Here is a 144179-nt window from a genome sequence, read left to right on the forward strand (position 1 = left end):
AAAACAAGGGGCCAGCAAATTCAGAGAGAAGAGTGCTAAGGATTTTAGTTGGTATATGAGATGGCTTTAGTGGGACAGTTTACTTTAGAGTATAAGGTATAAATTTCTGAAAGTCAAAGAAGACATGGATAAAAGTCAATGCAAATTTCCTTCAGAAAGTTCATTTGATTTGGGCTGCAAAGAAATGTCTTGATTTAAAAAATCTTGACAGAAAACAACAAATCAATTTAGAGAAAACAGCATGGACAAGAGCATATGTATGATGTATAAGAGAAGTGAAGAGTTGTGAATATATGTAGAGTTATTTGTATGCAGATGTCTATGAAGGTATGTTGGGTATGGATGTTATTATTTGTGCAGAGAGTGAGGGGGTGATAGTCAGGGGCTGTTTCTTAGAATATATATATATATATATATATATATATATATATATATATATATATATATATGGTATGTGTGTATAATATATTTATAATTATATATAAACATAGGATGTATGAGGGTTTAGATAATGTATTTGTACTTGTATGAGCATGTGTACATAGGAGTACATTGAATGTGCTATATGTTTATAAGTATATATGAATAATAAATATATATAGGTAAACGTGAAAAATTGGAAAAGATCTGAAAGTCCCTACAACCAACCAGCTATGAAAGGTCTAGTTTCAGAAGTCAGGACTTGGTACTTGGTTGAAGGTACTGAAGGGTTCTAAGCAGGATGTGACCTTAAGACTGCTCAAGCTATGTAGTATTCAGCTATCACTGAGGAGGACCCTGGGATCACATAAAAATGATCTCCTACAGTTGAACTTTGGACAATATCTAAATAGAATTGATATATTTTGTCTGTAGCTAAGTACAAACTAATCATATTTGGCCTGCTTCTATTTATCAAGTGTATTATTGTATAAGGAGAGATTGGATTTGCAATGAGAATGTGAATGGAGGAAACACACTGAAGGCTATGTGGAAAATGGAACAATTGTTTGATTTACCTAACAGATTCCTTCAGCTCAAATATTTCCAGACTAAAAGTGACAGAGCAAACTCCATGGATATTTTTCTGTGTTTTTTTTTTTTTTTTTTTCTGATACACCAGAGAATTTCAAAAATCTTTTGGTCATTTGTGATGTTCTCCTTTTGTTTTTTGTTTTTTTTTGTTGTTGTTTGTTTGTTTATTTTGCTTTGTTTTTGAGACAAGGTCTTACTATGTGCTACTGACTGGCCTGTGATCTTCCTTCCTCTGTCTCCCAAGTGCTGGAGTTACAGGAGGTGAGCCATCACCCCTGGTGGGAAGCTCTCACTTAAGGAGCAACATATGAATCACCTGATGGCTTTTGGAGCACTTCTTAACATTGACTTGCTCCTATCTCTAAATGTGATCTCATTTGCCCTTCTTTTCCTGGGAGTGTGTGTATGTTTGTGTTTGTGTGTGTGTGTATTCTTTCTTTCCTTTGCACCCTCATTTGAATCTTATTGCCCTGGAATCCGTCTTTCCCCTCACTTCTTTTCCCGTGCCTGTTCCTTATGCATGACTCACTCTCTTTACAGAGAGAAACTGGTTTCTCACAAGCCTAAAATACATTTCTGGTAACCAAAAAGTCACTGATCATTGCTTGAGGAATGGAAGCAAGTGCAAAAAAGCAGTCTGTGTGATGCTAGCTTACTTAATACTTAAACAATCTATAATTTATTTTACTGACTTTTTGTGGGAAGCTATACACAAGACTTAACCTCTTAACAATTTTTGAGTGTAAAGTATAGCACTGATAGCTATAGGAACTATATTGTGTATATGACTTCTAGAATTATTCACTATGCATAAGTGAGTTTATCTTCATTAAACAAAACAATCTGCATTTTTAACTTTTATTGACATTTTTCATATATGTATATATTTTCATCATAGCAACCTTCCTTTCCCACTTCTACTGGCCCCCCATTCGTTCCAACTAGTTCCTCTTCAACTTTGCTGTCTTTTTGTTGTTGTTTTTCCTTTGTTTTTTCAAGGTAGTATCTCACTCTAGCCCAGACTGACCTGGAATTCACTATGCAGTCTCAGGGGGCCTTAAACTCATGACAATCCTCCTACTTCAGCCTACCAAGTGCTGGGATTAAAGGGGTGTGCCACCATGCCCAGCTAACTTTGATGTCTTTTATTTGCCATCCTCCACTATCCAGGATGAAATGATTGACACAATATTGTGTAGGTCTTATGTGGGTAACAAAAACTACTATGAGATCAAGGGTATAATGACTACTCTAAGTGCAGTAAACAGTACTCCAAAGCATTTCTCCCCCCTCCTCTGTCTCTTGCATTGTTTCCACTCATCTTCAATGTTCCTTGAGCCTTGGCAGATGTAACAGAGATGTTTCATTCAGTGATGAGCACTCAACAGTCATTTATTCTCAGTACTTTGACGAGTTATTAGTGTCCTCAGCAGTCACCACCAACTTCAAAAAGAAACTTCTCAGACCAAAGGTAAGGATGGTAATAATATAATATATGGGTATCAACACACACATTTAGAGGGCAGTTTGATACACGCATCATATACATTTAGCTAAACAGTAGTAGCTTCCCCCCTTAGGCCCTATGACTTTCCCAGCCATAGGCTTTTGACTTGGTTTTGAGCAACAGGCATGAATTCCCTCCCATGAAGCAGCTTCATATCCAGTTAGAGAACACTTGGTTACCTTTATAAAAGTCATGCCACTATTGTGCCAGTGGGTACATCTTGCCTAGCTGATAAGTTATGTAGCCCACAGGGTTCCCTGCTGGGTAAGACTACTGATAAATTCTCCCCTACAGCCTGCATAGCACTTTCTAGGTCTATATGAAAGGGAGGCTTTCAGCTCTGTTCATGTTTGATTTCTCAGTGTCTTATACCCAAAGCATATGGTGTCTTCAGCAGTAGGGTCTTATCATCTAGTTCTAATGAGAATCCAAAAACATTTTCAATAGCTTGTGTTGTTTGAGGAGTCTCAGGAGCCTACTGGCACAATAACTCACTGAAAGGTATCCCACTCCTGGCACTGAAATTTTCCTATAAAAAGATAGGTCTTCTGGGAGCAATATTATTGACCCAGGTAGGGCACTTCTTCTCAAGTGCATTTTTTAAAGTATATGTTTTAATTACCTTTACCTAACAAACAAATAAGTTTGTTCATATGTCTTTAACCTTGTTTAACCTTTCTCCACCTCCCCTCTTCCATACCATATCCCCAGATAACAATCTACATGTTTTCCTTACTTCAGAACCAATGTTTTAAGTCTTGCATTTTCTTTTTTTAAGGACATTGTGTTTATTTACTCATTTAAGAGAGACAGATAGAAAAAGAGGCAGATAGATAGAGATAGAATTGGTGTGCCAGGGCCTCCAGTCACTGCAAATGAACTCCAGATGTATATGCCACCTTGTGCATATGGATTACGTGGGTCATGGGGAATTGAGCCTCAATCAGGGTCCTTAGGCTTCACAGGCAAGCACTTAACTGTTAAGCTAACTCTCTAGCGCTAAGTCTTGCATTTTCTAACAGTTTTGTGTACAGTGGATATAGGAGGACCACTGAGGCTCATTAGTTAGCCAATCTAGCCAAAAAGCACTAAGCTCCAGGTTTCAGTGAGAGACCATGTCTCAAGAAAATAATGCATAGGGGATGGAGAGATGGCTTAGCTATTATGATGCTTGCCTGCAAAGCCAGAGGGCCCAGGTTTGATTCCCCAGTACCCTTATAAGCCTGATGCACAAGGTGGTACATGCATCGGGAGTTCGTTTGCAGTGGCTACAGGTGCTGGAGCGCCCATTCTCTCTCTCTCTCTCTCTCTCTCTCTCTCTCTCTCTCTCTCTCTCTCTCTCTCACATACACACACACACATACACATACACATAAATAAAATACTTTTAAAACAAGAAAATGAGGCATCAAAACAATAGAGGAAGATACCCAAAGTCCTCCACTAGTTTCCACACACATTCACACAAGGTGGGCCCATATGCTCACACACACATACATGTACCATGCACACACACACACACATACACTACACACAAAACAAGGCTGAAAACTCCCACAGACCTGTGAAACATATATATACACACACACATATACATCACATATACATACATACATACATGTAATGTTTATGTAGCTCTAAAGTCTACAACAGAATTAACCTAAAGAAGATACAAAGATACATAGACAAATTAAAATCAAATGATGAAAAGCCAAAAAGAAAGGTAATTTTTCCAAGCAGCCAAGAGAAAAGCAACTCTTCACTTACAAAGAACTTCATAACAATAAGTGATTTTCTCAAAAGAAATTTTGCAGGCCAGGTAAGGATAAAACAATATATTCGAAGGCTAGAAGAAAAATTTGCTGAACAAGCATATTGTTTCTTGTAAAGCTATTCTTCAAGACAAAATGAGACCTAGCACTAGCACTTGGGAGGTAAAGCTTGAGGCAGGACAATCACCAATATAAAATCATCCTCTGTCATAAACTGGAAATAAATGAGACTCTATCTTGTAAGACAACATGTATCTGTTCCATAGAAACCCTCCTTCTGGCTAGCACTCAAAAGATATAACCACTAGTAAAGTGGGAGGAGGGACATTCCAGAAACTGAAAAAAAGCTTAACCTTAAAAGCATAGAAACTATCAGATAAATCCAGGCCCAGTGTTGGTTTGCCCCCCAGAGTGAGCTGTTGGCCAAGGAGACACATGAGGTCCCCAAAACAACGTAGGCCATTGTCAAAACACTTGATTACCTGCCAAAGCTGAAAAGGTAAGACCCTAGTTCTGAAGCAACACAGGCTGCAGTCACAGGGCATCAGAATACCATGCTGGAACTGAAAGGGAAACTAGTTCCCTCCTGGCTAACTCTCACAGTGCTAGAAAGCACTATGGGAGTCACTGGAGGACAAATTTCACCAACATCATGAATAAGAAGGGGACCCTGGGGACTACTAATTCAACCAGCCACTCAAGGAATAGACACTTGTCTGGTCTGGAGAGATGGCTTAGTTTTTAAGGTGCTGGCCTATGAAGCCTAAGGAACCAGGTTCGATTTCCTATTACCCATGAAAGCCAGTTGCACATGGTGACATATGTGCCTACAATTAATTCATTTGCAGTGCCTAGAGACCCTAGTGTACCCATTCTCCCTCTCTCTCTCTCTCTCTCTCTCTCTCTCTCTCTCTCTCTCTCTCTCCCTTTCTCTCTCTCTCTCTCTATCTCAAATAAATGAATAAAAACAAAATATTTTAAAAAGAGAAATACCCACTTGTACAATAGTAGTGCAGCCTCTGTTGGTAACCAACTGCTCTTTGACTGGACATGAGGCCCACTCAGTGGGACAGAACTCATATCTGGTACTGGAAACCAAGTCAGAATCCCATTACCAGGAAACTCATACTTCAGAGAAAAGCCCCAGCTGCTTTCTGCAAAAGAGGTAGATTGTACCCCAAAAGTCTCTCAAATGACTTTGCATATCTCCTTTAATACAAACTGTTCTCACTCTCTGTTGGAGAATGTTTTATTTTACAGATGACAAAGAAAATGCAGGAAAAGTAAGATTCATCAATAAGACAAGAACATAGCTGACTACCCAACATGAGACTTGCCACCTATACCACATCTGCCCAGGCTCAGGAAAAATTGCAGAGGAAGCAGCAACATGAATAGTGCTAGCCTGACAACCACCTCCAGGGTGATGGCGACAGATACAATGATTAATCAAATCCTATCAAAGCAGAAATACAGAGACTACATGGAACTCAACAGTAAATCAGACTGCCAACAGGCCTGCCATAGCTCAGGGAACATTGTCAAAAAGGGGGCAAAAATATTGTAGAGCCACAGACTAAGTAGGAATACCCAGAAGCACAGTTGTCCTACCCCCAGCTTTACCATAGGGACTGAAGGAGGCCTTAATGACTCCATAGTAAATACCATAACCCCACTGAGGAGGTCCCACAGGGTAATAGGAAAAGGAGCAAGGAAGTACTAATATCACTTCTGGTTAGAGAAGCTTCTCTTTTCAGATGGTGATGACCACCAGGATGACCCAAAAGGCAACATAGTGCTGAGAAGAAGGGATGGAGAAGTGTCCAGCACAAAAACATCTCACACCCTCCAAGGCTTACGGTCCATTGTGGAAGAGGTGGCAGAAAGAATGTAAGAGACAAAGGAAGGGTACCACTCCTTACATACAACTGTCTAGACAGAAACTGGCCTCGATATCCAAGACCTTAAAGTCCCTAGTAATACTACACAGGACCCTTATAATAGGAGAAAAAGATGATGACATCAAATTAAAAAAGAGTAATAGAGAGAAGGATGGGATATGACAGAGAGCAGAGTTATGAAGGGGAAAGCCCGGGAAGGGAGGGAAATACCATGTTTTGTTGTCTGTAAGAGTAGAAACTGTAAATAAAAAATAAAAAGAGCATATATATATATATATATAACCTTGCTCAAAAATAGAGAAAATAACTATACTAGAAAAAAAATTTGATGATTTATTTCACCACTAGTGCTTATCACTAGTAATGTTAAAGGGAGTATTCAAACTTAGGTTAAAAAATACCTAATTTGTACCATGAGAATCCATGAAAACAAGATACCCACCAATAATGGTAAGCAAATGCCTAAATTTCAAGTATACTGATACCATTGGATGGTGGTTCGAACATTTTTATTTTTTTTTCTTTATTTTTATTTATTTGTTTGAGAGCAACCGACAGAGAGAGAAAGAGGCAGGGAGAGAGAGAGAGAGAATAGGCACACTAGGGCTTCCAGCCCCTGCAAATGAACTCCAGACATGAGCGCCCCCTTGTGCATCTGGCTAACGTAGGTTCTGGGGAATCAAGCCTCAAACCGGGGTCCTTAGGCTTCACAGGCCAGCACCTAACCACTAAGCAATCACACCAGCCCTGGCTAAGCCATTTTTAAATAAAATACGAATGTTAAAGACAGAACTGTAAAAATAACTATAGGTAAACAATATGTTATGGATTCACAAAAATATATAAATTGTGATATTAATTAATAATCAGGAGGGTGAATTGCCATGGGTGTCACCACCCTTCCCATGGAAAGGATACTCTTTTTGTTCACAGGATAATAATGTAATTAAGATCTGGCTGTCACTTGCCTGTTCCCTTATACACTACCTAATCAAAGGCCCAAAGTCATGCAGCCAATGGAGCCTGGATTCTGAAGCTGGAAGAAAAAAAATAAATCCTTTTTGTTTATAGTTAGTTACCTCAACTAATTTTTATAGTGATGAAAAACTAACTTAGGAACAAGGAGTGATGGCACATGCCTTCAATCCAGCATTTGGGCGGCAGAAGTAGGAGGATCATCATGAGTTCAAATGTACTCTGAGACTAAATAGTGAATTTCAGGTCACCCTGCGCTAGAGCAAAACCCTACCTCAAAAAAAAAAAAAAAAAAAGAAAGAAAAAGTAACACAGGAATCTTTGGGGAAATATAAATTAAAACAAGATGAATTAGGGCTGGAGAGATGGCTTAGCAGTTAAGCGCTTGCCTGTGAAGCCTAAGGACCCCAGTTCGAGGCTCGATTCCCCAGGACCCACGTTAGCCAGATGCACAAGGGGGCGCACACGTCTGGAGTTCATTTGCAGAGGCTGGAAGCCCTGGCACGCCCATTCTCTCTCTCTCTCTGCCTCTTTCTCTCCCTGTCAAATAAATAATTTTTTAAAAAAAAGAAACAAGATGAATTACCATAAGCTATTAGAATAGTAAGCATCAAGAAGATAAAAGATCACAAATGTTTGGGAATTATATGAATAAAAGGTAACTCTTGGTGGTTGGAGGTGGGAATGTACATTCATACAGCCAGTATGGGAAGCAATATAAATGTTCCTCAAAAAATTATAAATAAGGTTATCATTGTTGGGCATTTATCCATAGACTATCCAATCAACAGGGCAAAATGCTACCTACACTTTCATACTCACTACAGAAGTATTCATAATAGCTCAATAGTAGAAATAAGTGTCCATCAGCTGAGAAATAGATAAAGAAAATAAATAAAGAAAATGTGTATTTATATACAGATGAGTACTGTTCAACCTCAGAGTGAAATCCTCTAATCTGAGACAAGATGATGAAATGAATGGAAGTTGGTTATGTTGGATGAAATAAGCCAGGCATGTAAAGACAAGTGCCACATGATCTCCAATGTAAGTGGAATTGAAACCATTTAATTTACAAAAGCTGAGAGTACAGTGGTATTTGCAGACATTGGTAAAACAGAAAAAAAAAAGCAACATAGTCTCACTCATCTACATCACCTAACTTGAATCTACCCAAGATACCTTACACACCCAGCAAGCATTTCATGGACTAGACACTAGGAGGGATGGTGAGGAAGGGGAGGGCATCGAAGGGGTGGGAAACACTAATCTAGACCCAAATGGCAATGGTACCATAAAATTCTACTTCCTAAAAGGTAGACCAAATGGCTGAACCTTCACCAGGCCCTTACAGGAAACACCTGAACCACAAGACACTGGAGAGGGTAGGATCAAGTCTAACCTCAATCCTCTACATCTTCTCTCTCTCTCTCTCTCTCTCTCTCTCTCCTCTGTAACTCCTATATATTAGTTACCTTTTTTCCTCATTTTCTTACAGGGCACTGACCTGTAACTCCCAGTACCAGCATGGGGCTATCACCCACAATGAGCTTTTGATCAGAGAAACTTACAAGGTTTTCTAAAAGAATGACAAATTTCTGTCAGAGAACTTGATGACCCACCAAAGGTTAGTGGTAAGAGCCTATTGCTGAAGACACCATATGCAGCTGACATGTAAAATGGAATGGCATGGCTGGAAGCCAGGAGAGAGTCGGTCCCCAGACAGACAGTGTGTCTAGTGCTAGAAGGTGCTACATGGGCGACTGGGGGGAAATGACCAATATCTGTCCAAGAAACTCATGGTCCAACCTACTTAGCAGCAAATAACCTGGTGTGATGCCCACACAAGTGCAATAGTGGCACAAAGCCATGGTGGGGAACCAACTGCTCTTGATTCAGCTAACTGATCCCCTCAGTGGTACGGGACCCATAGCTGGAGTTGGGAAACAAGTCAGAACCATATCCAAACATAAGACCACTCTCCAATATCAAGCTACCATCAATCATGGGCTACAAGAGGGCTTACACCTATTAAACTCTCTATTAAAAAAAAAGTAAGGTCTATCTCATTTGTCCTGGTGCTAACTTACTCTCCGTTGGAGAATCTGCTTCTCTTTTTCAGATAGATGCAGATCCTAAGGAGAGGGCCACCCCATAATACCTCAAAAGGGCCCCGGCTGAAACTAAGGAAAATTGGTGAAACAAGCAAGGGTGCTGTTTTCCTGATGAACCGGATACCAGCACAAGGGGCAAGGAGACAAACACAGAGAAAAATCAATTCCTACCAAATCAGAGAGCCAGAGCCTCAGAGGCCCCCAACACCTCATCACTGAAGCAGACCAAAAATGAACCCAACATGGCCCAGGGAAATTTTGCAGAAGAGGGGGCGGAAAGAATGTCAGAGCTACAAGTTGGGTCATGATAAACAGAGACATTTATCGTACCAATAACTATGGGCTAACTCCACAACGCACGACCCATATACCTCAACAAAGAGGGGAAATATATGGAAAACATACTTGTCTTTTATTCTGGCTTATTTTCCTTAACATATTTTTTTACATCTCCATCCATTTTCTTGCAAAATTACAAAGTTTCATTTTTCTTTGCGGCTGAATAAAACTCTGTAATGTATATATGCCACATTTTCTTTATACCATGTTTTCTTTATCCATTCATCTTCAAAGAAAGTTGAAGAAATATAAGACATACTTTGTGCACTGAGCAGTCTTTCTATTTATATGCAACCCTCCTATTCAAGCATCAAATAACTATACCAAGTAGAGAATATCTCATTGATCTATTTTAATTAATTATTGATATTTTCAAATTTATTGTCTTCATTCAGTAGGGGTACATTGTGTAGCTCAAAAAAATCCATTCATGTTCATAGCTTATGTCACTCTAAATAGAATAGGAAAATAGAAAAAAAGTAAATTACTTTATATAATATTGTAGAAAGAGACTTTGTTGTCAATAGATGGAGTGGGGATAAAGTCTACCTGGCTATTATCTGAGTATTGAAAATGAATCACTATTTAGAAGAAACAGAGCACTTTTTAAAGGCAAAAGATTTATATAATTTGAAGAGAATCAAGAGTGTACAAGAGCACTTTTAAAAGTAGTAGATTTCAGCTCAACATGCTTTGAAAAACTTGTTTGGCTTTATAAAATGGAGATGTTTCATATTTCTGAGTTCAACACACAAAAATAATAAGCAATGACAGGGAATTGAAGATGTTATCACATTAATATAATCAGATTAAATAATGTATCTTACCTCTGTAATTAAGATATTGAGAAAGGACATCACCCAAAAGGGTGGGATGAACATCACCATAAAAGTAATAGGTTGAGGATTTGGCCTGACTGACGAAGTCACATACAGCACTCATTGATCTCCAAGGGCTGACTGAAAGTCATTAGTTTAGATGATTCTGTCATCTGCTAGGTCAACTGATAATTGATGTGAAGTGACAGGAGGATTCTTAAACTATACTGTTGACAATATTGACTTCTTTCTGCCTAATAGGTAAGGCATGAACTGCAACCCTACTAATAAATGACTTTAGAAAAAGACAGAGAGAAATTGGAGGTTTAAGCTATGAAAGTGATTTGAGCACACACATTTTCTTCTAGTCCCTCCCAAAGTCCTCTTTTAATTATTGACAGTATTTGTGGGGAGGAGAGATATATCAATGCATGAGAAATCAGAAAGGGAAAAACGAAGTAAATCAGGATCTCAAATAAACCTTAGTGGATAGAAAGCAGATGGGATAGAATTGGCTGAGGCAGTAAGATTGAAAACCCTAGCTTAAATAACAACAGAAGAAGAATTTATCCTACTTGAAAGAGATCCAAGCAAATAATTCAAGAGTACAGGGCACCAGATGTGGTGGCGCACACCTTTAATCCCAGCACTTGGGAGGCAGAGGTAGCAAGGAGGATCACTGTGAGTTAGAGGCCACCATGAGAATACATAGTGAATTCCAGGTCAGCCTGGGCTAGAATGAGACCCTACGTTGAAAAACCAAAACTAAAAAAAAAAAAAAAAAAAAAAGAAAGAAAAAGAAAAAAAGAGTACAGTGCTACCAAGCAATAATAATGACAATGATGGAGCAGAGTGGAATTTAAACAGCTGAGCCATTCTGTCAGTTTCTGTCATGCTCTTTCAGCATTCTGCCCAATGTGCTAATGCCCAGGGTTCAAGCTCTGAGTCCTGAGAACGCCTCTCAAAATAAGGCAGGACAGCTTACTAGACAGGGCTCTTGGTAGAGATGCTGGAGTATGAGAAAGAAGATTTTACTTTGGTTTTGGTTTTGGTTTGTGTTTGTGTTTGTGTTTTTTGAAGCAGTGTTTCACTCTAGCACAGGCTGATCTTGAGTTCTATAAACCATGCTGGCCACAAACTCACTGTGAACCTGCTACCTCATCCTCCCTAGTAAGCAAAGGTTTTGAGGTAAATCTTAATCTTATAATAAGCATTAAGACATAACAATAAATTTAATAAAAGTACAAGGCTGGGATATAGCTCAGTTAGGAGTGTTTTCCTAGCATACATGAGGTCTTGGGTTTGACCACTAACACCACATAAACTGAATGGGCTGGCATAAACCTGTAATTCCAGCACTCTGAACACTCAAAAGATGGAGGCAGAAGGATCTGAAGTTCAAGGTCATCCTCAGCTAAATAGGGAGTTGGAGGCCAGCATAGGGCTACATGAGAACAACTAAATCTAGGAGGGATAAGTCAGGTCTGAGTGATATGCAACTTGTATATTCACTACCTCAAGGCTAGAAACCCCACTTTCTCTAATTTTGTCATAAAATGTTCTCATGTGTTTTCAATGTGTGATAATATAAATAAGAAAATAATTTTATTGTTAAATGATTTTATGTGTAACTGCCATCTTTAACTACGATCTTATAATGTTTTTGAAGAAAATGGTGTTTAAACAAAAACAAAAAAACACCATTTGTGGGGGGGGGGATTTCGAGGTAGGGCCTTACACTAGCCCAGGCTGACCTGGAATTCACTATGTAGTCTCAGGGTGGCCTTGAACTCATGGTGATCCCCCTACCTCTGCCTCCCAAGTGATGGGATTAAAGACGTGTGCCACCACACCTGACCCACCATGGTATTCTTATTTCACTTGATTTCTAGGCTATAATAGTCACTAAATATAATTTCCCAATCAAAATTTCTATAGTGCTGTTTTATATTCTGAAGAGTGATGTGTGATTATCTTGTTTACTTTCCACTGTTTAAGTCAATGGACTCAAAAACTATTCAGACATTTAGATGGATACACAGATATGTCGCTAGTTCAGTTATAGAAGAGTTTGGATACTGTAATGTAAATGTATGTCAACACTATTCTAAATACTTTATGACTGAAGATTAATTAATAAAAAAAAGATTGTAGGACTTCCGGTTAAGATGGCGGCATAGGTACCACGCCAAAGCAGCCTAGGGGGGAAAAAGACTAAAACCACTCAGCAAAATATACACTTTTACTAAAAACTGAGGTGTATAGGAAATTGAAGCGGCAGCGGAAAAGTAGAAGAGATCCAGAGCATCCAGAGCCCGCACAGGCCGGCAAAAGCGGCTCCGGCAGCCCGGCCAACCGCAGTGGCGGCGGCGCACCAGAAAGACGCCAGGCTCGGCTTCAGCTGCAGGAAAAGCCAGGTGCAGGAGCTCCCCTCACACCACGCTCTCTGCAACTCGGGAAACGTGAGGGGAGAGAGGCAGTGAGCAGCAGAGGAGCAGACCACGAGGTAGAAGAACACGTGGAGCAGCTAGAGATCCAGAGCAGCTGCAGCTCCCTCCCTTCCACACTGCCTGAGCTCAGCTCCAGCAAACAGAGCAGGGGCCCTGGGACCCGGCCACGCCAACTTGAGCCGACAGAGGGACCCAAGCAGGAGCAGAGTTCGGCAGCAAAATCAGTGGCTCCGGCACTGGTAACAGCAGCTCCAGCAGTAGCAGCTCCAGTCGCAGCAGCAGTGGCAGACCCAGCAGCAGCAGACCCAGGAGTGGCAGCAGCGACAGACCCAGCACCAGCAGCTTGAGTGGGAGCAGTGGCAGTGGACACAGCAGCAGCAGCTTCAGCAGCAGTGGTGGCTCCAGCAGTGGCAGCTACAGCAGCAGCAGAGGCAGCAGCAGCGGTGGGTCCAGCAGCAGCAGCTTCAGGAGCAGTGGCTACAGACCCAGCAGCGGCAGCTTGAGCAGCAGTTCCAGCAGGAGGGGTGCTGATCTGCAGGGCCACACTTGCCAGGCTCGGTTTGCCCTGTAGGAAAAGCTAGTGCCCAGCTCCAGAAATCAGAACAGCAGCCCAACAACCCAGGCAGCAACTTGACTGAGACCAAAATCATCCAAGGTAACTGGGATTGCACCAAGAAAGGGTCTCACGTGGTTGCAAGCTGACTTGGATCCCTCAACAGACCAGAAATCTTAACTTCTTGGTTGATAGAGGATCTGGTCATTATAATAACTACTCTTGCATACATTCTCGGGGCTGTTTTTGATTGAATGTGTACAGTGTAGAGTTAAACTTTAGAATCTACCTGTATTTTATTCCACTCAGCCTGCTTGAATGCTCCTATAGCAGGGAAACTCAACCCCTAAGAACATCTTTGTAGATACTCTGAGAGTCTTAAGAGCCACACCTAACACCTTAAGCTCCTACCGTGAAAATATATTACATCAAATCAATTGATATAGCTAAGAATACCCAGCTAGCTAGAAAATGCAAGCATTATCTTAAACCAAGATGCAAAAATATATACATTATAACACAAGAAACACTAAAAAGCAAGACGATATAAATCCACCTAAAAGTATTAATGCATCAGAAATATCCTCCAGTGAGAATGAGTTAGAGAAATGCCTGAGAAAGAGTTCAAAAGAATGATTATAAATATGTTCAAAGAGGTCAAAGAAAAAATCAAAAGAAACAAAGTAGAAATCAAAGAGGAAATCAAAGAAATCAAAAAGACGCAGGACACCAATTTCATGAAATAAAGAAGGCAATACAAGACATAAATAAGGAAATAGAAATAATAAAGAAAAACCAATCAGAATTACTAGCAATGAAGAACACAGTTAACGAAATTAAAAACTCTGTAGAAAATCTCACCAGTAGGATTGATGAGGGAGAGGAAAGAATATCTAAGCTAGAAGACCAGGTGGCAGATCTAATACAGGCCAACAAAGAGAAAGACAAACTTATAGAAAAGTATGAGTGGGAATTTCAAGATATTTGGGACACTATGAAAAGATCCAATATAAGAATTTAGGGCATAGTAGGAGAAGAATTCCACTCCAAAGGCATAGTAGGCGTCTTCAACAAAATCATAGAAGAAAATTTCCCCCAAATTGGGAAAGAGATGCCAATGCAGATACAGGAAGCCTTTAGAACCCCAGCCACACAAAACCCAAAAAGAACCTCTACTTCCCATATTATAATCAAACTTCCAAACACACACACCAAAGAAAAAATATTGAAAGCAGTTAGAGAGAAAAATCAAGTAACCTACAAAAACAAGCCCATCAGGATTACAGCAGATTATTCAACACAAAATGTTAAAGCCAGAAGGGCTTGGAGTGATATATTCCAAGTTCTGAAAGATAACAACTGTCAACCAAGGTTAATTTATCCTGCAAAGTTATCCATTCAAATAGACTGAGAAATAAGGACATTCCAGGACAAAAGCAGATTAAAGGAGTATTTGAAGACAAAACCAGCTCTACAGAAAATACTTGATAGAATCCTCCATGCTGAAGAAAAGGAAAAGCATACATATAAGGAACCTAGAGAAAACAAGCAATACTCAAATACTAGTTAACTGAAGAGAGCACAGGTAGAACCGGAACCACAAAAAAAAAAAATGGCAAACATAAATACACACCTTTCAATAATATCTCTTAATATCAACAGCCTCAATGCCCCAACGAAAAGACATAAGTTTGCAGACTGGGTTAAAAAGCAGGATCCTACAATTTTTTGTCTCCAAGAAACTCACCTTTCTACAAAGGATAGACATTATCTTAGGGTGAAAGGTTGGAAGATGGTGTTTCAAGCAAATGGGCCTAGAAAACAAGCAGGGGTTGCTATCCTAATATCAGACAAGGTAGACTTTAGTCCAACGTTAGTCAAGAAAGATAAGGAAGGCCACTTGTTGCAGTCCAGTTCGCATTGCTGGTAGAAATCACCCAACCAAGAGAAGCTTCTGGGAAAAAGAGATTTATTTTGGCTTACAGGCTCAAGGGGAAGCTCCACGATGGCAGGGAAAAACGATGGCATGAGCAGAGGGTGGACATCACCCCCTGGCCAACTTAAGGTGGAACACAGCAACAGGAGGGTGTGCCAAACACTGGCATGGGGAAACTGGCAATAAAGCCCTTAAGCCCGCCCCCAACAATACAGTCCCTCCAGGAGGCATTAATTCCCAAATCTCCATCAGCTGGGAACCTAGCATTCAGAATACCTAAGTTTATGGGGGACACCTGAATCAAACCCCCACATTTCGCCCCTGGCCCCCATAAACTGATATCCATACATGATGTAAAATACAATGCATTCATCTCATTTTAAAGTCCCCATAGTTTTTATCAATCTCAATGATGATCACACATCACCATAGTTCAAGATCTTTTAACTGAGACATAATACCAAAATATAACCTCAAAAAACCCATACTGGCACAGATTAATATTCACACTGCAAAAGATGGCATTGGGCATAGCAAAGAAACATTCAACCAATACAAGATTTAAACAACCAGGGCAAATATCAAACTCTGTAGCTTCAAGTCCAGCAACTCTAGCCAGTGACAAATCTTCAAGTCGGTTAATTCTAACCAGCAACAAGTCTCTGGCATTCCAATTCCGCCCCTCCAGCTAGGCTACTCACAGTCCTGGGAAACTTCATCGGGGCCGGCAGCTCCTTGGCAGCCATCTCATGGTCCCGACATCTCCACTGGGTGTCCACTGCAAGCCACGGTTCATCCTCATGGCTCCATGGGGTCTCTATGCAGGCAACCAGCAAACCTGCTTCACACTGCCCATGGCCATTTCCAAAACACAAGACCGTGTTGCAAACTCAATGACCCTCTTTCCAGCTATTCTTATACTCTATGTTACCAGGTAGGGTGCCAATTTGTTAATCCAGGGGGGAATAAAGCAGACTTTGAAGAACAGGACACTCCTTGAGCACTCAGGCCCCTTCAAAAGAGTTGACATTATTCTTGTTGCCCCAGAGAAGATCAGCTGGCCCAGTCTCATAGGTTGTAATCTCTCAGTTGCAGGAGAACGGACAACAGTTCACCCAAAGATTTTTCTTTCTGTGCCATATCCCTCTGCACACACCAGTTCATTTCTACGCTAAGCAACCCTGCACAACTTCTCAGGACATGGGCATAATGAGCAAGCTTCTCACACAAACTGCTAGCCCAGTCCAAGCAAAGCTGTTTCTCACCCTCATAAGCCAAACCTCACAGTCCATAGTCCTTACTGCCTTCAGGTCTTTCAGCTCTGACCAGAATAGTCCATCAAGCTGTACTTACAGCATTGCAAAGCATCTCTTAGGCCAAGGTTTCAACTCCTTCCACTTTCCTCTTGAAAATCAGCTACAAAAGGCTGAAGCCACATAGTCAGGTGTCTAGCAGCAACCCCACTCCTCGGTACCACTTTACTGTTGCAGTCCAGATCGCATTGCTGGTAGAAATCACCCAACCAAGAGAATTTCTGGGAAAAAGAGATTTATTTTGGCTTACAGGCTCAAGGGGAAGCTCCACGATGGCAGGGAAAAACGATGGCATGAGCAGAGGGTGGACATCACCCCCTGGCCAACTTAAGGTGGAACACAGCAACAGGAGGGTGTGCCAAACACTGACATGGGAAAACGGGCAATAAAGCCCTTAAGCCCGCCCCCAACAATACAGTCCCTCCAGGAGGCATTAATTCCCAAATCTCCATCAGCTGGGAACCTAGCATTCAGAATACCTAAGTTTATGGGGGACACCTGAATCAAACCCCCACACCACTTTATATTGATTAAGGGCACACTCCAACAGGAGGACATTACAATACTAAATATGTATGCACCTACCATGGGGGCTCCCAAATTCGTCAAACAATCACTATTAGAACTAAGGTCACAGATAACACCAAACACAGTGGTGGTGGGTGACTTTAACACCACACTCTCATCAATTGACAGGTCATCCTGGGAAAAAATAAACAGAGAAGCAACTGGACTAAATGAGGTCATAGAAGGAATGGACTTAACAGACATATACAAGACATTTCATCCAAAGGCTGCATAATATACATTCTTTTCAGCAGCACATGGAACATTCTCTAAAATAGACCATATATTAGGACAAAAAGCAAATCTTAACAAATTCAGGAAAATTGAAATAATTCCTTGCATTCTATCTGACCACAATGGAATTAAACTACAAATCAGTAGCAAGAAAGGCTATAGAGCATAAACAAAATCATGGAAACTAAACAACACACTACTAAATGTTGAATGGGTCAATGAAGAAATAAAGAAGGAAATCAAAAAATTTATAGAGTCAAATGATAATAATGAGAACACAACATACCAAAATCTCTGGGACACAATGAAGGCAGTTCTAAGTGGTAAATTTATAGCCTTAATGCCTATATTAAGAAATTAGAAAGGTCACAAGTAAACGAACTAATGCTTCGCCTAAAAGCCTTGGAAAAAGAAGAACAAGGCAAACCAAAAATCAGTAGACGGGAAGAAATAATAAAGATTAGGGCAGGATTTAATGAAATAGAAACAAAAAGAACAATCCAAAGAATTAATGAAACAAAGAGTTGATTCTTTGAAAGGATAAACAAGATTGACAAACCCTTAGCAAATCTGACCAAAAGAAAGAGAGAAGAGACACAAATTAATAAAATCAGAGATGAACAAGGTAACATCACAACAGATTCCAGAGAAATTCAAAAATCATAGGGACATACTATAAAAGCATATACTCCACAAAGTATGAAAATCTGAAAGAAATGATTTCCTTGACCTATATGTCCTACCTAAATTAAATCAAAATGAGATTAATCACTTAAATAGACCTATAACAAACATGGAGATCCAAACAGTTATAAATAATCTCCCAACTAAAAGCCCAGGCCTGGAGGGATTCACTGCTGAATTTTACCAAACTTTTAAGGAAGAGCTAACACCATTGCTTCTTAAGGTTTTCCAGGAAATAGAAAAAGAACGAATTCTACCAAACTCCTTCTATGACGCCAGCATCACCCTGATACCAAAACTAGGCAAAGATAGAACAAAAAAAGAAAATTACAGACCAATCTCCCTCATGAACATAGATGCAAAAATTCTCAACAAAATATTGGCAAACAGAATACAAGGGTATATCAAAAAGATCATTCACCCTGACCAAGTAGGCTTTATCCCAGAGATGAAGGGATGGTTCAACATACACAAATCTATAAATGTAATACATTACATAAATGGGTTGAAGGTCAAAAATCACATGATCATCTCATTAGACACAGAGAAAGCATTTGACAAAATCCAACATCCCTTCATGATAAAAGTCCTACAGAGACTGGGAATAGAAGGAACATATCTCAATATAATAAAGGCTATTTATGACAAGCCTACAGCCAACATATTACTAAATGGGGAAAACTGGAAGCTTTCCCACTAAACTCAGGAACAAGACAAAGGTGTCCACTGTCCCCACTTTTATTTAATATAGTACTGGAATTCTTAGCCATAGCAATAAGGCAAGAGACACACATAAAAGGGATACAAATTGGAAAGGAAGAGATCAAGTTATCATTATTTGCAGATGACATGATTATATACATAAAGGACCCTAAAGACTCTACTAGGAAACTGTTAGAGCTGATCAAAACCTACAGCAATGCAGCAGGATACAAAATAAATACACAGAAATCAGTAGCCTTCATATATGCTAACAACAAACACACAGAGGATGAAATCAGAGAATCACTCCCATTCACAGTTGCATCAAAAAAAATAAAGTACCTTGGAATAAACCTAACCAAGGAAGTAAAGAATCTCTACAATGAGAACTGTAAAACACTCAAGCGAGAAATTGCAGAAGACACTAGAAAGTGGGGAAACATCCCTTGTTCCTGGATTGGAAGAATCAATATTGTGAAAATGGCAATCTTGCCTAAAGCAATCTACACATTTAATGCAATCCCTATCAAAATTCCAAAGGCTTTCTTCATGGAAATAGAAAAAAAAAATCCAAAAATTTATTTGGAATCACAAAAAAATCTTGAATATCTACAATAATACTGAGCCACAAAAATGAGGCTGGTGGTATCACCATACCTGATTTTAACCTATACTACAGAGCCATAGTAACAAAAACAGCATGGTACTGGCAAAAACAGACATGTAGGTCAGTGGAACAGAATAGATGACCCAGATGTAAACCCAAGTAGCTATAGCCACCTGATATTCGATAAAAATGCCAAAAATACTCATTGGAGAAGAGACAGCCTCATCAGCAAGTGGTGTTTTGAAAATTGGATATATATCTGCAGAAGGATGAAAATAGATTCTTCTCTCTCGCCATGCACAAGAATTAAGTCCAAGTGGATTAAAGACCTTAACATCAGACCGGAAACTTTGAAACTGATAGAGGAAAAAGTAAGGGAAACCCTTCAACATATTGGTCTTGGCAAAGACTTTCTGAATACAACCCCAATTGCTCAGGCAATAAAACCACAGATTAACCACTGGGACCTAATGAAATTACAAAGATTTTGCACCGCAAAGGACACAGTGAAAAAAGCAAAGAGGCAACCTACAGAATGGGAAAAAATCTTTGCCAGCTATATATCTGATAGAGGATTAATATCTAGGATATACAAAGAACTCAAAAAGTTAAATAATAAGGAATCAAAAAGCCAATCAAAAAATGGGCTATGGAGCTAAATAGAGAGTTCTCAAAGGAAGAAATACGAATGGCATATAAGCATCTAAAAAAATGTTCTACGTCACTAGTCATCAGGGAAATGCAGATTAAAACTACATTGAGATTCCATCTCCCTCCTGTCAGATTGGCCACCATCATGAAAACAAATGATCATAAATGTTGGCGGGGATGTGGAAAAAAAGGAACCCTTCTGCACTGCTGGTGGGAATGCAATCTGGTCCAGCCATTGTGGAAAACAGTGTGGAGGTTCCTAAAACAGCTAGAGATTGATCTACCATATGACCCAGCTATAGCACTCCTAGGCATATATCCAAAGGACTCATCTCATTTCCTTAGAAGTACATGCTCAACCATGTTTATTGCTGCTCAATTTATAATAGCTGGGAAATGGAACCAGCCTAGATGTCCCTCAACAGATGAGTGGATAATGAAGATGTGGTACATTTATACAATGGAGTTCTACTCAGCGGTAAAGAAAAATGAAGTTATGAAATTTGCAGAAAAATGGATGGACCTGGAAAGTATTATACTAAGTGAGGTAACCCAGGCCCAGAAAGCCAAGCGCCACATGTTCTCACTCATATGTGGATCCTAGCTACAGATGATTGGGCTTCTGTGTGAGAATGAAAATACTTAGCAGCAGAGGCCAGTAAGTTCAAAAGGAGACATAAAGGGAAGAGAAAGTAAGGGAGGAGGATACTTAATAGGCTGATATTGTACATATGCAATTACAATGATTGTAATGGGGAGGTAATATGATGGAGAATGGAATTTCAAATGGGAAAGTGTGGGGGTGGGAGGGAGGGAATTACCATGGGATATATATATATATATATATATATATATATATATATATATATATATATATATATATATATATTTTGAGATAGCGATAGACACAGAGAGAAAGACAGGTAGAGGGAGAGAGAGAGAATGGGCGTGCCAGGGCTTCCAGCCTCTGCAAACGAACTCCAGACACGTGCGCCCCCTTGTGCATCTGGCTAACGTGGGACCTGGGGAACCAAGCCTTGAACTGGAGTCCTTAGGCTTCACAGGCACTCGCTTAACTGCTAAGCCATCTCTCCAGCCCGACCATGGGATATATTTTGTAATCATGGAAAATGTTAACAAAAATTTTTAAAAAAAGATTGTAAAATGTGAAAAAAATGAGTTTAAATAGCACTTTGATCAAGAATTTCTTCAGCTATCTCTTTCTGATGATAAATGTGGTCCAGTGCCTTATTTTTCCTCCCTTAGGATGTAGATAAAATGCAGGAATCTCAATGCTACTTTTTTCTGCATGTGAAGCTAAGGCGTTTTCAGTAATCAGGAATTCCTGGCAGCTCAAAGTTAAAGACAAAAGAGTGAACTGGAAGTCTTTCTCTTGGCATTCCTCAAGGGAGTTCACACTTCTCCAGGGAATTCATGGGAAATGGGTTGTTAAGATTGAAATGCAAGAAGAACTTCTGGTTATTTATAAAACTCACTCATATAAAATAACTTCTGAAGCACAAGGGTATGTTTATTTCCTTTGATCTCTATCACTGCAACTGCAATTTAGTGTAAAAGTAGAGAGCTGAATAGCACACAAGCGGCAGGTTTAGGTCAGCTGGCAATGGCTGGGCCTGATTTTTCATTAATCTTTGTATACAAATAATTAAATGCCTTATGATTAATCCACTGAGCTAAGGAGAGAATGATCACTTCCAGCAATGATTAAAAACCACTTTCTGGGATGAGACTTTCACAATGAGTAAAGTCAAATCACAGGAGTCTTAATATCACACTGGGTTGGAAAAGTCTACAACTTACTTTATTCAAAAATATATTTAATACTCATTGTCTAATCATTGGGTTTAAGTTAAATTTTAATAAAAGCTAAATGCTAGTCTAATGAAAAGAAATCAACCCTTTGAGGTAAAAGCAAAATATGTTTAGAAATTACTGAGATTGGATTCATTTATTCCTGGAATTGGGAAGGTGATTTCAAAATACACTGAGTGGGGGTTGGAGAGATGGCTTAGTGGTTAGGGTGCTTGCCTGAGAAGCAAAGCCTAAGGACCATTGTTTGACTCTCCAGATCCCACATAAGCCAGATGCACAAAGGTAAGGCAAGTGCAAGGTCGCACATACCCACTAGGTGGTGCAAGATTCTGGTGTTTGATTTCAGTGGCTGAAGGCCTGGTGTGTCAATTCTCTCTCCCTCCCTCTGTCTCTCTCTCTCTATCTCTAAAATAAAAATATATATATTCAAAATACAGTGAGTGAATATTACCATAATAAGTGTATACTATCCACTAGGTACAGAATGAAAGGGTTTTCCATATTTGGACAAGTAGATTTTTTAGTTGTGATTCCCCAAACAGGAACACATCATAGTGGCTCACCGGTTACTCTTGAGCAAGAAAGATGTATCTACAGAACAGGATCTGCCAATACTGACGGCCAGGAAGACAAAATGAAGGTATAGAAGTGGCTCTATACAGACTCACATATAAGAATAAAGTCCAAAACATTTTGAGAAAATTTAACAATTAGAAACAGAGAATGATGCTAGGTGAACAACAAGGGAATAGTTTATAGAATAATATTTCACCTAAACTTAATATTATATGTTGAAAAATCTATTCATCAACCTGAAGGTAATCCTAAAAGATTGTCAAATTCCATGGGCACTCCCACATGTGTACAACCCAGGAAGACTGGATGGAGCTGCTGCAATATTAACTGGGTAGGGTTATAAACAAGAGGGAAGGAAATAGAGTATATCCCAAATCTGGGCAAAACCCATGATATATCATGATTGCCATCTATATAATGCTTCTGGGTAACAGGCTCTTTGATCTTCTAATATATGAGAACAGAAGAGCTTCCCAATTCTTTTGGCTGCCATTGAAATGTTACTTAATGCTGTATTGGATCTTGGTGATGAAGTGAATAAACTAGAGCAACCAATGTACATCTATGATTATCTAAGACAGAGCACAGAATGACAGTTGCTTGAATTAAAATGTCTCATTACTGAGTTGTCATATTCAAGAAGAAATGCCAAATGTTCAAGTTGACTTGTCTGGAGTTATTCTGCAAGCCATTAAGAACAAATTAATTAGTGATGTCCAGAGAATTTGGAGATTTTTTAAGTTGGCATTCATTAAACTTGCATGTACAAATATTAATTGAATTTTATTTTCACATTGATATTTAGTGTTTCCAGAATGTCTCCAAATTAGCTCTAAATTGTTTTTCCCTTTGCTACTATGATATACACTGTTTTTTTGTTTCTTTACTGTAAAACTTACTTTTTATTGAAAAGTCATCTTGCATTCATGCTAGCTGTTTTCTGTTTTGCCACACATTAATGTTAAAGATTAAATTACTGTTTACATGCAAGTAGTGTGTTTTCCCCATGTGGGAACACTGATTATAAAAAGGATGACATACCACATAAATTAAGTTTTTTAATTTTATTTTAATTGAAACCTAACAAATTTTCTAGTTGCATTTCCCCACCGACTGGGTAAAAACTAAGTCTCTAGGCAACATATTCAAAGCTGTGATTAAAAATATTTTTTGGGGGGTGCTGGAGAGATGGCTTAGTGGTTAAGCGCTTGCCTGTGAAGCCTAAGGACCCTGGTTCGAGGCTCCATTCCCCAGATCCCATGTTAGCCAGATGCACAAGGGGGCTCACGTATCTGGAATTCATCTGCAGTGGCTGGAGGCCCTGGCGTGCCCATTCTCTCTCTCTCTCTCTCTCTCTCTCTCTCTCTCTCTCTCTCTCTCTCCCTCTTTCTCTGTCTCTCGCTCTCAAATAAGTAAATAAAAATAAACCAAAAAAATTTTTTTTAAATCCACCCCCCAAAAAATAATAAGGAAAGGAAAACCAAACCCCAGTCCTCAGGTTCAATGAAGAGAACCCAGCTACACACAAGCTAATCAAGAGCAGTGTTCTGCTTGGCTCAGGAGGTTGGAGACATCCTAACAACTCCAGTCAGAGCATTAACTTCAAGTTGCCTGCTTCCAATTTCCAAGTCTTGAATAAAGATCCTAGTTTTTCTATTACAAAACCCCTCTCATAAGTTGTTTTATTTACAGTGGCAACTCTGAAAAGTTCTCTGAAGTTAATTGGACAATAAACCAGGCAGAAATCGCTTTAGACAATACAGAAAAAGCCCAAGATGCCACTCTCTCCAGAGAACCCATAGCTCAGTTTTATTGAGAGTAAAGAAAGACAACTTTCCCTCACACTTGAAGGAACTCCGCCTTTAACTTGGAATCTGTACTCAGACTTCACATGCAAGGAGGACACTATTATGCTAATACAATTGATTTGCTGCGGCATTTCCCTACTGTTTGTCTAATATTAACATCATAAACAGAGCAGTGCAACTAGTATTTGGAACAATCCTTATAGTGTTACAGTGTCAGGCACAACCTTTTATTTCTCTTCGCACCACTGGTTCTCTTTGCGCACCTGGGTCTCTTCCTCTTCGGTAAAGTCATTTTTGGTATTGAAGGTTTTGCGGATCTCCTAGGAGTCTTCCCCTTAATCATATTGGCAACAGTCTTGCACGTAACGTCCAGCAAACCTTTGATGTCTAAGTAGTTTGCAGCCAGAGTAAGTTCAAAAAGTGTTCCTTGATTAACTCTCAGGAATTCTTGGTCCCACACAGGGATATCATCAGTCTGCTTCTCTCTGTTCTCATCATCCTCAGGAGAAGGAGGGTCATTCTTATGGTGGGTGCACCACTGAATGACCTTTTTTTAGTATTGCTGCATTAATGTTTCGTAGGGGAACTGGGTCATCATCTCCTTCATCATCCATTCCCAAATCTTCCAACATGGTTTTGTTGGTCACAGGCTGCTTAGAACTTTCTACATCAACTTCAAATCTCTCTCCATCAGAACTTTGCAACTTAATTGAAGGCATGGTGTTGGGGGTCAGAACCGCAGGCCAGAGGCTGACTGGAATGGCAAGGTGTCCAATCACGAGAGAAAAAGATGGACAACAAGGCTCTGATGCACACTGTTGATCGCCTACCCAATAACCATACTTCTGCCTCCTTCCTAGCCTTACCAAGGTTTTGTTCAGCCTCCTCTGGATGCAATGTTCTTCCCCTAATTTATGTTATGAGTTCAGTTTGACCTGGAAGCCAACAAGAGCTGTTCTTCCTCTTGATGAGTTTAGGCATGAGCATGTCATATATTTCTTCCCAATGGGATTGCTAGTGAAATCTGTTGTAGGCTTCTGTGAAGAAAAGAAACATAAGATATATGTGTGTCACATACACACATGAACTCTTGTTTTGAGGAGTAAATGAGCTTCTATATGTGATTTAAGAAAATGCGTGTTCATTGTTTCCCCCACAGAAACTGATTGGTACATTTATAACCCCACAGAAATTACTGATAATCTCACTGAGGAGGGCCCTCATTGGAATGGTAGTGGAAGAGAGGGGAAATAAAAGTATAACCTGATGTGAATGCGAACAATTTGCAATATATACATATATTAAAGTTCTCAATAAGAAAAGAAAAGATTTGTCAATATTTGGTAAGTACATAGATCAATAATTATTATATGTTGTTTTCATTACTATAGCTGTGTCTATTGTTATTATAGGGTGTCCTAAGTGAGGCCATAACAATCTCAATATGGATAGTATGTGTACCTTGCATTTCTATCAATCTACCTAAAAAAACACTAGACTACTACAGGTCCCTGATCATGGAGGCACATGACCACAAGTAGAGATTTGATAAGATATGGGAAATACAAGCATGCCAACACTTTTTCAACTTAATAAGCAGAAGCTGGATCAGAGATAATGTAATATAGGTATAGAGCAACAATAGTTACCCAACTATAGTCACAAAAAATAATGTTTTATGATAAAGAGGAAATAACGTTGTTGAATTTGTGTTTTTAAATGTAATTCTCTATTGCCCACATATATTCCAACCCCCAAACTGAATATTTTTTTTCAAATGAGTAATGTATATTATTAATCTGCCAAGTGGTAATAACAAGATGGCATAGTTAAAATTATATACTAATATATGTGAGAAAATGAAAACCTCAAATTTAATGTACAAACTCTTCGATGTTCCAATTATTATTCATTTATTGCTAATGTGAAGACTAATGGAATAATTTGAATATACTGGTTATGTAGAAGAAAAACAGTTTCTTCCATGAACTTTTTTAAAGATGTAAAAGTATAAGACATACTAATATTAAACATTTTGTTTTTTATTTCATGCATATTCTGCATAAATGCTGCTTAATGTTGTTAATAAAACTCATTAATGAACAAGAATCTTTGAGCACTATAAAATAATATCTCAGTAGACAGGGACATAAAAATTAAAACATGCTAAAATATTAAAGAATTACACATAAGTTTAACCTAGCATTTCCAAATTTTTGACTCTGTTTCTTCCTTAACTAAAAAATTACCATGTAAGGGCTTGATAGATGGCTTAGTGGTTAAAGTACATGACTGCAAAGCCAAAAGACACTAGTTAAATTCCCCAGGACCCATATCAGCCAGATGCACAAGGTGGTGTATGCATCTGGAGTTCATTTGCAGAGGCTAGAGGTCCTGGTGCACCCATTCTCTCTCTCTCTCTCTCTCTCTCTCTCTCTCTCTCCTTCTTTCTCAAATAAATAAATAAATATTTTTAATACAAACATTATTTTTTATTTATCTGAGAGGGAGAGAGAGAGAAAATGTGGGCATGCCAAGTCCTCTTGCCACTGCAAATAAATTCCAAATGCATGTCCCATTTAGTTTGTCTGGCTTTATATGGGTACTAGACAATAGAATCTAGGGGCCGGCACTCTTTGCAAGCCAGTGCATTTAACCACTGAACCATTTCCCCAGTCCTAAATTACATATATATATTTTTTAATTTTTTTAAAACTATATATGGACAAATTGAGTATGTAAACAACAGTTGGAACAGTTGGTAGCATCCTTTCCCTCCTTTCTGCCATTTTCCTGAAGAAGTCTTCCACATTATGGATGCAGGTCAACTCCATGGGGACTATGGGTCATGCATGATGGGGGCAACAGTCAGTTATGGGGGAAAGGCAATATGTCTGTGCAAAATGTCCCAACTTGTGGCTCTACCAATCTTTCTGCCACCTCTTCTGCAAAATTCCCTGAGGAATGTTGAGTGCATTTTAAGTCTACTTCAGTAATGGGCACTTAGGAGCCTCTGGATCTGTTCCAAGTTCAACCATTTTTTTAAAAATTTCATTGTGCCATTTTATGTTACTGCTGCATAGAATTCTGTCATGTAGATATACCACATCTTGGTTATCCATTCATCCAATGGTGGGCACCTGGGTTGATTCCAGTTTTTAGCTATTAAGAATTGAGCAGGGGCTGGAGAGATGGCTTAGCGGTTAAATGCTTGCCTGTGAAGCCTAAGGACCCCGGTTCGAGGCTCGGTTCCCCAGGTCCCACGTTAGCCAGATGCGCAAGGGGGCACACGTATCTGGAGTTCGTTTGCAGAGGCTGGAAGCCCTGGCATGCCCATTCTCTCTCTCTCCCCCTATCTGTCCTCTCTGTGTCTGTCACTCTCAAATAAATAAATAAATAAAATAATTTAAAAAAAATGTTAAAAAAAAAAAGAATTGAGCAGCTATAAACATGATTGAGCAAACATCTCTGAACTGAGTTATGGAGCTTTTAGGGCTAATGCCCAGTAAGGGACTAACAGGGTCTGTTGGTAACTCTATATTCATCCTTTTCAGGAGTCACCATATTGATTTCCATAGTGGTTGTACCAGCTTACATTCCCACTAACAGTGAATGAGTATTCCTATTTCTCCACATCCTTGCAAACATTTGTTTTCATTTGATTTTTTAATGTTTGCTATCTTTACTGGGTTAAGGTGGAATCTCATAGTTGTTTTAATCTACATTTCCTTAATGGCTAGGGATGTTGATCATTTTCTTTTGTGGTAGCAATTTGTAATTCTTCCTCTGAGAATTCCCTATTTAGTTCTCTGCCCCACTTTTGGAGTGGGTTGTTTGATTTTTAGTTGTTTATTTTTTGAGTTCATTGTAGATTTTAGATATTAGGGTTTGGTCAGTGTTATAGGTGGCAAAGATTTTCTCCTATTCAGTGAGTAATCTTTGGGCTCTGCTTATGGTATGGTTGTGCAAAAGTTTTTAGCTTCATGAGATCCTATTGGTTGAGTGCTTATTTAATTTCTTATTGATGTTTTATTCAGAAGTCTTTTCCCAGTGCTATATCGTGGAGATGGCCTCCTTTGTTTTCTTCCAGCAGTTGAAGAGTTTCAGGTCATACATTGAGGTCCTTAATCCATTTGTACTTGATTTTTGTGGACAGCAAAATAACTGGGTCTAATTTCATTTTGCTATATATGGTCATCCAATTTGTCCACACTATTTGTTCAAGATGCTGTCCTTTCTCTAGTCTACATTATTGGCAGCTTTGCCAAAGATCAAGCAGCTGTAGTTACTTGATCTAAGATTTAGGTTGTTAATTCTGTGCCATTGGTCAATGTTTCTGTTTTTATTCCATTACCATGCTGATTTTGTCACTATGATTTTGTAATATAGCTTTTGATCCGGTATGGTGATACCACCAGAGGTGGATTTTTGGTTTTGTTTTGTTTTGTTTTGTTTTGTTTTGTTTTGTTTTGTTTTGCTTTTGCTGAGGATATGTTTGGATATCTGAGGCAATCTACCATTCCATATGAATTTTGAGATCTTTTATTTTTTTCAATCTTTGTGAAGAAGGATGCTAGTATTTTTATTGGTATTGCATTAAATCTGTATATTGCTTTTGATAGAATTATCATATTCATAATATTGATTCTACCTATCCAAGAGCATGGGAGGTCTTTCCATCTTCTCAAGTTCTCCTTGGTTTCTTTCCTGAGGCTTTAAAAAAATGTTTTTATTATGTAGGTCTTTCACATCCTTGGTTAGTGTTATTCCAAGGTTTTGAAATTTTTTGTTGCTATTGAAAATGGGACAGCCTCACTGATTTCTTTCTCTGTATATTTGCTTTTGCATATAGAAAAGCTATTGAGTTTTGTACATTGATTTTGTATCCTGACACTTTGCTGAAGAAATTTATGACCTTTAGAAGTTTTGAGATGGAGACTTTCCAGTCACTCATATATAGGATAATGTCATCTGCAAATAGGGCTAACTTGACTTCTTCTTTTACAATTTGAATCCCTAATATTTCTTTCTCTTGTCTTATTGCTTGGGCTAGTACTTCTAGTACTATGTTGAAAAACAGTAGCGAGAGTGGACACCCCTATCTTGTTCCCGATATCAGTGGGAATTTCTTGATATTTTCCCCATTAAACATTATTTGGGTTTTAGAAGCTATATGTATAGCCTTTATTGTGATGATATATAAACCCTTCATGCCTATACTTTCCAGAGTTTTGATAATGAAGTGTTTTTGTATTTTGTCAAAGGCCTTCTCTGCATCAATTGAGATGATCATATGGTTCTTATGATTTAGTTTATTTATGTGGTGTAGTATGTTGACCGATTTCTGTATGTTAAACCATCCTTGAATCCCTGGGATGATGCCTACTTGATCAAGGAGGATAATGCTTTTGATATGTTGTTAAATTCAGTTTGTAAGAATTTTGTTCAGAATCTTTGCATCTAAGTTAATTATGGATATAGGCATATAGTTTTCTTTCCTTGTTGCATTTCTGTCTGGTTTTGGTATTACAGTGATGCTAGCTTCAAAGGAGGAGTCATGTATGAGTCCCTGGTTTGGGAAAAATTGGTTTCAGTTCTTCTACAAATGTTTGATAGAATTCAGCTGAAAGCTACCTTGCCCTGAGCTTTTCTTTTGGGGGAGGTTTTTTAAATTAGCTTTTCAATCTCCATGAATGTGATAGTTTTGTTTAGGAGATTAATCTGGTCTGAGTTTAGTTTTGGTAGGTGATATGTGTCTAAGAATTCATCCATTTCTTCCATATTTTTCAATTTTTTGAAGTAGAGGTTTTAGAAATATGCCCTGATGATTCTTCCAATTTCATTGATGTCTGTTGTAATCTATCCTTTTTCATTTCTGATTTTGTTAATTTGAGACTTCTCTTTTTTTTTTCTTGATCAGTTTGGCCATGGGTTGTCAATCATGTTTATTGTTTTCAAAGAATCATATCTTCATTTCATTGAGTTTTTAATCATTTTCTTAGTATCTTATTCATTAATATCTGCTTTAATCTTGATTGTTTCTTTCCATCTAGAGCTCTTTGGGTTGTATTCTTCTTGTTTTCCCAGTGCCTTTATATGGACTGTCAGGTTATTAATTTGGGATATTTTTGTCTTTGTAATGAAGGCATTTAGGGCTATGAATTTAAATTAACATATATGCATATCATGGTTGTTGTTGAAGAAAGAAGTTCTGTTTTACATTTCACAGTGAATGGTACTGAATCATTCCAAAAACTCTTGAAAAAAACTAATTACTACAAATACTGAACATAAGGGTATTTTCCTGACACCTTATATGCCTCAGCTTTTACTTCTGAAAAATAATAGATGGATCAAGACATGTCTTTTCCAGATATACGATCAGAGTACTTTCCTCACAACTATGGCAGTATGCCATTTTGCTTCTATACGTTTGAGTTATTTACAGTCTAACCAGGTTGTAAGACTAGATGAAAAAAAGGTAATATCGCCCAGACAAAAATAGCATCTGTATACCTTGTAACTAAAATACTAAGGAATAAATATGTACCTTTCTTTTGAAGTCTTATCAATTATTATTAAAATACACAAAACTAGAGCAGTTTCTACTTTGAAACTGTTCTCTTCAGATTCAGTGATATCCATTATCATAAAAAAATGAGCATTTGATTCAAATATGTACAAGTTTCTAAAAGACTATGTACTTAAGCTTAAGATAAACTATGAAAAAAACAACTATAAGATTCAACCTGTAAAAAAAGGTCCTACATATTTGTTCTCAACAACATTCTTTGATGTATGAAGTTATCATATTATTATTTTGTATCATATTTTTCTTGATGTTTAAAAATTATATTCTGGGGCTAGAGAGATGATTTAGTGGTTGTTTGCCTGACCCAGGTTCAATTCCCCAGGACCCACATAAGCCAGATGCACAGGGGCACATGCATCTGGAGTTTGTTTGCAGTGGCTAGAGGCCCTAGCATGCCCATTCTCTCTCTATCTGTCTATCTTCTCTTCTCTTTATCTCTCTCTGCTTGACAAATAAATAAATAAATAAAATTTTAAAAACAACTAAAAAATATATTCTATGTTAAATAAATATTAAGTATACTTTTACATTAGTTAACAATTTTAATATTAAATAAAATTTATAAAGTAATTTTGAGCCAGGATTTTATTTTACTAATTGTGTACTTGGCTGTATGCACATATTGTTTATTGGTCATATTCGTCTTTGGTTATACTCTTATGTTTATTCTCCTCCACCCACATTCCCCTGAGAGTCCTTCTTAGTGGGATTGTCAGTGTTCATGTGGGATCATGAAAGCCTTAGTCAGTTTCTGTGGCCAGGATAATGCCTCAGGATACTACTTCCCACCCTGTGGCTCTTACAGTATTTCCAACCTCTCTTCCACAATGTTCCTGTAGCCTTGGAAGGCATATTATAGGTCTCCGTTAGTATTGAGCTTTCTGTAGCCTCTGATTGTCTGCTTTGATGACTTTTGACTCTTCCCCAGTGTTGACTACCATCTCCCTGGAGAAGGTTCTCAGGCTAGCAGTGAGAGCAGCACTTATTTAATCTTCTACTTTCTCTATAGTGTCTCCTGGAACTTGGCAGATAGAATAATGAATTGTCTTGTTCTAGGCGTCAGCTTTCTATTCTTGTCATCCTTATGGATATTGTGTCTCCCCAGTATTCACTGCCATCTGGGCCCTGTTTGGCTTACCCTACTGGGTACCTTGTGGATTTAGAGTGTAATCAGCTCTGGAGACCCTATTGTTAGTGGTGGTGGTGGTGGAGGCTGAGAGAGGAAAAGCCAGAATTTTATAATCAAAACATTTATATAATGATAAATGGAATTACTTCCAAAAAGAGATTGATTATATTCAAACCCATGGAAAGAATCATGGAAATTATTCCATTATCTCTATTTTGTACATATTTGAACATATTTTTCAAAAAAAGTTAAAAGGAATGTGGCATCACATAGACCCTCTCACCACATACATAAAAAGAAATGCACATCCTCATCTTCAAAACCCGAGAATAGTTTGGTAACATGGCACAGGGGAATCCAGGTCATAGATGGCATTAGGAATTCTGACAACTTGATGTTGTTGTCATTATTGTTGTTTCATTTTATTTTGCTCTACTTTGTTTTTGAAACAGAGTCTCTCTAGGTATCCCAGACTGGCCTTGAACCTGCAATCCTCCTGCTTTACTCTGCCCAGTACTGGTATTACAAGAATGCAGTGTATCACCATATCCAGAAACAACCTAATTTTGAGATGTGATTGTCCTGCATTATTTGGATGGGTTCAATGTCCTTATAAACAAACTGGGGATAAAAGAATAACAAAGAGCTACAACACTAGAAGTGGAGGGAAAATGGTGCAATATAACACCAGAATTGGATGTATAATTGTTCAACGTAAGAATGATGTGGCCAGTCATTGTTGAGTCTGAAAGTATAGGAAGGGTACACAGACTAAGGAATCCAGATGTCTCTAGATATTTGCAAAGACAAATAAATGAATTATGTTCTAGTACCACTGAAAGGAATGCAGTCTTGATATTAGTCCTATGAGATCCATTTCAAACCTCTGACTTCTTACAAAGTGATAAGTTTGTGCTATTTTAGGCCTACTAAATTGTAGGAAATAGTTGCAAAAGTATTTGAAATTCAAAAGGAAAAATATATTATTGAGACTCTCCTTGAGCTTAACAATACACTAGTCACATGGTGATATGCCAAAATGGGATGTTCCCTGCCCTTGAGCTATTTACTACATGTTTGAAGAGACAAGGAACATGCAGGTCACCACTTACAACAAAAATAAGGGATCCAGAGAATAAGTGCTCATAGTTTTCTGACCACAACAGGCATAAATCACAAGGTCTTGCTTGCTCACAGGAAGAACTCTAGAGGTATAGAACATGGTATTGGAAAACACCTGACACAGTTGTGTAATCTGTCATCAGGCTCAAGGCCTGACATGTTACAAATGAAATCCCTGGGCATCAGAAGGGAACTTGGGGTAGTAGTAGATAAGTCTCATCTGTACAAAAATGGGTTGTCATACAGAAAAGCCTCATCGAGCAGCACAACAGAAATCACCCCATTAGCCTATACACTTCCAGCCTCATCAAGAAACTATCTCTCTCATTAACAAACAAACAAACAAACAAAAAGTCCTAGCTGAAACCATTGCCACCACTCATCAATGTCACCACTCATTTCCCTCATCCCAGGTCCCCTATGTTTACAAATTAACTGACACAGCCATTCACCCTCTCTAAATCTTGATGATTAGTCTCTGGACATAAGAACTTAGTCTTGTGAACAAATGTAAATGCCTTCCCCTTTCTTATGCCTCAGGTTCCTAACCTGCAAAATGTGACTAATAGTTTCTAATCCCCAGGTGTGTTAGTTACTTTTTCACTGCCATAACAAAATGCTTATCAAAATTAATGTAAGACAGGAAGGGATTATTTTTGGCTTGTAGTTTGAGAGCATAGCTTGTTGTGGCAGAGGAGACATGTCAGAAAAACAGGATTTAGCTCCTGGGAAAAATTATGAGGCAAGTAGTCACATTGTATCTACGGTGGGAAAGCAGAGAAATATGAATATTGTTGATCATTTGTTTTTTCCTTTTTTCCCTCCATTTTATTCAGTACAGGACCCCAGTCCATGGGATGGTGCCCCCCCCACACACACACATTCAAATTGGATTTTTTTCCTCAGTTAAACATCTCTGGAAACATCTTCACAGACATGCTCAGAGATGTGTCTCCTAAGTGATTTCAAATCCAGTCAAGTTGACAAACAAGATTAACCACCCTAATAGGATAGTTAGCAATGAGATATTTTAAATGAGGTGTTTGTAACTCCTCAGTGTGTAGAACAATTATTATCATTCATTGGCATTAATTAGCCATGAATAGAGCAATCGTATGCCCCATTTGAATGGGACAAACCAGCTTTGCACCAAACAGCCATAGCTTAACTATCAACAGCAACCTTATCTATATATAAAATGTCTCCAAGTACTACCTTAATAATTCATAAGTCAAGAAGTTAATAGTTAAAATTCAGTTATCATAGTAGCAGAAGAAAAGTTGATTTGTAGGAAAATATTTATCCACAGCTTCTTACATCCTACCTGACTAAGGAACAGAGTGGGTGCCTGATCCAGTGACAAGACTCTGCAATGGACCAAGGGTAGGAAAAGGCCATATACAGAAGACTTAAGGGAGATGTTACAGTTTTCTTCTCCTTGAACATTGCTTTTTTATTCTCCTTAATCCACAGAGAAAGCTAGGATTATAAAGAGCCAACTCGGCTGCCATGTGATTATTTCAAGCAGGCATTTTGTCTGTCTCCCTCAAAAGAACAAAGTCAAGTCCTTTTGATATCAAAATGCCTCGATGCTTTAAAGCACCAGAGCTGTGATTATGGTCTGAAAATAGCTCTTGACATAAAACAAAGATTAAAGATTCAGGTGAGTTTAGAGATAGGTTTTCCTTAGTTCTGAGGAGGCTAAAGCCAGGGTTAGTCCAAATAAATTATTACAGGGATAAGATAAGGAGTCATCACTGATCATTTATGCTTTGTAATAGCTATTTTTTTTCCTTTAAAACTATATTTCCCTCGTTACATTCATGATTTTATATGCCTCTCTCAGGGAAAAAAATATGGTTTATGTATTGTATTTTCATACTACGCTGTAGAAATAAGTGTAAAAATGAAATATGAAGTATGTATGTAAATATACATTTAATAAACTATCTTGAAAGATGCACCTCTAGAGAAAGAGAAGGAAATAAATTTGCATAGTCAATGTGCTTGTATCATTTTTGCCTTATTGTTTGTTTTGGTCACTTAAAGTATTACATTTGTTTATTTAATTTAATCAATTTATTTTTGAGACAAGGTCTCACTGTACAGTGAAGACTGGCCTCAAATGTGCTCTCCTTCTACAGGCATATACACAATGTCTGGCACAATTTTTAACTTTCAACAATAAATCTGGGGGCTAGAGATGGCTTAGAGGTTAAGGTATTTGCCTGAGAAGCATAAGGACTTATGTTTGACTATCCAGGTCCCACATAAGACAGATGCACAGTGACATAAGTGTGCAAGGTCATGCATGCACACAAGGGGCATACATGTCTGGAGTTTGATTGCAGTGGCTGGAGGCCCTGGCATGTCAATTCTCTCTCTTTCTCTGTCTCTCACATAAAAAAGCAGTCTCTTGGGCTTGCCTCAAAAAAAAGTAATTCTTATATTTTTTCTGCAAAAAAATATAATTCTGTTTGCACATTATTGCTATGTCAGAAGATGTTATTAATTCTTGCAATATATGAATGTTTTCTGAAAAACCCTATGGAATGATTTTTTCTTGTTTTCATTTTTTTAATTAATTGATTAATTTCAGAGTGAAAGACAGAGAGAGAAAGAGGCAGAGAGAGAGAGAGAGAGGGAGAGAGATAATGGGCGCACCAGGGCCTCCAGCCACTGCAAATGAACTCCAGAGGCATGTGTCATCTTGTACATCTGGCTTATGTTGGTCTTAGGGACCCAAGCCTCGAACCAGTGTCCTTAGGCTTCACAGGCAAGCACTTAACTACTAAGCCATCTCTCCAGCCCCTCTTGTTTTCATTTTCCTTTGTGTGTGTGTGTGTGTGTGTGTGTGTGTGTGTGTGTGTGTGTGCTGGGGAATGAACCCAGCTCTTCACCTTGAAAATGTTCAACAAGTTTGTTACCACTAGCCTACGCCCCTAACCTCATTTCTTTCTTCCTTCTTTTTCCTTTCTTCTTTCTTTCTCTCTCTCTCTCTCTCTCTCTCTCTCTCTCTCTCTCTCTCTTTCCTTCCTTCCTTCCTTCCTTCCTTCCTTCCTTCCTTCCTTCCTTCCTTCCTTCCTTCCCATTTCTTGCTTCCTTCCCAGTAAGCATGGTACTTTTGCATTATGTTAAAAAATTCTTCTTCTGGTTAAGATGGCGGCGTAGGTACCACGCCAAAGCAGCTTAGGGGGGAAAAAGACCAAAAAAACTCAGCAAAATACACACTTTTACTAAAAAGTGAGGTGTATAGGAAATTGAGGCGGCAGCGGAGAAGTAGAAGAGTTATAGAGCATACAGAGCCTGCACAGGCGGGAACAGCGGCTCCGGGGCAGCTCAGCCACCCGCCGCAGCCACGGCGCGGCAGAAAACCGCCGGACTCTCGGCTCGAGCCGCAGGACAAGCCAGGTGCGGGATTTTCCCCTCACACCGCGCTCTCCACAACTTGGGAAACGTGAGGGGAGAGCGGCAGCGAGCAGCGGAGGGAGGAGCAGACCGCGAGGTAGAAGCACACGTGGAACAGCGAGACAACCAGAGCAGCCGCGGCTCCCTCCCCTCCCCCACCGCCTGAACCCAGCTCCAGCAAACACAGCAGCGGCCCGGGACTGGCCACGCCAACTTGGGCTGACAGCAGGACCCAAGCAGCAGCAGAGTTCGGCAGCAACTTCAGCAGCTCCAGCACCGGTACCAGCGGCCCCAGCAGCAGCGGACCCAGGAGCGGCAGCGGCGGCAGATCCCGCAGCAGCGGCTTCGGGGTGATCAGCGGCGGTGGACACGGCAGCGGTAGCTTCAGCAGCGGTGGTGGCTCCGGTGGTGGCAGCTACAACAGCAGCAGAGGCAGCAGCAGTGGCTCAGTTTGCCCCGTAGGAAAAGCAAGTGCCCAGCTCCAGAAATCAGAACAGCAGCCCGACGACCCAGGCAGCAACTTGACTGAGACCACAATCACCCAAGGTAACTGGGATTGCAACAGGGAAGGGACTCACTTGGTCACAAGCTGACTTGGATACCTCAACAGACCAGAAATCTAAACCTCATTGTTGATAGAGGATCTGGTCATTATAATAACTACTCTTGCATACATACTCGGGGCTGTTTTTGATTGAATGTGTACAGTGTTTAGTTAAATTTTAGAATCTACCAGTATTTTATTCCACTCAGCCTGCTTGAATACTCCTATAGCAGGGAAACTCAACCCCTAAGAACATCTTTGTAGATACTCTGAGAGTCTTAAGAGCCACACTTAATACCTTAAGGTCCTACCCTGAAAATATATTACATCAAACCAATTGATACAGCTAAGAATACACAGCTAGCTAGAAAATCCAAGCATTAACTTAATCCAAGATGCAAAAATATATACATTATAACACAAGAAACACTAAAAAGCAAGATGATATAAATCCATCTAAAAGTATTAATGCATCAGAAATGTCCTCCAGTGAGAACGAGTTAGAGGAAATGCCAGAGAAAGAGTTCAAAAGAATAATTATAAATATGTTCAAAGAGGTCAAAGAACACATGAAAACAATCAAAGAAGAAATCAAAGAGGAAATCAAAGGAATCAAAGAAGAGGCAGGACACCAATTTAATGAAATAAAGAAGGCAATACAAGACATAAATAGGGAAATAGAAATAATAAAGAAAAACCAGTCAGAATTACTAGCAATGAAGAACACAGTTAATGAAATAAAAAACTCTGTAGAAAATCTCACCAGTAGGATGGATGAGGGAGAGGACAGAATATCTAAGCTAGAAGATCAGGTGGCAGACCTAATGCAGTCCAACAAAGAGAAAGACAAACTTATAGAAAAGTATGAGTGGGAATTTCAAGATATTCGGGACACTATGAAAAGATCCAATATAAGAATTCAGGGCATAGTAGAAGGAGAAGAACTCCACTCCAGAGGCATAGTAGGCATCTTCAACAAAATCATAGAGGAAAATTTCCCCCAAATTGGGAAAGAGGTGCCAATACAGATACAGGGAGCCTTTAGAACCCCAGCCAGACAAAACCCAGAAAGAACCTCTCCTCGCCACATTATACTCAAACTTCCAAACACACAAACCAAAGAAAAAATATTGAAAGCAGTTAGAGAGAAAAATCAAGTAACCTACAAAAGCAAGCCCATCAGGATTACAGCAGATTATTCAACACAAACTTTTAAAGCCAGAAGGGCTTGGAGTGATATATTCCAAGTTCTGAAAGATAACAACTGTCAACCAAGGTTACTTTATCCTGCAAAGTTATCCATTCAAATAGATGGAGAAATAAAGACATTCCATGACAAAAGCAGGTTAAAGGAGTATTTGAAGACAAAACCAGCTCTACAGAAAATACTTGATAGAATCCTCCATGCTGAACAAAAGGAAAAGCACACATATAAGGAACCTAGAAAAAACCAGCTATACTCAAATACCAGTTAACAGAAGAGAGCACAGGTAGAACAAGTAACACACACACACACAAATGGCAAACATAAATACACACCTTTCAATAATATCTCTTAATATCAACGGTCTCAATGCCCCAACGAAAAGACATAGATTTGCAGACTGGGTTAAAAAGCAGGATCCTACAATTTGTTGTCTCCAAGAAACTCACCTTTCTACAAAGGATAGACATTATCTTAGGGTGAAAGGTTGGAAGACGGTGTTTCAAGCAAATGGGCCTAGAAAACAAGCAGGGGTTGCTATCCTAATATCAGACAAGGTAGACTTTAGTCCAACGTTAGTCAAGAAAGATAAGGAAGGCCACTTTATATTGATTAAGGGCACACTCCAACAGGAGGACATTACAATCCTAAACATATATGCACCTAACATGGGGGCTCCCAAATTCGTCAAACAAACACTATTAGAACTAAGGTCACAGATAACACCAAACACGGTGGTGGTGGGTGACTTTAACACCCCACTCTCATCAATTGACAGGTCATCCAGGGAAAGAATAAACAGAGAGGCATCTGGACTAAATGAGGTCATAGAAGGAATGGATCTAACAGATATATACAGGACATTTCATCCAAAGGCTGCAGAATATACATTCTTTTCAGCAGCACATGGAACATTCTCTAAAAGAGACCATATATTAGGACACAAAGCAAATCTTAACAAATTCAAGAAAATTGAAATAATTCCTTGCATTCTATCTGACCACAATGGAATTAAACTACAAATCAGTAGCAAGAAAGGCTATAGAGCATACACAAAATCATGGAAACTAAACAATACACTACTAAATGATGAGTGGGTCAATGAAGAAATCAAAAAGGAAATCAAAAAATTTATAGAGTCATATGATAATGAGAACACAACATACCAAAATCTCTGGGACACAATGAAGGCAGTTCTAAGAGGTAAATTTATAGCCTTAAGAGCCTATATTAAGAAATTAGAAAGGTCGCAAGTAAACGACCTAATGCTTCGCCTTAAAGCCTTGGAAAAAGAAGAACAAGGCAAACCAAAAAGTAGTAGACGGGAAGAAATAATAAAGATTAGGGCAGAAATTAATGAAATAGAAACAAAAAGAACAATCCAAAGAATTAATGAAACAAAGAGTTGGTTCTTTGAAAGGATAAACAAGATTGATAAACCCTTAGCAAATCTGACCAAAAGAAAGAGAGAAGAGACACAAATTAATAAAATCAGAGATGAACAAGGTAACATCACAACAGATTCCAGAGAAATTCAAAAAATTATAGGGACATACTATAAAAGCATATACTCCACAAAGTATGAAAATCTGAAAGAAATGGATGATTTCCTTGATCTATATGACCTACCTAAATTAAATCAAAATGAGATTAATCACTTAAATAGACCTATAACAAACATGGAGATCCGAGCAGTTATCAATAATCTCCCAACTAAAAAAAGCCCAGGCCCGGATGGATTCACTGCTGAATTTTACCAGACTTTTAAGGAAGAGCTAACACCATTGCTTCTCAAGCTTTTCCAGGAAATAGAAAAAGAAGGAATTCTACCAAACTCCTTCTATGAGGCCAGCATCACCCTGATACCAAAACCAGGCAAAGATAGAACAAAAAAAGAAAATTACAGACCAATCTCCCTCATGAACATAGATGCAAAAATTCTCAACAAAATATTGGCAAACAGAATACAAGAGTATATCAAAAAGATCATTCACCCGGACCAAGTAGGCTTTATCCTAGAGATGCAGGGATGGTTCAACATACGCAAATCTATAAATGTAATACATTACATAAATGGGTTGAAGGACAAAAATCACATGATCATCTCATTAGATGCAGAGAAAGCATTTGACAAAATCCAACACCCCTTCATGATAAAAGTCCTACAGAGACTGGGAATAGAAGGAACATATCTCAATATAATAAAGGCTATTTATGACAAGCCTACAGCCAACATATTACTAAATGGGGAAAAACTGGAAGCTTTTCCACTAAAATCAGGAACAAGACAAGGGTGTCCACTGTCTCCACTTCTATTTAATATAGTTTTGGAAGTCTTAGCCATAGCAATAAGGCAAGAGACACACATAAAAGGGATACAAATTGGAAAGGAAGAAATCAAGTTATCATTATTTGCAGATGACATGATTCTATACATAAAGGACCCTAAAGACTCTACTAGCAAGCTGTTAGAGCTGATCAAAACCTACAGCAATGTAGCAGGATACAAAATAAATACACAGAAATCAGTAGCCTTCGTATATGCTAACAACAAACACACAGAGGATGAAATCAGAGAATCACTCCCATTCACAGTTGCATCAAAAAAAATAAAATTCCTTGGAATAAACCTAACCAAGGAAGTAAAGAATCTATACAATGAGAACTTTAAAACACTCAAGCGAGAAATTGCAGAAGACACTAGAAAGTGGGGAAACATCCCTTGATCCTGGCTTGGAAGAATCAATATCGTGAAAATGGCAATCTTACCAAAAGCAATCTACACATTTAATGCAATCCCTATCAAAATTCCAAAGGCTTTCTTCATGGAAATAGAAAAAAACAATCCAAAAATTCATTTGGAATCACAAAAAACCTCGAATATCTAAAATAATACTGAGCAACAAAAAAGAGGCTGGTGGTATCACCATACCTGATTTTAACCTATACTACAGAGCCATAGTAACAAAAACAGCATGGTACTGGCACAAAAACAGACATGTAGATCAGTGGAACAGAATAGAGGACCCAGATGTAAGCCCAAGTATCTATAGCCACCTGATATTCGATAAAAATGCCAAAAATACTCATTGGAGAAGAGACAGCCTCTTCAGCAAATGGTGTTTTGAAAACTGGATAAATATCTGCAGAAGGATGAAAATAGATTCTTCTCTCTCGCCATGCACAAGAATTAAGTCCAAATGGATTAAAGACCTTAACATCAGACCGGAAACTTTGAAACTGCTAGAGGAAAAAGTAGGGGAAACCCTTCAACATATTGGTCTTGGCAAAGACTTTCTGAATACAACCCCAATTGCTCAGGCAATAAAACCACAGATTAACCACTGGGACCTAATGAAATTACAAAGATTTTGCACCGCAAAGGACACAGTGAAAAAAGCAAAGAGGCAACCTACAGAATGGGAAAAAATCTTCGCCAGCTATATATCTGATAGAGGATTAATATCTAGGATATACAAAGAACTCAAAAAGTTAACTAATAAGGAATCAAACAAGCCAATCAAAAAATGGGCTAAGGAGCTAAATAGAGAGTTCTCAAAGGAAGAAATACGAATGGCATATAAGCATCTAAAAAAATGTTCTACGTCACTAGTCATCAGGGAAATGCAGATTAAAACTACATTGAGATTCCATCTCACTCCTGTCAGATTGGCCACCATCATGAAAACAAATGATCATAAATGTTGGCGGGGATGTGGAAAAAAAGGAACCCTTCTGCACTGCTGGTGGGAATGCAATCTGGTCCAGCCATTGTGGAAAACAGTGTGGAGGTTCCTAAAGCAGCTAGAGATTGATCTACCATATGACCCAGCTATAGCACTCCTAGGCATATATCCAAAGGACTCATCTCATTTCCTTAGAAGTACATGCTCAACCATGTTTATTGCTGCTCAATTTATAATAGCTGGGAAATGGAACCAGCCTAGATGTCCCTCAACAGATGAGTGGATAATGAAGATGTGGTACATTTATACAATGGAGTTCTACTCAGCGGTAAAGAAAAATGAAGTTATGAAATTTGCAGAAAAATGGATGGACCTGGAAAGTATTATACTAAGTGAGGTAACCCAGGCCCAGAAAGCCAAGCACCACATGTTCTCTCTCATATGGGGATCCTAGCTACAGATGACTGGGCTTCTGCGTGAGAATGAAAATACTTAGTAGCAGAGGCCAGTAAGTAGAAAAGGAGACATAAAGAGTGGAGAAAGGAAGGGAGGAGGATACTTAATAGGTTGATATTGTATATATGTAATTACAATGTTTTTAATGGGGAGGTAATATGATTGAGAATGGAATTTCAAACGGGAAAGTGTGGGGGTGGGGAGGGAGGGAATTACCATGGGATATATTTTATAATCATGAAAAATGTTAATAAAAATTAAAAAAAAATTCTTACCAAAAGTTATCATATTAATTTTTAAGCATAAGTAAGTTTAAAATGCATACAAATATCCCTCCCCAGACTATATATTAATAAGCCAGGTAGTTGGACAGTGTTGTATAGCAATTTGCTCCAACCTGAAACATTTCATTCTAAAGGAAATCTCATTAATATTCTAGAATTTGTGAACCTCATTAAGGCTCAGTAGTTTTTTTGGTGATAAGGCTGCCTTTAAGTCATCCTGGCTTCTATAAGTAATTCCTCAACCATGCTCTGTAAATAATCCCAGTAAACTCATGTTTACTAAAATAGTATTTTCGTGCAATCATGTTACTTGTGCCCTCCTTGGGGTATGTTCATGTCTCTCCAGGGAAAATATTTCACACAACAGATACAAAGACTAAGGTTGTAAATTGATGCTTAACTGGCTCTTACATTATTTTGGTGCTGACTTACAGACCACCTTGAACTGTTATTTAAATATTTCTGAATGCATTTTCTATCTCTAACTCCAAGACTGAATGATTCCCAATCAAAATTACTATATCCAGTGAAGTTTTCTAAATCATCCACAGCAATGAACACATAAGTTTACCTAAAAGACACTTAAGAAATTTTTTTTCACTTCTCAAAATGCTTTGAATTCGTGAGGGAGGAGAAAATAACCAGAGACAGTACTAAATATGTTTCCTATATAACTAAGGCATTCATAAATTCAAGCAATGGTACCTTATTTTGCTGTGCTTTGTGTTATTGGGCTAGAAGCCAGTGTCTGGTATGTGCTAAATACAAGCTCTACCACTAATCCTCGTCCCCAGTCCAACATAGTATGTTAAATAAACAAACATTTGCTAACATTTCACCAGGCAGTATCTGATAGTGATGGAATTGTTTCAGGCCTGGACTGAGAAGCAGGTAAAGGATGGTGATGACCTTAGTAAAAAATTAGTACCAGAGTGGTTCATAAATACTCTTCAAACCATTCTCATCCCAAAGTAAACATACAAATACACTTGTCATCCTATGCAAATGGAATCAAAGGTTCCTCAAAGGGAAGACATCCAGTATTGTCTTTAAAGACCAAGATCAGTCTATACAGACTTTGAACCTTTACATCCTAGGGTGTCAAACTTCCTGTAAGCTCCTGGAGAAAGCACAAACTTATTAGAAATTGGATTTTTTTGGACCCTAACTGCAATCACAGCCTGTCCATAGACTTCCTCTAATCTTACCATATGCCCAGCAAGACAGTGAAGACAGTGGCCATCTACTTCTCCTTCCTAGGCCTTACTTTGGGATCCTGCCCCAACATGCCAAGTTACTTTAAGCCACTTTGCCTCTAAAAGCAATATTTTAAATTTATTTCTGTCAGAATCTGTGCCTAATTATTCTTTTTTTCTTGAGGGGTGGAGGTTGAGGTAGGGTCTGATTCTAGCCCAGGCTGACCTGGAATTCACTGTGTAGTCTTGGGCTGGCCTTGAACTCACAGCAATCCTCCTACCTTGGCCTCCCAAGTACTGGGACTAATGACATGCACTGCCATGTCCAATTCAGCAGTACCAACTGTTTATTTGCATATCAGGTCCTAATTATGTTGATTTTCTTCATGATACAGATGATTGGGCCTACAGAATGATGACAGGAATTGATCAGTGAGGTAGAGCCTGAGTTCCAGCCCCAGTGTCTCCATCTGATTACACCTCTACCTTAAACCCTGCCTAGACTATAACTTGTCTTGTCTCTAGATAGCCTAACCAATCTCTTTCTTTCTTAAATCCCCTTCAATTTGGCAGGCTACATTTTTGCCTAGGATCAGACACACAACTCCAAGTACTTCCCAAGAAACAATGCAATGGGGAGTTAGCTGACACTAGGAGTAGAAAAGTGACACAGATGTATGGTTACCCCTTTCCTACATGACAAGATCAATTTGGTGCCCCAGTGCCTGAAGCAAAGTGACAGAAAAGGTTCCTCAAGGAGCTTGCATAAACTCACACTCTACTAGTACTTTTGCAAACAATCAACTCTGGTTTTTGAATGGCTACAAATACTTCTAATTTTAGGAAAAGCAAATAGACTTTTACTGGCAAGCATTTCTACTTGCAGTTGAGTGCATTTCTGCATATAATCTTTAGCTATCTCATTGGTGAAGGAAAGAAAAGCAAGAATGAACCCTCTATAGAAAAAGCAGTACCAAATCATTTAAAATAAATGTAAGATAAACACAGACTCAGCAACTGTGATATTTCTCATCACTGAAGCTTTCTCTTACTTGATTATCCAGTACGAATATGGCCTTTCATTTTGCTTAATACGTCCACATATAAAATACTGTTTTGGCAGCAAAACATCACTCTGATCATTCTTTAACATAACAATAAAATTAGAACTATAAAGCTCAATAGTAAATACTAGTATTTGAAAAATCTCACTGTTGTTTTTCATCATGCTTCAAAACATGAAAAAACAATTATAAAAAGCAAAAGTTTAATTATAAGATGTAAAGTCTCTCTCCTTACATATTTTAAGCATAATTATTTTTAAACATTCTGTAATTGCATAATATCCCCATGTTCTTCCTAGAAATGAATTCAGTTGACTAGTAATTGCTGCAAGTTGTATCATAATCTGACTACAAATGTGTTACCCGCTCCTATTAACTACAAGGGAGACCATCAGGAATTAGTATAAAAAGTTAAAGACATGTTATTTCATAATAGGAACAAAGAATAAGACAAACATCTAATTAAGAAAGCACTTCTAAGTACTTTTATGGAACAGAAATAACGCTGCTTTTGAGACGTGCTGTGAACAATAAAGTGGATAACATATATGTCTTGCATAGAGAAGAGACAGCCATCAGAATTGTCATCAGTGAGTGAACTGAGAGATGACTACACATTGTCACCTTCAATATCCTGAGGAGTTACCCCAGACTTTTAAAGACCTCAACTCAGGCTATATTCAGGATTCATGATTTCAGTACTGAAAATACTGTCAGCCAGAACTAGTATGAAGCAGAGTTGAAAAGATTATTATTGTTATTTTAATACAAGCTTAGGGTTCAGAGAATAAAGGGTGCACTCAGAAAGAGAATGAAAGCACACCTGAGAGAATGGGTGTGGGCTCTTCTAAGAGAAGGTTGCATTCAAGTGTTCCAGTGGTGTCTGTATACAGGATTTTAGAAGCCATTACTCAGTGGGTTTCCAAGTACACCTCCATTCCTCTATCTCTGTTAGCCTCTTCAGTAATTGAGATTATAGATTATAGGGTAGCTGTAGAAGTGCCACAATATGATTAGATAAAACCAGGAGCCCCTAGGGTTACATAGGGGTTTAGGACATTACTTTTACTGTAAATGAGGTTTGAGGTGAGATTCTGTTGCAGGATCTCTTTCATACTGTCAAATCCTCTGTCTTCTTCCATGAAAAATAGTCACATGGATGACAAGGAAGGAGTAAGGTAAAGGAGACTTATTCAGAAAAAGATATAAAAATCACATAGTGTCATGATAAACATGCTTAGGATTTTTTTTTAATTATTTATTTATTTATTTGAGAGCGACAGACACAGAGAGAAAGACAGATAGAGGGAGAGAGAGAGAATGGGCGCGCCAGGGCTTCCAGCCTCTGCACACGAACTCCAGACGCGTGCGCCCCCTTGTGCATCTGGCTAACGTGGGATCTGGGGAAACGAGCCTCGAACCGGGGTCCTTAGGCTTCACAGGCAAGCGCTTAACCGTTAAGCCATCTCTCCAGCCCATGCTTAGGATTTTAGTTGGCATTAAAAGAGAAAGAAAGGGGAAAGAAGGAAAAGTTAACTTTCTGAGATAGGACTCAGAGAAGTATAAAGGCTCATCAATGACAGTCTACAAGTAACTGTCTTGAGGGAGGGGCTTCTGGAGTTGTGGTGGTTCATGTTTGAACATTTTTGTCCTCAGCTGTGGCACTGTTTGGGAAGGCTGTGGGACCTTTATGGAAGATGGAACTTTGCTGAGGGAAGTATGTCACTAGGGATGGGTCTCAAGATTTTATAGTCCAGACCTGCTTGCTCCTCTTTCCATTCTGCTAATGTGACAATGTAACTCTGGTTTCTGGCTCCTGCTGATACAGGCAGATTAAGGGTGACAAGGCCCCAAAGTGAATCACTTTCTCCTTGACTAAGTGTGAGAATGATCCTTGGGCCCGTAGGGGAAAATCCAGTTCCTTACATTTTACTACAGAAACTTTTGCAGTCAGAAAGGACTGGCCTTGCCTTCCTCATCTCTTCTCCCTTAGGGAGTCCTTCCATTCCCTTCTAAGCAGGCTTTTCCCAGACAATTAAGATTTCTGCAAAGCTTACCCTTTTCCAGAAATCCTGGCCCCAGGATACCTGAAGTCAGGATCAGACTGGCTAGGCCAGCAACTCATCCACAGGGCTCACTTGACTTCCCAACCTGAGTCTCCAGTTGGGCATCTCAAATCCTCTCTTGCCTTCCTGGCAAAGAGCTCTACCTTGCTTCCTTCTTGTGGTGGTTTGATTCAGGTGCCCCCCATAAACTTAGGTGAGGTGAATGCTAGGCTCCCAGCTGATGGAGATTTGGGAATTAACGCCTCCTGGAGGGAGTGTATTGTTGAGGGCAGGCTTATGGGGATTATAGCCAGCTTCTCCATGCCAGTGTTTGGCACACCCTCCTGTTCCTGTTGTCCACCTGATGTTGGCCAGGAGGTAGTGTACATTCTCTGCTCATCATTTTCTCCTGCCATCATGGAGCTTCCCCTCAAGTCTGTAAGCCAAAACAAACCCATTTTTCCCAAAAGCTGCTCTTGGTCTGGTGATTTCTGCCAGCAATTCAAACCTGATTACAACACTTCTCCTAAGTAAGCTCTAAGCTATAATAAAATCTCTCTGAAACTTACTCTCTGGTCTGTGGATTTCATTCATCAAATTCATAAGATAAGAATCTGGGGACACCACAAAGTATTGATGCATCACTGCTATGCTTTTCCCACTATGGTAGACTTCCCCTCAAACCTGTAATCCAAAAATAAATTCCTTCCTCATTTAAACTGCTTCTGTTTGGGGCATTTTTTCCATGCAATGAGAAAGTAACTAATGGGGGAGGGAGGGAGGGTAGTATATTATCACATTAAGGTGATAATTGACTATTACCTCTTTAGTGTCTTTATGTGAGGGGTGATCTCTTGACTAAGTTAGTTACTGAAAGACTCTGCTGGATTAACTCTTAAAGTGGGGAACCATAGCTCTGATATCTCTACCCTTCTCCCTTTCATAACAGGGAGGCAGGAGGTAGGATGACCTCCAAGCCTGCTAACCCTATAACAGTTCCTGAAAGAAGTATGGTTGTAGCTGGTAAAGGGAGAAAGTTCTCAATTAGTGGTCAATTGTGCTAGAATTCTTGCTTCTCTGCTGGCGAGCACCTTGAACCCAACCCCTGGATTGGAGGAGTGGGGCTTCTCTCCCTTTGCATGTCCCCAATTTTTTTTTCTATTTTCCTCTACCCTCTCATAAATGGCAGATGTACCATTGTGGGAACCTAGTGACCCAAGTTTTCTACTCTTTCATGAATCACCTTTTTTGAATATAGAAATAAAATAATTTGAGACTACTATTAAAAACAGAAAATTTCTGTATATTTCAAGTAATTTCTCATGAGTATGAATCTATTTGGCCTGCTTCTTCCTTGTGACATTTAACCCCCACATTATGAATGCAAAGGCAGGAAGAATACAAGTTCAACACTAGCCTGTATATAGAAAGGCTGTCTCAAAGAAAAACATCATCTAAAGCAAAAACAAACCCTCTGTCTAAATACTAAACTAGAGTCACAGAGTCATGTCCCCAGTATCTCCCCCACCATGATAATAGATTAACAAATCTGAAATCAACTTTTGTTGATAAACACACATGCTGCTGGAAGGTTGAAGTTTTTATAAAAATGTTGAAACTTGGGCTGGAGAAATGACTCCATGATTAAGATGCTTCCCTGCAAAGACAAAAGACCAAGGTTTGATTCCCTAGGACCCATGTAAGCCAGATACACAAAGTGGCACAGGAGTTCTTTTGTAGCATCTGGAGGCCCTGGCATTCTCTCTCTCTCTCTCTCTCTCTCATAAATAAATAAATGCTTAAAAATAAACTAAAAAAATGTTGCAACTTATGAAAGGAAACTTTAACTCAATATTAGACATCACTGTTCCCCAAACACAAAGGAAAGACCCTAGTGTAGAGGGAGGTCCCTTACAAGCCATTAGGGTTTCTCTTCCACCACAGCTTTCTTTTCCTAAACTAAGACTCTTAAACTTTTTTTCTGAAGGACAGCCAGAGTAAATGGGAAATCCCTAAATATTCACCAAGTCTTAGATCTCTTCTCCCTTATCCCCAACTCAAAGTAAACTTCTTCATTATTCAAGTAAATTAGGATCCCACTCTGAATTATTTACACTTAGGTTACTTCCAACAGCAGAGGACAAATAATAAGTACTTAACATACTTCTGCATGTCAATAAGACTCACAAGTATTCCCTTCCAGAACAAAGACAATGACTACCTTCCCCTAAGGCACAGTTCCATTTTCACTTTTCTGTTCCAGGAAGCACATTTCCTGAAATTTTTGAAAAGCCATTTTATCTTTTCAGCCAATCATCAAAGAATCAGGAATATTGAGGTTCTGTCTTGAATACTTCACTACAATATGAATAAGATTAATAAGTTTTTGCCAAACTATTTTAGTAAATGGAGTTAAAAAAATTAAAATTAGTACATTCAACTGTTTCTATACAAATAGGAGCTGCCAACTTTCAATTAGAAAGCAGTTGGATTCTAAAATGAGCCAACAATTACCCTGCATAATATTTCAGCCTAGTCTTGATTCAAATGATCAAAAAAAAAAAATCCTAACTAATGAGCTTCTGCCAAACTAAAGATAGGCTTCACTCTTTCCAGAGTGATTATATTTAGATATAATCATAGAATTCTTTAGCAGAGACACTGTATAGTCTTAAGCTTATCTCATTGTTTTTAGAAGAAAATGAATAGGTCCTAAGAGATGCTTGCTGAGGTTTTCATCCCATTACGTGATTCTTGGACCATATTGTAAGTATACTTATTTGTAAAGGCAAGAGTCCTAGGATGGTGTTGCTTTAGCACAATACACCTGTTTGAGTTAGTAACCTGAATATAGAAGTTTAATTTTTAAGTCAAAAAAATTATACCTCAGGGCTGGAGGGATGGCTTAGCAGTTAAGGTATTTGCCTGCAAAGCCAAAGGACCCGGGTTCAATTCCCCAAGACCCACTTTAGCCAGATACACAGGGGTTGCATGTGTCTGGAGTTCATTTGCAGTGGCTGAAGACCCTGGCGTGCCCATTCTCTCTCTCTCCCTCTTTATCTGTCAAATAAATAAATAAATAAAATATTTTAAAGATACATACCATAAACAGACATTTGAGGGTTGCTGTGTGGGTGCCACATGGTGTTTAGACCCAAGCACCTTCTTGGAATCTTTTTCTCCTCCCTATTCCGGTACTCCTAGTCTTTATGGTGAGAGAACAAGGTTGAATAAAAAACAAATAAAGGCATTTGTCCCCACTTTGAGGACACTGTCCAAAATTCCCAAATGACAAGTGGCAGTTTAGGAGGGACAGGACACTGAAAGCAAAAGTGAGGAATGAGCTTGAGCTTGCCCTTGCATCCTCCACTTTGCTGGAGGTTAGAAAAGGATCTAACTTCTCCTTACTTAACTCTTTCTACCTAAATGTGTTCCAAAGATCTGATTTTCCTTAAACTCAACCTGAATACCTCCTTAGAAAGGTGTTACCCTTTCCTGGAAAATTAAGATTTCTGGAAGGATTAATCCTGATCTTCTCCACATAGGAACCTGGCCTCAGGGCTGGTCCAGGTCCACTGCTACCCAGAACCTAGAAAGGACCTCAGTCTGGGTCTGTGGGTGCTCTTTCCCATTTCTGGGGACCTTGCTTTTGCTTTCTCATGGGCTGGAGCCCTCACTATTCCTTCTCTTGAACCCTGTAATTTCAGTAATCTCTTTAATAAAATCTCTAAATTACCCTATGGTCTGTTGATTTTAATTCCTTGAATTTATAAGGCAAGAGCCTGGAAGCAACTGACTCAGTGGAAGTTTTATGTGACCATGTCATCCCAGCACCCTCATTCTTATGTTACACTCCAAACAAGAGCTGAGAAAGGCTCTGGTACTCTTATAGACATCCCAAGTTGTCATATCATATTGGGCATGGGTCAGAGACATGCCATTCTTGCACTGAATCCCTTTATAAACACTTCCATACTTATACTTACCTATAGGTACAGTTTGTCAATGAGAGTCTTTACTCTGGGAGGCAACATGTTAGAATAAAAATGTAGGCTCTTTCCCTAAGCAAGCAATGGAAAATAACATTGTGTGAATGCAAAAACACAGTTATCATATCAAAAATAGTAAGAGTTTGTTCTGAAGCCAAATATGAGTGACCATGGCCCAGGAATATTCAATTCAGTTTACTCAAAATATCATAGGGGTCTGATATGGTTAGAGTTTCGTGGAGTATAGAGAATTTTTAAAAAGAAAGACATAAACAGGTCTGGAGAGATTTCTCAGTGGTTTTGCACTTGCCTACAGAGCCTAACAACCTGGATTTGAGTCCCTAGTACCTAGGTAAAGCCAGATGCACATAGTGGCACATGCATCTAAACTTCATTTGAAGAAGATAGAAGCCCTGATGTGCACCTCATTCTCTCTCTCTCTCTCTCTCTCCTTGCAAATAAGTAAATAAATTATGTTTTTTTTTTTTAAGCCATAAACAACTACATTGCTGGGAGCATCAGAAAAGCACAGAAATCTCTACTGTAAGTTTAAGGTGCTGTCTGGTGATGATCTTAGCTTTGGTTTGGTGGAAACTAGTGGTCTGTTAACACATTCCAAAAGGATTTACCTTGATCAGCACAAGGACATTAAGTCTGGCTCAAAGTTGGGCAATGAATGGCTACTAAGAGGGCTAAAAATAGCTCAAGATAATTTAGTTCTTGATCTGAAACCAATCCAACTCTCCCTAATCACAGACATTCTAGTCAGTCAGTGAGCCTTGTAGAATCTAACACAGGTGTTGCTATTTTCTGGAAAGTTCAGCTCACAACTGAATTGGTAGGAGAAATATCCTCCACAATAACTTCATCTTAAGCTCAGTGTACATCTAAGAACACTCATAGTCACAAATAATGGTAGTCACTTCCATTACTAAGTGATTTTAGAAGTCATGGAAATGGCATGTCTATATAGGAGTCTGATTTCTTGGTAAATTATATTGTATGAAGTAAAATTCCAAGTTCACATCTAAGTCAAAAAATAGGTCTAGGTATTTTCTTTTTCTTTTTTTAAAATTATTTATTTGAGACACACACACATATGTGACAGAGAGAGAGAGAGAGAGAGAGAGAGAGAGAGAGAGAGAGAGAGAGAATGGGTGCACCAGGGCCTTCAGCCACTGCAAATGAATTCCAGATACATGTGCCACCTTGTGCATATGACTTTTGTGGGTCCTGGGTGATTGAACCTTGGTTCTTTGGCTTTGCAAGCAACTGCCTTAACCACTAAGCCATCTCTCCGGCCCAGGTCTGAGAAATTTCAGCTAGTCAGTGGGGCACATTTGTCTAAAGTACACTTGTGTGAAGAACTGAAGTTCTTTACAGGAAATTCATCTTAAGAAAATAATTATTGATTCATTATCCTCCTTTCTTCACATATTGAATAGATATTTACTGATTAGATTATATGCTATATGATAGTCACTGAACACACACACACACACATAGCAGCAATAAACATTTACTACATAGAGACCAATCTACTGAGACCAATTATTAAAGCCATAAACAGTAAATAATAAAACACATGAACACATTGCTATAACTTGTTTTCAATGATACAAGGAAAAGCAAGAACCATCAGTATAAAGAGAAGAAGGATACCTAATCAGAACACCGAAAACAAGATGACAAAAAAAGTGTTTTATTACAAGTTCGTGAGCCTTGAATGGAGGCATATGCTTTCATCCCAGCACTCAGAGGGTTAAAGTAGTACTACTGTGAGTTCAAGGCCAGACTGGGCTACACAGTGAGACCTTGTCTCAAAAACTACATGAAAGTAAAGTTGTTTGTATCCATAAAAAATTAGAACTGAGCTAGATGTCTATGAATAGGGAAATTGATACATATATTGATATATTGACATAGTTACTGTATAGAAATTATGCAGAATGAGTTGGATATCTATGTAGCAACATACAAATATCTGATATAAGCCTTAAGAAATGGATAATAGCATAGATATCATTTTTCTCACTAAACAATCCTATATAAAGTCTGTAGATTTATACATATACAAAAGGGACAGGAACTATATAAGGCAATGTGTCTGCCTCTGTGGACAGTTGAAGATGCAAGTGGTGATAGGCTACCAAACAAGTAAACCTTTGTGTTGTTTTGTTTTGTTTTGTTTTGTTTTGTTTTGTTTTGTTTTGTTTTCCCTAGGTCAGGTCTTACTCTAGCTCAGGCTGACCTGCAAGTCACTATGGAGTCTCAGAGTGGCCTCAAATTCATGACAATCCTCCTACCTTTGCCTCCCCAGTGCTGGGATTAAAGGCATGTGCCTCCATGCCCGGCCAAGTTCACCTTTTTTAAAAAATATTTTTTTTTAAATTTTTATTTATTTATTTATTTGAGAGCAACAGACAGAGAGAAAGACACAGAGAGAGAGTAAATGGGCGGGCCAGGGCCTCCAGCCTCTGCAAACGAACTCCAGACGAGTGCACCCACTTGTGCATCTGGCTAACGTGGGTCCTGGGGAACCGAGCCTCGAACCAGGGTCCTTAGGCTTCACAGGCAAGCACTTAAGCACTAAGCCATCTCTCCAGCCCTCACCTTTTTTATAGATGTATTTATTTTGGAATTATTTTGCTTATATCTGCTTTAAATTTGGGGAGTGTGTATTCTGTCATTTTGTATGTTTCTAGTCTCTCTTTTTTTATTATTTTACTCTTAATTTTCAAAGCAACAACAATGTTGAGGCATTTCTAGGCACATGAGCCCTACTCATAACCTTCCTCTGAGGCTATGTATTTGTATTCTGCCGGTGACTATATTCATATCACAACATATAAAGTCAATTACATTCAAACACCCACATACATTCTCAAAAACTAGGAAAAGCTAAAAGAGAATCATTAGTATTGGCTTGATACAGATTATTTATTCATAATGTCTCCATATCCAGTTTTGATTCAACAAACATTTTTCCAGTTTAAAATAATGCTTATAGTGTATGACAAAGCAGAGGGACCTTGAAGAGGCACCAAACCTAACATTTACTTTGAATTCAAAGTTTGACAAACTATGAGTGAGCACATAGATAAAAGATGCCAACTGAATTTACACACACACACACACACACACACGAATGTGTGTGTGTGTGTGTGTGTGTGTGTGATTTCAAATATAAATTCTACATGTGACAGAGGATAATTAACACTTTTTTCTTCCAATTAATAAAGGGGTAAATGTGAAAAAATGTCCCCTAAAGAGTTCACTAAGTTATAGTTTTCTTACATACTGAACAGATGAAATTGCTACAGAAAGCATGAGTGTCTAATCAAAAGTGCCTATGATCATCAAATACTCTGACAGAAATCTGTCTTTCTTTTAGGAAACCTTGTAGGTCTCTCTGATCAAAAGCTCATTATGAATGATAGCCGCATGCTGGTAAGGTTAGTTAGTGGTAAAACCCTACTGCTGAAGACACCATATGCGGTTGACATGGCTGGAAGCTGGAAGAGAGTCAGTCTCCAGACAGTCAGCGCATCTAGTGCCAGAAGGTGCTACGCGGGTGACTGGGGGAAAATAACCAATATCTGTCCAAACAACTCATGGTCTAACCTACTTATCAGCAAATAATCTGTTGTGATGCTCACACAAGTACAATTGTGGTGCACAGCCATGGTGGGAAACCAACTGCTCATTATTTGGCTAACTGATCCCCTCAGTGGAACAGGACTCATAGCTAGAGCTGGGAAACAATTCAGAACCATATCCAAACATGAGCCTGCTGTCTATTACCAAGCTACCACCAATTGTGGGCTACAAGAAGGCCTACACCTATTAAATTGTCTATTAAAAAATAAGGGTTATCCCATTTGTCTGGTGCTAACTTTACTCTCCATTGGAGAATCTGCTTCGCTTTTTCAGATAGATGCAGATCCTAAGGAGAAAACCACCCTATCGTACCTCAAAAGGGCTCCAGCTGAAACTAAGAATAATTGGCACAACAAGCAAGGGTGCTGTTTTCTTGATGAACCAGGTACCAGCACAAGGGTGAAGGAGATGGACACAGAGAACAATCAACTCCTACCAAATCAGATACCCAGAGACACAGAGTCCCCCAACACCTCATCACTGAAGCCAACCAAAAATGCACCCAACATGGCTCAGGGAAATTTTGGGGAAAAGGGGGCCGAAAGAATGTCAGAGCCACACCTTGGGTCATGATATGCAGATACATTTCTCCTACCCATAACTGTGGGCTAACTCAACAATGCATGACCCATATACCTCAACAAGGAGGGATCAGGGAGAGGGAGTAGGACATGGATGAGCCTAACCATGGTACCAACTTGACTGTATTCACTGAGTACAAAACTAATTAATAAAAAATAATTAATAAAAAGTGCCTATGATAACAAGAGCTATACTTTCTTGTTTATCTACTGTTAGGGACTTGGAGGTTTGACTTCTCTTTAAATTCTTTGTGGTTTCAAAACTAATTCAGAAGGAAATCAGATAGCTGGTGATCAAAATACCAGCTTCAGCCAGGTGTTATGGTACATGCCTTTAATCATAGCACTTGGGAGGCAGAGGTAGGAGGATCACTGTGCTTTTGAGGTCCCAGTGAGACTATATAGTGAATTCCAGGTCAGTCTGAGCTAGAGGGGGACCCTACCTCAAAAAAAAACAAACAAACAAAAATACCAGCTTCTTAATCATTAACATTGACTTAAATAACTTGGCTTGGCATTTGGAAGTCCAGAACTGAACTTCTAGTGAAGTTTCTGAACGGAATTTTGTGAGCAAGTTCCACACACTGCTAGGCACATTCCAAGGGTAAGTGACTCTGAAAAGATAAACACAATAGATGCTGTACTAAGCTTACTCAGATTCTCTTTTTCTAGGTAAAGTCTGGTTCTAGCCCAGGCTGCCCTGAAATTCACTATGTAGTCTTAAGCTAGCCTAGAACTCATAGTAATCTTCACACCTCAGTCTCCTGAATGCTGGGATTAAAGGTGTGGACCATCACAACCAGTTCAGATTGTTTTTTTCTATTAAAAACAAACATGTTTCTCTAGTTCTCCCAGAGAGAGGGGGGAGAGGAGATTAAGATTCTCTTTCAACTATTTCTTAATGGATAGTACTACTTACTCTATAAGGACAGTTGGAGAATAATATAGTTTCTTCTTCATCTACTAAATGCTAGACACAGCCTGGACTTTTACATGTCTGTTTTCTGTGTTTCTAAAGACAGTAAACTACCAATTCTGCACAAACAAGGAAATCCAGTCTTAAAGAATTTAAAAATATGCCAAAACTCATACTTGTTTTCTTGGTTAAATTATTGAGCTAGTATTCAAGCCCAGGTGCTTTTGATGCCAAAACCCACACTATCACTACTATTTGCACAGAATGCAAATAAGTCACTTCATTTTCCTTAAAATAATTATCATAATATAGACAGAACATGAACATGTCATTAGTACTTTCAACTTTCTTGAGTTATTTGTGCTTGTCAATCACATATGTTTGGTTCATTATGAAATTATGGCAATTTATATGTCTTTTCACAAAAGTGTCTTGTTTAATTTTAAGTTAATTCACCTTTGTAAGTCTGAGAGCTTAAGTCCCACTCTGCCTTGGGTGTGTACACACAGAATCTATTAGCAATTACAATGAGTTACAAATGTGTCCAGAAAAGAATCTGCTGCTGAAATTCAGGTCAGCTTATTTGAAATGGATATCTATCTTCCTCTTCTAAATGTTAATTAGGTGTTCTATTTTATCTTCAAAAGTTTCTAGCAGAATTTTCTTCAGTTGACACTTACAGGTCAAGAGAGCTTCATGATAGTGTCCTCAGCCCTACACTTTTGAAGCCTATTCTGAGGGGTTTATGTAACTTTATTCAAAAATTTTGAAAGGAAGAAGAAAACTAAATGAAAAGAATAAAATCTATCATAGATACTCTTTTCCTGTTTTGTCCCCAAAATTATTAAATAGAACTCCTAAATGACCATGTCAGTTTTCATTCAACATGACATTTTTGTCATCTATGGTTTGATAATAAGGTAAATCTTTCTACCTAATTACTGATAACTCTGCTTACTTTTTTTCAACTTAAGAAGTATTTATAAAGCATTTTATTCAACCTTACATAGCTTATTCCAAAATATAAATAGCAGTAAATGTTTAGTGAGAAGAATTTAAAAATAAAATGCTATCAATTTATGTGGCTGATCAAAAAGTAACTTTTGGAGGCCTACTGTATCATGGCTATATTAATTCCTTTCTCCTTGTTGTGAACACATACCTGGCAAGAAACAGCTTAAAGAAGGAAAGAATTTATTTTCAGTTTACAGTTTCCAGGGACCATTTCATGGAATAGTATGGGGGTGCATGTGATAGAGGCTGGAACAGAGATGGTAAAATCAGCAAGCATGAAGCGGAGGGTAAACAGGAAGTAGGGCTGGGCTACTTCCAGTGACCTATTTCCTATAACAAGGTTTCACGTCAGGAAGCGTCCACAAACTTCCCAAGTAGCACCACCATCTGGGGACCAAATGTTCTAACACATCAGCCTATAGGTGGAATTTTATATTCAAACCACAACAAAAGTTTATATACATCATGTTACGTTAAAATCGAATGCTAATCATTAGCAAAAAATATGATTCTAAAACTAAAGCATCAAACATGAAATAGTCAAACAGAGACATTACATGAGAGCTGTTAGACCCAAAATTTACTCTTGGCTCTCCTGTGTAAGTCACTTTAACTGCCTGAGCCTCAGTTTCCCCATTAAAATAAAGATATTGGCCTAGATTTGATTGTGTAATTTATATTAGATTGCTTTGAGAGTCCTATAAAATACCATTGTAAAAATATCATTTTAAGTGTCTAGCCTTCAAAATTCAATTCAATGAATCTAGATTGAGGCTCAGAAATCTGACTGTTAAGTCATTACCCAGGGGATGTGAATGCTGGAGATGCACAAATACAAGACAGTGTTATACACCAAATCTAGAACTCTTCCAGATTCACTATGGTAATATTCCATGGACATGTAAGTAAATTAGCAATCACCATGGACACTTTTCTTGTATAAACTTGTAGATGGTGCTGGTCCACTAATTATTTTCTCAAAATTCTGTTGCCTATGATGTTTATAGATTACAATGACAAAATGCCTAATTGTAGGTGGGAGAATTCCCAAGTCAACTTTAAAATACCACAGAAAAAGAAGGGGAGCAGGAGGATGTGTAAAAGAAAAGACAAACATACACATAGCAAACGATTTTTTTTTTTTTTTAGGTTTTCAAGTGCTATTAGTCAACATCTAGATATACCAAAAATAACCATTGACTTTTTGCAGATAGATAATTCTTTTTTTATTTTTTTTGTTTATTTTTATTTATTTGAGAGCGACAGACAGAGAAAGAGGGAGAGAGAGAGAAAGAGAGAGAGAATGGGTGCACCAGGGCTTCCAGCCACTGCAAACGAACTCCAGATGTGTGCGCCCCCATTGCACATCTGGCTAACGTGGGTCCTGGGGAATCAAGCCTCGAACCAGGGTCCTTAGGCTTCACAGGCAAGCGCCTAACCGCTAAGCCATCTCTCCAGCCCCAGATAGATAATTCTTAAATATGACTTATTACTTCAGCATTTCAATGAACAATAACAATAGCACATGTATGAAAGCAGCTTCATAAACATACAATTTAACTGTAGACCACCAGGCTTAGTCCCTTGTATTATAAGATCTTTCTACATAAAGCATTTTATTAATATATCATCTAAGTTTTATAAAATTACTGCTGGTACTATTATATATCAAGGCTGCCAATAGATCAGAAAACAGGTTATTTAACTTAATATAGGTAATTATGGTCAAACAGTCCTCTGGAACTCTATTTTAGCTGAAGCCCTTACTTAAAAATCGGTAGAAAATCACAACTTGATGAAGCCATGTAGCCTGTAAGTAATATCAACACTATAGTTCAATGATGAATTTGGCTAATGTCCACAGCATAGGTAACAAATGAAAACTTTAATTGGAGCCCAATATATTCCAGTGATGTCACTATAAATTGAAGCAGATCTGTTCAAATTCTTTAGTAAATAATCATAGTCAAATTGCAAGTAACTAGAATGTAACCATGTGGATTCCATGTTCAATATTTGTATCTTAGATATATGAGTTAACTTAGGTTGAGTGAGTGTACTTAAAACACATGAGCAGAACACAGTTCATTAATTTGATGAGTGTTCTTCTTTGCTGCAAAGAACTAGCATTCATCATTTAGCAGTCATTTATAAGTATATCAGTTACTTTCTCATTGCTGGAACAAAATTCCCAACCAGAAGCAACTCATGGAATGAAATGGTGCATTGCTTGGCTTACAGTTCCAGAAGGAAGAGTCCATTTTGGTGGGTAAAAACATGGCAGGAGCAGGAAGACCATGTCACATTGTCACAGGAGCAGGGAGCAAGTAAAAAGCCAGGAATACATGGGGCCAGGCTAAAAATCCTCAAGGCCCACTCCTGGAGTGACATACTTCCTTCAGAAAGGCTCTACAATTCCACAATGTTTACAAACATTGCCACCTACTATGGATTAAGTATTCGAACACATAAGCCTTTGGGGAACAATTTACATTCAAAAACCCACCACAGGTTTCCTTAAACATTATAGTTTCTATTGAAAAACACATTTAAAAATATTTCAGTATACTAAAATTATGACAAAAAGGTAGTCCAGCTCAATTAGTGCTAGTACTTGACTCATGACCGACCACTAGGTCTGTATATAAAGAACTAAAGGATCAGCATACCAAATTCATTATTCTGAAGCAATGATGTGTAGCAAAAAATGAACTAGCATTTTGCTCCTTTCAAAATATTAAAGAAGCAATGCTGATAGAATTGCTGTACATGAGCTGTTCTCTTCATGCCCAAAGTGGAGAGAAAATCTGGTTATAACTGTGCTTTCAATGTTGTCATGGTTTCCAGAAGTTACCACAAAATGATTTGTTTCCCCTTTTTGAAAAAAAAATTTCCACATTGTGCCTCGACTACAGGCCCATTTCTAGCTGTTTTTCTGAGAGAACTTTAGAGATATTTTGGTCATCAAAAGTCATGAAATTTGAAGCCTTTATTACTATTTTTTAACTTACAACAGAATGATAATGAGTCCATATGCAGATGCAAAAGTTATTAGATCTTTAAGATCTAGACCTTTAACATAGAGGCAACCTAAACAGCACTAATTAGATGAACAGGTTTGTGTGCTAGGTGTCTGTGGTAGTTTGAATAGATGGCCCCCAACATAGTCAGTGTTTTATTAGTTTGTAGTTTGGATCTGTGGCCAGCTGGCTGGTGAAGGTGTCACTGAGCAGTTCTTAGGATCCAGCCCTAAGATGTCTTGTAGGTTTGCAATTCCAGTATAAAGATATGCAAAGTGCCTGGAGTTCCTGAATTGTACTGTGTGATGTGGCTTTAGGCCAGCTTCTTCTGCCATTATGGCACTTCCTCTGGATCTGTAAGCTTCAATAAATCCCTTCCTTCCATAACTGTACCTGGTCTGGAAGTTCATCTCAATGACCTAAAGCTGTCTACTACAGTGTCATATTTCAAAATGATTATTTACATCCTAGCTTTCATTCACCTAACTTCTGCACGTACAATTTCTAAACCTGCTTCATTTTGTGTAAATCACAACTTCAGAAGAGATCTGTAATGTGTCTCTTCTGTCAGTTTTAGTATTAATAAATTAGTCTTCCTCATAAGTGATGACTTTTGAAAATCAAAATACTTAATCCAAATCCTTAGTAGCTGCTCTTCTGGCTGTAACTCTTTACAAGTGAGCATCTTGCATGCAGACACTTTTGAATGTTTCAGCACATTCAGCATTAAACTCTTTACCACAACACATACTTCACCATGTCTTTACACTAGCCAAATATAAATCCATAAATAAAATCAACACAACTTAGTACAGAGACTAAACTGCATAATAACATTCCAATAAAGTGCAATGTCAAACTCAATAAATTTGGTTTCCTCCTGAACATATTAGGTTGTAACTACAGACCAAAAATAAAACGTCCAGTTGCAGTGAGATTAATAGGATAGAATGTGTCAGGATAGATGAAATACTTCCTAATGCTGTCCTAAGCCTTATCTGTACAATCTGTAGCTTTTGTCATGCATATCTTCTTCCAAGCTCTGTGAGCTTAAATACTGCTCTTACTGAAGAATCACTGGCTTCAGCCCACAAGGGAGGAAGATCTAGAACCCTCAGGGATCAGAAGCTATTTCTAGGTAGCACATGTGCTTCTCGTCTTCCATCTATTTTTCTTCTTTCCTTCTGCCTCCATTGCCCCTTTTCTCTGTTTTCTGTCCATCCCATTTCCTTTCTCTCCTACCCAATCTAGTGTGTTAGTGTTTTCAAACTGTGAAATACAATCTATTTATTAGTAACTCCTAAAATCAATTTAGTAAGCCACAGGCAGCATTTTTTAAGCCAACTATAATAGAATATTTCCGGGTGTAAGACTCTGATGGGGGTAATATTGTTTTTAAGAACTCTTGTTTCAGTAAATGACCATGCCCAATATAATGATTCAGGAGGAACACCATGTATCACCTCTGTCTACTGATGGTTCTTGGAGCACTAGAGGTGACAGATTGCAGAGTGTAACCTATATGAAAGAAGACCTTAAGGTTTTTAGGGATATTGCTCTTGATATATCACTCAGCCATAAGGTATATTATATTCCTTCAAACTGTCCAAATTTTAGATAATATAGATATCTATACACATAAAAATATATCACATGAACACATGGCCAGGGATATAGCTAGCACTCCCACATCACACGGGATAGCCCTGCCCAATCAGCAATAATCTGGTCCAAAATATCAATTGTGATGAGGTTAATCAACTCAGATATATACATATATTCAACTCTGGAAAAATGATGGAAGGTTTTGAAGTTTTATTTTGAATGATTGACATATGACAGCAATCATATTCTTTCTATTCCTATTAACTGAAATTAAAATGTTGCTTTATCAATAAAATCATTACATTTTGTGTAATTTATTTTAGGAAGTGAGTTTAGGAAAGTTCTCAGTTCAAGGTTTCCCTGAACTTACATGTACCACCCAGCAATTTTCAAGAGATTTGTATACATCTTGTCATTACTGACTCCATGTGGCAGGTCCCAGTAGCCAATTTTTTACACACGCGAAAGTTGGAAGTGGTGTGGAGCCTGCTGTGGACCCCTAATGAAGCAATGGGCATGGTACTTGAACTAAGATTTTTAGCTCCAAGGGCTTGGATATGTGGTTGTTTAAAAGACAAACTACTCTGAGTCCTGTTAACCCTATTCCAACCAAGCCAAAATGCCTGCAAAAATAACCAGAATAATTGAATTGAATTTAAAAATATCTACTCTTTCAATAACATCAGGAACTAAGGTCCATAATAACCTTTAAACTATAATCATTGGTACTAAGGGCATGTCTTCTTTATGTAACATTCCTTTATTTAGGAATTTGTCTCTCTTATGAAGTGCTCCTTACATATGCTTGTTTCAAATGGGACATCTATTTCTTAAAAAAACAATATTTCATAGGGTTCTACTTTTACTCTTTCCTTCCATTTGTTTGAAGCTTTATGGCTCTAGATAGATGTTGAAAAGAGGAAGAAGTATATTGTTATGTAAACTATGTATAACAAAGTAACTGAATAGCATTTGCATAAGTTAAAAACAGGCACTTTTTTTTAATTCCTCCTAGATGAAGTGTCTGATTTCCTCGCCTTAAAATTAAGTTATAAAAATCCAAGCAAATTTTTATTTTATTTCTCACTAGACTTTCAATCAAAGATTTCTAAGCCCTTAGTGGTAATACAAACCACCATACAACAGAAAACACAACACATGTTGGAGTACGTCCAATGCTGTTAGACCAACGAATTAATAGTAAAGTGATATTTAGTAATTAATAAAAATGCATCTGTATCCATGTGTCTTTGGTATTGAACTGTACTTGGAAAATTTACCCTAACACAGAAACTTTTAGAAAAGTCTTTGTCAAGCAGTTTTAAACAAATTGGTACATTTCATTTTTCACTTCAAGCAATCCTACTATAATTATCTATGAACAACCCCCACACACAGTTTTTATATTGCTCATCGTGTGTGTGTGTGTGTGTGTGTGTGTGTGTGTGTACCCTTCAAAAATGCTGCCCACCCACCTGAAAATTTTATGCTGACAGAAAGAAAGGTGTGCTCTTTTTATCTCACTATCATCGTGGTCCCATGTGGAAAGACAGGCTGCTAAACAGTTTCTGAAGGTTAGTAAGCATGTGAGACTTGCTTACTAGGCTAATTAAAATGGATGCATGCCATGCCTTACCTGGTTCTCCTGGATCCAAATAAAATACCAGTTTTTAATCATTACTATTATGTATGTCACTTAATTTTCATAGTAGTCAATGCTCTTTTTGGTGTTCCCATTGGCCAGACACACCAACCTTCCCAGGAAACTCTCCTTTTTTTTTTTACCCCCCAGTGGACTGTCTTATTATTTCTGCATCTGAATGAATCTGTTATCTCTGTGTTTTGTAATTTTTTATATAGCACCTATTAAATAACTACAAAAAAGATGACACAGACAGAAATGAAGCAAGGAGAAGTAAGATCATTAACTGCCTTCCATAATACTATGGTTTGCCCTGTCAACAGCACATCGGATGCTGTACATAAACAAGCACATGATAAAATGCTCACTGTTTGTGGCTATATAGCTGTAAATAGCCTGTCCATGTGCATATGCGGCAACCTTTGTTTTTCAATTGCTTCTCTGAATGATAAGGAATTTTCAAAAAGGCTTTAAGATTGAAGTAACAGGGATGTTAATGATCCATAGATCCAAGAGAGAAAATCAGACAATTCTTTGGGCTTACTAAAGAAAACTCCATATGTTCATCATATGAGATTATTAGTAATTTTCTTTGTAGAAGGTCCAACGTAATCTTTGCAAAAAATCTATTATGAAAAGAAAACCAAAGAGAGAAGAGAGGGAGAAACAAATCTCACCCTGTCCTCAAGGGTAAGCAGAGAAATGAGGTGGAAGACTGTGCTGAGTGAACCTGGTTTAATAAATAACCTTGAAAATGGACAAAGCCTATTACCTATACATTAGCTGTAGAGCAAATTTTTGCTCAAATTTTGCACACATCTCCTAATATCCTCTGTGTTCTTCCTCAATCAAATTCTGAACTTGGGGGGGGGCGGTGGAGTTTTAAGGACTCTATTAGGGAACTTCAATTAAGGCCAGTCACCTACAAGACTGGGATGAGGGTTGGCACCAGAAAATGAAGCCTTTATTCCTTGGTTAAATTAGCACCTTTCAATTTTATCCTAGACAGTCTGGGAGAATGGAGGGGAGACTCCAAAGGGAACACTTCTTCAGGGGAACCACAACGCTCTTTGCAAAAACCTCACTAACCTCCTTGAAGCACATTGACTCACCCAGTGTCTTCCTTTCATTGAGTCACAGCCTGGACTACTAATAAGAGGAAGAAGAAACGACCAGGCAAGGGCGGGCGGGATGGGCGGGGGGGCGTCAAGGGAGATGGCAAAAAGAAGATTCTGGTAGGTCCAGGCAACATCTTTGTGAAGAATGAAAATCATCAGCGTTAAAACAGAAATTAGAACGCTGCTAAGGGTTTGCTTTTGTTAACACATTTGCACAAATCTATATAATATGGAAATACCTGGTTTAGCACCCTGGTAGGAGGTCCTTAAATATCTGTCTGCCAACTCCAAGGATTGGGCGTTTATTAGTTTAGGGGAGGCAGCAGTTCCAGAGTATGTCCAACTCGGACTGCTGACTGTTCTTTCTCTTGTCCATAACTTCCACCCGGTGGCCTTAGTGTCCCCTCGAATATGGTATGAAGCAAGTACCATCCTTATTTCACTTGAGCGAGCGCAAGCTGTAGCCCATGGTAAAAGCAGCAAGAGCTGGGCAGAGTTCCAGGCAAGAGGGGCCGGGAGGCGTGAGCTGCGCTCCGCAGCGCTTGTCGAAGAAATGGAGCTGCGGCTCCTTTGTGGGCTGGTACATCCCCCTTCTGGGTGCACAGCGGGGACATTTGATCTGCGGGGTGATTGATAAGTGCGGGAGAGGGGCCGCCGTCCGTCCCTCCCTCCTTCCCTTCTGCTCTTCTTTCCTCCTCCCTGTCTACTCCCTCCCTCCTTCCTGCCTTTTAGAAGCGCTGCCCCGGAGAGCTGCTCCAGTGGGGTTCTGCCTGGCCTGGGGTCACTGCCCGCGCTACCCTCGGTGCCGTCGCTCCCGGCCACGCGGGTCTGAGGCTGTCCTCGCTCTTGCGCCTGTCCTAGTCCTAGTCGCAGATGCTGCGGGCGCCTCCAGGAGAAGATCCGCCGCGCGCGCTCTCGGTAAGTTCCGAACGCTTGGGGATGCCATGGAGACACCGCCGGGGAGCAGCTGGCTTCCCTCAACCTGGAAGGGATAACAGGCTTAGGGAGGTTAGGCACAACCCATGGTGGACAGCGGTCCTCTACTTTCGGTCCCCTTTGGGGTTTCATGGTCCCTTGTCTTCCGCGCGGACAGGATCTGCGCGTCGTGCAGTCTGGTGGCCGCTACTGCCACGGACGGCCCACGCGCGATCATCGGCTCGTGAAAGACGCTATCTATCCACGGTGCACAAACCCCTCTAGCAAGGGCAACGCGAGTGGCCATCGTGGCTGCGAGCTCACCCGCCCGGCATCAGGAGACTAGCCGCTCCCTGGAATGAAAGGTATGGTTGCTCTAACAGCCAGTGCGTGGTTCCAGGTCCCTGCTGAAGTGTACTTGCTGAGACCCTGGGTCTCTCGGATAAATCCTTTCGAAGTGGGATTAGCCTGAGGCGTGGAAGGACGATCCTGACCCCCATCTGGCTTCTGGCTCCGGCCAGACGGACGAAAGGGAGGCAGGCTGCTCATCCACCCGCTAGCCCCCTGAGCACCCTAAGCCCAGCTCTAAAAAGCTGGAGAGGCTGAGGCAGTGGAGTTTGAAGTTCAGTTCAGTCTCCCCCTCCTTTGGGAAGAAGAGAGCAAGCGTTTCTTTCTTTTTGTTGTTGTTGTTGTTCTTGGTTTTGTGGGTTTTAATATTTATTTACTTATTTGCTTATTTTATTGTCAGCCCCTGAGGCTTTTCGGTTGGTTCACCAATAAAAACCCTCTCTTCTTAGTGGTTCTACCCAAGACAGACCCTGGACCAAATGAAACTTACTTAAAGTGCTCACAGGGTTGAAGACTGATTTGTGCCCAAAAGACTGCTTAGCAAAGTGGCTGAAAATGCTCAAACACTGACCGGAGACAAAAGCATGATGGTAGGGTCAATGGACCTTTGCTGGAAGTTAACCATGGAATGAAAACCTGCCACTTCAGGGTCCCTGGTGTGGCTCGCCTCTGCTAGCCCACCACAGAATTTCCTTCATTGTATAAGTAGCACGAATTTCAAGAGCTCCCAACTCCCATATTCATCCCTTTCTCTTTCTCCCCCCCACCCTATCTTTACATCATTACCAATATCCTGAATAAATAAAACTAATAATTGATGCTTAATTTAATTATAAACAAGGAGTACCTTCTGGTACAATTCCACCACCATTGACAAAGCTGCTTGAGCACTACTCAGAATTCCTGGGTGCTTTTTCTAATTTAGTTTCTTGGACTTAAGTAAGTCAGCACTACCCAGGCTGAGGAATGTCCTCATCTGTAAAATTATTCTGATATCTTAGGTTTTGTCCAGCTGTCCCATTACCTTCAACTTCAGCGAAATATCAACCTAATTAGTAAATGCTTGTTAAATGAAAGGCTGAAATGAATAGACAATATCTCTGTAGGAATAATGTACTTTTGATATTTAGAAATACGTGTAAAAGTGTCCCCTTTCTTATGAAAGGGGCCTAATTATGCTCACAAGGCATCACTCTGCTTGCATCTAATGATGCATCTGCAATAGAATGGAGGATAGGCATCTCCCCCTCCTCCTTCCATGACTGCTTGTTTCAAGGTTGCCCCATAGCACAGGAAAAGACAATTAGACGCTCTAGAGATAAGGAATATTGCTAAATGCCAAAAAAAAAATGACAACAGTGTGGAGGAGATTTCTGGAGCCTGCTCAAAGGCTTTTCTTGAAATGAAGAGGGAAGAGGAAGAAAGGCAGAGAACACTGTGCACGGGGTCATAGTGCCACAGGTTGTCTTAGCGCGAAAGTTTATAAACTGCCCCAGCCTTTCCTGAAGTAGTTTGCGTAAGACACACAATCCTAAAACCTGGATTGAATTTTGAAGAATAAGGGAGGAAGCAGAAGGCTTTCCCTTCTCAAATGGCTCCTTTTGCCTGTGTGATTGCCTAACTTTTGGCTAGGCAGTGAGACCCTGCATGAACTGCAGCAGCTCTGAAGAGGCAGGCCAGACCAGCTGAACTGTTCTGAGGACCAGATACATCATCTTGTCAATTCCCTCCCTCCCTGAATTTCTTAATTTCCTCTTCCTGACTTATCTTCCTTCTCTCACCAGAGAGAGCCCATGGCCCTTCCAAGCAACAGTAGACATTATTCACACTTGCAAATAGATTCTCCACTAGGGACACCTAGACCCACGGAGCTGTAAGAAAAAGGAGATAATTAAGGAGAAAGGAGATAATGAAGGGGAAAATCCAACACCTAGCCTTTAGTAATACTCTGGAAACTGTCTTTGAGCCCAAATTCAGTGTCAGAGCTCACAGACCATCCATCATTTTACCCCATTTAGCAAATGGAAACCTGAAGATACCCAAGCTAGTTGCATGTCTGGCCCACATTGCAAATTCAGAGCCCAGGGGATCTGGGTGTTGGTCCATGACTTCTTTTCCTCCTTTCTTTCTCAGGAGCCCTACACTGCTTCCCTCTGTTCTGGCTCTTCAGTCCCTGCAGCCCTTCTTGGGTTTCCACTCCTAGCTGAGGTTCAGGCTGGCAGTGCCTTTCTGACACCCACTCTTCTTCCCTTTCCACCAGACGTTTAAACCTCATTATCTGGCTAAGTATAAACCTCACGGGGAGAGCATTTTATTTTAGTTTTTCTCTCTCTACAAGTTAACATGGAGCTGGATTTCCAGAGTTCAGGCAAATAGCTATTTGGTCAGTCACCACCAAGAAAGTAATTCTCTCAGCACTGCAAGAGAGCTCTGCATGTAAAGTATAGATCCTCTAGGAGAAGTCCTCCTCCTACGCAGACATGCTAGTGTGCAGGATGACCCCACTCTGCAAGGAAAGAACCTCAGCTAGGAGGCTGGCACCAGTCCTGTGGCAAGCTGCAACACACACACACACACACACACACACACACACGCACGCACGCACGCACGCACACACGTGTTGAGAGAGTGTGGACCTCTCCTTGGGAATGTGATGAGATGTCCCTTAGAAAGACGCTGTTACTGTCCTTATGCAATGTGTAGGTGACAGGGTGGAGGTGCAAGAGACCACTCAGAAGTGCCCAGCTCAATGAGTTCTGGTGGGGCCAGCACCTAACGGGCCATCTGCTTGAGCAACCCCCTCTTTCAGAGGCTTCTCCTGGCTGCTCCCAGATCGAGAAACTGACGCAGTTGGGAACCGAGCTGTGGCAAAGGCAGTCGCCGCCAGGAAGGGAAGCATCTGCCCCACCCTCCCCCACAGAGCGCCCTCGATCTTCTGCCTACACCCTCCCCCCGTGACGTCACCTCAGCCCTGTCCCGAGGACTCTGCAAAGCCTCTCAAATTCAAACTGCTAGACGCACTGCTGCCACTGTCGCCGCCGCCAGATTGAAAGCGCGCGCCCAGGCTACGCTGTGGCCGCCGCCCGCCGACCCAGCTGGTCGGTTCGGCGATCGCCCAAAGAAATCGCAACCTGATCCCCTCCGCGCAGCGTCCCTCCGCTCTAACCCTCCTCTTCCTTTCTCCTGCCGCCTGCCGGAATTTTAATTTCTGCGCACCCCCCCCCCCCCCCCCCGCGCACATCCCCAATCAAATTAAGTCAAGCCACAGAAAGCAGGGCATTCCCCCACTCCTGGAAGCGGTGTCTTCTTTTACCTTGCTCTCCCTCTCTTTCTGAAGATGCTAAACTCCTGGCGGACTGCAGAGAAGCGGGGTCCCGTCTTCTCCTGATGTGTGAGTACCCCCCACCCCAAGCTGCCTTTGCCCTTTCTCTCTCTATACCCGCCACCCGCCCCCTGACTCCTAATTTTTCCGTCCCGTTTTTACGCAGTTAAAAAAAAAGTAAAGCAATTTCTGCTGCAAGCCCAAGACGGGCTAGCCTCCTGAGAGCTCTTCGAAATACCCCAGGGGAGGAGGAGATGGGCTGGATTTAATAGGACAAGTCGATTACTAATGACTCCGCGGCTGGCCGCGACCCGCCGGGAAATCAGGTGCAAGCATGTGTGTTCTGGGACGCTTTGTGTGTGGGTGGGCTGGTGGGTGTCAGTAGGGAGAGCAGAAAAGAAGGCGCCTTGCAAAATGCAGTGATTTCATTCTGCCTTGCTGCCCACCCCCTCACTCTCCCTCCCTCCCACCCGCCTCCTAGCTTTGCCATTTTAATCGAGCTTCCTTGTTTCTTTCTTCCCCGCATCCCACTGCCTCCCCCTGCCCCCAACTCAAGGTTTGCCAGTAGGTACCTGAGCTGACATCAAAGGTGCTTAAAGATGCTGAGCGGCATTTGGTTCCTCAGCGTGTTAACCGTGGCTGGGATCTTACAGACCGACAGTCGCAAAACTGCCAAAGACATTTGCAAGATCCGCTGCTTGTGCGAAGAGAAGGAAAACGTACTGAATATTAACTGTGAAAACAAAGGATTTACAACTGTCAGCTTGCTCCAACCCCCCCAGTACCGAATCTATCAGCTTTTTCTCAATGGAAATCTCTTGACTAGACTGTACCCAAACGAGTTCGTCAATTACTCCAATGCCGTGACTCTTCACCTAGGTAACAACGGGTTACAGGAAATTCGACCTGGGGCATTTAGTGGTCTGAAAACCCTCAAGAGACTGCACCTCAATAACAACAAGCTGGAGGTGTTAAGGGAGGACACTTTTCTGGGTCTGGAGAGTCTGGAGTACCTCCAAGCTGACTACAATTATATCAGCACCATCGAGGCAGGGGCATTTAGCAAACTGAATAAGCTCAAAGTGCTCATCCTGAACGATAACCTTTTGTTGTCTTTGCCCAGCAATGTGTTTCGCTTTGTCCTGCTAACCCACTTAGACCTGAGGGGAAACAGGTTGAAAGTCATGCCTTTCGCTGGTGTCCTTGAACACATAGGAGGAATCATGGAGATTCAGCTGGAAGAAAATCCATGGAATTGCACCTGTGACTTACTTCCTCTCAAGGCTTGGCTGGACACCATTACTGTTTTTGTGGGGGAGATTGTGTGTGAAACTCCCTTCAGGTTGCACGGGAAAGACGTGACCCAACTGACCAGGCAAGATCTCTGTCCTAGAAAAAGTGCCAGCAGTGACTCCAGTCAGAGGGGCAGCCATGGAGACACACACGTCCAAAGGCTATCCCCCACAGTGAATCCTGCTCTCAACCCAACCAGGGCTCCTAAAGCCAGCCGGCCACCTAAAATGAGAAATCGTCCAACCCCCCGAGTGACTGTGTCAAAGGACAGGCAGAGCTTTGGGCCAATTATGGTGTATCAGACCAAGTCTCCTGTGGCCCTCACTTGTCCTAGCAGCTGTGTCTGCACCTCTCAGAGTTCTGACAATGGTCTAAATGTTAATTGCCAAGAAAGGAAGTTCACTAACATCTCTGACTTGCAGCCCAAACCTACCAGTCCAAAGAAGCTTTACCTAACAGGGAATTATCTTCAAACAGTCTATAAGAATGACCTCTTAGAATACAGTTCATTGGATCTGTTGCACTTAGGAAACAACAGGATTGCAGTCATTCAGGAAGGTGCCTTTACAAACCTGACCAGTTTACGCAGACTTTATCTAAATGGCAATTACCTTGAAGTGCTGTATCCTTCTATGTTTGATGGACTGCAGAGCTTGCAGTATCTCTATTTAGAGTATAATGTCATTAAGGAAATTAAGCCACTGACCTTTGATGCTTTGATTAACCTACAGCTTCTGTTTCTGAATAACAACCTGCTTCGGTCCTTACCTGATAATATATTTGGGGGCACAGCTCTCACTAGGCTGAATCTGAGAAACAACCATTTTTCACACCTGCCTGTGAAAGGGGTTCTGGACCAGCTTCCAGCTTTTATCCAGATAGATCTACAAGAAAATCCATGGGACTGCACCTGTGACATCATGGGCCTGAAGGACTGGACTGAACATGCCAATTCTCCTGTCATCATCAATGAGGTGACTTGTGAGTCTCCTGCTAAGCATGCAGGGGAGATACTGAAGTTTCTAGGAAGGGAAGCTATTTGTCCAGATAATCCTAACTTGTCAGATGGGACAATTTTATCAATGAATCACAACACAGACACACCTCGTTCGCTTAGTGTGTCTCCCAGTTCCTATCCTGAACTACACACAGAAGTTCCACTTTCCGTCTTAATTTTAGGATTGCTTGTTGTTTTTATCCTGTCCGTCTGTTTTGGGGCAGGGTTGTTTGTCTTTGTCCTGAAACGCCGAAAGGGAGTCCCAAGTGTTCCCAGGAGTGCCACCAACTTAGACGTAAGTTCCTTCCAATTACAGTATGGGTCCTACAACACTGAGACTAATGATAAAACTGATGGTCATGTCTATAACTACATCCCCCCACCCGTGGGTCAGATGTGCCAAAACCCCATCTACATGCAGAAGGAAGGAGACCCAGTAGCCTATTACCGAAACCTGCAAGAGTTCAGCTACGGCAACCTGGAGGAGAAGAAAGAAGAGCCAGCCACGCTTGCTTACACAATAAGTGCCACCGAGCTGCTAGAAAAGCAGGCCACACCACGAGAACCAGAGCTGCTCTATCAAAATATTGCTGAGCGAGTCAAGGAACTCCCCAGTGCAGGCCTTGTCACCTATAACTTTTGTACCTTACCTAAAAGGCAGTTTGCCCCTTCATATGAATCTCGACGCCAAAATCAAGACAGAATCAATAAAACCGTTTTATATGGAACTCCCAGGAAATGCTTTGTGGGGCAGTCAAAGCCAGACCACCCTTTACTGCAAGCTAAGCCACAATCAGAACCAGACTACCTCGAAGTTCTGGAAAAACAAACTGCAATCAGTCAGCTGTGAAGGGAAATCATTTACAAGCCAGTAGCATCAAAAGATGCTGCTAACTGGTGGAAGGCCTGCATCTGCTTTCCTGCTGGTTTGTGTTCTCCCTGTCCCATGGTGATGGGAGCCTTCAGAAAATGTTTGGGAGATAAAGTGAAGCAATGATACTTGTCTTGCAAGTGTTCCTTTAAATTATTTCTCTCTTACTCTCCCACCCCTACTCCCCCAACCCCTCTCTTCTTAGGAACCATCAGTGAACATGAATGTTTCTACAATGCATTTTTTATGTTTTGTTTATTGCCTTGTTTCTGTTTTCTTTTTTTTTTTTCCAGTGTGGGAGTGGAAAGAGGAGATTATAATGAACAAAGGAGGAGTAGGCAAGCTTTTCAAATGAGAATATTTTGTAGAAGATCTCCAAAGATCTTTTGAGACTACAACTTCTTTTGTAAATAATGATATATGGTATTACCATCTTCAATTACCAAGTATGGCCACTGGGCGTCACTTCTTTGTGTTAAAGTGCCTTTGCACTTTAAGTACATTACTTAAATGTTGCTTTTAGCTTTGATAAATTGAACCTATTTTAATGTGTTGTATTTTTAAAATTGAAAACATTGTAAAATAGATCCATATGTCAGCTATATTAAGTCAACGTACAGTTTGCTTGAGTTATAGAAACCAGCCTGTCATCAAATGATTCTAGTTTAGGACTTTGTAGACTTTAATGTAAAATATTTCCTTTCCTCTGGGTTTGTTTTTAGTGATTTTATTTAAGTCAAGTAAGGGGACTTAACAGTGGACTAGAGGTAATAAGTCACCTCCGTTGGGATTAGTAATTCATTAATAAAATATATTTAACCCCAAATCAGAGTGAGTTGAACAATTAATGCCCTTCCATAAATCATTATTTTACACTAACATGGTCAGTGTTTTAGATTATTTTCCTAATTAAGAGTACATTACACAACTTGTAATATATTTTTTCTGCATTAAATTAGATATTTTTATATATTTAAATGAGAGAGTCTGTATTTCTAACTTTTTAATTGAAATTAATATTTTTTCTGCTAATTGAAACATTTTCTATAAACTCAAACCAGTAGAGGCCGCCACACACCTCATTTAACCAAGACATAAGAGCCATTAAATACCTTGAAGGAAGACTTCAAAGGTGAGATTAAAACTTCCCAAATAAATTCTCTGCAAATTCAAGATGGCAGAGATAATGTTTAATATGTTACTTGCTATTTCTTTCAGTATCAAAAGTTATTATACTCAGAATTGTTTGTAATTTTCACATTTTATGAGAAAGCAACATTTTCTTCTTGAGTTAATTGAAGCATTAATGAGGTGCTATCAAATCATGTTTGTTTGTTTGTTTTGTTTTGTTTTGTTTGCATCTCCAAATCCATTCACAGCTACCTAAACTATGACAGTAAGAGTCTTTTCCCTTCTGCCTTCTTTGGGCATATTTTACTTGAAAATTTTCTTGTCAGCTCAAGCAAGCCTTTCATTTTGTCTCTTTACTAAAATAATGTTAACTAACCAAGTCTATATAACATTTATGAAGCCTTATTAGCCTGTAAATATTTTTAGATGCAAACATTATTGTATGATTTAAACAAACATCCCTTCATTAAAACAAAAATAGTTTTGTTTTGTCTATTGTAAATCCTTATGCAACTGGGATGGTGATCTGCATATAAAGTAGTTCAGCTTTTCAATTCCTTATTAAAGCAAGCGATGGTGTCTGAAAGAAGCACACTGTTTCCTTTTCATAAATAGGTTACTGCACATAATAATCCTTTATTATCATGTGGAGATTGAAGTGGATCCTGATAACTTACTTTTAAAGCTTTAAAATGACTAATAGTATATTGTCTGTTACTATTAGCAGTTCGTGTGACAGACTTGCAATTAGAAACTACTGAAATCCAAATTATTTGGGTTAATAAATGCTGGTGCAAAACAAATTGCTAAACAATATATGGTAATTGTGTATATATGTAAAAGTAAAAGGCATTCAGGAACTTTTAACAATTTAAAATTTCTGAATATTTACAATGATCAGCTAAAATGCTTATTTTTTTGACTAGAGATCATAATTCTTATTTAAGTTCATCAGATCAAATTTGAAGTTGGTAGACTGAAACATTCTGCACTTATGTTAATATATACACGAAGAGCTGGGGTACTCAGCGTGTTGAACTTGGAGGTAGCTTCTGAGAACCACTTAATCTTTGAGTAAAGTCTTTACATATAAAATTCTTTACATCTGTTTTCATTTGGTACAATAATAAATACAGAGCACAGAAGTAGGTATTTTGAGATGCCCATATGAAACCAGACTAGCATATATAATATTGAGCTACTTTTAAGGATTTCATTCTATGACTATATGTATCAGTGAAGTGATACCACGTGTTCATATTTTCCTGAAAGTAAAGCCACTCCTATAAAATTCTATTGCTCATGGCAAAACTAATTCATTAATTTTAATGAAAGATGCTTTAATATTCATTTACTTCCATGATTTTAAAGTGGCCTTCTGGAAGAACTCAAATTTCTAAAATTTTTGGCTTAATAATTATTATTTAATTTTGTATTCTCATGCTTCTTACATTTGTTCTTTATTTACATTAGGTTTTAAGACCTAGTCTTTTGAGTGTAGTTTAGATAATTTTGCTTAAAAGTGAAATAATACGCCTAATATTTTGATTCTTTACTTTCAAATGCAATCATAAGCACTTCAAGTTTTATTAATTTATTAATATTCCCACTGGCTACATTCTTGTTTTTCCTTATCTGTTTGAGCACTTTCAAACCTATGCTATTTTAGAGATTTTATTTTTATCTCCTCCAGCTGGATTTTGTTATTGTCCTCTTCACAAGCAGCTTTAATGGGTGTGAGCACAGCTACAGCCAAGGTGATACTCTTCCCCGTGTGTCCTGCCTGGAACAGGTCTAGATGTATGGCCCCACAAGTGGGAAATAATTCCCTTCAAGTTCTAGTTCTTCATTAATTGCTTTAAATGTTTCTGAATACACCAGTGGTTAACTTTGTATAGAAATCTTCAAAAGTACTACTTCTCAGACTTGACACCATTGCCAAGATTTTAATTTGGTTGTAAACATTGGTCAACCTGTGTGCCTTGTTTCCCAGGCAGTTGGTGAGTAGGGAAAAGTCCCTTCAATTTCCTGTTCACTGTCCTCTGACTTCTAAGGTGACTTATTGTTTTGAAATGATTCTATGTCATCAAGGGCTTAATATCTTATGGACTAAAAAATGTATAATAAACAAGAGAAAGGTTCTGTTTTCTTCTCAAACTCTGAAAATACAATTCAGAAACATACTGGATTTAATGCTACAGTGAAGAAAGCTTTTCAGATAATTCTAATCAATTTGTTTGCTCATTCACTCACTCACTCATTCAATCATTCAATCAATATTTCCTGAGCACTTTCTTCCCAGATGACAGATTGCTGTATGTTAAGGGGAAACAGATCTGTACAGTAGATAGGATCTCTACTGTCCTAACTACAATCTCTCAGCCTATCCCACCACTACCAACCCCCGCCCCCCACGTCCCACAGAACTCCCACATTTGGGCAGGAGCCCAGTGCAAATAAAGGAGAACATTACCTGAATGAAAAATTACCCTGAGTAATCAGTGTGAACTGTAATGAAAGCAATGCAGGAGGGTGAGTTTTAAAGATAATTTCTTGCAGTAAAGTACAAAACTGACATAAATAGACAGGCTACAATGTAGCAACTATTAACATATCTTTGGATTACACACTGAAAATGAAAAGGAAATCCTACCACAACAGAATAAATTATATCAGAATTAATCCCAATATTTATGGCCTAAAGATAGCTATTATTTGTGCTATCTAGAACAACTTTGTAAAATTGAGTATCAAAATTGTAAATAGAAAATCACTGATGTGCTTAAATTTTCTGGTCTATTCATGTTTTAGAGACAATATTTGCTTTGTATTTTGGTGGCTGAAAAGGTAATCTCCTGGCTCACAAATTAAGTACAATGTATAGGTTCACTTTGCTTTTCATAGCAGTTGTGCAAAAAATCATCTAAATTGAAATTTTACAAATCAAAATGTACTTTAAGTGCATTAAGGGAGGTGCCATTTAGATGAAACTTATGAGTCCCTTTATAAAATAGAAGACCATTTTATAATACAAATAATGACTCTCTAATTTATCTGTTTTGTATGTTTAGATTTTCAGTATCAACTTTGCTTAAAACAGAGCCCACCTGTATTAATAAGTGTGTTTTACCAATGTTGCTTGTGCTACCAGTTCTTGGTTGCTAAGGGCTTATACTTGAAAGTTTGCTGCAGTTTTATGTGAATCAAGCTATCTAGTGTTCTTAAGGACAGCGCAGTAGTATTCCTGAAAAGTTTGAATAGCCAATCCATTCCACGTCAACTGAACACAGGACCCCTGCTCAGCAGCATTTCCCCTCCCAGATCTGACCACATTTCCTTAGAAGGTAGAGTGAAGTCTATATTCACATTCTACAAAATGCTTTGAGTCACAGGTTTTATAATAAATATATGTTATGATGTAAACATACTGAATTGCATGTGTGTGGGAATTTTTTTAGCAGTATTTTAGCTGGAAAGTATATGTGCAAATATTGTTAGATTTAGTTGCAAATAATTGTTCTCAAGTTATTGGAATAAATGGCAAATGAAACAAATTCTCATGTAAATAGATTTCTGTGCCAAATAGTGACATTGTTTAAGAAAATAAATGGCATATTTTGGGCTGTTAGTAGGCAAAATGAAACATTGAAAATGTGACAAAATGATATTGTATTTTATCGGATAAGCTGTTTACATAGTTATTTTATGCTGTAGTTAGCTTTCAGTTAATAAATAAATATTCACTAAAAATAAACATTTGAATTAGTTAGAAAAGTTTTTTTTGAATGTTAAGAGGAGTTAATGATAAAATATTGCATGAACTATCCCCTTTGGCTTGGCATATACTATAGAAATAGAAATGTTTACAAGTTAATGTTTTTAAAAATATTTTGTTTATGGTTTCCATATCTAGTGTAAAATTAGATATTACACTAAATATATTAATACTTCTCCATGAATATCTATTAGTAACATACCCATCCCCCCTCTCTCTCCCTCTCTCTCTCTCTCTCTCTCTCTCTCTCTCTCTCTCTCTCTCTCTCTCTCTCTCTCTATATATATATATATATATATATATATATATATATATATATATATCTGCCTCTTTCTCTCTCAATAAATAAATAAAATAAAGATAAAATAGCCAGGCATGGTGGTGCCAACTTTTAATCTCAGCACTTGGGAGGCAGAGGTAGGAGAAATGCCATGAGTTCAAGGCTACCTTGACACTACATAGTGAATTCCAGGTCAGCTTGAGCTAGAGAGAGACCCTACCTCAAAAAATTGAAAAACAAAAACAATTGTAAAACAAAATGAAAAAATTAGAAGCAAGCAGTAACAATTTAGATGGAGGTATTTCTCTGGGAACTGAAACAGTATCTACTGACTCCTTTTTCTCTATGCCACATACATGAACATAAATACTTAATCCAACTAATTTTGATGATAAAAATTAACAGTATAAGTAACCTAATAATTCCTGTAAGAGAATCACTGGCATATGAATCCAAGCAACAGAAATTGTGAATTAATTAACAGAAATACTATTATTATATTCCTAAAAATAGCATCAATACAAATGAGGACAAAGAGTTTGAGATTTTCATTTTTTCCTGTGTCTATGGTGATATCTTGAAAGAAGCTTGGCTTGTTAAAGGGTCAGACTATATCTTCTAGTGATGGACATCTGGGTAGATTCCAGCCCTTAGCTATTACGAAATGAGCTGCTACAAACATGGTTGAGCAAATCTCTCTGGCCTGTGGTTTGAAGGTTTTAGAGTAGATATCTGCCAGTTATACTCCCTTCACAAAAGTATAACATAACAAAGGATTTGATATTCCTTGGTGGACATAAGGACTTAAAAAGACTATCTCTTCATGCAATATTCTCAGGGTATTTGAAACAATGGTAAAAGCCACATTTGGTAGAGTTTGATTACAGTATGAGTATCGGTGTTCACACAGAGTATTCCATCTTTGGAGATTATCAATTGAGATAGAAGGAAGTAAAAATGTAATATGCAGGACTTCATTTTGCACACATAATGCATATGTGTTCATTAAGAAGTCAATAATGTGTCTGTTGATACTGTATAAAAGGCAATCAAAATAGAGATTGTCATTCTTAGGTTTGTAAGTATGCTTGATTCATGTATGCCTAGATAACAGCTTTGTATTATTTTTTAAGTATTATATTAGGTTTATCAATATATACTATGCAAAGCAACATTTAAGTAGTTATTCATGAGATTATTACTTGGAATTTTGGACATGCTGATCTTGCCATAATGTTGGCAACATCATGCAACTTAAGGTATGTTCCACCTCATAAAACGACCAGTAAACAGACAGGATTGGTGAATGAACTCCACTCTGGGTAATTTTGGACTGGCTCCTCATTTGTCAAGCCATTTTTCCCCTTCATATTACTACCAACCAGTATTTTGGAACATAACTGCAATAAATATTTCTCTAGTGAAAGAATGAGTGTATGGTTGAGATACTGCCTCATATGAAGACTGAAGAAAGGATTAAATACTGGAGGATTTCAGTTGATAGTGTCATTATAATGGATTACTGGCTATTTCAGGAAGCATTACATATTCAATCTAAAAAGTTTCACAGTTTTTAAGTTGCACACACATGAAAAAAGACATACCATATGAGAATGACAGGGTTGGTAGCAAAACAGATAGCAAAGATTAAAAAAAAAAACTATTGCATGTAGGGAGGCTTAATTTAATTTTGATCTGTCATTTAACTAATGTTATTCTGGAGCTGAAAGTAGCTTTATACTTGTGTTGTGGGACTACTCTGTTACTGGATTTTGGAGTTAAGAGATTCTGAGATGAGTGACAATTCACTTTCTGACCAGCTAGTATGATGAATTTTCCCAATGCCTATCATTTAATTCTTTCTAGGGCTCTGTGTTCTTTTATTGGCTTTTTAAAAAATATTTTTTATTTATTTATTTGAGAGAGAAAGAGGGAGAGAGAGAGAATGTGTGCACCAGGGCCTCTAGCCACTGCAAACAAACTTCCGACTCATGCACCCCCTTGTGCATCTGGCTAACATGGGTCCTGGGGAATAGAACCTGAGTCCTTTGGCTTTGCAGGCAAATACCTTAACCACTAAGCCATCTCTCCAGCCCTTGATTGGCTTTTTTTTTTTTTTTTTTCTGAAGGCTTCCAGATAGGAAAGATATCATTTGGGGTCAAAACCGTATTTAATACTTTTTTCTATGATAATTAAGTGATTTCACAAAGTGCCAATTATATTAAACAAGATCTTACAGGTTGTAGATTTAGACATGAGTCCTAGAGCCTGAGGCACTTGTCTTAGAACAGCTGTGTAGCGTTTACTGATCCCCAGCTTTCTCTCTTTCATATTATTAACAACAACCAGTATTTTAAAATGTGCGTATACAATAAATATTTCTTTACTCTATCTTGGAAGATTGTTGGATAGTATGAACTTAATGGACGCTTTCTCTTTTGGTGCTTTATGATATAGGCTACTTGTGAATGGTTTAATATAACTGAAACCGGAGGACATTCAATTATCCAGTAGTCTAGTTTGGATATAACACTAATCTCATTTTATTTCTACAGTATTTAATGTACTACTTATCTTCTTAATATTTCTTCTTAAATTTGACTTGAAAAAGCTTACTTTTTTTTTTGTTCTTCACAAATAATAACATTGCACTGCTTGTTTTGGGGGGAAAGTATGATGAATTTTCCCTTTATTTTTCAAGAGAGTTATTTTTGTTGGTGGATGACTTTACTTCTTCCATGTGATGATTAAGCAAATTAAATTATGTATCTAAGAAAGCCACATTATCACACATCAGGGAAACTAACACCTTTGCAAGTCAGCTAACCCCTAGCTCCTTCATCTTCTCATGCTCTTAGTTAACACCATCCAGTTTCTTACCATTGGGGAAAGTGATGGACCCTTGAATGAATGCTGAACTTCAGAAATTCATTGAGTCATTTCCATGAGCAAAGCTCTTAGCTGAATAGTGATATCTGACCATTTTGTTTTTTAAAGTGTTTTTATTTTTTTTAATGTATTTGAGAGAGAGAGAGAAAGGGATAGAAAAGGCAGATAGAAAGAATGAGTGAGCCTGGGCCTCTAGATACTGCAAATGAACATGTGCCACCTTGTGCATCTGGCTTATGTGGGTACTGGGGAATCAAGTCTGAGTCCTTAGACTTCACAGGTAAGTACCTTAACTGCTAAGCCATCTCTCCAACCCATGGCCTTTATTTGATCAAAAATTTCAGGCATAGTTTTATTGGGACAATCTGTCCCTATCTGATTTAATAGATATTTAAACAAAGAAATAAATTCCTCAGTATTGTAATATTCTGCTGGAATTTTTTTTTTGCAAGAATGGAAGAAGTTTAAAAAGTTTCTCTGCTTTCTATAGGTTTTTGAGGGTTTGAATATAAGCATTCATGAGAGTTTTCTTCTATAATGTTACAGAAAGTTATAAAAGAGGCCTTGTACAATCTATATCTTAAAAAATACATGTTAGAGCTGAGGAGATGGTTTAGTGCTTCAAGATGCTTGCTAACAAAACCTGACAGTCTCAATTCAATTCCCTAGTATCCATGTAAATCCAGATGGAAAAAGTGGTGCATGTAGAGTGCATTTGTAGTATCAAGAGACCCTTGTGTCCCCCTATGAATAAATAAAAAACATTAAAAATGCCTAAAATAAAAGTCCGGGTATGGTGGCACACACCTTTAATCCAGCACTCAGCAGGCAGAGGTAGGAGGATCACCATGAGTTCTAGGCCACCCTGATATAACATAGTGAATTCCAGGTCAGCCTGGCCTAGAGTGAGACCTTACCTTGGAAAACCCAAAAAAAAAAAAAATCCCCAACATACTAAAAATATACGTGTTAAAGGATACTAAAATACACAGCATGATATTTGAAATATGTAACTTGAAAGTTTGGAGTCAAATATATGTTATTCAATTGATCTCTGAAAAATTTGCTAGTACATTTAGTAAAATAATCTTAGTGGGCTGGAGAGATGGCTTAGCGGTTAAGTGCTTGCCTGTGAAGCCTAAGGACCCCGGTTCGAGGCTCGGTTCCCCAGGTCCCACGTTAGCCAGATGCACAAGGGGCACACGCGTCTGGAGTTCGTTTGCAGAGGCTGGAAGCCCTGGCGCGCCCATTCTCTCTCTCTCCCTCTATCTGTCTTTCTCTCTGTGTCTGTTGCTCTCAAATAAATAAATAAAAAAAATAAAAAAAAAATAATAATCTTAGTAATTTGTATGATGGGTTTGTTGAGGGAATGTTATTCATTTTAAACTGTATTCATTAGACTTTGTTTGGTACAGTTTTTTGGGAATTGACTATAAAATACAAATAGCTCAAATGTGGTGAAACTTTAAGATAAGTTAATTATCCTTCACTTACAGACTAAAATCAGTAGAAGCTCTCTATCTTGGTGTTCAAGCAGGTATCTTGAATTTGTCTTTAGAAGAAACTTAGATATGTAAAGATAGATATTTGCACCAAAAGCAAAGTCTTAGAAAAAAAGTGGTAAGCACATAGTTTCTCAAATGAATTGTAGCAGAGATCCAGAAAAAGGAGTTTCTTGAATTTATCTTGCTTCACCTTTGCAAGGGAAACCTTTTCCCAGGTCTGGATCCCAGGCCTGGACATAAACATTATCACTTTGTAAGACTGAATTGTGCCAGATTCTGGCTTACTTTTTTCCTTAAGTCATACTGAGTCATTCTTGGTCACTTATTAAGAAGAATCTGTGGATAGGAAAGGCCAATTGAGCAGAGGTTAAGGAGATGGGATTTAGCCTCCAGGCTTCTGTGTGATGGTAGACAACTCCAACATCTCTCTGGGTTAGAAGTCTCATCTGAAACAGGATGTGGCCTTTCAACTCAGGAAAATTTGAATCATAATAAATTTATTTTTTAGGAAATACTGTGATCTGCTTGGATGCAGCAAAAAGAGTAAATCACCTGCAAGCTGGAAACACTGTCTTTTGTTTTCTTTTGGTTTTTTGAGGTAGGGTCTCATTAGAGCCCAGGTTGACCTGGCACTCCCTCTGTAGTCTCAGAGTAGCCTCAAACTCACAGCGATCCTCCTACCTCTGCCTTCCAAATGCTTGGATTAAAGGTGTGTGCCACCATGCCTGTGTGGAAACATTGTCTTTAATAAATTATTTTCAGTAAATTTCACACCTGTTCCATGATACACATAAAATATTTGGACTAATGGTTCTAATGTTACTTTTGGCTTTATAAAACACTCATTTTTTCCCATATCCTCCTTTCAGTCTTAACTATTTGTGTGTGTGTCTCATCAGCATTCATTCTTTTAATGTTTTATATTTGAGAGAAAGAGGTAGGTAAAATTGGTGTTCCAGAGCCTCCAGCCACTGCAAACAAACTCTAGATGTGTGTGCCATCTTGTGCAACAAAAGGCTTGCATGGGTACTGGGGAATGAAACCTGGGTCCTTAGACTTCAAAGGCAAGTGCCTCAACTACTAAGCCATTTCTAACGCTCGTAATTACTTTTTCTTCATAGAAACAATATGTATTTAATCTTCAATGCTAACTAATGCATTTCAGTCAAAGTCATGAGTTTATATTCAAGCTTTGTTGTGGGGAAAAATAGGATAGGGGTGCTCTTAATAAGTCAATAACACAAATATGGTTTCCATTGCAAAACATCAGGTTGCATTAAATGGCAAATTAATCTATAGAAAAGATTTGTTTGTAAGGAGTCAAAGATGCCAGAGTTGCATTTCTTTGCAGTAACTAGTGGGTAATGACGGGTTTCTGTAGAGGTAGATTTAGTCTAGGCTTTGTTTTAGTCTCATTGGGGTGTGGGAAGGGGTTGGGTAGCACTTACATCTTTCCCTGGCACTGCTATTTGCTGCTGTGGCAAAGTTCATGTTACTAGAAACTAGGAATGTCAGTTGGGACAGCCCAGGTCATAAGAGGTGGACCTGGTGGGAAGCCCTGTGGCCTAAACCAGGTCTAATGTGGGTGGCAAGGTGGCCTCGGCCCTCTTCTTCACCAACAGCTCAGCTCATTGATATTTCTATTGTGTTAGAATTGGAAAATGATTCTTTAGGACCAAAGAGATAGCTCAGAGTTTAAGGCACTTGCTTCTGAAGCCTAAGGACCCAGGTTCAATTCCTCAGTACTCACATAAGCCAGATGAACAAGGTGGTGCATGTGTCTGGAGTTCATTTCTAGTGTCTGGAAGCCCTGGCACACCCATTCTATCTCTCAAATAATTTTTATTTTTTCTGTTTTATTTTTATTTGAGAGTGACAGAAAGAGGCAGAGAGAGAGAGAATGGACACACCAACGTCTCCAGCCACTGCAAACAAACTCCAGACGCATGCGCCCCCTTGTGCTGGCTAATATGGGTTTCCTGGGAATCAAGCCTTGAACTGCAGTCCTTAGGTTTCATAGGCAATCACTTAACTGTTAAGCCATCTCTCCAGCCCTCAAATAATTTTTTTTAAAGGAAAGTGATTCTTTAGTAACAATGGGTTGAAAAAGTTTGAAATTAACTGTAAAACAAGATTTCTGGATCATTTCAAATGATATTACATGATACAACATGTGGCAGGGTGAGAATTGCTACCAATTAGCCTTGCAGAAGCCACCACATGAAGCTATGAAACCTAAATTACAAAAGAAGCTCAAGGATATGGAGATTCTAAAACCTGAAAGTATGGCAAGAAAATTTACAGGCAAGGAAAGCAGTTGCCTCAGGATAGAAGCTGTGTGTGTTTCAGGCAGCAGGCTGGAGGAGTGGAACTACCAGTATCAGGTACGTTATATATTATTTGAGAAATATAGGCAGATAGAATGGGCAGGCCAGGGTTTCTCACCATAGCAACAGACAAAAAAATCTTCAAACACAAGTACTACCTTGTGCATCTGTATTAAATAGGTTCTGGGGAATCAAACCTGCATCCTTATACTCACAGGCCCGGAGCTTACCCACTCACTTATCTTTGTAGCCCTGTATAGTTTGTTTCTTCAATTTTAGAGATGTTCTCAATTAAGGAAGCACTATGAGTCACAGAAGAGACTTTGGACTTCAGCTTGTGAACAATGTTGGGGACTTGAAATTATACTAAGTGGTTGTTGCATTATGGGATGAGCCCCACTTCATAAAGGCTTCCTTGTGAACCTTGTGCCACATCAGGAATTGAGGCACCGAATAATACTTTTTGCAAATTTATACGAAAAACAAAGAATGGTAAAAAAAAAAAAAAAAAAAAAAAAAAACTCTTCCCTGCTCCGAATCTAAAAAGTCTGTCCTCAGCACCTTTGACCCTGGTGTGTTGTGAGCCTGAAATCTTTCTCCCCACCCACCTACCCCCCCACCCCGCCAAAAGAGGTAGGTTGGATGACCCATGAACCAAAGGCTTCAAACATGTTAGGCACACAGCCTTGTACCACTAAACTACCTTCCCAAAGTCGATTGATAAGCACGAGTTGGGGCTGGAGAGATGGTTTAGCAGTTAAGGTGCTTGCCTATGCAGCTCAAGGACCCAGATATGATTCCCCAGTGCCCACGTAAGCCAGATACAATAGGTAGTGCATGAGTCTGGAGTTATTTTATTTTTCCCAGTGGCTTGAGGTCTTGATGTATCCATTCTCTCTCCCTGTCCAAAAAAAAAAAAAAAAAAGATGGGGGGGGGGACGAACGATAGAGACAAGTTATGTGTGTCAAAGAGGGAAGCTGGGCCGAACTGTGATATGCTACCAGCTGTCCCTCATCCTCCTTGAGCTGCAAGCAGATTTTATTGCCAGGCCCACTTCTGTAGTTCAAGCATCCTTTTGAGGCTTGGAATACTTGCACCATTTTCACCTCTTCAAAAGAGCCACTAACACGGTCTGCAAAAGTCGTGGAGCTGGGGTTGGACCTAGGGCCTTCACACAAGTGGAGGCAGGCCTCTGCCACTGGGCTATATACCTAGCAGAGCCACGAGCTTATTTTCTGTTAATTCATGAGTAAGTTCCCAACCGTTTTAAGTAATAGACAATGGAACGTAGAGCCTAAGTGTCTGGTCACAGCCTCCATCTTCCCGGCCCACAGCCTCGAATCATATTAAGACCTGTACTGCCTGGCCGTGGTGGCTGACGCCTTTAATCCCAGCCCTCGGGGAAGGCAGAGGTAGGACGATCACTGTAAGTTGTAGGCCACCCTGAGACTATATAGTGAATTCCAGGTCAGCCTGGGCTAAAGTGAGGCCTTACCTCCAAAAACCAACCAACCACCACAACCACCACCACCACCACAAAAACCAACAACAACAAAAAAGACAAAAAAGAAAGAAAGAAAAACAAACCCTGTATTAAGTGACTGGCAGAATACTTTGCATCCTTTCCCCCCACCCACCCACCCCATAAAAGGCTGAGGAAGTCAAAGCCAATCATTGTAGGAGTCAGCCTAGTGTCCTCCCGTTAGCACGCACATAATTGCATCCCTAACTACACAGGCCATGCACACTCTCAGCATAGTGCAGGGACCCTATACATTAGCCATCTAGGCAATTTTAGAAAAGAAAGAAAGAAAAATGAAAAAAAAAAAAAAGCACCAGAGGCAGATATTTATTAACAATCATATATTTGGCAAAACAGATAAAATCGTGTAATTATAGGAAACCTAAGTGTGCTCAGGTGACTGGGTGAGGCGAACCCATTCTGGAAAGTCATCACAATGTTACGGTGATGCGTGGAAATGACGTGATCGTGACCGGGTGAAGCGACTCTCATGAGAACCCTCCCTTGCCCGTCACAGTGAGTGCTCCAGCTCCGACAGGGCCGTGCTACCGAGGCTGGAAGGAATGGAGGGCGCGTTAGTATTCGTCCTCTTCCTCGGCCTCTCCCTCAGCAGAGTCCATACCAACCTCCTCGTAGTCTTTCTCTAGTGCTGCCAGGTCCTCTCGGGCCTCAGTGAACTCTCCTTCCTCCATGCCCTCCCCCACATACCAGTGGACGAAGGCGCGCTTGGCAAACATCAGGTCGAATTTGTGGTTCAGGCGAGACCAGGCCTCCGCGATAGCCGTGGTATTGCTCAGCAGGCAGACGGCACGCTGCACCTGGGCCAGGTCTCCACCAGGTACCACGGTAGGAGGCTGGTAGTTAATGCCCACCTTGAAGCCCGTGGGACACCAGTCTACGAACTGGATGCTCCTTTTGGACTTGATCGATGCGATGGCGGCGTTGACATCTTTGGGCACCACGTCACCGCGGTAGAGCAGGCAGCAGGCCATGTACTTGCCTCTGCGAGGGTCGCACTTCACCATCTGGTTGGCAGGGTCAAAGCAGGCGTTGGTGATCTCTGCCACCGACAGCTGCTCGTGGTAGGCCTTCTCTGCAGAGATGACCGGCGCGTAGGTGGCCACCGGGAAGTGGATGCGCGGGTAGGGCACCAGGTTGGTCTGGAACTCGGTCAGGTCCACGTTCAGGGCCCCGTCAAACCTGAGCGAGGCTGTGATGGAGGACACGATCTGGCTGATGAGACGGTTAAGGTTGGTGTAGGTGGGGCGTTCGATGTCGAGGTTTCTACGGCAAATGTCGTAGATGGCCTCGTTGTCTACCATGAAGGCACAGTCGGAGTGCTCCAGGGTGCTGTGTGTGGTCAGGATGGAGTTGTAAGGCTCCACCACGGCGGTGGAGACCTGGGGGGCAGGGTACACGGAGAACTCCAGCTTGGACTTCTTGCCATAGTCCACGGAAAGACGCTCCATCAGCAGCGAGGTGAAGCCTGAGCCAGTTCCTCCACCAAAGCTTCGGAAGATCAGGAAGCCCTGCAGACCCGAGCACTGGTCAGCCTGGGGAGGAAGGTAGCACGCAGCCTTTTAATGCCAGGATAGGGTGTTCTACTACCTAGCACTACTTTGGGCTTCTTCACATCACGAGCAGTGTCCCAACTGATGCTTGCATGATGAGCTCTGCAATCGACCCATCACGGGTTGACCCACATCCTAGGGACCCTCTTTGGCAGAGAATCCAGCAGCAGCAGCAGCCTAGTCCACACACTGCCAGGACCTGAAGAAAGAATGACTGAATGCTGGGCTAGAGAGAGATGGCTTAGTGAATAGGGCGCTTGCCTGCGAAGGCTAAGGAGACCTAGGTTCCACTCCCCAGAACCCACGCAGGTCAGGTGCACAGGGTGACACAGGGGTCTGCAGTTACTTTGTGGCGCCTGGAGGCACTAGCGCACCCATTCTCCATTTGCCTATTTCTCTCAACAAATAAGGTATGAGAAGAAGGCATGCTGGTAGGAGACACAGACACACACACACACACACCGCACCAGGGCCACTTGCCACTAGAATGACATCAGATATATGTGCCACGTTGCACATCTGGCTTGACATGGGTACTGGGGAATTGATCCTATGCTCCCAGGCTTTGCAAGAAAGCCTCTTCTTTAACCACTGAGCAATCTCACTAGCCCCCTGCCCCCCGTGGAGTTTATTTTAAGTATCTCTTTATAGATAGGATTTACCAGCTTGCGGATTCGGTCTAGGACAGGGTCAATGATCTCCTTGCCAATGGTATAGTGCCCCCGGGCATAGTTGTTGGCAGCATCTTCCTTGCCAGTGATGAGCTGCTCAGGGTGGAAGAGCTGGCGGTAGGTGCCTGTTCGAATTTCATCTGGACAAGGGGAAAGAAACCAGCCACTCATTACTAACGACTCCCACAAGCCTGTCACCCTGCGGGGTCTCAGGGGGAGACACAGCAGCTAGGCTATGCGACCAGTGACCAAGGCCGCAGCAGAGCTAGCTCTTGCCCAGCTCACCGATGACTGTGGGTTCCAGATCCACAAACACTGCCCGCGGGGAGCGCCTGCCAGAGCTGGTCTCGCTGAAGAAGGTGCTGAAGGAGTCATCTTCCCACGTGCTCTTGTCTGGCAGCAGCTGCCCATCGGGCTGGATGCCGTGCTCCTGGCAGTAGAGCTCCCAGCAAGAGTTTCCAATCTGCACTCCGGCCTGGCCAATGTGAATCGAGATGCACTCGCGCTGTATGAAGAAGAGCCACAATCAAACTAGCCTATGAGCAACTAGGGAACAGAAAATGGTCCTCATGGAGTCTTTGGAAACATTGTCTTTAGGGTGGATTTATTTCTGATGGTGGCGGTTGTTTTTGTAACGGAGGGTTTCACTCTAGCCCAGGCAAACCTGGAATTCACTGTATAGTCTCAGGGGGCCTTGAACTCATGGCGATCCACCTACCTCCCAACTGCTGGGATGAAAGGTGTGCGCCAACATGCCTGGCTGGAATCTTTTATTGATTTGTTTATTACATGTTGTTTATTTGAGAGAGACAAAGAGGCAGACAGAATGAGCACTCCAGGGCCTCTAGCCACTGCAAAACGAACTCCAGACACAAGCGCCACTTTGTGCACCCTGAGGAATCAAACCTGGGTCGTTCTTTTGCTTTGCAGGCAAGCACCTTAATGCTAAGCCATCTCTACAGCCCAGGTAATGTTAATGTTAACAAATTTCCTTGGAAAGGAGCAGGGGTTGTAGTTCAGTGATCGGGCATTTGCCAAGCCCTAACATCTCCTCTCTCCCTGCCTCCCTCCCTCCCTCCCTCTCTCTCTCTCTCTCCCTGCCTCCCTCCCTCCCTCTCTCTCTCTCTCTCCCTGCCTCCCTCCCTCCCTCTCTCTCTCTCTCTCCCTGCCTCCCTCCCTCCCTCTCTCTCTCTCTCTCTCTCCCTGCCTCCCTCCCTCCCAGTCTCTCTCTCTCTCTCTCCCTGCCTCCCTCCCTCCCAGTCTCTCTCTCTCTCTCTCCCTGCCTCCCTCCCTCCCAGTCTCTCTCTCTCTCTCTCCCTGCCTCCCTCCCTCCCAGTCTCTCTCTCTCTCTCTCCCTGCCTCCCTCCCTCCCTGTCTCTCTCTCTCTCTCTCCCTGCCTCCCTCCCTCCCAGTCTCTCTCTCTCTCTCTCCCTGCCTCCCTCCCTCCCAGTCTCTCTCTCTCTCTCTCCCTGCCTCCCTCCCTCCCAGTCTCTCTCTCTCTCTCTCCCTGCCTCCCTCCCTCCCAGTCTCTCTCTCTCTCTCTCTCTCTCCCTGCCTCCCTCCCTCCCTCCCTCTCTCTCTCTCTCCCTGCCTCCCTCCCTCTCTCTCTCTCTCCCTGCCTCCCTCCCTCCCTCCCTCTCTCTCTCTCTCCCTGCCTCCCTCCCTCCCTGTCTCTCTCTCTCTCTCTCCCTGCCTCCCTCCCTGTCTCTCTCTCTCTCTCTCTCTCTCCCTGCCTCCCACCCTCCCAGTCTCTCTCTCTCTCTCTCCCTGCCTCCCTCCCTCCCAGTCTCTCTCTCTCTCTCTCCCTGCCTCCCTCCCTCCCAGTCTCTCTCTCTCTCTCTCTCCCTGCCTCCCTCCCTCCCAGTCTCTCTCTCTCTCTCTCCCTGCCTCCCTCCCTCCCAGTCTCTCTCTCTCTCTCTCTCCCTGCCTCCCTCCCTCCCAGTCTCTCTCTCTCTCTCTCTCCCTGCCTCCCTCCCTCCCTCTCTCTCTCTCTCTCTCTCTCCCTGCCTCCCTCCCTCCCTCTCTCTCTCTCTCTCTCCCTGCCTCCCTCCCTCCCTCCCTCTCTCTCTCTCTCTCCCTGCCTCCCTCCCTCCCTCCCTCTCTCTCTCTCTCCCTGCCTCCCTCCCTCCCTCCCTCTCTCTCTCTCTCCCTGCCTCCCTCCCTCCCTCCCTCTCTCTCTCTCTCCCTGCCTCCCTCCCTCCCTCCCTCTCTCTCTCTCTCCCTGCCTCCCTCCCTCCCTCCCTCTCTCTCTCTCTCCCTGCCTCCCTCCCTCCCTCCCTCTCTCTCTCTCTCCCTGCCTCCCTCCCTCCCTCCCTCTCTCTCTCTCTCCCTGCCTCCCTCCCTCCCTCCCTCTCTCTCTCTTTCCCTGCCTCCCTCCCTCCCTCCCTCTCTCTCTCTCTCCCTGCCTCCCTCCCTCCCTCCCTCTCTCTCTCTCTCCCTGCCTCCCTCCCTCCCTCCCTCTCTCTCTCTCTCCCTGCCTCCCTCCCTCCCTCCCTCTCTCTCTCTCTCCCTGCCTCCCTCCCTCCCTCTCTCTCTCTCTCTCTCTCTCCCTGCCTCCCTCCCTCCCTCTCTCTCTCTCTCTCTCTCTCCCTGCCTCCCTCCCTCCCTCTCTCTCTCTCTCTCTCTCTCTCTCCCTGCCTCCCTCCCTCCCTCTCTCTCTCTCTCTCTCTCTCCCTGCCTCCCTCCCTCCCTCTCTCTCTCTCTCTCTCTCCCTGCCTCCCTCCCTCCCTCTCCCTCTCTCCCTCTCCCTGCCTCCCTCCCTCCCTCTCCCTCTCTCCCTCTCCCTGCCTCCCTGCCTCCCTCTCCCTCTCCCTGCCTCCCTCCCTCCCTCTCCCTCTCCCTCACCCTGCCTCCCTCCCTCCCTCTCCCTCTCCCTGCCTCCCTCCCTCCCTCTCCCTCTCTCTCTCCCTGCCTCCCTCCCTCTCTCTCTCCCTCTCCCTCTCCCTGCCTCCCTGCCTCCCTCTCCCTCTCCCTCTCCCTGCCTCCCTGCCTCCCTCTCCCTCTCCCTCTCCCTGCCTCCCTCCCTCCCTCCCTCTCTCTCTCTCTCCCTGCCTCCCTCCCTCCCTCCCTCTCTCTCTCTCTCCCTGCCTCCCTCCCTCCCTCCCTCTCTCTCTCTCTCCCTGCCTCCCTCCCTCCCTCTCTCTCTCTCTCTCTCTCTCCCTGCCTCCCTCCCTCCCTCTCTCTCTCTCTCTCTCTCTCCCTGCCTCCCTCCCTCCCTCTCTCTCTCTCTCTCTCTCTCCCTGCCTCCCTCCCTCCCTCTCTCTCTCTCTCTCTCTCTCCCTGCCTCCCTCCCTCCCTCTCTCTCTCTCTCTCTCTCCCTGCCTCCCTCCCTCCCTCTCCCTCTCTCCCTCTCCCTGCCTCCCTCCCTCCCTCTCCCTCTCTCCCTCTCCCTGCCTCCCTCCCTCTCCCTCTCCCTCACCCTGCCTCCCTCCCTCCCTCTCCCTCTCCCTGCCTCCCTCCCTCCCTCTCCCTCTCCCTGCCTCCCTCCCTCCCTCTCCCTCTCCCTCTCCCTGCCTCCCTCCCTCCCTCTCTCTCTCTCTCTCTCTCTCTCCCTGCCTCCCTCCCTCCCTCTCTCTCTCTCTCTCTCTCTCTCCCTGCCTCCCTCCCTCCCTCTCTCTCTCTCTCTCTCTCCCTGCCTCCCTCCCTCCCTCTCTCTCTCTCTCTCTCTCCCTGCCTCCCTCCCTCCCTCTCTCTCTCTCTCTCTCTCTCTCCCTGCCTCCCTCCCTCCCTCTCTCTCTCTCTCTCTCTCTCTCCCTGCCTCCCTCCCTCCCTCTCTCTCTCTCTCTCTCTCTCTCTCTCCCTGCCTCCCTCCCTCCCTCTCTCTCTCTCTCTCTCTCTCTCTCCCTGCCTCCCTCCCTCCCTCTCTCTCTCTCTCTCTCTCCCTGCCTCCCTCCCTCCCTCTCTCTCTCTCTCCCTGCCTCCCTCCCTCCCTCTCTCTCTCCCTCTCCCTGCCTCCCTCCCTCCCTCTCTCTCTCCCTGCCTCCCTCCCTCTCTCCTTATCCCTCTCTACCCCCTACACACACACACACACACACACACACACACACACACACACACACACACACACGAAGACAGCTTGCACGAGGAGGTAACTGGAGACACACCTGCAGCCTCCACTTCCTGCCCTGGCTTCACAGCAAGGACAATTGAGGGCAGGAAGTTGATGCTGGCATCTGGCTGCAGAAGAAAAGGGAAGAATGGAGAAGGGGATGGTGAGAAAAAGACCTTTGGGGATTAAAGCCACAAGTCTGAGAGTTTAAGCTCTTAATGCTCTAGCTAAGGGCTGGCGAGATGGCTCAGCCATTAAGGCACTTACCTGGAAAACCAAAGGACCCAGGTTCAATTCCCCGTGACCCAGGTAAGCTAGATGCACAAGGTGGTGCATGTGTCTGGAGTTTGTTTGCAGTGGCTGATAGAGCTAGCATGCCCATTCATTCTCATTCGTTCTGTCTCTGTCTCTGTCTCTCTCTCAAATAAATAAAGCAGTATCTTTGAAAAGCTCTGCTAAATGGAGGGTAACCTGGTATCTCATCATCCCTCCCAGAGATGGAGAATCTGCAAACCTTTGAGTCAGATCCACACCACTCTCCAGCCACCTATGCCTCATTTATCCCAGCCCCTCGCCTCACCTTTTAGCTCCTTTCAATGCTTGGTGTGAGCCCCACCCTCTCAAACTTGAGGGCCCCAGTTCCCCTGCAGCTCCTTTCCCCACTTTCCCAGATGTGGCTCACCCACCATGGTGGCTTCAGGTATGAAGGGGCAGAAGAAGATCCACGTGCAGACAGCTTAGCGAAGCAGTGAGGCCTCAGAGCCCAAGAAGCCCCTTAAGTAGCCCCTGAGGATGGGCGGGCCAGCACAGGTGTCTCCTGTGTCCACCACCCTTCCCCAGCCAGGGGCAGCCAATTGCCTCTGGCCTTGTAGAGCAGGGACTGGAGCTTCCTCTGCAATCTGAGGGTCAGGTGGCCACACCTGGGGCCTTGGAGTGGACGCACTTGCAGGCCACACACCAGGGATGCAGGCTGGCAGGCTGTATGTAGGACTAGGCTGTGTGGTTAGGCTGTAGCTAGAGCAACGACACAGACAAAGGATCTGGATCCCTTGCCTGCATGTGAACAAAACGTCTGACTCAAAATATGCCTACGTTTTTAAAGATGAAGCTTCTGGTGACTGGGGAGATGGCTCAGCAGTTAGATACCTGCCTGCAAAGTTAATAGACCTTGGACCTATTCCCCAGTACCCATGTAATCCAGATGCATAGGCTGGCGCATGAGTCTGGAGGTCGCTCTCAGTGGCTAGAGGCTCTGGCATGCTGAGGTTATTTCTTAAAGTACTGGTCAGAATTACATGTCAGGAAGAAATGTCTGATAAAAATGGATAAACGTTTAAAACATGACGGTAATCTGCTGTACAGTAGTCTCACAGAGAGGTTAAGGCAGGCTGTAGCATGCCTTTTTCCTCCAGGCATAACATGATGCCATCCTGAAGTAGCAGAAAATGAATGCCTTCTTGGCCCAGCAGGCATGGTACACTAATGGAGCACAACAATCCAGGGATAGTCATGGCTGGGGTGATGGGAATAGGAGTAGAGGGAAGGGTCACAGGACTCTTTGCCGGGGGTCTAGTCCCCTCCCCTTCCTGCGTCCTTAGTTGCAGATGATCTTGGGAGAAGCTAGAGTGCATAAGTAAGGAAGGCTTGCATGGAAAGGGGCCTTTGCAATGCAGCTTACATGATGTGGTGGGACACTGGGGCGATGGAACCACTTAGGGTTTACCCATGCTCCTGAAAGTAATTCCTCACTCACGATCTGTGAGTAACCCCAGTAAACTCACTGCCTGGCCAGGTTGGACTTTGGTAGAATTGTCAGCAGAAAGAGGACTAAGATGTGGCACCAACCTGTCACCCTCAGCAGCCCAAGGAGTTCCACGAATAGTTTTTATGATACTTTATTTTTATTTATTTATTTGACACATAAAGAGAGAGAGAAAGGGGGGGTGGGCACACATGGGCTGCCCACCTCTGCAAAGGAACTCCAGACGCGTGCGCCCCCTTGTGCATCTGGCTAACGTGGGACCTGGGGAACCGAGCCTCGAACCGGGGTCCTTAGGCTTCACAGGCAAGTGCTTAACCGCTAAGCCATCTCTCCAGCCCCCTCCTTCCCTTCTTAATTATCATAAAAGGAGATTGGAAGTCATTAGCTAGCCTGAACAGGAAGAATGAGTGAGTGTTAGGGACTCACTCTGCTGAACTCCACAATGCTGTCTGCCTGGGATGAAAGCCACCTGTAGAGAGTGCCTCTCTCCTGGCTCCTCCACAGAGCATCAGTGCTTTCTCCAAGAGAAGGAATTGCTCCAGGAGCCTCTGTGTCTCCCCAAGGTACATTATGAAATCGCTGACTTTGCTGGGTTTTCGGTGTATCGTTATGGCTGAGGAATACTGAATAATGATCATTTATTTCTCTTCTTTAGTATCTCAAAGGGCAGGTGGGTATTGCATTTCCTTCTTTTCTTTACGTATTGTATGTATTTGTTTACATGAAAGAGTGGTATATACATATAGATAGAAGTAGAGAGAGAGAGAGAGAGAGAGGTAGAGAGAGAGGTAGAGTGAGAGAGAGAAAGGGACAGAGAGAGAGAGAATGGGTGGACTAGGGCCCCCAGCCATTGCAAACAAACTCCATATTCATGTACTACCTTGTGCATCTGGCTTATGTGGGTCCTGGGGAATTGAACCTTGATCCTTTGCCTTTGCAGGCAAGTGCCTTAACCACTCAAACATCTCTCCAGCCCATCCAGCCCAGGGATTTTTCTTTTTCTTTAATTATTTATTTATTTTTGGTTTTTCGAGGGAGGGTCTTGCTCTGTAGTACCAGCTGACCTGGAATTCACTAGGTAGTCTCAGGGTGGCCTTAAACTCAAAGTGATCCTCCTACCTCTGCCTCCCAAATGCTGGGATTAAAGGCATGTGCCACCATGCCCGGCCCAGCAGGTTTTCCTTTTAGAGCTCAGATGACATGGCAGGTTTCACAGAACTGAACAAGGCCATGAAATCTAATCCAGTGGCATCTTTATGCATGAAGATTAAAGAATCATGATCATGTATTTCTTTTCTTCTCTTCTTTTGGGGGCAGTGTGTGGGGGGGTGTTTGAGGTAGGATTTTGCTCTAGCCCAGGCTGACCTGGAATTCACAATGTAGTCCCCGGGTACCCTTGAACTTCAGCAATCCTCCTAACGTCTGTCTGCCTCCCAAGTGCTGGGATTCCCGCCCAGCTCCTCTCTTATTATTTAGTCTCCCAAAGGGCAGCTTGGCATTGCTTTTCTATTACTACCTGCAAGGATCTATTTGCATGTATGACATATGTAGAAATGCACTTTATATTAAAAAAAAAAGCACAAAGTAGTGGTTATCTGTGACACAGACAGGATTATACACTGATGGGACTTTTAAAACTATTTTATTTACTTCTTATTTATTTGAGAGGCAGAGAAAGAGGCAGATGTAGAGAGACAATAGGCATGCCAGGGCCTCCAGCCACTGAAAACCAACCCAAGATGCATGTGCAACCTTGTGCATCTGGCTTTCTTGGGTACCAGGACATTGAACTTGGGTCTTCAGGATTCTCAGGCAAGTGATTAACCACTAAAACATTTCTTCAGACCATTTGAATTTATTTTTATCAGAGCATCAGAGAAAGAGAGAGAGAGAGAGAGAGAGAGAGAGAGAGAGAGAGAGAGAGAGAGAGAGCTAGCTAGACAGAGGAACAGAGAGAATTGGTGCACCAGGGCCTACATCTACTGAAATTGAATTCCAGATGCATGTGCCATCTAGTGCACATGTGCAACCTTGAGCAGCTGCAGCCCATTTTTTTTTTAATTAGCTATGGACATCTTTAGTAATCTTTTGTAATCAACACATGTTGGTTCCATCATTTCCATCATCCCTGGCCCTTTTCCAAAGATTCCCTCCTCACTGGGGATGCAGGGCAACCCCATGTGGATTGTGGGTCATGCATTGTGGGGGCAGCAGTCAGTTATGGAGGAAAGGCAATATCTCTGTGCATAATGTCCCAATTTGTGGCTCCACCAATCCTTCTGCCCCCTCATCAGCAAAATTCCCTGACCCATGTTGAGTACAATTTAAGTCTACTTCACTGATGGGTTCTTAGGAGCTTCTGGATCTCGGCTTTGGTAGTTGTTGAGTGTCCTCAGTGTCTGTCTCCTTCACCCTTGTGCTGATATCATGTTCACCGAGAAAGCAGCACTATTTCTCATTTCCTCAGTTCCTCTGTGGTTTCAGCTGTGTCAGAGTGAAGTGCACTGGGTCGTTTATCTTCTCAGTTCCCACTCCCATCTGAAAAAGAGAAGCAGAATCTCCAACAGAGAGCAAAGTCAGTGCTGGTTAAATGGGGTAACCATTATTATTTTAGAGAGAAGTAAGAGTTTAGACACTTTTATAGTCTAAGGTTAGGGGCAACTTGACAATAGAAAGCAGATTCATTATCTGGATACGATTCTGACTTGTTTCCCAGTTCCAGACATGGTTTCTGTTCCACTGAGCAGATCCGTTAGCCAGTCCATGAGCAGTTGGTTACCCTCCATGGCTGTGTGCCACTATTGCACTTGTGTGAGCATCACATCAGGTTGTTTGCTTCTGAGGAGCTCAGACTTTGAGTTGCTTGGACAGTTGTTGGCCAGTAGTCCCCCTTCCTCCTCCCCCGACCCAGCTCATGTAGCGCCTTCCAGCATTAGATGGGCTGTCTGGGGACTGTCTACAGCCCATTCTAATTGACTATCTATGTTTATCTTCTGTTGGCCTCTTTCAGGACATGTAAGCATGTGCTGTGAGTCTTTGGTACAGCGAGAAACCCTGTGTTGGAGTCTGAGCCACTCCCACCATTGCTACATAATATCATGGCCACTTGCTAAGTATTGAAGTTGTCAGTAACTAGTTTTGGCTGTCTAGAATTGTGGCTTAGACACAAAAGTTCACCAAACATTTTATGCATTTTTTCCAGTTCTATAAGCAAAGACAAAATGACCTATAAAACACGAATTCACTATATCTTTATTTTATTCTTATTTAGTCCAATGTTGTAAATTTATATACTTAGTTTTGCATTCTATATTTTCTACAGATAAATGGTATAGTGGAAAGAAAAGTAGATTTTTTTTTTTTTTAAATGTGCAGTGCTGGAGACTGAACCCATAGGCACTTTACACTTTCTGGGCAAGTATTGTACCAGCAAATTACACCCTCAACCCAGAAAATTGACTTGAATAGCCAATAGTACCAGAGTAAATTCTGACTTAATTAATACTGATACCATTTATTTATCAATATTTATTTTTAATACATTTAAGTTTAATAGTTTTATTTATTTGCAAGCAGAAGGCGATAGGACAGAGAGACAGAATAGGCATGTCAGGGCCTCTAGCCATTGCAAATGAACTCCACACACATGCTCCACTTTGTGCCTCTTGCTGTACATGGGTACTGGGAAATTAAAACGGGGTCATTTGGTTTTGTAGGCAAGCACCTTAAGCACTGAGCCATCCCTCCAGCTCCTCTGGTTAATTTCTTTGAGATAAGGTCTGTGGTGGTTTGATTCAGGTGTCCCCCATAAACTTAGGTGTTCTGAATGCCAGGTTCCCAGCTGACGGAGATTCGAGAATTAAGGCCTCCTGGAGGGAGGCAGTGTATTGTTGGGGGCGGGCTTATGGATGCTATAGCCAGTATCCCCTGCCATTGTTCGGCACAGTCTCCTAGTGCTATTGTCCACCTGATGTTGGCAAGGGGGTGATGTCCACCATCTGCTCATGCCTTCGTTTTCCCTGCCATGATGGAGCTTCCCCTCCAGTCTGTAAGCCAGAATAACCACCACCATCCCCTTTATTTCCCCACAAGCTGCTCTTGGTTGGGTGATTTCTGCCAGCAATGCAAACCTGACTGCAACAAGGTCTCACTACATACTCCACGTTAGCCTCAAACTCATGGTTGTCCTCCTGCCTCAGCCTCCCAAGTATGTGCGACTAGGCCTGGCCAGTTGTATGAATTTAGATCTGTAGGTAACTTCCTTCCACATACAGACACATATTAAGATAGAAGATTTATTAATGAACATGATTAGAGGGGCAGCTCAGTAGAAGACCTTGGAAGTCTAGCGGACCAGAATTGGGATAGTATGAGCTCACAGCAATCATTAAATCATCACTTCTTAAGCTGGAGAGATGGATTAGTGGTTAAGGCACTTGCTGAAAAGCCAAAAGACCCCAGTTCATATCTGCAGTACCCACGTAAGCCAGATGTGCAAAGGGGTACCTGTGTCTGGAGTTCCCTTCCAGCAGCTGGAAGCCCTGGGTTGCCCATTCTCTTTCTATCTGACCCCTGTCTTTGTGTGTGTCACAAATTTCCTATCTATCTATCTATCTATCTATCTATCTATCTATCTATCTATCTATCTATCTATCTATCATCTTTCTATCTATCTATCTATCTATCTATCCATCCATCCCACTTCTTGGTGATGTGGATCTTCTGGTATCATGGCATCTTGAACTTGGCCCCTCTCAGGGCATCAGCCACTTGCTCTTTATTCTGCATCTATCTTGGTGTAGGTGGACATGATGACTTGTCCGTTGTGAACCATTCCCTCTGCTCTGGGGCTTCCCAAATTCACCCAATATACCTATCTATAGCATATTTCTCCCACCACACCCAGCCTATCTACCTATCAGTCTATTATCTTTTGCCCATATATCATCTGTCAATCATCCTTATATCAATATCTATCAATCTATTTCCTATGTTTCTATCATCTGTCATTTATCTCTTTCTTTCATCATCTATTAACCAGTCTTTCTATCTACTGATTATCTACACACACACACACACACACACACACACACACACACACACACACACATAATTCTTCCTATCATCTTTCTACCTTGTTATTTCTTATCATTTTTATTTATTTTAGAGAGAAAGGGTGGGCCAGGGCCTCCAGCCACTCCAAACGAACTCCGGACGCATGTGCCAACTTGTGTCTGGCTTACTGGGTCCTGGGGAATTGAACCTGGGCCCTTTGGTTTTGGAGGTAAGCACCTTAACTGCTAAGCCATCTCCCTGGCCCAAACATGTGCTTTTTCTCTTTTTCCCACTTTTCCATTTCCAAATTCCCAACCTGGAAATCATGGATGTCTGTGGTGATTACATTATCACCTATAATTCTTAAAATTTTGCATAGATAGGATCAGAGTACAGTTTTTACCTCTCTGTTGTTTTTCACTCTGCATAATGGTCACAAGACCCAGAATATTTTGCAAATATATTTTTAATTTTTTTGTGTGTGGTTTTTCAAGGTAGAGTCTCATTCCAGACTGATCTGGAATTCCCTATGTAATTTCAGGCTGGATTTGAACTCACAGCAATCCTCCTACCTCTGCCTCTCCAGTGCTGGGAATAAAGGTGTGCACCATCACACCTGGCCCTTTTGGTGTCTTGAGGAGGAGCTTTTTGATGATACAATAATGTCTATGATGCAAAAACTTTGACCATCTACATCTTTTACTTTCTTTAAGATATATTTCTATGTATTTATTTGAGAAACAGAGAACAATTGTGCCAGGGCCTCTACCCACTGCAAAGAAGTCCAGATGCATTCACCACTATGTGTATCTGGCCTATGTGGGCACCAAGGAATCAAACCTGTGTCCGTAGCCTTCTCATGCAAGTGCCTCAACCAGTAGGCAATCTCACCAGCACACTCACTCCCCACCCGTTTACATTATGATGGATATTTAGATTACTTCCAGCTATGGGATGCTATCAATAGTCTATGCATGTTTGCATGCAAACATAGATAGCAAAACACTCATTGATTATCCTGGAAGGAAAAGACTAGAAAATATGGCAGGTGCATGTTGAACTTTATATGAAATTTCCAGGCTGTCCCTACCTTGATTAGCTTGTATGACATAACCCTCAGCAATAAAATACAGCAACAGTTATTCTATTACCACACCCAAGGTGCTCCAGAAACATTTAATTTTGTTTCAAATCCTTCCTCATGGATGTATAGTGGAATCTAATTTTCATACTTATTTCATTTCTGAAATGTCTAATAAATTGATTGTGTTTTCATACGCTTCTAGCTATCCCCAATCCCATTTGCAAAGTTTCCATTACACTATTTGCTTTTTTAAAAGATGGTTCAATGGTTAAGGTGCTTGCCTTCAAAGCCAAAAGACCCAGGTTCAATTCCCTATTACCCACATCAAGGCAGAAGCACAAGGTGGAACATATGTCTAGAGTTCATTAACAGCATCTGGAGACACTGGTGTGCTCACACACAGACAGAAACCTACACAAATAAGTAACTAAAATTTTAAAAGAAAATTTCTTTTTAAAAATTAAGTGTCAGGCTGCTTCTTATTACCCATTTTGAGAATATGGTATTTTCTTTACAGTTCCTTTATTAAAACAATACAAATTTAAGTTGCCTGTGGTTGTTCTTATTTTATTATATATTCATTTTTTCTCATCATTTAAAAATTACTGAGATGCATTTCAGGATAAATAACATGGTCACATAGTGACTTTTTTTGGTACCATCCTTATATTTACAGTGTAGGTATGGAAAATATATTTCATTGCATTTTCTCCAGAACATTCTGTATATGTGATGTTATGTTGGGAAAGTTGTACATATTCTTATTTAAATTTTTATTTCTGGGACTAAGGATTAAACCCAGGGCCTTACAATGGCAAGCAAGTACTGTACCCACTTAGCTATACAGTCCACCCCTTCATTCTCAATTACTTATTTATTTGCAAACAGAGAGAAATATAGAAAAGAAAGACAGGCAGTTGTGGCTCTTATAACCAGCATCAAGAAGGACGATGAATGTCTGCACTTCTGCATATTGGTCGTGTCTTAGAGAATCAATTTTGTTTGGATGCTGGACATTGTGAATTTCATCTTGCTCGGTTCTAGATATATTAAAAATTATTTTAGTGGCTGGAGAAATGGTTTAGTGGTTACAATGTTTACTTGTGAAGACTAAGGACCCAGGTTCAATTCCCCAGTATCCATGTAAGCCAGATGCCAAGGTGGTGTATGTGTTTTGAGTTCATTTGCAGTGGCTAGAAGCCCTGGTATGCCCACTCTCTCTCTCTATCTGCCTCTCTCTCTCAAATAAATAAATAAAACATTTTAAAAATTATTTTATCTATTTTCAGGCATAGAGAGAGAGAGAGAATGGGAGCCAGGCGTGGTGGCACACACCTTTAATCCCAGCACGTGGGAGGCAGAGGTAGGAGGATCGCCAGGAGTTCGAGGCCACGCTGAGATTACATAGTGAATTCCAGGTCAGCCTGGACTAGAGAGAAACCCTACCTTGAAAGACTGAAAACAGAGAGAGAGAGAGAGAGAGAGAGAGAGAGAGAGAGATGGGGGGGGGAGAATGGTTGAATCAGGGTCTCCAGCCATTGCAAATGAACTCCAGATACATGTACCACCTTATCCATCTGGTTTAAGTGGGTACTGCAAAATTGAACCTGGGTCCTTAAATTTTGCAGGCTTTAACCATTGAGAAATCTCTTCAGCCACTCTAGGCATATTTTTACCTACTCCCAGCACTTGGGAAGTTGAAGCAGTAAAATTACCAGGAGTTTAAGACTAGCCTAGGCTATATAGTGGGGACCAGACCAGCGTGGACTACAGGGTGAGACCCTGTCTCTACAAAACCAAAGAAAATAAACTCAAATTAATATGTTATAAAATTTAATTATGACAGGCTGTGGGGTACATGCTTATAATCCCAGCTACTCAGGAGGTTGATGCAGGAGAAGTTACAAATTAAAATTCAGAGCCATCCTGGACTATGGAGTGAGGTTCTTATTTATTTATTTATTTATTTATTTATTTATTTATTTATTTACTTATTTATTTATTTATTGTTTTTTTCAAGGTACAGTTCCACTCTATAGTCTCAATGTGGCCTTGTATTCATAAAAAGTCCTCCTATGTCTGCCTCCCACATGCTGGGATTAAAGGTGTGTACCACCATGCCCAGCTTTTAAAAAATAAAAACATTTTATTTGTTTTATTTTATTTAAGAGAGATAGAGGCAGACAGACAGAGAGACAGAGAGAGAGAGAGAGAGAGAGAGAGAGAGAGAGAGAGAGAGAGAGAGAGATTGAGAATGGGTGTGCCAGGGCCTCCAGCCACTGCAAACAAACTCCAGATGCATGTACCACCTTATGCATCTGGTTAACATGGTCCTGGGGAATTGAATTTAGGTTCTTTGGCTTTGGAGGCAAGCCCCTTAACTGCTAAGCTATCTCCCCAGCCCCAACATATTTTATTTATTTATTATTTACTTATTTGAGAGAGGGAGAGAGAAGCAGACACAGATAGAGAGAGAGAATGGGTGCTCCAGTGCCTCCTTGCCACTGCAAACTACTCCTGATGGATATGACACATTGTTCATCTGGCTGACATGGGTACTGGGGAATCGAACCTGGATCATTAGGCTTTGCAGGCAAGTGCCTTAATCACTAAGTCATCTCTCCAGAAAAAATATTTATTTATTTATTTATTTAGTTGAGAGAGGGAGAGAGAGAGAGGGACAGAGGCGGATAGAGAGATAGAATGGACATGCCAGGTCCTCCTTGCCCCTAAAAATGAACTCTGGATGCATGTGCTACCTTGTGCATCTTACTTTACATGTGTACTGGGGAATCCAACCTAGGTCCTTAGACTTTGCAGGTAAGTGCCCTAACCCCTAATCCATCTCTCCAGACCTGGAGTCAGTTTAATGTCAGCTTGGGTAATTTATCAAGATCTTGTCTTACTTGAAACAAACAAAAAAGTAGGATAGGAATGTAGGCCAGTGTTTGTCTAGCATTTATGAAGATTTGTGTTCAATACCTAGTGATGCAGGACTTTGGAGTTCAGGAGGGGGTTCCCTAGAATTTATGAACCCCAACTTTTGGGTTCTGTCCTATAAGGGTTGATGAGTCTGCAGGTCCCAGTAGGCATTAAATGAGTCACAGAAATTACTGGGAAATTCTGACTCTGGAACAGTCTTTAGTACAGGAAATTCTTGGGTTGTAAATAACTTCCCAAACCACAATCTGATAAGGTCGCCTGCTGCACAGGAACCATTGCCCCAGACCATGCAAAGAGGCTATCATTAAGATCTAGTCCAGCTATACCTAAGGGTCCTATCTGAAAAACAAGTCAGCAAAGGAAGTAGTTCTGTTCCAGTTGCATTCTTTTTTCTCTTTCTTCCCCCATTCTATGCCCTGCTTGCCCCTTCCCTTTAAATATCCAGCTCAAGGGCTGGAGAGATGGCTTAGCAGTTAAGGCATTTGCCTGAGAAGCCTAAGGGCCTCGGTTCAATTCCCCAGTACCCACATAAAGCCAGATGCACAGGGTGGCACATGTGTCTGGAGTTCCTTTGCAGCTGGAGGCCCTGGTGTGCCAATTCTCTCTATCTGCCCCCATCTAGCTCTTTCTCAAATAAAGTGAATAAATAAATATCCATCTCTGCTGCATCTGAACAGGGCAGCCTCAAACCCATGGAATGGGGCTCCTTGTCCTTTGCTATCCATTTGCTAGTTCTCCAATAAAGAACAGCCTGCTGTTGAGCTTGTATATTATCTCTTTTTATTTCTATGTCACCCCAGTTGGTCTCAGCCCTGACTCTGATTCAACAGAAACCAAGGCTAGGAGTATAATTCAGGGGTAGAGTACACCACTTGCTTAGCACACATCAGATCTCTCTCTCTCTATCTCTCTTTCTCTCTCTCTACTTATCTTTACACTTGGTGTTCTCCCTTCTTGAATTATCTGTTATGGCATTTAATCCAGGTCTTGGCTGTAGTAACTGCATCCCACAAAGATTTTACATATCATACTATCCAGGTGGAACCCCTGCCCGCCCGCCTGACTGTTCATCTCTTTTTCCATACTTCACTTTCTTTGTAATATCTGTAAGCATTGGTCATTATCCTTCATATACATTTGCTGTTTGTTCATTTTCTTTTTTAAAATATTTATTTATTTGAGAGAGAAAGAGAGAGAGAGAGAGCACGCACCAGGGCCGCCAGCCACTGCAGATGAACTCCACACACATGTGCCACCTTGTGCATCTGGCTTTTCATGGGTCCTAGGGAATCAAATCTGGGACCTCTGTTTTTTTAGGCAAGCACCTTAACCACTAAGCCATCTCTCCAGCCCTATATGTTCATTTTCTTTCTCCTTTACTAGAATATAAATTCCATGAGGGATAGGTTCCTTTTGTTCACTGCTATATCTACACAACACTTACAATGAATGTTCACCATGGTTGGCTATCAATTAACATCTGCCCAGACAGGCAGCCAAGGCACAGGGGACAATTGGACAAGATGAAGCAGCAGAATGCCAGCTCCTAGAGAACGTGGCCTCACTGGCAAGCACACTATTTCCACCCCAGTGTGTGCACAGGCACATGGGATGGTTGTGAAGAATGAACTGAACTGGCATGTCCAGCAGCTATAGTCCAGACAGAAGTCCCTGAAGGAGAGGGTCCCTTTAAGCCCATTGAATGGGGACAAGAATGGCTAGGGCATCAAATTCAATCCAACAAGACTTTTGTATTCATGAGTGGAAGATGGTTGTGGATATGGCTGTACTTTTCAGCAGCCATCCATCACTGCTCTCAGCCTGATCTGGGAGAAGCACTGTGTGGCTGGGCCCATCACATACCTTTGATGAAGAGTGGGTGGCCATGAAGAAGGACCAGGAGATGCTTAACATGAAGGTTAGCTCAGTCCAGGATGTCTCTGCCCAGTGCAAGTACAAGAATGAGTAGAAGAAAAGCTACTCTTGGAGCAACTGCCCTTCTTACATTGAGCATTGTTACTGGAAACCATTTATGCTGACCTTCAGAAATAAAAGTTTATATGGAGGAGTCAGTAAATTAATATCTGTCCTGGACAGGATGATGTTTGACTTTAATCCAAGCATCTGGGCACCCGAGACAGGAAGATCATGAGTTAGAGGACATCCTGGGCTACACGGCAAGGTCCTGGGCTATACAGCATGATTAGGCTTCAAAAACAACAAAAATGAGGGTTGGAGAGATAGCTTAGCAGTCAAGGTGCTTGCCTGCAAAGCCAGAGGACCTACATTCCCAGGACACCTATATAAGCAGATGTACAAGGTGGCACATGCATCTGGAGTTTGGTTGCAGTAGCTGCCTATTTCTCAAGTAAGTAAATAAATATAAAATTAAATATTAAAAACAACAAAAATGATAAACAAAATAGAATTCCTATTATTTGATACAGTTAATGGACACATTGAAGCCTTCAGGACCCTTAGCGTCTGGGTAGCATTTGACACTGTACTCTAAAATTCTCCTCCCTTGGACTGTGTGGCCCCTGTTTGGCTTCTCTGACATTCCTTCTTGGACTCCTTTATAAGCTCCTTGACTCTACTTTCTGATCATCCTGTGCAGTCCCAGGTTCTCTCTTTCATGAAGTTCCTTCCACTAGGCAACTACATTCCCAACTCTTCACAAACCCCTTCAGTTGCTTTAGCCATTCCCATCATATAATAACCACTTTATGGTAAAGACTCCAAATATTTAGCTTTCTTTTCTCTCTACAAACTTGCATACATGTCCACATAATGAATACCCCTGATATATATGCACCATGAGATATGTAAACCTCATGGTATGTCTCAAGCTGGACTTTCAGCTTCTCTGGTTCCCCTTCTCACTTCACAGTCACTTCTTCTTTCAATCTTATGGTATCAGTGAACAATGACACTCACATGGTTATTTAAACCAGAAACCTGCCAACCAACCTCCATTTAGGTCACATTTCCAAAAAAATCAAATCTCCAATGGACATGTACAATGGATAACCAAGTTTTACATTCAGCAGTAAATGACACACTAAGAACGTACTGTGTACCAGGCATTCTAGGTGCTGGAGGTATAGCTGATGAAAGTGGCTGAGTTGTAAAGACATTTCATGTTTACTGAGTGAATTTACAGAAGATAATCTGTTTTTGGTTTTTCAAGGTAGGGTCTTGCTCTAGCCCAGGCTAATCTGGAATTCACTATTCAGTTTCAGACAGGCTTTGAACTCATGGCAATCCTCCTATCTCAGCAACCCAAGTGCTATGAATAAAGACATGCACCACCACCGCTTCTGGCCAGAAGGGGGTTTTCAGATCTGCTCAGTAGCTTCACACCAGCAGTGGGTCAACATGCCATCACTTTAATTTTTTTTTTTTTTCATGAGACTCACATGGTCCTAAATTGGCTCCAGACTATACGTAGGTTTCTAATGGTATAGTGGAAGTAAAGGATGAAAACATCAGGGGTGGTCTAGAGACATGGTTCAGTGGTTAAGATGCTTGCCTGTGAAGCCTAAGGATCCAGGTATGATTATCCAGTACCCATGTAAAGCCAGAAGCACAAGGTGACACATGCATCTGGAGTTCACTTGCAGTGACTAGAGGCCCTGATCCACCCATTCTCTCTCTCTCATAAATATATCAAGTAAATTTTAAAAATAAGTTAAAAAGCAGACATAAAGGGAAGAGAAAGGAAAGGAGGAAGGTGCTTAATAGGTTGATATTGTATATATGTAAGTACAATGATTGTTATGGGGAGGTAATATGATGGAGAATGGAATTTCAAAGGAGAAAGTGTGGGGGAGGGAGGGAGGGAATTAACATGGGATTTTTTTTATAATCATGGAAAATGCTAATAAAAATTTTAAAAAAATAATTAAAAAAATAGAGATTTCTTCAGCAAGAGGGAGTGTTACACATCATTAATCCCAGCCACTTGGCAGGCTGACTCAGGAATATCACAAACAAGTTATAAGCCAGCCAGGTTAACATAATGAGTCCTTGCTTTACAAAAAAAGATGGGGGACTAGAGAGATGGCTTAGCAGTTAAGGCTTTTCCCTGTGAAGCCTAAAGACTGAGGTTCAATTCTCCAGTACTCACATAAGCATGATGCACATTCTGGTGCGTGCTGGGTGTTCCTCTGAGAGGCTAGAGACCCTGCCACACTCACTCTCTCCTATTCTAGCTTTGTGCTAAATAAATAAATACATGGGCAGGTCATTGAGGGGGCAATTTTCATTCATCAGGGAGGAAAGCCACCACCAGGAGACCACAGATGTGTTTCTCATAGGTCAGCACCAGGACCTATGCTGAATGAGACTGAGGAAGTACAGAGTCAGAAAATGGATGTTAGTTTGTCTTGACTTGTACCCTGAGACTGAGAGCATGGATACTCTTTTTAAAGATGTGTTCTTGGGGCTGGAGAGAGGCTTAGGGGTTAAGGTACTAGTCTGTGAAACCTGTGAAGCCCAGGTTGGTTTCCCCAGAACCCACATCATTCAGATGCACAAGGTGGCACATGCATCTGGAGTTTGTTTTCAGTGCCTGGAGGCCCTGGTGTGCCCATACTTACTCTTTCTCTCACTTTCTCTCTCCCTCTAAAATAAATAAATGAAAAGATGGGGTTCTCTTGGTAAGAGAAATAATGGTAGAAAGTGGTTTGGGGAAGGTAGCTACTATGGTTGATCTTTTGAATGTACCCCAACTGTTCAGAAGTTGCTGGCTTGGCTCCCAGCCAGTGGCATGACTGGGAGGTGGAAGAACCTTGAGGAGATGGGGTCTTAGTGGGAGCATGTCCTTGAAGGACACATGCTGGGACAAAGCCCATTCTCCTCTGTCTCTCACCTCCTGGCTGCCATGAGGAGGTGAGCAGCAGCTTCCGCCAGGCACTCCTATCACCCATGTACCCCCTTGCCACAGGAGGTCCAAAAGCAACTTAGGCTGAAATCTCTTACTGTGAGTCAAATAAAACCCTTTCACTACAGAAGCTGAGCATCTTAGCTATTTTCTTGCTATCAGTGACCAGGATTTACTTTAATTCAAACAAATATGGGAGGGCTGGGGAGAAGGCTTAGTGGTTAAGGCAATTGCTACAAAGCCTAAGGACCCAGGCTCGATTCCTCAGGATGCATGTAAGCCAGGTGCACAAGGTAGTATGCACATCTGGAGTTTGTTTGCAGTGGATGAAAGCCCTGGCACACTCATTTTCTCTCTCTTCCTCGCTCGCTCTAAAATAAATACAATTTAAAATAACAAGGTAGATAGGTGATAGGAAGAGTTATGTATATGCATTGATTGATCAGTAGACTGGTTGAAAGATGATGAGAGAAAGAGATAAATGACTGATGACAGATACATAGGAAATAGATTGATAAATGGTTGATATATACATGATTGGCAGATGATATATAGGAGATAGATGATAAATTTATAGGTAGATAGATAGGCCAGCCATGGTGGAGACCACCTTTAATCCCACCACTTGGGAGGCAGAGGTTGGAGAATCATGGCTGTGAGCTTGAGGCCACCCTGAGACTACATAGTTAATTCCAGGTCAGCCTGAGCTACAGTGAGACTATACCTTGAAAATTCAAAATAAATAAATAGACAAGAAAGATTTGATAGGGGTTCAATGATAGGTGAAGGATGGATGGATGGATAAGCAGACAGACAATGGATTTTTCCTTGGCCTGATAACTTACTTACTCAGCTAGACTATATGGCCAGCAAATGACATCTCCCCACCCCCATCCCCATTTCCATTTCCCCATCATCAGGATGACAGGCCTGCAACTCCTCTATATCTGGCATTTTTATGTGGGTGCTGAGGATCTGGACTCATCTCCTCATGCTTGGGTAGCAACCACTATATCTAATCAATCAGCCATCTCTCTATCCACCACTCACCCCACAGCCATTACTGGGTATGTGAATCTTATTGAATTTATCATGCAGAAATTCCATGTAAAGAAAACAAATATGTCTTATTTCTTGAAAATTATGAGGGATTTAAAAATATTTTGGGGCTGGAGAGGTGGCTTAGCAGTTAAGCACTTGCCTGTGAAGCCTAAGGACCCCAGTTCGAAGCTTGATTCCCCAGGACCCACGTTAGCCAGATGCACAAGGGGGTGCATGCATCTGGAGTTCGTTTGCAGTGGCTGGAGGCTCTGGCGCACTCATTCTCTCTCTCTCTGCCTCTTTCTGTCACTCTCAAATAAATAAATAAAAATATTAATTTTTTTTAAAATTTATTTCTTTGCAAGGAAAGCCACAGAGCAACACACATACTGACACCCATACACTGACACACACAAAGACAGAATAGGTGTGTCAGGGCGTCTGGCTACTCTAAACTACATACGCATGTGCCAACTTGTGCATTTGGCTTTACATGGGTACTAGGAAATTGAATCTAGGTTCGTAGGCTTTATAGGCATGTGCCTTAACCACTGAGCAATCTCTTGAGACCCTGAGGGGTTTTTTGTTGCTGTTCTTGTTGAAGTCCATTTTTTCATTAAGGTCATCTATTAATTATAGTGTTTTTTTTTTTCCAAAATAGGATAGAAGATTTGGTACCATAGGGTCCAAGCAAATTTTCTTTCCTTACCAAAATACCTTGAAGTGTCTAGTGAAGATTTAGAAAGATATTAAGGAAATGTTGAGGTTGGGACAATAATAATTTCCATGTGTCTAACTCTAACAGGCCCTTAATCTGACAGCATCTCACCTGGTAGGAATGTCTGGAAGAGCTACTACTAACATTCATGGAAAAATTGGATCTATTTTCCTTTCAAATATTCAGAGCAGCACCATTTATTTTAGATCTATCATCCTGAAGAGTAGAGAGAAATAAAGCAATTCCTGGCTTATGTCCTCTAGACAAATTAATTGAAATACCATCTCCCCAGTGGGTATTAAATTAAATTCATCTATATTTTTAAAAAGCATTTTATTTTCTATTTATTTGAGGGAGGGAGAGAGAGAGGGGGAGAGAGAATGGGTGCAACAGGGCCTCCAACTGCTACTAACAAACTACAGATGCATACACCACCTTATGCATCTGGTTTATGTGGGTCATTGGTAATTGAACCTGGATCCTTTGGCTATTGAATTAAATTCACATATTAAAGACCATTGTTCAAAATTTTTAATAATGTTCTTTAAATCTAGTGAGAAAGGATTTTCTCAACAACAACTGTCATTTATTACAACAGGGCTCCATAATTATATCTGGCTTCAAGGATCAGAAAACATTTAGTCACTTTAACAACATGACTGGCTATAATAATGTATTGAGCATTTTTTCATATTCACAAAAATAAATTCCATAAGAGACACTATCAAGGGAGGGAAAGAGAATGACTTTATCTCAATAGAGGCATGTGTGTCAACAAGTGGTATTTCCAAAAGACAGATATGTCATTTAATATTTTACTAAAACATATATAAATACAGTGAAATATAGATAGCTTCAAGCCAGGTTATAAAAAGAGTGAATCAAAATCATCGTGGTCTGTGGGCCCACAGACTCATGTGCGAGAACACTGGCTCCCCAGCAGGGGCGCTGTGTGGGAAGGTGGTGGGACCTTTAGGAAGCCAAGCTTGAAGGGCATCACTGGTGTTGATAGTCCTACTTCCTGTTCCCCCTCTGCTTCCTCTGAGCATAGAGGAGGGGAAATATAAAATGATGGAAAATAAAATGTAATATTCCAACCTGATTTTATATATATATATATATGATATAATATTAGGATAAAAGGAAAGTCAGGTATGGATTTGCATGCCTATAATTCTAGCACGAGGAGGCTGAGGCAGGAGAATTGTATGTTTGATGTCTACTTGGCTACATAGTAAGACCCTGTCTCAAAAGCTGCAGGAGGGCTGCAGAGATGGCTCAGCAGTTAAGGCACTTGCCTGCGAAGCCTAAGTACCCAGGTTGGATTCCCCAGTACCCACGTAAAGCCGGATGCACAATGTGGCATATGCATCTGGAGTTTGTCTTCCGTGGCTGAAGGCCTTGGCACACACATTCTGTTTGCAAAAATAAACAACAAACGAAACACCTGGAGGAGAGGGGAAGTGGTTCACATTGAGAACTGAGAGGAAAAATGCTAGAAAAAGAATGGTTAAGCCTAAAACAAGCCCCAGAGAATGAAGGAATAAAGATGAAAGCAGGTATTGATCAAATGGAGAAGAGAAAATTAATATTCTAAAATAATCAAGGAAACTAAAAGTTGTCTCTTTGAAAATATTGACAACAGATTGGATAAGCTTTCAGCTATGCAGGAACCCCAGACAGAGGAGAAACTCAAATTAATAAAAACCAAGAGTGTTAACAAGATACAGGCAACCTGGGACATAGCAGTTGGAAAATTAATAAATAAAATGACTTATTGTGGGAAACGGTATTTTTTTTTTTGATATAGCTTCTCATTGTAGTCCTGGCTGACCAGGAATTCACTATGTAGTCTCAGTGTCTCAAACTCAGTGATTATACTACCTTGGCCTCTCCAATGTTGGGACTAGAGGCATGTACCACCATGCCAACCATCATTTTATACTTGTTTTTGTTCATATACTTCAATGCATGAGTTCATGTATGTAGGCCAGAGGACAACCAGAGGTGTCATCCTAAGGAACACTATCAATGTGCTTTTGAGACAGCCTTTCACTGAGCAGGAGCTCACCAAGTATGATGATATAGCCAGGCAGCAACCCCAGAGCTTGCTGTCAAGGAATTGTCTTCCCTGCTCCGAATCTAAAAAGTCTGTCCTCAGCACCTTTGACCCTGGTGTGTTGTGAGCCTGAAATCTTTCTCCCCACCCACCTACCCCCCCACCCCGCCAAAAGAGGTAGGTTGGATGACCCATGAACCAAAGGCTTCAAACATGTTAGGCACACAGCCTTGTACCACTAAACTACCTTCCCAAAGTCGATTGATAAGCACGAGTTGGGGCTGGAGAGATGGTTTAGCAGTTAAGGTGCTTGCCTATGCAGCTCAAGGACCCAGATATGATTCCCCAGTGCCCACGTAAGCCAGATACAATAGGTAGTGCATGAGTCTGGAGTTATTTTATTTTTCCCAGTGGCTTGAGGTCTTGATGTATCCATTCTCTCTCCCTGTCAAAAAAAAAAAAAAAAAAAATATGGGGGGGGGGGACGAACGATAGAGACAAGTTATGTGTGTCAAAGAGGGAAGCTGGGCCGAACTGTGATATGCTACCAGCTGTCCCTCATCCTCCTTGAGCTGCAAGCAGATTTTATTGCCAGGCCCACTTCTGTAGTTCAAGCATCCTTTTGAGGCTTGGAATACTTGCACCATTTTCACCTCTTCAAAAGAGCCACTAACACGGTCTGCAAAAGTCGTGGAGCTGGGGTTGGACCTAGGGCCTTCACACAAGTGGAGGCAGGCCTCTGCCACTGGGCTATATACCTAGCAGAGCCACGAGCTTATTTTCTGTTAATTCATGAGTAAGTTCCCAACCGTTTTAAGTAATAGACAATGGAACGTAGAGCCTAAGTGTCTGGTCACAGCCTCCATCTTCCCGGCCCACAGCCTCGAATCATATTAAGACCTGTACTGCCTGGCCGTGGTGGCTGACGCCTTTAATCCCAGCCCTCGGGGAAGGCAGAGGTAGGACGATCACTGTAAGTTGTAGGCCACCCTGAGACTATATAGTGAATTCCAGGTCAGCCTGGGCTAAAGTGAGGCCTTACCTCCAAAAACCAACCAACCACCACAACCACCACCACCACCACAAAAACCAACAACAACAAAAAAGACAAAAAAGAAAGAAAGAAAAACAAACCCTGTATTAAGTGACTGGCAGAATACTTTGCATCCTTTCCCCCCACCCACCCACCCCATAAAAGGCTGAGGAAGTCAAAGCCAATCATTGTAGGAGTCAGCCTAGTGTCCTCCCGTTAGCACGCACATAATTGCATCCCTAACTACACAGGCCATGCACACTCTCAGCATAGTGCAGGGACCCTATACATTAGCCATCTAGGCAATTTTAGAAAAGAAAGAAAGAAAAATGAAAAAAAAAAAAAAAGCACCAGAGGCAGATATTTATTAACAATCATATATTTGGCAAAACAGATAAAATCGTGTAATTATAGGAAACCTAAGTGTGCTCAGGTGACTGGGTGAGGCGAACCCATTCTGGAAAGTCATCACAATGTTACGGTGATGCGTGGAAATGACGTGATCGTGACCGGGTGAAGCGACTCTCATGAGAACCCTCCCTTGCCCGTCACAGTGAGTGCTCCAGCTCCGACAGGGCCGTGCTACCGAGGCTGGAAGGAATGGAGGGCGCGTTAGTATTCGTCCTCTTCCTCGGCCTCTCCCTCAGCAGAGTCCATACCAACCTCCTCGTAGTCTTTCTCTAGTGCTGCCAGGTCCTCTCGGGCCTCAGTGAACTCTCCTTCCTCCATGCCCTCCCCCACATACCAGTGGACGAAGGCGCGCTTGGCAAACATCAGGTCGAATTTGTGGTTCAGGCGAGACCAGGCCTCCGCGATAGCCGTGGTATTGCTCAGCAGGCAGACGGCACGCTGCACCTGGGCCAGGTCTCCACCAGGTACCACGGTAGGAGGCTGGTAGTTAATGCCCACCTTGAAGCCCGTGGGACACCAGTCTACGAACTGGATGCTCCTTTTGGACTTGATCGATGCGATGGCGGCGTTGACATCTTTGGGCACCACGTCACCGCGGTAGAGCAGGCAGCAGGCCATGTACTTGCCTCTGCGAGGGTCGCACTTCACCATCTGGTTGGCAGGGTCAAAGCAGGCGTTGGTGATCTCTGCCACCGACAGCTGCTCGTGGTAGGCCTTCTCTGCAGAGATGACCGGCGCGTAGGTGGCCACCGGGAAGTGGATGCGCGGGTAGGGCACCAGGTTGGTCTGGAACTCGGTCAGGTCCACGTTCAGGGCCCCGTCAAACCTGAGCGAGGCTGTGATGGAGGACACGATCTGGCTGATGAGACGGTTAAGGTTGGTGTAGGTGGGGCGTTCGATGTCGAGGTTTCTACGGCAAATGTCGTAGATGGCCTCGTTGTCTACCATGAAGGCACAGTCGGAGTGCTCCAGGGTGCTGTGTGTGGTCAGGATGGAGTTGTAAGGCTCCACCACGGCGGTGGAGACCTGGGGGGCAGGGTACACGGAGAACTCCAGCTTGGACTTCTTGCCATAGTCCACGGAAAGACGCTCCATCAGCAGCGAGGTGAAGCCTGAGCCAGTTCCTCCACCAAAGCTTCGGAAGATCAGGAAGCCCTGCAGACCCGAGCACTGGTCAGCCTGGGGAGGAAGGTAGCACGCAGCCTTTTAATGCCAGGATAGGGTGTTCTACTACCTAGCACTACTTTGGGCTTCTTCACATCACGAGCAGTGTCCCAACTGATGCTTGCATGATGAGCTCTGCAATCGACCCATCACGGGTTGACCCACATCCTAGGGACCCTCTTTGGCAGAGAATCCAGCAGCAGCAGCAGCCTAGTCCACACACTGCCAGGACCTGAAGAAAGAATGACTGAATGCTGGGCTAGAGAGAGATGGCTTAGTGAATAGGGCGCTTGCCTGCGAAGGCTAAGGAGACCTAGGTTCCACTCCCCAGAACCCACGCAGGTCAGGTGCACAGGGTGACACAGGGGTCTGCAGTTACTTTGTGGCGCCTGGAGGCACTAGCGCACCCATTCTCCATTTGCCTATTTCTCTCAACAAATAAGGTATGAGAAGAAGGCATGCTGGTAGGAGACACAGACACACACACACACACACACCGCACCAGGGCCACTTGCCACTAGAATGACATCAGATATATGTGCCACGTTGCACATCTGGCTTGACATGGGTACTGGGGAATTGATCCTATGCTCCCAGGCTTTGCAAGAAAGCCTCTTCTTTAACCACTGAGCAATCTCACTAGCCCCCTGCCCCCCGTGGAGTTTATTTTAAGTATCTCTTTATAGATAGGATTTACCAGCTTGCGGATTCGGTCTAGGACAGGGTCAATGATCTCCTTGCCAATGGTATAGTGCCCCCGGGCATAGTTGTTGGCAGCATCTTCCTTGCCAGTGATGAGCTGCTCAGGGTGGAAGAGCTGGCGGTAGGTGCCTGTTCGAATTTCATCTGGACAAGGGGAAAGAAACCAGCCACTCATTACTAACGACTCCCACAAGCCTGTCACCCTGCGGGGTCTCAGGGGGAGACACAGCAGCTAGGCTATGCGACCAGTGACCAAGGCCGCAGCAGAGCTAGCTCTTGCCCAGCTCACCGATGACTGTGGGTTCCAGATCCACAAACACTGCCCGCGGGGAGCGCCTGCCAGAGCTGGTCTCGCTGAAGAAGGTGCTGAAGGAGTCATCTTCCCACGTGCTCTTGTCTGGCAGCAGCTGCCCATCGGGCTGGATGCCGTGCTCCTGGCAGTAGAGCTCCCAGCAAGAGTTTCCAATCTGCACTCCGGCCTGGCCAATGTGAATCGAGATGCACTCGCGCTGTATGAAGAAGAGCCACAATCAAACTAGCCTATGAGCAACTAGGGAACAGAAAATGGTCCTCATGGAGTCTTTGGAAACATTGTCTTTAGGGTGGATTTATTTCTGATGGTGGCGGTTGTTTTTGTAACGGAGGGTTTCACTCTAGCCCAGGCAAACCTGGAATTCACTGTATAGTCTCAGGGGGCCTTGAACTCATGGCGATCCACCTACCTCCCAACTGCTGGGATGAAAGGTGTGCGCCAACATGCCTGGCTGGAATCTTTTATTGATTTGTTTATTACATGTTGTTTATTTGAGAGAGACAAAGAGGCAGACAGAATGAGCACTCCAGGGCCTCTAGCCACTGCAAAACGAACTCCAGACACAAGCGCCACTTTGTGCACCCTGAGGAATCAAACCTGGGTCGTTCTTTTGCTTTGCAGGCAAGCACCTTAATGCTAAGCCATCTCTACAGCCCAGGTAATGTTAATGTTAACAAATTTCCTTGGAAAGGAGCAGGGGTTGTAGTTCAGTGATCGGGCATTTGCCAAGCCCTAACATCTCCTCTCTCCCTGCCTCCCTCCCTCCCTCCCTCTCTCTCTCTCTCTCCCTGCCTCCCTCCCTCCCTCTCTCTCTCTCTCTCCCTGCCTCCCTCCCTCCCTCTCTCTCTCTCTCTCCCTGCCTCCCTCCCTCCCTGTCTCTCTCTCTCTCTCTCCCTGCCTCCCTCCCTCCCAGTCTCTCTCTCTCTCTCTCCCTGCCTCCCTCCCTCCCAGTCTCTCTCTCTCTCTCTCCCTGCCTCCCTCCCTCCCACTCTCTCTCTCTCTCTCTCCCTGCCTCCCTCCCTCCCAGTCTCTCTCTCTCTCTCTCCCTGCCTCCCTCCCTCCCAGTCTCTCTCTCTCTCTCTCCCTGCCTCCCTCCCTCCCAGTCTCTCTCTCTCTCTCTCCCTGCCTCCCTCCCTCCCAGTCTCTCTCTCTCTCTCTCCCTGCCTCCCTCCCTCCCAGTCTCTCTCTCTCTCTCTCCCTGCCTCCCTCCCTCCCAGTCTCTCTCTCTCTCTCTCTCTCTCCCTGCCTCCCTCCCTCCCTCCCTCTCTCTCTCTCTCCCTGCCTCCCTCCCTCCCTCCCTCTCTCTCTCTCTCCCTGCCTCCCTCCCTCCCTCCCTCTCTCTCTCTCTCCCTGCCTCCCTCCCTCCCTGTCTCTCTCTCTCTCTCTCCCTGCCTCCCTCCCTGTCTCTCTCTCTCTCTCTCTCTCTCCCTGCCTCCCACCCTCCCAGTCTCTCTCTCTCTCTCTCTCCCTGCCTCCCTCCCTCCCAGTCTCTCTCTCTCTCTCTCCCTGCCTCCCTCCCTCCCAGTCTCTCTCTCTCTCTCTCTCTCCCTGCCTCCCTCCCTCCCAGTCTCTCTCTCTCTCTCTCCCTGCCTCCCTCCCTCCCAGTCTCTCTCTCTCTCTCTCTCCCTGCCTCCCTCCCTCCCAGTCTCTCTCTCTCTCTCTCTCCCTGCCTCCCTCCCTCCCTCTCTCTCTCTCTCTCTCTCCCTGCCTCCCTCCCTCCCTCTCTCTCTCTCTCTCTCCCTGCCTCCCTCCCTCCCTCCCTCTCTCTCTCTCTCTCCCTGCCTCCCTCCCTCCCTCCCTCTCTCTCTCTCTCCCTGCCTCCCTCCCTCCCTCCCTCTCTCTCTCTCTCCCTGCCTCCCTCCCTCCCTCCCTCTCTCTCTCTCTCCCTGCCTCCCTCCCTCCCTCCCTCTCTCTCTCTCTCCCTGCCTCCCTCCCTCCCTCACTCTCTCTCTCTCTCCCTGCCTCCCTCCCTCCCTCCCTCTCTCTCTCTCTCCCTGCCTCCCTCCCTCCCTCCCTCTCTCTCTCTCTCCCTGCCTCCCTCCCTCCCTCCCTCTCTCTCTCTCTCCCTGCCTCCCTCCCTCCCTCCCTCTCTCTCTCTCTCCCTGCCTCCCTCCCTCCCTCCCTCTCTCTCTCTCTCCCTGCCTCCCTCCCTCCCTCCCTCTCTCTCTCTCTCCCTGCCTCCCTCCCTCCCTCCCTCTCTCTCTCTCTCCCTGCCTCCCTCCCTCCCTCTCTCTCTCTCTCTCTCTCTCCCTGCCTCCCTCCCTCCCTCTCTCTCTCTCTCTCTCTCTCCCTGCCTCCCTCCCTCCCTCTCTCTCTCTCTCTCTCTCTCTCCCTGCCTCCCTCCCTCCCTCTCTCTCTCTCTCTCTCTCTCCCTGCCTCCCTCCCTCCCTCTCTCTCTCTCTCTCTCTCCCTGCCTCCCTCCCTCCCTCTCCCTCTCTCCCTCTCCCTGCCTCCCTCCCTCCCTCTCCCTCTCTCCCTCTCCCTGCCTCCCTCCCTCCCTCTCCCTCTCCCTGCCTCCCTCCCTCCCTCTCCCTCTCCCTCACCCTGCCTCCCTCCCTCCCTCTCCCTCTCCCTGCCTCCCTCCCTCCCTCTCCCTCTCTCTCTCCCTGCCTCCCTCCCTCTCTCTCTCCCTCTCCCTCTCCCTGCCTCCCTCCCTCCCTCTCCCTCTCCCTCTCCCTGCCTCCCTCCCTCCCTCTCCCTCTCCCTCTCCCTGCCTCCCTCCCTCCCTCCCTCTCTCTCTCTCTCCCTGCCTCCCTCCCTCCCTCCCTCTCTCTCTCTCTCCCTGCCTCCCTCCCTCCCTCCCTCTCTCTCTCTCTCCCTGCCTCCCTCCCTCCCTCTCTCTCTCTCTCTCTCTCTCCCTGCCTCCCTCCCTCCCTCTCTCTCTCTCTCTCTCTCTCCCTGCCTCCCTCCCTCCCTCTCTCTCTCTCTCTCTCTCTCCCTGCCTCCCTCCCTCCCTCTCTCTCTCTCTCTCTCTCTCCCTGCCTCCCTCCCTCCCTCTCTCTCTCTCTCTCTCTCCCTGCCTCCCTCCCTCCCTCTCCCTCTCTCCCTCTCCCTGCCTCCCTCCCTCCCTCTCCCTCTCTCCCTCTCCCTGCCTCCCTCCCTCCCTCTCCCTCTCCCTGCCTCCCTCCCTCCCTCTCCCTCTCCCTCACCCTGCCTCCCTCCCTCCCTCTCCCTCTCCCTGCCTCCCTCCCTCCCTCTCCCTCTCCCTCTCCCTGCCTCCCTCCCTCCCTCTCCCTCTCCCTCTCCCTGCCTCCCTCCCTCCCTCTCTCTCTCTCTCTCTCTCTCTCCCTGCCTCCCTCCCTCCCTCTCTCTCTCTCTCTCTCTCCCTGCCTCCCTCCCTCCCTCTCTCTCTCTCTCTCTCTCCCTGCCTCCCTCCCTCCCTCTCTCTCTCTCTCTCTCTCTCTCCCTGCCTCCCTCCCTCCCTCTCTCTCTCTCTCTCTCTCTCTCCCTGCCTCCCTCCCTCCCTCTCTCTCTCTCTCTCTCTCTCTCTCTCTCCCTGCCTCCCTCCCTCCCTCTCTCTCTCTCTCTCTCTCTCTCTCCCTGCCTCCCTCCCTCCCTCTCTCTCTCTCTCTCTCTCTCTCCCTGCCTCCCTCCCTCCCTCTCTCTCTCTCTCTCTCTCCCTGCCTCCCTCCCTCCCTCTCTCTCTCTCTCCCTGCCTCCCTCCCTCCCTCTCTCTCTCCCTCTCCCTGCCTCCCTCCCTCCCTCTCTCTCTCCCTGCCTCCCTCCCTCTCTCCTTATCCCTCTCTACCCCCTACACACACACACACACACACACACACACACACACACACACACACACACACACACGAAGACAGCTTGCACGAGGAGGTAACTGGAGACACACCTGCAGCCTCCACTTCCTGCCCTGGCTTCACAGCAAGGACAATTGAGGGCAGGAAGTTGATGCTGGCATCTGGCTGCAGAAGAAAAGGGAAGAATGGAGAAGGGGATGGTGAGAAAAAGACCTTTGGGGATTAAAGCCACAAGTCTGAGAGTTTAAGCTCTTAATGCTCTAGCTAAGGGCTGGCGAGATGGCTCAGCCATTAAGGCACTTACCTGGAAAACCAAAGGACCCAGGTTCAATTCCCCGTGACCCAGGTAAGCTAGATGCACAAGGTGGTGCATGTGTCTGGAGTTTGTTTGCAGTGGCTGATAGAGCTAGCATGCCCATTCATTCTCATTCGTTCTGTCTCTGTCTCTGTCTCTCTCTCAAATAAATAAAGCAGTATCTTTGAAAAGCTCTGCTAAATGGAGGGTAACCTGGTATCTCATCATCCCTCCCAGAGATGGAGAATCTGCAAACCTTTGAGTCAGATCCACACCACTCTCCAGCCACCTATGCCTCATTTATCCCAGCCCCTCGCCTCACCTTTTAGCTCCTTTCAATGCTTGGTGTGAGCCCCACCCTCTCAAACTTGAGGGCCCCAGTTCCCCTGCAGCTCCTTTCCCCACTTTCCCAGATGTGGCTCACCCACCATGGTGGCTTCAGGTATGAAGGGGCAGAAGAAGATCCACGTGCAGACAGCTTAGCGAAGCAGTGAGGCCTCAGAGCCCAAGAAGCCCCTTAAGTAGCCCCTGAGGATGGGCGGGCCAGCACAGGTGTCTCCTGTGTCCACCACCCTTCCCCAGCCAGGGGCAGCCAATTGCCTCTGGCCTTGTAGAGCAGGGACTGGAGCTTCCTCTGCAATCTGAGGGTCAGGTGGCCACACCTGGGGCCTTGGAGTGGACGCACTTGCAGGCCACACACCAGGGATGCAGGCTGGCAGGCTGTATGTAGGACTAGGCTGTGTGGTTAGGCTGTAGCTAGAGCAACGACACAGACAAAGGATCTGGATCCCTTGCCTGCATGTGAACAAAACGTCTGACTCAAAATATGCCTACGTTTTTAAAGATGAAGCTTCTGGTGACTGGGGAGATGGCTCAGCAGTTAGATACCTGCCTGCAAAGTTAATAGACCTTGGACCTATTCCCCAGTACCCATGTAATCCAGATGCATAGGCTGGCGCATGAGTCTGGAGGTCGCTCTCAGTGGCTAGAGGCTCTGGCATGCTGAGGTTATTTCTTAAAGTACTGGTCAGAATTACATGTCAGGAAGAAATGTCTGATAAAAATGGATAAACGTTTAAAACATGACGGTAATCTGCTGTACAGTAGTCTCACAGAGAGGTTAAGGCAGGCTGTAGCATGCCTTTTTCCTCCAGGCATAACATGATGCCATCCTGAAGTAGCAGAAAATGAATGCCTTCTTGGCCCAGCAGGCATGGTACACTAATGGAGCACAACAATCCAGGGATAGTCATGGCTGGGGTGATGGGAATAGGAGTAGAGGGAAGGGTCACAGGACTCTTTGCCGGGGGTCTAGTCCCCTCCCCTTCCTGCGTCCTTAGTTGCAGATGATCTTGGGAGAAGCTAGAGTGCATAAGTAAGGAAGGCTTGCATGGAAAGGGGCCTTTGCAATGCAGCTTACATGATGTGGTGGGACACTGGGGCGATGGAACCACTTAGGGTTTACCCATGCTCCTGAAAGTAATTCCTCACTCACGATCTGTGAGTAACCCCAGTAAACTCACTGCCTGGCCAGGTTGGACTTTGGTAGAATTGTCAGCAGAAAGAGGACTAAGATGTGGCACCAACCTGTCACCCTCAGCAGCCCAAGGAGTTCCACGAATAGTTTTTATGATACTTTATTTTTATTTATTTATTTGACACATAAAGAGAGAGAGAAAGGGGGGGTGGGCACACATGGGCTGCCCACCTCTGCAAAGGAACTCCAGACGCGTGCGCCCCCTTGTGCATCTGGCTAACGTGGGACCTGGGGAACCGAGCCTCGAACCGGGGTCCTTAGGCTTCACAGGCAAGTGCTTAACCGCTAAGCCATCTCTCCAGCCCCCTCCTTCCCTTCTTAATTATCATAAAAGGAGATTGGAAGTCATTAGCTAGCCTGAACAGGAAGAATGAGTGAGTGTTAGGGACTCACTCTGCTGAACTCCACAATGCTGTCTGCCTGGGATGAAAGCCACCTGTAGAGAGTGCCTCTCTCCTGGCTCCTCCACAGAGCATCAGTGCTTTCTCCAAGAGAAGGAATTGCTCCAGGAGCCTCTGTGTCTCCCCAAGGTACATTATGAAATCGCTGACTTTGCTGGGTTTTCGGTGTATCGTTATGGCTGAGGAATACTGAATAATGATCATTTATTTCTCTTCTTTAGTATCTCAAAGGGCAGGTGGGTATTGCATTTCCTTCTTTTCTTTACGTATTGTATGTATTTGTTTACATGAAAGAGTGGTATATACATATAGATAGAAGTAGAGAGAGAGAGAGAGAGAGAGGTAGAGAGAGAGGTAGAGTGAGAGAGAGAAAGGGACAGAGAGAGAGAGAATGGGTGGACTAGGGCCCCCAGCCATTGCAAACAAACTCCATATTCATGTACTACCTTGTGCATCTGGCTTATGTGGGTCCTGGGGAATTGAACCTTGATCCTTTGCCTTTGCAGGCAAGTGCCTTAACCACTCAAACATCTCTCCAGCCCATCCAGCCCAGGGATTTTTCTTTTTCTTTAATTATTTATTTATTTTTGGTTTTTCGAGGGAGGGTCTTGCTCTGTAGTACCAGCTGACCTGGAATTCACTAGGTAGTCTCAGGGTGGCCTTAAACTCAAAGTGATCCTCCTACCTCTGCCTCCCAAATGCTGGGATTAAAGGCATGTGCCACCATGCCCGGCCCAGCAGGTTTTCCTTTTAGAGCTCAGATGACATGGCAGGTTTCACAGAACTGAACAAGGCCATGAAATCTAATCCAGTGGCATCTTTATGCATGAAGATTAAAGAATCATGATCATGTATTTCTTTTCTTCTCTTCTTTTGGGGGCAGTGTGTGGGGGGGTGTTTGAGGTAGGATTTTGCTCTAGCCCAGGCTGACCTGGAATTCACAATGTAGTCCCCGGGTACCCTTGAACTTCAGCAATCCTCCTAACGTCTGTCTGCCTCCCAAGTGCTGGGATTCCCGCCCAGCTCCTCTCTTATTATTTAGTCTCCCAAAGGGCAGCTTGGCATTGCTTTTCTATTACTACCTGCAAGGATCTATTTGCATGTATGACATATGTAGAAATGCACTTTATATTAAAAAAAAAAGCACAAAGTAGTGGTTATCTGTGACACAGACAGGATTATACACTGATGGGACTTTTAAAACTATTTTATTTACTTCTTATTTATTTGAGAGGCAGAGAAAGAGGCAGATGTAGAGAGACAATAGGCATGCCAGGGCCTCCAGCCACTGAAAACCAACCCAAGATGCATGTGCAACCTTGTGCATCTGGCTTTCTTGGGTACCAGGACATTGAACTTGGGTCTTCAGGATTCTCAGGCAAGTGATTAACCACTAAAACATTTCTTCAGACCATTTGAATTTATTTTTATCAGAGCATCAGAGAAAGAGAGAGAGAGAGAGAGAGAGAGAGAGAGAGAGAGAGAGAGAGAGAGAGCTAGCTAGACAGAGGAACAGAGAGAATTGGTGCACCAGGGCCTACATCTACTGAAATTGAATTCCAGATGCATGTGCCATCTAGTGCACATGTGCAACCTTGAGCAGCTGCAGCCCATTTTTTTTTTAATTAGCTATGGACATCTTTAGTAATCTTTTGTAATCAACACATGTTGGTTCCATCATTTCCATCATCCCTGGCCCTTTTCCAAAGATTCCCTCCTCACTGGGGATGCAGGGCAACCCCATGTGGATTGTGGGTCATGCATTGTGGGGGCAGCAGTCAGTTATGGAGGAAAGGCAATATCTCTGTGCATAATGTCCCAATTTGTGGCTCCACCAATCCTTCTGCCCCCTCATCAGCAAAATTCCCTGACCCATGTTGAGTACAATTTAAGTCTACTTCACTGATGGGTTCTTAGGAGCTTCTGGATCTCGGCTTTGGTAGTTGTTGAGTGTCCTCAGTGTCTGTCTCCTTCACCCTTGTGCTGATATCATGTTCACCGAGAAAGCAGCACTATTTCTCATTTCCTCAGTTCCTCTGTGGTTTCAGCTGTGTCAGAGTGAAGTGCACTGGGTCGTTTATCTTCTCAGTTCCCACTCCCATCTGAAAAAGAGAAGCAGAATCTCCAACAGAGAGCAAAGTCAGTGCTGGTTAAATGGGGTAACCATTATTATTTTAGAGAGAAGTAAGAGTTTAGACACTTTTATAGTCTAAGGTTAGGGGCAACTTGACAATAGAAAGCAGATTCATTATCTGGATACGATTCTGACTTGTTTCCCAGTTCCAGACATGGTTTCTGTTCCACTGAGCAGATCCGTTAGCCAGTCCATGAGCAGTTGGTTACCCTCCATGGCTGTGTGCCACTATTGCACTTGTGTGAGCATCACATCAGGTTGTTTGCTTCTGAGGAGCTCAGACTTTGAGTTGCTTGGACAGTTGTTGGCCAGTAGTCCCCCTTCCTCCTCCCCCGACCCAGCTCATGTAGCGCCTTCCAGCATTAGATGGGCTGTCTGGGGACTGTCTACAGCCCATTCTAATTGACTATCTATGTTTATCTTCTGTTGGCCTCTTTCAGGACATGTAAGCATGTGCTGTGAGTCTTTGGTACAGCGAGAAACCCTGTGTTGGAGTCTGAGCCACTCCCACCATTGCTACATAATATCATGGCCACTTGCTAAGTATTGAAGTTGTCAGTAACTAGTTTTGGCTGTCTAGAATTGTGGCTTAGACACAAAAGTTCACCAAACATTTTATGCATTTTTTCCAGTTCTATAAGCAAAGACAAAATGACCTATAAAACACGAATTCACTATATCTTTATTTTATTCTTATTTAGTCCAATGTTGTAAATTTATATACTTAGTTTTGCATTCTATATTTTCTACAGATAAATGGTATAGTGGAAAGAAAAGTAGATTTTTTTTTTTTTAAATGTGCAGTGCTGGAGACTGAACCCATAGGCACTTTACACTTTCTGGGCAAGTATTGTACCAGCAAATTACACCCTCAACCCAGAAAATTGACTTGAATAGCCAATAGTACCAGAGTAAATTCTGACTTAATTAATACTGATACCATTTATTTATCAATATTTATTTTTAATACATTTAAGTTTAATAGTTTTATTTATTTGCAAGCAGAAGGCGATAGGACAGAGAGACAGAATAGGCATGTCAGGGCCTCTAGCCATTGCAAATGAACTCCACACACATGCTCCACTTTGTGCCTCTTGCTGTACATGGGTACTGGGAAATTAAAACGGGGTCATTTGGTTTTGTAGGCAAGCACCTTAAGCACTGAGCCATCCCTCCAGCTCCTCTGGTTAATTTCTTTGAGATAAGGTCTGTGGTGGTTTGATTCAGGTGTCCCCCATAAACTTAGGTGTTCTGAATGCCAGGTTCCCAGCTGACGGAGATTCGAGAATTAAGGCCTCCTGGAGGGAGGCAGTGTATTGTTGGGGGCGGGCTTATGGATGCTATAGCCAGTATCCCCTGCCATTGTTCGGCACAGTCTCCTAGTGCTATTGTCCACCTGATGTTGGCAAGGGGGTGATGTCCACCATCTGCTCATGCCTTCGTTTTCCCTGCCATGATGGAGCTTCCCCTCCAGTCTGTAAGCCAGAATAACCACCACCATCCCCTTTATTTCCCCACAAGCTGCTCTTGGTTGGGTGATTTCTGCCAGCAATGCAAACCTGACTGCAACAAGGTCTCACTACATACTCCACGTTAGCCTCAAACTCATGGTTGTCCTCCTGCCTCAGCCTCCCAAGTATGTGCGACTAGGCCTGGCCAGTTGTATGAATTTAGATCTGTAGGTAACTTCCTTCCACATACAGACACATATTAAGATAGAAGATTTATTAATGAACATGATTAGAGGGGCAGCTCAGTAGAAGACCTTGGAAGTCTAGCGGACCAGAATTGGGATAGTATGAGCTCACAGCAATCATTAAATCATCACTTCTTAAGCTGGAGAGATGGATTAGTGGTTAAGGCACTTGCTGAAAAGCCAAAAGACCCCAGTTCATATCTGCAGTACCCACGTAAGCCAGATGTGCAAAGGGGTACCTGTGTCTGGAGTTCCCTTCCAGCAGCTGGAAGCCCTGGGTTGCCCATTCTCTTTCTATCTGACCCCTGTCTTTGTGTGTGTCACAAATTTCCTATCTATCTATCTATCTATCTATCTATCTATCTATCTATCTATCTATCATCTTTCTATCTATCTATCTATCTATCTATCCATCCATCCCACTTCTTGGTGATGTGGATCTTCTGGTATCATGGCATCTTGAACTTGGCCCCTCTCAGGGCATCAGCCACTTGCTCTTTATTCTGCATCTATCTTGGTGTAGGTGGACATGATGACTTGTCCGTTGTGAACCATTCCCTCTGCTCTGGGGCTTCCCAAATTCACCCAATATACCTATCTATAGCATATTTCTCCCACCACACCCAGCCTATCTACCTATCAGTCTATTATCTTTTGCCCATATATCATCTGTCAATCATCCTTATATCAATATCTATCAATCTATTTCCTATGTTTCTATCATCTGTCATTTATCTCTTTCTTTCATCATCTATTAACCAGTCTTTCTATCTACTGATTATCTACACACACACACACACACACACACACACACACACACACACACACATAATTCTTCCTATCATCTTTCTACCTTGTTATTTCTTATCATTTTTATTTATTTTAGAGAGAAAGGGTGGGCCAGGGCCTCCAGCCACTCCAAACGAACTCCGGACGCATGTGCCAACTTGTGTCTGGCTTACTGGGTCCTGGGGAATTGAACCTGGGCCCTTTGGTTTTGGAGGTAAGCACCTTAACTGCTAAGCCATCTCCCTGGCCCAAACATGTGCTTTTTCTCTTTTTCCCACTTTTCCATTTCCAAATTCCCAACCTGGAAATCATGGATGTCTGTGGTGATTACATTATCACCTATAATTCTTAAAATTTTGCATAGATAGGATCAGAGTACAGTTTTTACCTCTCTGTTGTTTTTCACTCTGCATAATGGTCACAAGACCCAGAATATTTTGCAAATATATTTTTAATTTTTTTGTGTGTGGTTTTTCAAGGTAGAGTCTCATTCCAGACTGATCTGGAATTCCCTATGTAATTTCAGGCTGGATTTGAACTCACAGCAATCCTCCTACCTCTGCCTCTCCAGTGCTGGGAATAAAGGTGTGCACCATCACACCTGGCCCTTTTGGTGTCTTGAACTATTCCTTATGCCCTGGGGCTTCCCCAACGCACCCGGTATACCCATAGGGAGCATAGATCCGTGGCATGACTCACACCTATAATTAGGCGACTAAAGTAGTCAGGTCACTGGACATTTGAGGCCCACCCAGGCTGCAGAGTGAGTTCTAGATCAGTTTTGGCTAGAATGAAGCCTTCCCTCAATTTTTTTTCCAGCTTATGTGTAAATTAGGCTCATCATTTTTATCCATCTCCATAATGTTTCAGAGTTATACAATTTCAAAAAATGTGTTACTATTTACTTCATGAAGTTTTTCTCCATATTTGTTTTATTTACTTTAATGTTTTTTATCATTTTAAATTTATTTATTTATTTGCGAAAGACAGGGGAGAAAGCAGCAGATAGAGAATGGACACGCCAGGGCTTTCAGGCACTGCAAACTAACTCCAGATGTGCATACTACCTTGTGCACCTGGCTTACATGCATCCTGGGGAATAGAGCCTGGGTCCTTAGGCTTTGTAGTAATTGCCTTAACCACTAAGCCTTCTCCCCAGCCCTCCCATATTTGTTTGAATTAAAGTAAATCCTGGTCACTGATAGCAAGAAAATAGCTAAGATGCTCAGCTTCTGTAGTGAAAGGGTTTTATTTGACTCACAGTAAGAGATTTCAGCCTAAGTTGCTTTTGGACCTCCTGTGGCAAGGGGGTACATGGGTGATAGGAGTGCCTGGCGGAAGCTGCTGCTCACCTCCTCATGGCAGCCAGGAGGTGAGAGACAGAGGAGAATGGGCTTTGTCCCAGCATGTGTCCTTCAAGGACATGCTCCCACTAAGACCCCATCTCCTCAAGGTTCTTCCACCTCCCAGTCATGCCACTGGCTGGGAGCCAAGCCAGCAACTTCTGAACAGTTGGGGTACATTCAAAAGATCAACCATAGTAGCTACCTTCCCCAAACCACTTTCTACCATTATTTCTCTTACCAAGAGAACCCCATCTTTTCATTTATTTATTTTAGAGGGAGAGAGAAAGTGAGAGAAAGAGTAAGTATGGGCACACCAGGGCCTCCAGGCACTGAAAACAAACTCCAGATGCATGTGCCACCTTGTGCATCTGAATGATGTGGGTTCTGGGGAAACCAACCTGGGCTTCACAGGTTTCACAGACTAGTACCTTAACCCCTAAGCCTCTCTCCAGCCCCAAGAACACATCTTTAAAAAGAGTATCCATGCTCTCAGTCTCAGGGTACAAGTCAAGACAAACTAACATCCATTTTCTGACTCTGTACTTCCTCAGTCTCATTCAGCATAGGTCCTGGTGCTGACCTATGAGAAACACATCTGTGGTCTCCTGGAGATGGCTTTCCTCCCTGATGAATGAAAATTGACCCCTCAATTACCTGTCCCTATGTGTTTGTTTTTCAGAAAGCAAGGACTCACTATGTTACAAAGGCTGGCCTCTAACTAGTTTGTGATACTGCTGACTCAGTCTGCCAAGTGGCTAGGGTTACAGGTGTGCACCATTGCATCTGGTGGAGGAAATGTCTGCTGTTTTTTTTTTTAATTAATTAATGATAGGTGGAGAGAGAGAGAAAGAGAGAGAGAATATGGGCATGCCAGGGCCTCTAGCCACTACAAACAATATTCAGACACATGTGTCAACTTGTGAATCTGGCTCTACGTGGATACTGGGGAATTGAACCTAGATCCTTGGGCTTTGCAGGCAAGCACCTTAACCACTGAATTGTCTTCCCAGGCCACCCCTATTGTTTTGATCCTCTACTTCCACTCTGCCTTTCAAAACCTCCTATGCATTGCTTAGAGCCAATTTAGGACCATGTGAGTCTCATGAAGAAAAAATAAGGAATGAGATGACATGCTGACCCACTGTGTCTGGTGGTGTGAAGCAGCTGAGCTGATCTAAAAACTCCCTTCTGTAAGCTTACTTAGGAACCATGTGCCTATTGATCTTTTTCTTTTCTGACCCTGCCCATGTACATTTTAAGAATAACTAAATTGCCTTTCTAATTTGGTGATAGATTCCCTATGGACAGGCACCAGGTCTTGTTTGAAGTGTGCATCTTATCTTTCCCAGAATCCTGGAGGTCTTTGAAGCCAACTTGGTGGCTAGTGAGTTTTCCATTTTCTTCAAGATCTTGCCCCAGTACTGGGTACACATTTGGCCCTCTGGAACACTTGTGGGTTTGTTTTAGAAGTGCACACTGAGCACTCCATAAATCATATTTTTAGAGACAATCTGTTGCTACATAAGGACTACCAGAAATTACTTAGAATCTTTGTTCCTTTAGGCTTTACAAAACCCTCTATGTTTTTTTCCCCCTATATCCTCATTTCAGCTCTTAACTGTTATAAAGAAAAAAAAAAAAACAACAACTTACTAGCCATAAAGTCAGCTTCAAAGACCTCCAGAATTCTGGGAAAGACAAAATACACATTTCAAACAAGACGTGGTGCCTGCCCACAGGGAATCTATCACCAAATTAGAAAGGCAATTTAGTTATTCTTAAAATGTACATGGGCAGGGTCAGAAAAGAAAAAGATCAATAAGAACAGGACTGGTATTCTTTGATAAGGCTGTTTGGAGTAGGCAGGACACCACAAAGTGCCTCAAATTAAGGGAAAGCCTGGGGAATTAGAAAGCTCGAAGATTGAGACAGGAATTAGCATGTTTAGAAAAGTGATGATACCGATATTACAGGCTTAATTTCCCTTTTGCTTGTTCTGAAAGCAAGAATAAGAAATTTGAATTTGATTCCATAGATCTTGGTGGAAGGTTTCTGAAACAAAGCAGATTATAGAACCATTGATATTCATATAGGGCCTCAGGAAGTATCTCATATACATTTCTAAAATTAATCTCTGGCATCACTATTTGAGACAGTTCTGACTGTGTTTCAGTTAGGAAGCTGAGATTTATGGAGTTTTAGTGTGGACCCTAGCAACCCAGTGAGGATGGGGTCGCTAGGTTCAAGTAGTTTAGCAGACTAGGTAGAGAGAACCATGAATGATCACTCTGGAGCCAACATAGTGAGATCTGAAATCCACCTTCTACCACTAACCAGCTTTGTGTCCTTGTCCAATTGACTTAACTGTTGGGGGACCTATTTCCTCTCACAAATGACAGTGAGCATCCTCACCTCAGAGCTGATGTAGAACAGTGAGTTAATATAAGAAAAATGAAACATTTCTAATTCAAAATAAAAAGCGGCAAAAGTGTTATTTGACACAAGAACTGAATGAGTTTCAACTATGGTCCTATCCAGTCCTTCACTGGATTTACGAGATAAACAGAGAAGCAATGAATCATCTGACAAGGAAACAAGTGATGGGAGCATTTGGGAAGAGAGGAAATGGGTTCAACAAGCTGCTATGGCAATTCACAATGAAGGAAGTCAACCCCTGTAATTAGCCCCTGGAGAGCAAATGATGCTGAGAGACCCTCTATGCTCAACTCTTGGCTGTCCGCAAACTGAGCACACTGGCTAATCTATTAGAGAGCCTTATTTAGTAACACACTCATCATTTATAATCAGCAGATCCTGAGCATAATTATATTCAGCCTCTGAAGGAAAGGCACAAGTTACAACCTGTAAAGAGAACCATGAAGGGCTTCAGTTATGAAAGGGGCAACCTAAGGTCACCAGAAGAGTAATTTCAGGCTTATTCACATAGGACATCCAGGTCTTAGCTATGTTCAAAGCTGAATTCAGTATCATGTGATCTATGTACACAGTTATACTTAAGCTCAGAAGTGTTCAGCACTAAATGTAATGCTTTGCTGGTTATTAAAATTATGAATCACGCTCTTTATTAGACAGAGACTCACAATATATCCCAGGCTCAGCAATCCTCCTGCCTCTGTCTTCCAGGTGCTAGGATTATTGGCATGGACATCCATTATGAATCAGTTTTGAGCAAGGGATCCTTAGTTTTCACTTTGAACTATACCTCCTGTGGTGGTTTGATTCAGGTGTCCCCCATAAACCTAGGTGTTCTGAATGCTAGCTCCCCAGCTGATGGATATTTGGGAATTAATGCCTCCTGAAGGGAGTGTATTGTTGGGGGCGGGCTTATGGGCTTTATAGCCAGTTTCCCCATGCCAGTGTTTGGCACACCCTCCTGTTGCTGTGGTCCATCTTATGTTGGCCAGGGGGTGATGTCCACCTTCTGCACATGCCATCGATTTCCCCTGCCATCGTGAATCCTCCCCTCGAGCCTGTAAGCCAAAATAAAACTCTTTTTCCCAGAAGCTGTTCTTGGTTAGGTGATTTCTACCAGCAATGCGAACCGGACTGCAACAGTAAAGTGGTACCGAGGAGTGGGATTGCTGCTAGACACCTGACTGTGTGGCTTTGGCCTTTTGGAGCTGATTTTCAAGAGGAATGTGGGAGGATTTGAAACCTTGGCCTAAGAGATGCCTTGCAGTGCTGTAAGTACAGCTTAATGGACTATTCTGGTCTGAGCTCCAAGACCTGAATGCAGTAAGAACTATGGACTGTGAGGTTTGGCTTATGAGGGTGAGAAAGAGCTGTGTCTGGACTGGGCTAGCAGTTTGTGTGAGAAGCTTGCTCTTGTGCCTGTGTCCTGAGAAGTTGTGCAGGGTTGCTTTGCGTAGAAATGAATTGGTGTGAGCAGAGGGATATGGCACAGAAAGAAAAATCTTTGGGTGAACTCTTGCCCATTCAGCTGCAACTGAGAGATTACAACCTTTGAGACTGGGCTAGCTGACCTGCGCTGGGGCAACAAGAAGAATGTCAACTCTTTTGAAGGGGCCTGAGTGCTCAAGGAGTGTCTTGTTCTTCAACGTCTGCTTTATTCCCCCCTGGATTAACAAATTGGCACCCTACCTGGTATTGTGGAGTATAAGAAATGCTGGAAAGAGGGTCATTGAGTTTGCAACACGGTCTTGTGTTTTGGAAATGGCCATGGGCAGTGTGAAGCAGGTTTGTTGGTTGCCTGCATAGAGACCCCATGGAGCCATGAGGATGAACCGTGGCTTGCAGTGGAGCCCCAGTGGAGATGCTGGGACCATGAGATGGCTGCCGAGGAGCTGCCGGCCCCGATGAAGTTTTCCAGGACTGTGAGTAGCCTAGCTGGAGGGACGGAATTGGAATGCCAGAGACTTGTTGCTGGTTAGAATTATCAGACTTGAAGATTTGTCACTGGCTAGAGTTGCTGGACTTGAAGCTACAGAGTTTGATATTTGCCCTGGTTGTTTTAAATCTTGTATTGGTTGAATGTTTCTTTGCTATGCCCAATGCCATCTATTGCAGTGTGAATATTTATTCTGTGCCATTATGGGTTTTTTGAGGTTATATTTTGGTATTATGGCTCAGTTAAAAGATCTTGAACTATGGGGATGTATGAACATCATTGAGATTGATAAAAAAAACTATGGGGACTTTTAAAGTTAGACTGAATACATCATGCATGGATATCAGTTTATGGGGGCCAGGGGCGGAATGTGGTGGTTTGATTCAGGTGTCCCCCATAAACCTAGGTGTTCTGAATGCTAGCTCCCCAGCTGATGGATATTTGGGAATTAATGCCTCCTGAAGGGAGTGTATTGTTGGGGGCGGGCTTATGGGCTTTATAGCCAGTTTCCCCATGCCAGTGTTTGGCACACCCTCCTGTTGCTGTGGTCCATCTTATGTTGGCCAGGGGGTGATGTCCACCTTCTGCTCATGCCATCGATTTCCCCTGCCATCGTGAAGCTTCCCCTCGAGCCTGTAAGCCAAAATAAAACTCTTTTTCCCAGAAGCTACTCTTGGTTGGGTGATTTCTACCAGCAATGCGAACTGGACTGCAACACCTCCCAAGTTATATAGTCCATGTCACCCATGACTCAACTGACTTGCCACAAACTCCTCTTGCCTAGTGTGGATTTGTTTCCAACAGGTGGCATTTTTATGAATACTCTGCAACATCTGGTTCATCTGATAGCATGTGACTTACTACTTTGTCCCTTCCTAAATGATCTTAAATGGGAGTGTAGATGTTTAACCTTTTTTTTTTTTTTTTGCAAATGCATATATGCATGTGGGCACATGTGGGTGAGGAGTGCATGTATATGTCTGTAAACATGTGTGTGAAGGTCAGAAGTTGATGTTGGGTGTCTTTTCACCTTGTTTTTTTGAGGCAGGGTTACTTGTTGAACCTGGAGCTGACCAGTAAGACTAGACTGGCTGTGCAAAGAGCCCCAAGGCTCTGCCTGTCTCTGCTTCCCCAGCATTGGATTACAGGCATGACTCATCACACTCAGGATTTATGTGAGTTCTGGGGATCTGACTTCAGGTCCCCAAGCTTAAACAGCAAGCACTTTACCAACAAAGCCATCACACAGCTCCATTTAAGCATTTTTATTTGTATTTCATACAACCATGTAAAGAATTCAGAATGGACATACTTAAGAGAAATGAAAGCATCCAGTGCTGAAGCAGTGATAGTCAAGGGGATGGCACACCTCCACTCTGTGCACAGCCTGCTGGTATCTCCATGACGTATTGCTGGCGAGAGAAGTTGGGTGCTTTTGCAATGTGAAAAGAGCAACTTGCTTTTTGTAAGGTAGGTGAAAAGTGACTTGGTATGGTTTGAGTATACTTCACAAGAGACAAATAGTAGACTTCTAAGAAGTCTGCACTTGTTTGGGTTCCCTAAGCTGTGGCCACAAGAATTACTTCAATGCGGTCAGATTTCACTCGTGAGAAATGCCCTAGAAAGAAGGGAAAAGGAAGGAAGCAGAATTTTTTTGTATTTAAGATCTTCAAGAAATAGAAGCTCTTTGAAGAGAAGAGAACTTAGAAATGTTGACACAGTAATTTAGAGCAGGGGTGGAAATCATGAAATCTTGTAATCTTTTGATTACATTCTATTACATAATTGCAAATGAATTCATTTCAAAAAGAATTTGAGAATTTCTATTAAATGGCATCCAGATAAGCTTCCACAGTTATTCATAGCAAAACTCCTTAAATAGTAAATTAGAAAGGTCACATCATGACAGTTTTGTACAAGCAAAAACTCCTCTGACACCCACACAGAGCTTTCTATCGAACAGTTGATAGGCACATAGGGGTTCATTTTCATATGTTACAGCTGCCTTTGAAGCCTGGAGCACGTGTAACCCATAGTCTCTGGAATACCTATCATCTACTGTTTATCATCTGACCCTCTAGCTGTGAGTCTTACTCAAAATGCAAACAAATCAGCCTCAGTGACATCATTTTGATTGGTGTAGATGAACTTTTGGACCTACAAAACCACACCCATTATTAAAGGGCTGTGTAATTATTGGTGCAACTTAGGAAATTCAGACTATATTTGGGCTCAATAGTTAGGGCTTATATTCTGTTTTTGTAATAAATAAAACCACTCAGCGTATTTTCTACTGATTTCTTGGTCTGACAAAAATCCCAATAGTGCTGGGCAGCAAAGTGGACATGAGCCTATAGGAGAGGAGGGTTTTGGAACGGGGATGGCTGCTTTGCTCCCTCAAGCATAGAAGGGGGAGGGCATTCAGGCACTAGAATCTCTCACCCAGCTCTGGGACTGGTCACATGGCTGCAGGTTCTGAAAGTTTGGATTTGTATGTGCTCAAGTTTGCTGAATCATATTAGCCGCCTATTTTGTGACTTGTAAAACTTCTAACACCTGTTTTCTATAGTCTTTTTTAGCTAAAAATCATGCTATTATTGATTTTGCTACATGATTACTAGAAATAAACCAAGTGATTATGGAAATAAATATTAAAAGCAGATTTGATAAATAAGTACAGAGGCATCTGGCTTAATTCTTTTTTTCATGTTTTTTTAAATTATTTATTTTTATTATTAGATATGGACATAATTTGTATGTAAACATGTTTGCAGTGGCTGGAAACCCTGGTGCACCCATTCATTCTCTCTCTCTCTCTCTTTACCTCTTTCTCTGTCAAATAAATAAATATTTTTTTTTAAAAAAAGGCTTGCACCACCATACCTTGGTTACTAAAAAAAAAAAAAAAAATTGTGCTGTGACTTGTATAATGTAAAGCAAACCTGTGGCTTAAAATTTACATAGCTTTATACATCTATACAAAAACTTTTTATGTACACCCAGTAGTTTATGTTTCTTCTTTTGTCTGATAGGCAATATGCTGGCATTTTTACAAGGTTGAAGGAGTCACATATTAAATGATGATGCAAAAACTCAGTAATTATGAATGACAATAGGATCTAGCAATTTAATTTTAATCACTAAAAATACTTGTAAATCTCGCCTGATACACACACACGTGTGTGTGTGTGTGCATGTGTGTGTGTGTGTATATGTATGTATGTATGTATACATATATGTTCTGGAAATAAAGAATATTTATTGGGGAAATATATTTCATTTCATTTTTTAGAGAAGTCCAGAGAATTCAATTTTTAGACCAATGTAAACACTAGTAAGAGTAGGTGAAGGAAGGGGGTTAAAATATGACTTAACATTTTCTTGTCTCTGTGAATAAAGAAAAGAACCATTTGCTCCTAGCTATTATACAGCATTAGGAACTTTTGATATTTTCATTTATGTTTTCTAAAGTATAAACTTGTCTTTAGAAGGTTTAAGCTAATGCCCACAAATGCCTACTTGAAAATATTTTCCTATTTATTACATTTCCCTTTCCCAGGCCTTTGGTAAACTTAAGAGGCCTCATTATACTATATGAAAGTAAAGTGATTCCAAAATGGAAAGGGACTGTTTTAAAGGCTGACTAACAACAACAGAAGAGTGAAATAATTAACTCATTAACTCATTCATTCATTCATGTAACAAACATTTATCAAACACTATGCAAAAATGACTCTAATCCTCTAGGAGTTCACAAACAAGTGGTGCAGAAAGGCGTGCATAAAATGATGCTAATGTTGAGTTGTAAATGCCATAAAAGAAAGCTGTGAACTGGAAATAGAGAAAGAAAATAGAGAAGAGGCAGCCACTAGCTCCATCTGAGTCTGTGTAAGAATGCCAAGTGGAAGCTTTCTAGAGCTGACCTAGAATGATTGAATGATGAGTAAAATTGTCCTGGCTCTAACAGTTGGATGGAGGAATAACAGGCCAAAAACAACTGAAAGGGCAGTCTTGATGCTGATCACAAAGGTCCTCAAATGTCACACTAAGGAGACAAGGCAGTACAGGTTTTGAGGCAAGTAATAATGTCTTTCAGTCCATGTTGAGAAAACTCATTTCATTACCTTGGATGATAGACAGTGGTGGGGAAAAACTAGCAGTGGGAAGAATCACAGCAAAGTTAAAACAGGAGCCAGGATAATTAAACCTACAGTATGGAAGTTCTGATGAGAAAGAGGCCAGGAGTTAGAGAACTTATTCTTACTTGTCTTTGCAACACTAGTAAAAGGGAGGGTCAGATCCTTCTAGCATCTTGTAGCTTGGTATCAAATAGGAGGCTTACATATGTCTAAGCCTTTATATAATTGACAAGAGTTTGTTATAAAAAATATTAAGTCTATGGCCCCAGTTTTTGCTGGATTCAAAAGTATCCATGGGAAACAGGTATTTTCACTTCTTCATTATACACCAAAGGTTTTTGTAGATAAGCAAATTACTTCAAAAAATGAATATAATTATATGTAAGTACAATGATTGTGATGGGGAGGAAATATGATGGAGAATGGAATTTCAAAGGGGAAAGTGTGGGGGGGAGGGAGGGAATTACCATGGGATTTTTTATAATCATGGAAAATGCTAATAAAAATTTTAAAAAATGAATATATTTACAACTAAAAACTTTTTCAAATGCCATCATGAGCAAATGTGTTCATAGTTCCTCTGTATCCTGGCCTTAGGAGTTGCATTCCTTTAGTATGGATATTTATTTGTAACTATGTGAGCACATTGATTCTATATGAAAAATGGAAATTATTTCTTCCTTTAAGATATTGGATCAATCAAAAGAATAAAATACACCCAGTTGCTCAAGATATTTTCTTCATAGTCATGTCGTAACAAGGATTGATCCAATTGTAAAAGGATTCACCTCTACATGGTAAAATAAATATAGGAAGCAAAATGAGAAAAGTCATAGGAGTACATCAGATAATGTTAACTAAGCTTAGAAAACAGTCAGAATTTTTAAAATTCTTTTTGTTTATGTTTATTTATTTATTTGAGAGTGACAGAGAGGGAAAGAGGCAGATAGAGAAAGTGGGAGAATGGGTGCATAAATTTCTTATAACACAGAGATTATTTTTATTGGGGGGGTCCCATATTGTTTGGATGTGAGTCACATTTTTACACACAATTGTTGGAAAGTGTTAGGAACAGATTTATAATTCAGTTACAACTTGCGTTTGATTCTTGACTTTGTAGCTTTAAGGAGCTGTATATTAATTGAAAGGGGCATCCCTTAAGCCTCTATGTCTATGATCATTGCTTCACTAAATGATTTTTATGATATATTTATTATGTTGATCCTCAGAAAGTTCAGACGGTGAAGGAAAACACTGCCTAGGATTATGTTCTCAATTTGGCTAGAAATCACAACCATGCAGCTCTCCAAGGAATCAGTGTCATAATCATCCATTCATTCATTCAACCAGTATTTATTGAGCACTTCCTCTCTTGTGGGCATTTTTCCTGGTGCTGGGCGCATAGTGGTAAATAAAACAGACAACGTTTTTGCTCTCATGGAGCTTTCTGTCACCTTTTGAGCTCATGCAGTATAATCAGTGCTGGGATGGGCTTAACTAGAGACAAAATGTTCCCAGGATGTGATAGACACTTAAATTTTGTATACATAGATGTGTCTGTAAGTGTGTGTTTATGGATGTGAGAGAGGCAGACACAGATACAGAAAGTTTGTGAGTGTGTGTGTGTGTGTGTGTGTGTGTGTGAGAGAGAGAGAGAGAGAGAGAGAGAGGAGTCAGCGGCAAAGAAAGTAGAGAGGTAAAGATATATTTATCTCAGTTATGCCTAAATACAATCAGTTCCTCTTAACCATCTACAAAAGGGAAGAAAAACAGGGCAGAAGAGGGAGGAAAAAGAAATGTGAAAGTCATGCCTCCTCCCTGAAGCCTTCCTTAATTTCTGAAAATAGGAAGTGACTCTTCAACAATGACAGCTCTAAATTGCAGATAATTTCTTCCAATTTATGATTAAACTCTTTCTTGACTCTTAAAAGAAAAATCTCACACAATGAAAAGTGACTTTCAGATAAATTGGGGAAAGAAATATTTGTTTGTTCTTTTTAAACCCTTCTACAAATAGATTTACCAGAATGCTAAGTAAAGACCGAAAAAAATATGCAGGCCATAGCCTAATGAAGTTCCATTTTATGTGAGTATTTATGCTCTTTTTAAATTCACCTTTGCCTTCTGTGCAATCAGCCTCATCCTGTAGTGCGCCAGAAAGATGCTGATTCCATACAAGTCACAGGGTAATTTACCCTTGTGACCTTCCTTGAGCTTTTATAAATCTCTCCATTGCTGGGAGGCCAGGGTTTTGTTCTTCCCTCAGCAACAAAGGGCCATTGCATTATTAAGATGCTTCAAACAGCAGCAGAAAGGAAACAGTGAAGACTGTGAGGCAGGCCCAGGGAGGAGTTTTTGTGACCTTGGCCTCCAGAAGATGTGCAGATGAGGAACATTTCCCAGCTCTCAGTGTTAGCAGTTCTAGCCATGCCGGAAGCCACATTGTTGACAAATTGAAACTCAGTTATCTGTTGTGAGTATAAAATAAGAATGTGGGACAACTTGATCACAAACTCCTACTGGCTCTCCTATTCCAGATATATAAATATGTCTAAAGAATGTTAACTTGAAGAGAAAATTGAACATGGCAATGAATTAGGCTGAAGAAGACGCCTGATGGATACAGCCATTCACAAATCACAAGGTTGGAAGGCTTCACCCCAACCCAAGTTACAAACACTAAAGGTTAATTGTGTTAAATAAAAATGGAGACACTGAGTAATATGCTAATAATAATAATATGTAATAATGCTAATAGTAATAAGTTAAAGAAAGGGTGTTCTGAGGGACTGGGAAAATGGCTTAACAGTTACGGCATTTGCCTGTGAAGCCTAAGGACCCGAGTTTGATTGCCCAGGACTCATGTGAGCCAGATGCACAAGGGGGAACATATGTCTGAAGTTCATATGCAGTGGCTACAGGCCCTGGCGTGCCCATTTTCTCCTTCTCTCTCATACTTAAAAAAAAAAAAAAAAATATATATATATATATATATATATATATATATATATATATATATATATATTTAAAAGTGAGGGTGTTTTGTTCTCCAGTAGAAGGTAGGCAGACTAACAAATAATTTCAACTTTTTTTTTTTTTTTGATGCGCAGGGGTTTGAATCTAAGACCATGCACATTCTAGGCAAGAATTCTACCACTAAGCTATACCCCGTTATTTTTAACATTTGGATTCTATAAGCCCAGGAACATTTTAGCTTTGTAATCGTGTAGCTGTTTACAGAGCTTCTTATATTCAAGATCTGGGAGAAAAGGGAATATTCAAGAAGATTTCCCAAAGTCTCTATGGTTATTTTATTCTGCTAACAGCTACTTTTCTCTTTCATTCTGCTCCAGATACATCTTAAAATTCTGACTATGCTGACACACCCATTCTCTCTCCCACTCTCTCTATCTGCCTCTTTCTGTCTCTGTCACTCTCAAATAAATAAACATAAACAAAAAGAATTTTAAAAAATTCTGACTATGTTTTCTAAGCTTAGTTAACATTATCTGATGTACTCCTCTGACTTTTCTCATTTTGCTTCCTCTATTAATTTTACCATGTAGAAGTGAATCCTTTTACAATTGGATCAATCCTTGTTATGACATGACTATGAAGAAAATGTCTTGAGCAACTGGGTGTATTTTATTCTTTTGATTGATCCAATATCTTAAAGGAAGAAATAATAACAGCAATTTTATAACATTTTATTTGTACTGCACACTACTCTAAGAGCTTTGCTTATATTAATTAAAGCCCTGCTCAGAACCACTCTGAGTGGGCTCTTGTATTTGTGCATGTGCATGGTTGTGGGCATATTTTTTTTCCTCCATGCTGGTTTGTATTTATGGTTTTTATAGTGTCTTGTGTTTTATTTTCAGCTGGCAGCTCTGAGAATAAAAATCAATTCCCTCCATTGATTTTTTCCTCTCTTACATGGCCCTCAGCCCTGGTTTGGCAGCCTTTTATGTCCCCAAAATATTGTGGTAGTGCCATGAGTCCAAACAACTATGCTGTTGGGAGCAAGAACAGCAAGAACCATGTGCCCCAAAAGTACCAGTTTGCCCAAGGGTAAAGCCTCCTGTGCTTCAATTGACACAGCTTTGCTGTTTCCCATTGTCAACTCACTTAGGAAGAAGAACAACTGAGCAAGAGACTTATTTTAGTGGCATTATGGGCAGCTACCGACCCTCCATTACCTTGTCACCCACCTTCCCTGAAAGCCATGCAGTGCTCCAGACATTTACTAAGAATATGCAAATAAAAGTCTGTAGTGACATTGTGCTTTAGAGTCACCACAGAGGTCACACTAAGATCCTGGAACAAAGGAACCATGTTCTTTTTTAGTTTTCTTAGAAGGATTTTTGGCAGCCTGCAATGTACTCTTGATATAGTTTTACCAAATGCTTTTCAAAAGCATTTTCGTAAATGCAACATTTATTTAAAAAAATAACCCACATGTTTGATGATGTTTGGTATCTATGGACAAAATATTGAAACCAGGCCTGCTAGGAAAGAAAGAAGAAACTTGAAATTATTTTGTGGGTACTAATGATCTCTAATTACTTCTCAGACATTGAACTTTAGAAGATGGACTTGGCTCTCCACTCTGGCAACAGGAGTATGAAGGCCCTATCCTTCTGCCCAGTGATATGAAATGATAATGGCTTTTTTTTTTTAAGATAGTTTGTTCTGATGTAGGGCCTCATTCTAGCCAACACTGACCTGGAATTCACTATGTAGACTCAGGCTGGCCTTGCACTCACAGCAATCCTCCTACCTGGGTCTCCCAAGTTCTGGGACTAAAGGCATATGGCACTATGCTTGGCAGTAGCTGTTCTAATGAGATTTTTTTTTAAATATGATTCTATCCCATCAATCATACCCTATGCCTGTGCACAAATGACTTTAAGGTGTACAACCGACTTCACATATGCCACAGCTCCCCAAAGTCAGTAGTGTGCTATAAAATATGGGCATTGGAAGATTTGGTCTTCTTGTCAAGTCTGAATGTCTGTGGAGCTTCTCTGGGTGCATATGACCATGTCTTTATTCTGTTCTTTATCAAGTGGCTACTCAACTTTTGAGAAAGCCACACTAGACAGGAAAGTTGGCAGTGCAAGTCATAGCATCTTTCAGGCAGCATTGTGACATTTACTTTTTCTTAACAGTACCCATAAAAATCCCAAGATTATATTTGGTTTGCCTTTTATTTCTTCTGACACCCTATGTTAGCTTTTCATTGCAGAGATTTTTGCATGAGCATGTTGGATGTGGGAATGGGCTGCCAACAGATAAAATAAAAATACTTTCATCACTCTTCATACCACCTCCAAGAAGTAGATGAAAATATTCATAGGCCAGTGCTCAAATCTACATAGTATTTCAAATGATGTACTTTCCTTAAATACAGCCAAAACAGACAGTCATAGTATAGTCTGAAATTTTTGGTTACTTCAGAAGGGAGTAAATACATATTTTAGTTTTCAACAACAAAAGAGGAGAAATTCATTCAACATTGTCTTGGTAATTTCAAACCATTGTGTTTGTTTGTGCTCACTAATGCTCCATATAGACAGAAACACAGCATGCTTGGAACGGGTTCCACAGGAGTCATTAAAAGGCATGCTGAGAAGATGTGCTAAGAATAAGACACAATTCCTTGTGCCTGCTCTCTGGCAAAACTCATTACAGGAAGTGATTTCAAAGTCAAAGATGTGACATGCTCAATCTCTTGGGAAGAGTGAGGACTGATTGGCAAATGTCATTCCTTTTTCTCAGTTTGATGATTGTACCTTTGTCTAGGGTATCAAGAAGACATACATACTGGAAAGCAGGCAGGCATGATGAGAGAGGATAGAAAGGGTGGGAAGAGGCCAGTTTGATATGTTACTGATCATCATGACAGTAAATTTTAAATCATCCATGACTTCATAGGATTAAAAGAATTCTGATTTATGTATTTGTATTTATTTATTATATATAGAGAGAATGAGAGAAAGAGAATGGGAATGCCAGGGCCTCTAAACACTGCAAACGGCTTCCAGATGCATGTGCCCCCAAGTACATCTGGTTTACATGAGATGTGGAGGAACGAATCTTGGTCCTTAGGCTTTGCAGATAAGTACCTTAACCGCTAAGCATCTCTTGCAGTCCGGTTCATATTGCTGGTAGAAATCACCCAATCAAGAGAAGCTTGTGGGAAGAAGTGGTTTATTTTGGCTTACAGGCTTGAGGGGAAGCTCCATGATGGCAGGTAAAATGATGGCATGAACAGAGAGTGGACATCACCCCCTGGCCAACATAAAGTGCACAATAGCAACAGGAGAGTGTGCCAAACACTGTCAAGAGTAAACTGGCTATAACAACCACAAGCCTGGCCCCTCAACAATATACTCCCTACGGGAGGTGTTAATTCCCAAATCTCCATCAGCTGGGAACCTAGCAGTCAGAATTCCTAACTTTATGGAGAAAACCTGAATCAAACCACCACATTCCGTCCCTGGCCCCAATAAACTGATATCCATACATGATGTAAAATACAATGCATTCAGTCCAGCTTTAAAAGTCCCCATAGTTTTTATCAATCTCAATGATGATCAAATATCCCCATAGTCCAAGATCTTTTAACTGAGCCACAATACAAAAAAAAATCCCCCCAAAATCCCATAATGGCACAGAATAAACATTCATATTGCATAGATGACATTGGGCATAGCAAATAAATATTTAGCTAATATAAGATTTAAAACAACCAGGGCAAACATCAAACTCTGTAGCTCCAAGTCCAACAACTGTAGCCAGTAACAAATCTCCAAGTCCAATAATTCTAACCAGCAACAAGTCTCTGGAGTTCCAATTCCACCCCTCCAGCTACGCTACTCACAGTCCTGAAAAACTTCATCCAGGCCAGCACATGGTCCAGGCATCTTCACTGGGTCTCCACTGCAATTCACAGTTCATCCTCATGGCCCCATGAGGTCTCCATGCAGGCAACCAGCAAACCTGCTTCACACTGCCTCTGGCTATTTCCAAAACATGATCCCATGTTGTAAACTCAATGACCCTCTCTTTCCTGCATTGCTTATACTCCATAATACCAGGTAGGGTGCCAATTTGTTAATCCAGGGGGAATAAAGCAGACTTTGAAGAACAGGACACTCCTTGAGCACTCAGCCCTCTTCAAAAGAATCAACATTCTTCCTGTTGCCCCAGTGCAGGTCAGCTGGCCCAAGCTCAAAGGGTATAATCTCTCAATTGCAGCTGAACAGGCAGCAGTTTTGGCCTAAACATTTTTTTTTTCTGTGCCATATCTCTCTGCTCACAGCAGTTCATTTCTACACAAAGCAGCCCTGCACAACTTCTCAGGACACAGGCATAACAGCAAGCTTCTTGTTCAAACTGCTAGACCAGTCCAAGCAAAGCTCTATCTCACCCTCATAAGCCAAACCTCACCATTCATAGTTCTTACTGCATTCAGGTCTTGCAGCTCTCACCAGAATAGTCCATCAAGCTGTACTTACAGCACTGCAAGGTATCTCTTAGGCCAAGGTTTCAAATCCTTCCACATTCCTCTTGAAAATCAGCTCCAAAAGGCCAAAGCCACACAGTCAGGTGTCTAGCAGCAATCCCACTCCTCAGTACCATTTTACTGTTGCAGTCAGATTCACATTGCTGGTAGAAATCACCCAACCAAGAGCAGCTTGTGGGAAGAAGTGGCTTATTTTGGCATACAGGCTCCAGGGGGAAGCTCCATGATGGCAGGGGAACACGATGGCATGAGCAGAGGGTGGACATCACCCCCTGGCCCACATAAGGTGGACCATAGCAACAGGAGAGTGTGCCAAATAGCGGCATGGGGAAACTGGCTATAACACCCATAAGCCCGCCGCCAACAATACACTGCCTCCAGGCGGCATTAATTCCCATATCTCCATCAGCTGGGAAGCTAGCATTCCAAACACCTAAGTTTATGGGGGCACCTGAATCAAACCACCATATCATCTCTCCAGCCCACTTCATAGGATTTTTTTATTTTTTATTTTAAGGGTTTTCATTTGCAACCTGATACAATAGAAAAAAGAGGTTTGTATGTTCAAATGTTGCCTCTGCCATGTCCTCTTTAACCTTGCTCAAGTTTACATCTGTGAGCATCAGTTTCTTCAGTAGACAGTGGGACTAATAATAGGCCTTGTCTCACTGCGAGGGAAGGGTTAAGTTCACACATGTAGAAGTGCTGCAGTTCGTACTTTGCACTCAACAGATGATTCATAAACCTTAAAAGAAATCTCTCCACACAGAATGAAAAGACATCCAATACCTTGCACTGTGGCATGACCCACTCATGAATGTGCTAAGTAATGAGCTCCATTGTCAATGTTCTTTGAGTGTTCCTGGAGTCACTCTCTCTTGGCTTCCTTGATCCTATAAAAGCAATTTCTTCCTAAGCCTTAGC

At 41.9% G+C, this 144179-nt stretch overlaps 3 protein-coding genes and 1 pseudogene across 10 annotated transcripts; 1 reads left to right on the top strand and 3 right to left on the bottom strand.

Annotated features, from left to right (window-relative positions):
- Positions 1-24332: 24332 nt before the first annotated feature.
- On the bottom strand, positions 24333-65141 carry LOC101603957 (annotated as a pseudogene).
- Slitrk2 (SLIT and NTRK like family member 2) lies at positions 65057-72638 on the top strand. Of its 8 annotated transcripts, none has more exons than XM_045140491.1 (4): positions 65057-65547; positions 68702-69283; positions 69381-69540; positions 69771-72638. In XM_045140491.1, exon 4 carries the CDS (start codon positions 69814-69816, stop codon positions 72352-72354), a length of 2541 nt encoding a protein of 846 aa, XP_044996426.1. In that variant the 5' UTR covers positions 65057-65547; positions 68702-69283; positions 69381-69540; positions 69771-69813; the 3' UTR covers positions 72355-72638. The 8 variants fall into 8 exon arrangements, with proteins under 8 accessions (XP_044996426.1, XP_044996427.1, XP_044996431.1 ...); XM_045140492.1 differs by having other exon boundaries at positions 69230-69283; XM_045140490.1 differs by lacking the exon at positions 65057-65547 and adding an exon at positions 65622-65909 and having other exon boundaries at positions 68596-69283.
- Positions 72639-86381: 13743 nt separating this feature from the next.
- LOC101604532 (tubulin alpha-1B chain-like) lies at positions 86382-96054 on the bottom strand. The gene is made up of 4 exons (XM_045140183.1): positions 96034-96054; positions 88334-88553; positions 88040-88188; positions 86382-87359 (listed from the first exon to the last, which is right to left on the bottom strand). The coding sequence occupies exons 1-4, from the start codon at positions 96052-96054 to the stop codon at positions 86382-86384; spliced, it is 1368 nt and encodes a 455-aa protein (XP_044996118.1).
- A 17234-nt stretch (positions 96055-113288) lies between these two features.
- Positions 113289-123011, bottom strand: LOC123456624 (tubulin alpha-1B chain-like). Its single transcript, XM_045140184.1, has 4 exons — positions 122991-123011; positions 115243-115462; positions 114949-115097; positions 113289-114266 (listed from the first exon to the last, which is right to left on the bottom strand). Exons 1-4 carry the CDS (start codon positions 123009-123011, stop codon positions 113289-113291), a joined length of 1368 nt encoding a protein of 455 aa, XP_044996119.1.
- Positions 123012-144179: the final 21168 nt, after the last annotated feature.

The sequence above is a fragment of the Jaculus jaculus genome, chromosome X (assembly GCF_020740685.1).
Source record: "Jaculus jaculus isolate mJacJac1 chromosome X, mJacJac1.mat.Y.cur, whole genome shotgun sequence".
NCBI lineage: Eukaryota > Metazoa > Chordata > Mammalia > Rodentia > Dipodidae > Jaculus > Jaculus jaculus.

Coding starts and splice junctions, on each gene's coding strand:
- Slitrk2 (XM_045140491.1), top strand. CDS start 69,814: ATGCTGAGCGGCATTTGGTTCCTCAGCGTGTTAACCGTGGCTGGGATC.
- LOC101604532 (XM_045140183.1), bottom strand. CDS start 96,054: ATGACCCACAATCCACATGGG. Junction 88,189..88,333: donor TCTGGAACCCACAGTCATCG/GTGAGCTGGGCA, acceptor CCCCTTGTCCAG/ATGAAATTCGAACAGGCACC. Junction 87,360..88,039: donor TAGACCGAATCCGCAAGCTG/GTAAATCCTATC, acceptor CTTCCTCCCCAG/GCTGACCAGTGCTCGGGTCT.
- LOC123456624 (XM_045140184.1), bottom strand. CDS start 123,011: ATGACCCACAATCCACATGGG. Junction 115,463..122,990: donor TGACCCACAATCCACATGGG/GTTGCCCTGCAT, acceptor TTCTTCATACAG/CGCGAGTGCATCTCGATTCA. Junction 114,267..114,948: donor TAGACCGAATCCGCAAGCTG/GTAAATCCTATC, acceptor CTTCCTCCCCAG/GCTGACCAGTGCTCGGGTCT.